General features: G+C 43.0%; 5 protein-coding genes and 1 long non-coding RNA gene across 7 annotated transcripts in view; 2 read left to right on the forward strand and 4 right to left on the reverse strand.

The window, feature by feature from the left end:
• Positions 1-18319: 18319 nt before the first annotated feature.
• LOC133961161 (uncharacterized) lies at positions 18320-27234 on the reverse strand. The gene is made up of 10 exons (XM_062396170.1): positions 27113-27234; positions 23836-25554; positions 22803-22908; positions 22478-22625; positions 22280-22327; positions 22007-22084; positions 21610-21747; positions 20278-20361; positions 19950-20000; positions 18320-19721 (listed from the first exon to the last, which is right to left on the reverse strand). Exons 2-10 carry the CDS (start codon positions 25298-25300, stop codon positions 19611-19613), a joined length of 2229 nt encoding a protein of 742 aa, XP_062252154.1. The 5' UTR covers positions 25301-25554; positions 27113-27234; the 3' UTR covers positions 18320-19610.
• Positions 27235-27982: 748 nt separating this feature from the next.
• On the reverse strand, positions 27983-69199 carry anos1b (anosmin 1b). Its single transcript, XM_062394744.1, has 15 exons — positions 68968-69199; positions 58004-58051; positions 46280-46342; positions 44997-45204; positions 44536-44720; positions 41456-41585; positions 38950-39022; positions 38325-38568; positions 34198-34336; positions 32776-33015; positions 31630-31724; positions 30115-30277; positions 29695-29924; positions 29156-29299; positions 27983-29040 (listed from the first exon to the last, which is right to left on the reverse strand). The coding sequence occupies exons 1-14, from the start codon at positions 69142-69144 to the stop codon at positions 29159-29161; spliced, it is 2136 nt and encodes a 711-aa protein (XP_062250728.1). The 5' UTR covers positions 69145-69199; the 3' UTR covers positions 27983-29040; positions 29156-29158.
• A 4437-nt stretch (positions 69200-73636) lies between these two features.
• On the forward strand, positions 73637-92763 carry swt1 (SWT1 RNA endoribonuclease homolog). 2 transcript variants are annotated; one of them, XM_062395637.1, is made up of 17 exons: positions 73637-73792; positions 74160-74232; positions 75211-75269; positions 75393-76677; positions 76791-76920; positions 77187-77288; positions 77559-77750; positions 78550-78643; positions 79066-79307; positions 79696-79844; positions 80193-80331; positions 81944-82083; positions 82300-82448; positions 82839-82985; positions 86105-86171; positions 86297-86364; positions 92211-92763. In XM_062395637.1, exons 2-17 carry the CDS (start codon positions 74164-74166, stop codon positions 92314-92316), a joined length of 3138 nt encoding a protein of 1045 aa, XP_062251621.1. In that variant the 5' UTR covers positions 73637-73792; positions 74160-74163; the 3' UTR covers positions 92317-92763. The 2 variants fall into 2 exon arrangements, with proteins under 2 accessions (XP_062251621.1, XP_062251623.1); XM_062395639.1 differs by lacking the exon at positions 86105-86171.
• Positions 86056-86928, reverse strand: LOC133960799 (uncharacterized). Its single transcript, XR_009921944.1, has 3 exons — positions 86797-86928; positions 86268-86721; positions 86056-86179 (listed from the first exon to the last, which is right to left on the reverse strand). It is a non-coding gene; the product is annotated as an uncharacterized LOC133960799 (long non-coding RNA).
• Positions 92764-95027: 2264 nt separating the features above from the next.
• Positions 95028-107531, reverse strand: ivns1abpa (influenza virus NS1A binding protein a). The gene is made up of 15 exons (XM_062394746.1): positions 107352-107531; positions 102445-102723; positions 102104-102236; positions 101317-101486; positions 101134-101209; positions 100849-101022; positions 100035-100160; positions 98452-98562; positions 97869-98010; positions 97276-97500; positions 96851-96972; positions 96593-96719; positions 96347-96478; positions 95973-96146; positions 95028-95431 (listed from the first exon to the last, which is right to left on the reverse strand). Exons 3-15 carry the CDS (start codon positions 102212-102214, stop codon positions 95169-95171), a joined length of 1953 nt encoding a protein of 650 aa, XP_062250730.1. The 5' UTR covers positions 102215-102236; positions 102445-102723; positions 107352-107531; the 3' UTR covers positions 95028-95168.
• A 22199-nt stretch (positions 107532-129730) lies between these two features.
• The window catches only part of hmcn1 (hemicentin 1), a 75397-nt gene continuing 60948 nt past the window's right edge, over positions 129731-144179 (forward strand). Inside the window, exon 1 of the mRNA XM_062395985.1 lies at positions 129731-130768. Coding sequence (XP_062251969.1) covers positions 130510-130768 — 259 coding nt within the window. The 5' untranslated portion in view covers positions 129731-130509. The remainder of the gene's footprint in view (positions 130769-144179) is intronic.

Raw genomic sequence — 144179 nt, forward strand, 5'->3', positions numbered from 1 at the left:
CATGATGAGTATTGACATCTTATCCTCTGCACTTGAAAGCAAAAAGGCAATTATGATGAAATGTGCTTTGACTGTCGATGGTGTAATAACAGTTCATCTGTCGAACTCGTACTCCCCTCCATTGCTTTCTCAAATCTTGTTTCAAACTAATGCATGAACACACACGGCGGTCGCTGCTCTTCCTGTTGATCCACATAGCCACCATTAAATATCAATTCCATTTAGCCTATGGAGCTGCGGGCATTATCCCGCCAGGCCTCTATCGACCAGACAAGTGAAATCCCACTTAAACTGCTCGGTGAGGATGATGCAATGCTGGCTGGATGGATTTATAAATGGCCGCTATAGCAGAAGAATGAGGGTCTGACTGATAAGCTGAGATAGCGACACTTTGAATCCTGGGATGTCAGGACACACATGTGACATCCATCCTCAAGGTGGGACAGCGAACCGCCTTCCTCGATTGCATTAAGGCCATTTGAACAAGACAAATTGAAAAGTAAGAAGCACCAGATCAAACATGGTCGGTGTCAAACGCCCTAAATCTACACTAACCTTGCATTTTACCTCTGCTGGGCTCCACTGGCTTCAGTCCACACTGCTGAGCTGGCAACATTTAGCAAAGCCGAAACTGAACTTGCAAAACTAAAAGTGCCAATGCAAAGAAGGGATACTGAGAACATTTGGATCGAATTAACGCAATGCTTTAAAAACGCCACTGACAATTAATGGTTAGCAAGCTTCCACCGTTTCCTATTTCAATACATGGCTGGTACTAGTATATTGATTCCAGGGCCCTTGTCGTGACAGCCCTCAGCAAGATTTACACACCGGCCTATTACTGGTGGAGCCTTCTGATTCATGACCAAGTCATATCAATGATAGATATAAGGCCCTTGGCGTTTCTCTTCTTCTGTGCTTTACTATTAAACACTATCGTTGCAGGATCTTTCTGGCCTGGATGTTTTTAGCCATGTTGCCACCGGTGCAGTGTTGCTTTGTCATGTCCCTTCCAGCCCCTCTGCTTTGAGCCCGGTCGCCTGCCACTCTGTCGCTGCTTCCTGTGGTGCTGCAGCCCCGGTTCTCCCTGACTGTCTCACCCCTGGTGCTGCTGTAGCCCCGGGCCCTGCTGATTCTAATGCCAGTGTCTCCAAAGCGGCTGTTAACACCACCACTATCCTCACCTCTGTTGCCTGGCTCCAAAATGCCTGGCATCATCATGTGTGCTTTAGTCTCTACCAAAATGTGTCATCCTCTGACATGCGGTTTATTGCAATTAGCTGGGGAAATATCACACACTCTCATTTCATCATTCAAGTTACAAAAGCCCCAGAGCCAGATGCAAACCAGCAGAACATTCGGGTCTGGATCTGAACTTCTGTTCAAACCCTTTCGGAGCATTGTTATAAAGCTGCAGTAGACGGATACAATCTGTGGTCAGGCTGCTCGGCTTCATTCACAAAACAGAACGTCTTGTTCTTGCTGTTGCTATGTCATGTCCCTTCATGAACCACTAACATCAGATTTACTATCTGATGTTAATGGTTCATTTCCCCTTTTTGTGCCACAGACGTAGCATTGTGGAATTCCACTCTCGGCAGATCGAGAAAGAGAAGAGAAGAGAAAAGAAAAAAGTCGACGCACACACATCCTGCTTCAAGTGTAGAAGAACCTCGGGGCTATTCAGCACATGCATCAACAGCTCACATCAGACATGTAGAGGATATTAACATTCTGCAGAACACATATGAGGAAACACACTGTAGCTCTGACACTGCACTCAGAAAAACACACCAGCAGCAAACACATTATCGTTCAACTGGAGCCCAACTGATGTGTTAGTTGACAGAGTTGACTGTGAGCCTTCCACAGACATATGGGTATTGTTTGTTTGCTGACGTGCTCTGATATGAAATCTTTTATTTAACAGAACAAAACTATATAAAAGAGTTGCATTTATGTTTTTGCATTTTATCTAAAAACATTGTTATTTTCTTCAATCAATTTCTATATGTTTGGTTGTATTTTTGTTTTCTTTACACAGACTAAGTTCGATTTCTTTATTCATGATCATATTAAATTGTTAAATATTAAGCCTCAACCACATTTCTTTGTTATGAGGGTTTGACGACACCATCGGGCTCTGGTTCCAAATAAAAGCTATACCAGTCAAATAAGTCTTATATCCTATCTTTGTAAACTTGCAGAGAACAATTGGTTGTTAGCATGACTCACATTCACCAATTTGTATCTGATTTCAAGTTACACACACACCACTATAATCAAGAAACTGAGAAAGTGACCTGACCTGTACTGAGAGCAGAACCAAGCCATGCTATTATGTGGCAAATTCAAATAATCCACACCGCAGTTAAAATCACAAATGTGTGATTGGCCTTAGTGACAGACAAGGACTCGGGGCAGGGGCTGCACAGGAAGAGAAACATGTTTTGGAACATGTTACTTAATGTATGGGAGGAGATATGGCCGCCCTCTGAGCAGTGAGTCATTGAAAAGACATAAACAGAACTCAGGATTTTCCTGACGTAGATCCAGAAGGTTCGTTTGTGAGAATTCAAATTTCCAAGTCAGTTGTTCCGGACATTTCACTGAATTTGTGTTTCTTAGATGACGTTTCTAACAAGTAACAGAAGCGAAACTGGAAGAATACCAACACTGACGAAGATGTCAACTTGGATAGACAACAACAGAGCTTTTGGTGATCAGGGCAGACGCCGAAATTCTCAAACAAGCTGCAGAGACTTGGTTGTAATTTATACGTCATGTCTCCCTTCCTCTACGCTCAACCCAGGCAACACTCTTCGCCTGAATGTCCCTGACCAGGACAGTCTCCTGCTGCGTTCTTCCAATGTGACAGGCAAAATGTCCAGACCCAATTTGCAAGACGCTTCCCGCAGTTCAGGTCTAAAAAAAGCAGAGACTGAGGACAATGTGAGAAAGACACCCAAGGAATGAAGAAGTGTGTCATTAGCTTTTGGCGAAAGAAAGAACAGTATAATTTATTTCCTGTAAGTTGCCATGCAGGCTTGTATCTCTAATTATCCTATAACCTCATGACGTCAATTGACAATATTACTTTTGGGCAAGACTCAGTAAATATTAACATAATGATTAATTTCAAGTATGTGAGAGAAATGATTGACAATCCTCCTCCTTCCTTCCTTCCTTCCTGCACCAAAGTGGAGTGAAACACATGGAGTCATCAGTGTGTCATTGTGTGATGATCAACCTCTCAAAACATCACAAATATACAGAATCTTATTGGTGAACACACTGGAGGCTCGAATTGGGCCACGAGAGGCCCCCTGCTGACCTTCATGTGGAGTACTCAACCATGAACATCTGTGATCCCTGGTTCCCGTCTTTGCTGTGCGCCGTTCTTCATCACTCGCCCCCTTTTATCCTGTCATCTCTCTCCCGTCAGCTGTCCAATAAATACACAAACTGCACCCTAAAGGAAAAAGAGGCCGTGCAGTCGCAGAGGCAGCCCCTACAGGAGATGAAAACAACGGTTCACCGAGATCTGGGAGCTTCAGGAGTCTTTGATTCACAGGGGCAGCTCAGAGATGATACGTAGGCTCAGTGCTCAGGGAGAGTGTTCTCCACACCGGTTTGTAAATCTCGTGACAAACCAGGAGCACGAGAGGTGGAGTCGGACTTCGCTTGCTGGAGTTTATTACCTACACGTGTAAATAAGGATTCATGACCTTGGGGAATAGGTCAGCGAGGTCTGGTTGGAAATGCTTGCCGAGCCTCCGACCTAATCAGAAAAGTACTTTACTGTACGTGTGCTCTCACTCACGATGGGTTAAATCCTGCTAGAGCTGCCTACCTTGTGTGCCCCCCCCCCCCCCCCTTGCTCTCTCTCTCTCTCACGATGCGAACACTAGAAAAAAAAAGAGAAAAGGTGAGTGGCCAAGCCCATTTCTCTTTTGAAATAATCAATCGATAAATAAAACATGTGAGAAACGAACCAGCGGGGTTTTCATCAGCGGCTGAAATGCTGATTTGTTTATCGTTGTGGGAGATCTCCACTGAAGAGCGATGTAGACAGTCCAATTCTCAGCAGGCTCATTGAGACATTACCGAATCCGCAATTACTCCCCAGTGAGGTCTGGTTTGCAGCGCACACAATGCTCGATCACAATCTCTATGTGGGTCAGGGTCACCAATTTCTGCCACACAATTAAATATCTGTGAAACGGCACTGGTCCATCTTGACAGTCAGTTAGCCATAATTGCTGCAGGACTGAATGTGCCCGGTGCCACTCGGCTAAGAGCTCTGCTCACGGGTCAACGGGTTTCCACATTTAACCAACAAGGTTTGGGATGGAGGCAACGTCACGTAGAGCTCTCTCCCAGTGGCAGAGACACCGAGGACGTTGACTGGAGGTGCAATAAAATGTAAAGGAGTCAAAAGGCACAGAGGAAGACAAGCAGGGAAGCATGGGGGGGGGCAGGTGCTCTATAAGGACGAAGAATCAGAGCCAGAGATAGAAGAGAGAGCTGTAGACAAACAAGAGAAAAACGTATAGCAGCAGGAGAGAAGGAACTCCGCCTGCCAGCTACAGTTCATCAGCTGATTGATTTTTGTGTTTGTTTACAGTTACGGTCACAACACAGGACACCCTATACTGGTTCGGATCCGTCACTACTGGGAGTCGCCTTCCCCTGATCTACGAGGGATTCCCACACGTCTCCATTCCAGTTCATGATGTGAATACACACTCTTTAAAATGAACAAATACGAGGAAAATAGGCCGACGTCTGTTATTCAACCACATGATCTGAGACGTCTTTGTACATTTGGCTACTGTCAGTCAGGACCAAAATAAAACAACAGCCCAACAGGAAACACGCTGTTCTCTGCAACAATCATGTGGCGCAACACAAGGTTGCAAGGTTAAAATCTGCACAGCTAGAGACTGAAGACAGTGTTGAGATACCTGCTGATCTCAGGTAAGATAGTGCACTGGTTTAAAGCAGGTCAGATCAACACTGAACTCACTGTCAGGCAGCATCCACATGTGTCTGGAGGGGATTTCCTGCTGGGCCACATTGAAGCCGTCTATATGTCTAATGTAAATGAATGGCACTCACGCTGAGGGCTAGTTGAGTTAGGTTATAAACTCCAGGTCCCACCATGCAACACACAGGGAGAAGAAATAAAGCACAAGTAATGAGAATTAAGCCTAAAGTCAATATCTGAGAGTCAGAAATGATCTTTAAATCCAGACTTGTGTGTGTGGGGGGGGGGTACCTGGGGCTTAACTTGTGGGTGTAGTTGAGGCTTTCATGCACAAGTCAAATCACACTGGAATTAAAAAGTGAATGTATCACTCGGGGGTTTTACCTTGTGTCTGGTCCACAGCTCATCCACCGCACACGTGGGGACAAAGGGAAATCCCGACGCCTCCCGAGTGCGCGTTGTCGTGGGACTCGTGCACGTCTCTGTCACCACATCCAAAACAAGCGTCCTCTCTTTATTCCGGAGCAGCGACTGTTATTCTCTCCATCCTCTGTTTGGGATGAGCTCCACACTGGTCCCCGTGCAGCGAGCAGCACACACGCACGCGCACACACTCACACTCTCGGTTTCTTTCTCATCACATGATCTAGAAGGTTTTCTCTTCTCTTTTCCCGAGGTTAAAACAAAATTGAAACAGGAGTGGGGAGGGGGGAGGAAACGTGGCGCTTCGGTCAAAGTGGTCCTCGGTGTTTGATGCCTGGATGCTTTACGCGCTGTGGCGTCCACCAGCTCCTTCCTGCGCCGAGCTGCCTTTATGTTTTGGGGGAGTGGTATCAGATGAATGTGTAAACTCGGTGATCCCCCTCCCACCACCCCTCCCTCCATCCCTCCATCCCCTCTCTCTCTCTCTCTCTCAGCAGGGGAGGGGGGGGGGCTGTGTGGACCAATAGACGATCAGAGCATCCCATTCCTATGTGGGACCGGGGACCTGTCAATCACACTCAGCCTCCTTTCAAACCACGAACAAACAATAAAATAATAATAATAATAATAATAATAATAATAATAATAAATAAATGACATTCCTGGACACACTGTGAACTGCAGTCTATGAAGGAAAAATCCTTGTAATTGATTCATCCAGGAAGGTCCCATTGAGATTATCTCTTCTGCCAAGGAGTCCTGTAGTCAAGATGAGCTGCTGTGAAGAAGAACAAATATTGTTATGGTGTAAAAACATATGAAATATACAATAGAAAATTAGATAATAATAATACTCCGCCTGTGACCCACTGTCAGCTGACATTGGCTCCAGCTCCCCTCGACCTCGGACCCTCATTTATATGATAGTTTCTGAGAAAAATACCTAATGAAACAGACTGTAGATTTTTCCACAGCTTAATAAAAGATGTGTTTTCTGCCAAATCCATATAATTTAAAAAAACTGATCTTGTATAATCCTACGGATCTCCTTTCTACTGACCTACTTTAACCAGAGAGATTCAAGGGGAGCTTGTTTCTGCAGCCCCATTCATGCAGGAAGTTTAACTCACAATCTGCGTGCCTGTCAAAATACAGCTGTTAAACTTTATGTGTCTTAAATGTTTACCTCTTACAACACTACAAAATAAAAGAAGATAGTAGGATCAGTTTGGTGTTCTACAGCAGGCAAACATATTTTATGTCAGGCATACAAGGCTTAGGTAATTAATTTAATTGAATGAATGAATTAATTCATTTCCGTGCATACTGAGATATTATAAGACATTTCTTTATATAGAAGGTGGAATAAGATTAGATCATTTGAAATTTATAACGGCAAAAGAATATAATAGAGGAAACAGTAAAGAAACCCAGAGTAAAAGTTAAAAACAGAATTTAATTTCACACACTTTTTCTGTTTTTCAATCTCAAGAAAAACTGTGACTGTGAAATTACATTTTTTACTAACATATTTTTCTTTTGTTTTCCTCGCTCACATGGCGATTTGAGTTTCTTCCATTTTCCTCCCAACCCTTTGTCTCTCTGCCGCTGTAGAGCCTTTTCCTAATCCCCTCAAGTGACTGCACGAGCAGGTTTTCAGCTGGAAGGAGGATTTGAAAACAAAGCACAAGCCGCCCTGACTCCAAATGTTATCCACTCATTTCTTTGACTCTTTAAACCTCTTGTGTCGAGTGTCAAACGTTAGTTTGTCTGTGGGTCCGGACGGGGATCACACACGTGAGACTTGGCGCCGAGGCCGATTTATGCAAGCGAAGTATATTTAAGCTTTAAAGGATTGTGGGAAATGAGGCGGTGAGATGTTACAAGGAGGAGAGAGACATTTTTAAACGCTTCCTCTGTTGTGCTGCCAATTACGGGAGCGTTTTGCGTTAAACAGTGTGTCTGGTGCAGTGTTGTGCGTCATTGTGACCATTGCCTCATTCCAGGGCTCATAAACGTATCGTAATATGATGGTAAACGCCAGCGTCCACCAAACCCCTAATGTACTGTTCCACCAGCCAAGAAGGTCTGATCTGTCAGCAGTAATATTTACAGTAAGACCCACTTAGCTGCACACCCCCCCCCCTCCCCCCTCACATTGTTCACCATTTATGAGCCTGAACAAACTACAAAGGACCTCAGGCCACAGGATTTCGTAAAGTCACAGCGGGATAATTCAGAATCTCTCAGATATGAATGAGTCCAACTTTTAAACAGCCTCTTTTATAATGTAAAAAATACGGAGAAATGAGTGGTTTCACCGTATGGTTTATGAGTGGTTTATGATTGTGATACAAATATTGATTCTGTGTTTATTGCCAGGTTAAAAATAATACATCACATTGACAGGATGTTTTCCTCCTTTAATACTTTGCATATCTCTTTAGGAAGTACTTATTGTAATCAGTGAAACGATAACGTTCAGGTATTTACGACTATGAGTAAAGTGTAAGTGACATTAGCCGTGTCTGAGACTACGTTGGTGGAGGACGTGGTCTACTCTGTCCATGTCTCCTGAACTGAGATGTTCTCGTCTTCTTATTGTTTCCACAGCTCGTCCTGCTGTTACAGCCGTCGCTTAGCAACAAAGCGGAAGATGAAAATGTTTTCTTCTGTTGATTATAAATCTTTGATGTTTTTACATGTGTACCGTTAACTGCTCTGTTGAGTTCGCATATCTAACAATAAATTCTCCTGATGCTTTCGACTCGTTTTTTGCCGCCATTACCTCTTTGAAAAACATTCTGTCTATAAAGCGCAATGAATTTAAGGAAACTGAATATCGGGCTGGGAAGGATCCACCCGGTGGAACCTCTGATGCTCGCGCGTGGAAGGACACGTTTGTAGGCCACATCTGGAGGAGCCACATGCAGCCTCTGGAGGGTGAGAACCAGCTGATGTCAGGGGGAGAAGCAGAGCAGGGACACAAATCCAGTATACGTCCAGGAAGTGAACCCAAAACAGAGCAGATCTCCATCACCCCACAAGCCTGACTCCGAAGGGGTCTCTGAGCTCCTCCTGGGAAAATCCTGAGCTGTTGGATCGTCCCCACCCACGATGCATCTTGATGAGACAGCCAAACCGACACAACTGTCCCCTTGACATGAAGACGCAGAGGTTCTACTCCACCGCCCTTTTTAACCCTCACATAACCAGCTCGGTCAAAACGTCAGATTTTGCGTCTCAGCCATTCACCAACACGATGAGGACATGACACCAGAGTCCCTGAAATGAAGTCATGTTGACAAGCAGTGGGTGGTTCTTGACTGGAATCTAAAGAATAACTTACCGGTATTTCGAAATGAAAGGTTGCTCTGTCTTTCCAGCAAACAAAGACCCTGAAGAATCTTTCTTTTCCTCTTTTCTAAAGTCTCTAGGTGTCACTTAGAGAAAACACACATTTCTCTTTTCAGGCTCTGCAGACGTCATATAGCTGCTCTGGTTTTGTCCGAACCAGCGCATGTTAATAGAGGAACAGGGAGAGGCCCCTGCTAACTGAGCATGGACATAGCCCTCTCTTTGTGGAGGCAAGGGCAACACACACACACACACACACACACACACACACACACACACACACACTGAAGAGATATGCAACACCAGCCTCACTGTGAAGATACTCATCTCTCCTCTACTCCCATGAATAAAGTCATAGTCTGAATAGATATGTTTGCAGGAGGTAAACATTGATGTAAACATTCCCTCTGTTGCGTACGTGACAGCAGACTGAGATGAAATGAATCTATTTGGGTCCCTCTATATTCCGAAGCTGAGCCACATTTGCTTTGCAACCGAAACGTGAAAGAAAAGGTGTTATGTTGAAATGAAAAGAGGGACAGAACCAAAAGGAATGCAAATCCATTCGTTCCGTCCCCCTGCATCGCGGGGGAATGACTCACGCTCACATTGAGACGTCCCTGGATTGAGCAGGAATAAAATAACTCTAAATCACAATATGCAAAGCAGATCTCGAGGCTCCGCTGCAGAAGACTGAACCACGACCACCAGGCATTTCCCCACGATGCTTCCTCACTGATCTTATGTCACAGAGAGAGAAATTTGCACATGTTACAGTGAAGTAAGGACATTAAAAAGTGGTGTTCAAGTGTGTCATGGAGTTTCTTATGAGCAGGCCAGCAAATGGGAAGACAGCCAGGCCTGTGTGTGTTTGTGCTGGTGTGTGTGTCATGCATGGCCGTTTGTTTTTTTACGACAAGTGGATTTACTACTTAAGTAACACAGCCCTGATTGGGAAACGTTGCCATATGGTAGTTTGAGAGGGAGGCCGAGACACGTGGACACCAGCGTGCGCACACACAAACACACAAACACACAAAGATGCACACAAGTATGCAGACGTACAGTACACACAGATATCAGCAGGTAATGAATTATTCAAGTGCACAAACACAAAGACGACCTTTACTGTCTGACCATCTGTATCAGGTAATCACATGCACATTAATACTCTGCTCCTGGATATACTGTACCTGAGATTGTGTTTGTGTTCCACGGTGTTTTGCCTGATTGCAGTCTCAAACGTGTGTGTCCTTCTAGGGACAATTAATCCCAGGATTCATTGCACTTCTATGGCGAACTGTCTTTCAAAGCGATAATGGCGTCGGCGACCAACGACTCCTCCGTTGTGCAAACTTTTAAGTGTCATAAAAAGCATCAGCCTTCACTCCAGCCGAACAACTAAAGGGGAGCATGTGAAAAGTTGCACCCAAACTTTCTCATTGGGTCCAACTGCAGCTCTGTTGCTAGCTGATGGCGATAAGGGGCGTGGCAAGGTGGTGATGCAGATCCTAGAAAATCCTCCGTAGACCAGAGCGTCTCTTTTGGATCTGGTTCATGAAAACACTTCACCCAGTCGATCCAGGCGGTTAAAAACAAATCCTGTTCTCTGCAACACGTTCACATCATTCTCTCCTGGTATTTTACACCTCAAACTTCATCCTGCATCCCCTTGGAGCGCTGCAGTCAAGATGAGTTTGACCTTGGATCCCAGTGAGTCAAGCTGGAGCATCACAGCTCACGTTTAGCAGGTAAGTGCTGTGATTGTAATTACACGTCGCTCTGTGTGGCTGTGTCCTGCGGTGTCGACACCTTGTCTCTGTGTGTAAGAGGCAGCAGTCATGACCTGATCTGGGAAGTGTCTCGCACCTGTCTTGTCTTTTTCCCTGTTTCTCCTCCTACAACAAACTCCATTCATCGGAACATCTGAGTTTGGTCTCTGACCTTCCTCATCCACGTGTCCTCAGAGAGCCGCACAGCCTCTTCACTCAATTAAATGCAGTTCCCACTTATCTTGACCCATTAACATTCCAGGACCTTTTCAACACCGGAGGGAGGACACAGTCTGTGGAGCAGTGCTGGAAAACGATGTTCATAATATGAACAAAATGATGTGAGTAAATATTTACAGTTTGTTTCTCAGTCTATCACAGGCCATGTTTCATTTCACATGTCTGCTTTCCCTGAAAATACCAAAATATATCACATAAATTGTTTCATCTACTGATCATCTGATGAATTATTTTATTGATTGATTTATGTGTTTTATGCGAAGATGGAGGACATAATGGCTCAACACCTCGACGCCCCCCAGTGGCTGGCCGCAGTATAGGTCATAAACCCCACCTCCTCCATGGCAGTGGACGGGACATGGGCCTAAACGTCAAATAAATGTTCTCAAGGATGGTTTGATTTCTTGACACATTTAAGTTTGTTCAGGCTCTCATTTTTCCATTATGTTTGGTTGTAATTAGCTGCGAGATGGAAGCGTTAGGAGCCGGGAAATTTTGTCTTCATTTCTGCACATCGGGAGGAGGTGGAGACGCGTCCTCCATTTTTATATACAGTCTGGATTCTAGACAGATTTACATCTACGTCTGGTTTCCTCCTGTTCACAGCTGCAGTTTTTCATGTTTTGAGTTGAACTCTAAGTTTTCCATCTATCTGGAGCTGTAATATTTGGCTAAAACAAATTCAGTCATTTTTCTCAGAGAAGTTTGGAGTCAGTAAGATTTTTTATTTCACTTTTGTCTCATTTGCTGTGCAGCTTTTTAACAGATGCTGTGGAAATCAGGGTCAAATATTGCACCTTTATACTCCTGCACATTCAAATATATAGTCTTCTCTCTCTCTCTCTCTCTCTCTCTCTCTCTCTCTCTCTCTCTCTCTCTCTCTCTCTCTCTCTCTCTCTCTCTCTCTCTCTCTCTCTCTCTCTCTCTCTCTCTCTCACACAGATCACTTATTTAGAAAGCCTCTGCATCTCACTTTGTTCATCTTGCGTAGAGCGAGGGAGGCGTGTTGAGAGGTTCTGCCTACACACTGTGGAATCTCACTCTCCTCATTGTGAGTCTAACCTGCCAGTCCCCACAACGTGATCTCCAGACGTGACTCACAAGCACAACACTGCAGCTGTACACACACACACACACACACACACACACACACACACACACATGCAACTGGCAGTCAGTCACATCCATCAGTATGCACACGTGACGAGCAAGAAAATGAGATGGCACAGGTTTAAATACCGACCACAAAACTAACGCCCACACACTTTACACAAGTAGACAAATATGCATAATATTGAATAGAAAACACAAATCAAAATGTGCTTTTGGCAAACGGCCAGACATGTGAAGAAACAATCACATTTGATGCACAAATGGACAAAACAATAAAAAAAACATTTGTGCAGTTAAATGTATTCAAACATAAGGCGAAGATAAACAACCTTCAAAATAAGTGGTATGGGAAATGGACGGGTTGAGGGGTCTTTTAGTATCCCCCTTGCTGGAGAACATGGCGGTGAAAACACAAAAACATGTTGACATAAATAGTATGTGACATGCATTTGGAGAGTAACTGATAAAACGTTTCTACAAATATATGCATCAGTCGGCAGATACATGTGCAGCTCCTGGTTCCTTAAAGTGCTTTTACCTCCACATCTCTCACTCATGGCAGCTCGGACTAAATATAGGAGCATTTACACCAGTTCTGTCAGCCTGTATAGTACACACACACACACAGACACACACACACAAGCCACTGTCTAGATACATATGCTAAACCCACATGGAAAAATGAGGGGAAGTGTGCAAACTATCAGATAGACTACTTTGGAGGCACAAACACACATGCATTCATAAAAGTGCACGAAGGTACAATCATGAACTGCAGCGTTTTTTATTTTTCTGTCATTCTGGCTCTCCAGCCCTGCAATCAGAGGAATACAGAGAGAGAGAGAGAGGCAGAGGTAAAGTGGGTTATTATTTCAATCAGTGAAGAATTGGTTGATGGTCCAGGTGCACACAATGACACACACAATGACATACACACACAGTTGAGTGGAACAAGGCAGACGACCAGACTCTGTGCATGAAACAAGGCCTTTGATACATTTTCTCCCCACCTTCTTTTTCATTTATTCCAAAGATGAGTTGGAAACAAGAACACACTCTTACAAACACACCTCTACCAGGTTTCTACTGGAACATATACTGTGCAAGGAAGTTTCAGACTGTGCGTGTGCAGGATGCATTCGTCGACTGATCCAGGGAAACAAACTGATGAGATAATTACAGCACAGTGTCTCTTTATCTACGTCCATATGTGTTTGTCTTCATAGATATCTCACTCCCACAGAGAATTCTCAGTGGGTTATAACTTTAATGGCAGACGACACTGGGACACTGGGAACGACTTTGCGCTCATGGGAAATCACGACATCTTTGTTATCATCTGCATGAAAAGAGATTTCATGAGAACATAAGAAAGCATGTCGAGTGAAAACGCTGCATATTTGATTTTAGTGATTTGAAAACCTGTCAAGCGAATGCAGTTTTTTTTTAACGGGAACTCACAGTCCACTGGATTCTCTATTTAATTTGATTGACCAAAGCCAACCATGAATTTATCTAACATGTGTTAACAGTCTCTGGGGAGTGTAGCATATTAGCACAGCATGCTGAGGTTTCATGTTTGCACTATTTTGCTAGTTTGACAAGGTCTGGTTGGAGTAAACAAGACAGCTGATGCATGTTGTAAGGACAGAATATGGCAGGGGACTGAGAGGGGGCCCCTGAGATCTGCTGATCCAAAGCCCAGACAAGTTTGTGAGAACCCGTTGAATTGTTGTGTTGGGCTCTACAGGAGACTGCAATGACACACCATTGTCAGAGACCTCCTGAACGAAGCCTCACAGGAGCTGTTTGTAGACATGAACTCAGGGAAATGTCCAAAGTTTTCTTTTACCCATACGAAGAACACAGAGGAAGAAATCTGAAATCTGTCCAGTTCAGGTGAGGGGCTGTGGGTGGTCTCTGTGGAGCAGCAGGAGGAGGGACATGATTTATAAACAGCTGGGAAACTCTTTGATAACGTCACCAACTCTCTCTCTGTGAATTTCTCAGACATTTACCTGTTGTATTCTCACATGGCCTCGCTCTGACGTCTTCTGTACATTTCACCAGGGGGCTGACAGGAGAAGTTCAGGAGAGGGTCCAGGGCGACGGACTCACATACATTCTCCAGAGTTCATTGGATTTCTGACAGCATATTACCTTTCTGCCTAAAGCTTCATCATTTCACAGGTTTGCTCGAAGACTAGATTGTCTATCATGTATCATGTGTTCTCTAGGGGCTCTGGGAGTGGGTGGTTCGATGTAGGGCCCCCTTATCGCCTCGGGGCCCCCAGGGTCCCTCGAAAACCCTCCTGCACCCACGCGTCACTGTGGCATGTGATGGATGACAGCAACGTTTTAATCTCACAGCAGCACGAGCTGTGTCATGTCAGGCAGTGACTATGAATAAGCAATATTTATCAGCGGTATGAATTAATTGATGCTTTTATTTGCTTCATGTGATTTGTTTGTCATAATAAAAGGAGAAAATTACACCTCTCGGGTTCTTCAATGCTGCGGACGCACCTCGAGAAGAAAGTGGCAAATTGGTTCCATCGAATCAGAGACTTTTTCTTCTCCCGCTGAGCCATGAAATAGTGGCTGATGATTTCTCTTCAATCTGAAGGACAGAAAGACCCCCCCCCCCCCCCCCCACCCACTTGGCAGAAAATCTCATAATCAACCAGAGTCGGCTTCGCACCAACGACACAGCAGCTGCTTACCCCACTCCAAACCCGTCTCACTGCTGTTTCCTGCTCGTCTCCTTCCAGACGGAAACATCACTGTTGGAAACACAAAGACGATTTCTGCTCTGACAGTGACAAGAAGCTCAGAGTCCCCACGTGTGTAACGACGTGTTTTCAGTGCAAGTGAATCGAGCAGATTAAAGCATCGCAGGCCGTGATGCAGCACAAAGACACACTTCTTAGTGATGAGTGGTTTTTTGACGAGCGATCGGTGCAGAGTCCGACTCCCTGCAGATTGTTCCAGGGCTTTCAAATGTTCAAACACTGATCTCACACCAGCACATAGACGTGTTTTAGTTTTTTCTTTTCTGGTTCTGACGTGACAAAGAGTTTCCTGGAGAGTGAACTTACGATGACTGAGACATTTAGCTTTGTTTTGAATTGCCAAAAGGCCATCGCCAGTGATTGAGTCAAGTCTCCATTGGACTCATCCACACTGGCAGCCAGTGGGGGTTAATAACAGGCCGTTTAACCTTCTCTCCTCCTTTCTTCCTATTTCCTCTAAATTTAGCCAAAGAATAAGCAGTCAACCCCCTGCATGTTTAATCAGTGTCTCATTACACTGTATAATGTCTCTTATTATAAGCAATGATCATCTAATAAACTGTTATTGTATTTTAATTGAAAGTAGCTGAGTGAAGTTCAGCTAATTCTATATATTATTGTGAAATAAAAAAATGCAATTTCGTGTCGTGGCAGAAAGGAGCATAGTTCTGGGTTATCATGTTGTTGTTGTGAAGACACGTGTGTGCATCAGTCTGTTGTCTGTGACCAGCAGCACAGACGCCATGACGCTACGATAGGAGGGCGGGTGGAGGAGGGGGGAGGAGGGGGGGATGAGGGCGATTAGGACGTCCATCTGTTGCCGAGCAGCCCGCTCAGTTCACCATGTGGAGCTGCTCATTGTTATGATGCTTATGCCCCCGAATGAAAGACAGAAAGAACTGATTAGCAAATTCACTGTTTGTTGGAAAAACAATTGTATATACACGAGGTCTGTTGCTCCCTTCGTCGAGGTAATGCTTTCACCCGTTTGTTGGTTTGTTTGATCTGAAGCAAGATTACACAAACTCTACAAGAGAGATTACCAGTGAAACTTGGTGGAAGGATGTGGAATGAGTCAAGAAAGAAAACATTCAACTTTGGTCCAGATCTGGAACAGGGGGCAGATCCAGGACATGTTTTCATTTTCACTTTCTTTGGCATCGTGTGCGTTTTTCAAAAAATGTCTCTTAGAGTAATTCATGGATCTTGATTTATTTTAAGAAACTTGCCTTGTTTAGACGAAATTTATCAGTGTATGTAATCTGGTGCAGACCAAATAAGAATTAGGATTTAGTGAATTTGTGGAATCATAGGGAGACTTACTGGCCTTGGGGGGTGGTATGTGCTATAATATTCTTCTTTTCTAATGACGATTTCAAGGTTAAATATCCCCAAATATTATTCTAGTCTAACAAGATCGACCTGGTTAAATAAAGGCAAACAAATTAAACCAACCTGTTATCACTGTGTCTGCCTCTGGTTCTGCATTCAACCAAAACCTAACCGATCCTCTTTCTGAAAGTAAGAGGAAGTTTGAATATTAAAAGTTTGAATATTTAGGGGATAAAAGATCTTAACACAAAGACAGAAATCACAAGTTTTCTATTTCTTTGTCTTGTTTGATCCTCAAGTTCCTCAAGTTGAGGAAAGTCCTACCCACTACAATAGAAAAAGTCTATCCCCCCACTTATAGGGGACTATCTCTTCATCCATGCTTTACATAAGTACCAGCAAAGTCTCTTATCATCATAACTGGAGACATCCTGCAGCACTGAGTCCCAATCCCGTCTCTCATCCCACATCTCAGTCATGTTTAAGATCCAGAGTCGTCTTCTTTTCCTCTATCGGCAGATTTATCCTCCTTCTCTGAACTCCATCTCAATTCCTCTGGAACAAATCCACCTCTTCAGTCCGACTGAAACTTACAGAACCCTCGTTAGCAATCATTAAGAACTAAGGGGACTGTTATGAGTTATGCTCTGTAGGAAAGCTCCTGCTTGTGCTTCTTTTATAACAGGGTTGTTTTACAGAGAAGTAAAATATATAGTATTTCGGACAAGATGATAGGGCTGATAAATCATCAACATTCATTGTTTTTCAAAACCTTCAAAGTATTTGATGAATTAGAACCGTACTGTTAGTGCAACACTGTTAATAACCTTTGAGTGTTCAGATATTGCAAGAGTCTCGTAGGGTTTGGTTGACTTGGATTGTTTAAGCTTAGTTATTTAGGTGAACTATCGTGTGGGGCAAAAAGAAAGACACCCGGACTCACTGCATGTCCAACTCAACATCACGATCTACTGATGATGCTCGGACCAGAGAAGGTCAGAAAACCAACATGCAGCGAAACCCCCCCCATTGTACGGTGGCAGTAGTGGTTTCTTTGTATGTCCCCCCCCCCCCCCCCCCGCTCTGGTCCACACTGAAATATGGAAACCATGAGCATTTCTGCCCACAGGCCGAGATGATGGTGCCCCTGCAGTTCTCTCAAAGTGGAACGTGCCTTTATATAACATGCATGATTAGCAAAAAAACTCCTTTTAAAAGGTCAATGAATTCACGGGCCTTTGTGATGCTAATTATGACATTAACGAGCAGCACAGTGTTTTCACAAAGGGTTCAGACCCCTTCACATTTAACGCTTTATGTTTCAGCCTGACTTTGGAATAATCGCAAATTGATTTTCATCTCATCTGAAAAAGGGAAATTTAAATGTATGTGTTGTTTTGGTCACATCTATATGGACCAGGTTTCATTAAGGATATCTCTCTATGCTGTGTGTTCAGCTAGAACCGAAGAACCTTCTCTCTGAGCCCTTTAGGTGTTTGAGTCTTGTGGTCCGCGTGACCATCAGGGTCCTTCTCTTCCTGACTGCTCAGTAAAGTTCCATTTAAAATCTATGGATTCTTAGCCAGAGGTGGACTCCAATCAGCACAGATTCCAAGAGTCAAAGCACTTTTTCCTTTTTGATAAATTTGCAGAAATATAAGTTTGTGTCACGATATTTTAATTGGAAGAGCAAAAAAATAAAGCTCCATCCTTTACCCTGCAGTCATAGGTCAAGCACCCACAATGCTGAAGTGCCCTTGAGCAACAGGCTCCACCTTCCTCCAGCTCCGGAGCCCCTGACATGTGTCAAACCTTTCGCTCTTGATGGATTCCAAAGAAAAAATATTACTATGTCAACACAGGGCCCCCTCTACTGGTAAGTATACAGCATTACAGCCTAAACCTATTATCATTAATCTGATTCACAAGAATATATTTCCCACAAGAAATAAGAGCAACTGGAGAGATGATGAGCACGTCCTTATACGACTTTGATAAACCCTTTGAACACTCGCTGGCAGTAGTAGAGGAACGGATCTAACTTGAAGTTTGCTCACATCACCCACTCACTGAACGAGGGGCAAAAAAAAGTTTTTAATTGAGTCAAATCCTCCCATTGGTTTTGGCAGGGGACAGTTTTTGCTAATTGGTTCTGGATCTGACAGAAACATTTCAAACAGACGCTGCTGGATAAATGTGCTTATTTGTGCGTATTAGTTGCTTTTATAAAAAAAATACACATCTATATTTTCTATTTATAGACGAGAAAGGCTGCAACAAATTCACTGCTCAGACTCCCGCCAGAATTGGCTTTTTAATAACAACGATAAAAACAGTCCAGAAACTGCTCTGGTGTTTAGTCAAAGCAAGTATGTACAGTAGTAGGCCAGTAAAGGTACAATACAATCTGTAAATATACATAAACGAATACAACAACAAAATCCAGGTTGGACAGAAGATGTAAATCAAAAGAACTGAGGTCCACTTGTTTATCTGTGACTGACAACATAAAGCTGAGGAAAATGCCTGAAAACAAACAAAACAAAAACAAAAACACATCTCAGCAGCGAACTGAGCAGCTAACGTCGAATTTACTAACAAGCATAAGAAACTGTTTTCAACTCAAACCGATGGATTCTAAAGTCAAACCGTAACGGACGTCATCCATGTGCAAAACCTAACTCTTACCCATGAGGACATGATCGGAGCAAAACAGACCAAACGGCAGAAAAGTATGTGGTGGAAATAAACTGGAAATTGAATATGAAATGATTTGGAGAGCACAACTCAAAAACCGAATGAACTGAAAAAATAAAACTCATGATCTCCCTGTTTTGAGCCGCAGCAGAACTGAGGCTCTGTGCCGCTCTGTCACCGCCGGGGGAAGAAAACACCATCAGTACATTCGGATTTTTCTACTTCGAGGCCTTTGACCGTGCAAATAAATCGGAAGTCCGAGAGAAAGCAACCGGCACAAACGTTCAAGTTTAAAGTGAACTGTTGGTCCACTGGATCACACACCTTCATTAAAACATGTTAGACAACGTGTGTTATTGTAGGCATGTTGCAGCTGTAAAGGTTCAGCGTAAAATTAACTTAAAAACAAAGATGCTTTATTCACTTTAAAATGGCCATGAAGGATATAAGGCCATTCCATTTGTTGGGGGAAAGTCCTTCCCATTGGTCCAGGCTGCTCCGACGCCTGTTTCCTCAGTCAGAGTCAGAACCCCTGTGTTCAGAAAGGCGGCTGTGGGGCCATTTGGTTGAAATCCTCTTTTCAATGTAGAAAGCAAACCTGAAGTGTGCGGGCTCCAGCATCATTTGGGGTCAGTAGGGGTCCACGTCAGTAGTTCTTTGCAAGCTTGCATTTAGAAAAAAACATAAAACTCTTAACATCACCAAAAGTCCCAAGTGACGGCCGCTCTGCCGTCAGTGACACGGGCCGACGGGTAGCTTGAGTTCACTAGAAGATGGCTGGCCCTGGTCGTGTTAGCTTGTGTAACAGGCTGCCTGTGGAAATGGCCGCCTGACACACTTGTGCAGGAGGTCTCGAAAGCCGTCAGCGAGAGAAGGAGGATGTTATTTGGTCGTTCAGTCGTTGAGGCGACAGTCACACATTTCTTTGTAGATCCTCTTGCGGATGAGCGGCATGTCCTCCTGACTGAACAGCAGCGGCTGCCTCACTGACAGACGGCGGCAGTACTGACGGACAGAAAGACAAGATGGTGAGATTAGAGAAACGACAGAAGCTTCTCTCTGTCTTCCCTCAGGAGGCCGAGCACTGATCACATTTGTGGAGGCAGCAAAGACAGGACATATCCACTTTATTTCTTTTTCTGTCAAGACACAAGACAGACGAGGCACAAGAGAGGGGCAAGGAATTCAAAGAAGTGGGGGACAAAGGAAGGACGGCAGTAAAGAATGTCTCACCTCCAGGACAAAAACTCCACAGTCGCTGTCGTTTCTCTGCTGAGGAATTCCCTGAGGATTCAGGAGGTCACAGTCAACAGAGAGACGGAGGAAAGATGTCACAGTTGTGTGTGAATCTACTGGACATGCATTTGTTGCCTTAGTAGTAAGACTCAGTTCGAAATTGTTGGTTAAGATAAAAAGCAGAACGATTTTTTTGTTAATGTAACTCCGATATGGTCTTTATAATAATCGACTTGGCAATAAGAGGGAGGTTTCCACTCTGCACTGCAGTTTCAGGACGTGAGGTGAACACAACATGACAATTACAATCAGGGCTCAGCTTTACCTTGATGATAGTAATTTTCCAGCCTTTCTGAAACGCCGTCTGTTCCTTCTCTCTGGCTTCAGACTGGAGGTACTTCATAATGTTCTGGTAGAACAACACACACACAAAGATACACACAAAGGACAGTTAATCTACAGTGAGAATAATGCAAGTGATAAACATTGTTAGAAAATTTAAATTCCTTCACATTGCTACTGTGAAGCAGCAAATCGATCACATTTAAAACGACCCTGAACTCTGAGACGTGGAGGTTATGGACGATAATCATGAGTCTAATTAAGTAAAAACAGTGAGATCATCATCAATTAAACAGTTGAACAGGAAATTTTAAAGTTTTAAATGATAATTACAGCTCGAAGGCGGATGCAGATACTGATATAAGGGAGAAAAAGGATTAAAAGGTTAAAAGCAAATTAATATACTTTAACAAATTGTAAAATATCAAACCAATATGTCAAAGGAATGTAAAATCTAAACCTTATGCATGAAAGTCTTTCATTTTGGCAAACATGTGTCCATGAAAGTCTCCTACCGGCTGATTCTTATCAGCTAACCGCTCTAGTCAATAGGTTCATCATGTTCTGAACTGACTATCCACACATGCTTTCCATCTTTGGTCACGTCCGTATGTTTGACGTACTTCACTCACTACGGTTATAATTATCCTCACTTATACGTTATCGCCGGTGGTGGAGGATTCGTGGTCACTGGACACCTGAGCCTCTGGATGCCTCTGTCTGATAAGCTGAATACTTTCCATTCATTTCAGGAACATGTAATGAAAGGCACAAGTCTCCAGAACCTCCTTATCTGGTTGAGAGCTACAAAGACTCTGCACACATGTTGATTTCTTCTAGAATGTATTCTGGGGAAGAATATTGATCCAACGCTCTATCCTCATCTAATCATCTAATTAAAACCTTCCTTGTGGATTTCTTTCCACAGAACCTTTCCTTCCTTTTCTTTTCATAAATAAGAATTTAAAGATGTTGTACAGCCGCGACGTCTGCAGATATTATGATCATAGAAGTCAGGAGAAACTGAATTAAAGAAATCTGCAACGATGATCTCCATCTCAGAATGCAGGGAAATGGACAGAGGACACGTGGACGGAGGACACAAGGACAGAGGACACATGGACAGAGGACACATGGACAGAGGACACATGGACAGAGGACACATGGACAGAGGACACGTGGACAGAGGACACGTGGACGGAGGACACAAGGACAGAGGACACATGGACAGAGGACACATGGACAGAGGACACATGGACAGAGGACACAAGGACAGAGGACACAAGGACAGAGGACACATGGACAGAGGACTCACGTCGGTGGTGTGTCTGAAGACGATGCCCTGGCTGTCGTAGTAGCTGATGGTTTTGGTGGCCATGGTGACTGTGACGAGAGACCAGTGGATTTCTAAATGAATGGGAATTAGCAGCAGCCACTTGGAGAAGAGGTCGACCTGAAGGAACCCCCCCAAAAATAAAACACAGGCACAAGTTAGTTATACAAAATACAAAATCACGCAAATGTCTACGTTATGTTACCTGGAATAATCAATAGTCGATAAGAGTAATCAGATTACAGGGCAGTAGTTCATAGAAGGAATAAGAGAGAGACAGAGAACAGATTCTGTATAATGTCAAATTAAAAGCTGGAAATATAACTGTGTTGTGATAATTAATGATCGGCTATTAACGTTTAACTGGAACACAACTTACTTTTTTAGTCCATCTCTTCACTCCATCGTAGCCCTTGGCAACAAGCTGCTTATGAAAAAAGCTGTTGAAAAAATGAACCTGAAAGGAAGAAATAATAAATTGTGTTAATAAACCACACAGTGAGGACCTCATTAAAAAAATATTGGCTGAGTCTAACTACAAGTTCAGACTCCTACACTGAGTCATTTTTTATAATTAATAAATATAATTCTAGATCCTTCTGGGCTGCACGGAAACTACGAATTTAAATTTTTACAACAGATCATCACTTACCTTGTGTTGTGTTGCTTCCATAATGAGTTCTCCATACATGTTGATGATCTGACCAGATATAAGAGCAGGTAGAGAGAAATAAAAGGTTAGTTTGTTTTCTTTAACATTGGATCCAACTTTTACACCTCAGGCTTCCACTTTTAGGAAATATGTGCATTATGAGCCCAAACTGTGTCCTGGCCTTTCTTCCTTCTTTACCTGGTCATTAAGCCAGTTCTGTTCTTCCAGTGTCCCCAGGTCCTCCAGGCCCAGAGAGTGTTTATTATACATCACCATGAAGCCTGCGACGGGAGCAGAGGCCAGGCTCGACCTGTACCGAGTCATCTCTCGTTTAATGTCCAGGCCCCTAAAGGAGGAGGAGGAGGAGGAGGAATTATATTTAAAACACAAACCTCTGGTGTATATTCTTCTATCTTCAAGGAAATTTTAAGAATATTGACAAATAAGGAAAGAAATTTCACTTTCATTGGCTCGATTGGACGTGTGTGTGTGTGTGTGTGTGTGTCTATGCGAGTGTACAAACCACTTGCTGAAGTCAGATTTGCCGTTCTTCTTCAGGTGTTCCACGACGTCTGTCTCAGTGAGAGGAATGAAACTGCCGTACTTTATGTAGAAGCTCTCCAGAAAATCTGAAACAGAAGAAATCATAATGTGATGATTTGACCAATTACACAAGTAACATTGACAGTGTTGTTTAAAAGCCCAAATTCAAAATAGGTTTTCTGAAGGAACTCTAATTTAATCACACCCAAGCCTGAACGCTGACACACTTTAAAATAAGAAGTGTAGATAACATTTGTTGGGGTTTAATGCCGGAAATATTAAAGATGATATTTGCAAAACAGAATTCTATGAAGACAGAATTAACTGACCATATCCAGAGCACAGCTTGTTGTCATTAAAATGATTCAAAGCTTCAAATCCTGCTGATGGGGCTTAAAAAAAATAGCATTTTAATAAATGTGCAATTTGTCATTGTGTCTAGATTGATTGAAAAACTAAAAAAAGACATCCATTTAAAATTAAATGTTGAACAAAAGGCTGCGTGAAGAGGGGCCTTGATACATTCAGAAGCCACTGCATGTGTTTGCATGAGTGGGCCTCATTTATTAATGCTCTCTGTTAAAGTGCAGAAGGAAAAAAAAGACAGAAAAATGTGCATATGACCAATTTTAATACCATGTGAAGATCCTGTATTTTCTGTGCTACTATTGCAACACAAGGCTGTTCTTTAAACTTCTGTGGACTCGTTTGCTTTTTTCCTTCTTCACATCATTTGTTTATTGTAACGTCACAATAAACAAATGCTCTCCTGTATACACTCGATTTTTTGAGGGAATAATTATTTGCACAAACCCAGTTTTAGATCAAGTCTGTGTTAATGTTTCATGGAAGTGGCCTCGTGTTCTGTGTATTTTATATGTCGGAAAAGAGTCACTCCTCTCAGTTTGTCGCTGTGTAAAAACATTGATGATTGACCATGTTCATTATAACTATCTGACAAGATGAGTGAATATTTTCATGTGGAGGCTTGAATGCTTCGATACACATCTTACCATTGACCATGTCAGTGAGCTGCTCCAGATTTTCTTCATTCGACATCTTCACGTCCATCCCTGCTTCTTCTGACAGATCCTTCTCCGACACTTCTTCCATCTGCTTCTTCTCCCAGGTTCCCGGCTGACAGTAGAGCCTGTGGTCTCCTAATGCCCAGTGGTGCTGCACACTGTCCACTGCGATAGGGCACTGAGAGGTTTCCACTTCCATAGGTGTGGATCTGTGGTTTCCATTAGAAAGAGTTACTGGTAAAGAACCGTGGTCTGCTCCATCAAGAGCCTGGTCCACGTCAGAGTCAATATCCTGAGGTGTATTTGACCTTGATGCAGGGCTGTACTGTCTTGAATTGGATAACAGTCCATTTCCCAGTTCACTCATGATCAAATTAGCCTCTTCTTCAGATTCGGAGTCAGTCAGATTTACTGTGTCCCCATTACAGAACGGAGATTTAAACGTGGTGGGGTGAGTCTGCACCCCGTGATCCATCTGTGCATCTTTGTTCTCCTCCAGACTGTGAGCTACCATTGACTGAGCTGAGGCGTCCACTTTAGAACCAGTGACAACACAACCGCCGCCTTGGCTCTTAATTCTAACTTCTACTTTCATTTTCGATGCAAACATTGCGCCTGTCATCATTCCCCTCCCTCTACCTCGGACTACTAACGCTCTCCTGGCTGGCATACCCGACAGTCTCATCTCCACATCTCTGTTTACCCCGCATCCTTTCCCTCCTTCTCCTGAAACCCCCGACTCCTTTATCAACATGTCCTCATTATTCTGCGTACATGATTTTTGTGGGGCAGCACAGTTTGTTTTTGTTCCGTCTTGCAGGGATGTGACAGGCAGGGGAGGAAGGGTGTGTGTATCAGTGAGGATGTGTGTATCAGCCATTATTACAGTTGTTTGCTCCTTCTTGTACATGTCATTTTCATCCTCTGCTTCCTCTCCCATCTCCTTGGTCAAATCAGAGCTATTGGTAAGTGTCAGCTTGGCCCCCACTTTTCTGTTTGGGGTGTCCCAGAGGTCCTTGAAAGCTCCCCTCCCTCTCCCCCTGCCCGAGTTTTTGACATTGTGTCCTTTACTGTTTGGTCCGCAGCAATCACAGGCCTTGGGAGTCCTCTTCCTTCCTGAGGTACGGCCATTGACTGGGCCCTGAGCAGGCGTTGTTGTCTGCGTAGAAGACCAGGATGAGGCTGGGCTTGAGGTGCTTGTAAGTGCTGGTGTTACAACAGGAGGTTCTGCATCAGCAGGCGACGGGGTAGAGGGCTGAGGGGGGCGGATTGAGGTAGGGTCTGTGTTGAGGTGTTTTGCAGGGGTCTGTGTTAGGCCCTGACCAGAGGTATCTCTAAGGGGAGGCACCAGGGGAGGCGTAACTTGCAGAGGAGGTGCTGTAGCAGGAGCAGTTAAATGAGGCGATGCTGTAGGTGATGTTTTCATTGGGGAAGCAGAGCCGCTGTGAACCATGACGTCCTCCTTTGGCTCTCCAACCCCATCCCCAACTCCCCCTCTCCAGAGTCGTGTTCTCTCCTGTCCTTTGGTCCTTTAGACGTTTCGGCGTTGAAGTTAGCGCATTCCGTATTTTGTATCCTGACACTTCCTGTGTGGATATTAAGTAGTTTTCAAGCCTTTCCCACCACGGAGGTTATCGATGGCAGGTCGCTGGCGTCTCCTCAGTGGCATCTACACTGTGTGTGGAATAATGAAAATACCATGATCTCCTAATTAAAGACACAGAGAAAAATAACAGATTAAATAAATTTCAAGTTCAATATAGCAGCAGACCGAGGCTGTCTTTAATGGGAGTTATTCAAATTGAATGTCTCGGATGATTCGGTCAGGAAGGAAAAATACAGTAACTTGTAGTATGTTACTCAAAACTTAAGGTCAATAGTTCCTCCCACATCAGACTCCGATCTCAACTGTAAGGCAATCACTGACATTGCAACCTCAACAGCACATAAAATCACCCGCCCCCTTACAGCCACTTTGGCCTCAGGTGACAGGTTCAGGTTGATAAGATGCAAAAGGGAATGCTTCAGCTAAAGTAAAGTACTTGCAGCCACAGCCTCGTAAAGACAGCAGGTCACTAACCCGGCTCTTTACTGTCTGTCAATGGTTCATGTTTAGGAGATGTCGATGTTTGTTATGGTCATCTCCACTGTGGAGGTTGTATTTCCATCTGCATTTGTTTGTTTGTTAGCAGGATTATGCAGAAACTTCACGACTAATTACCTTCAAAGTTTGTGTGGGGGGTGGGGGGGTAGTGGAAGAAACCACTTTGGCCCATTCACACCTACACGAAAGCATCAGAGGCGAACCTGCGCCTCCTATTCACTTCTAATCTGTGCGAGCGAGGAAGTAAATAAAACATTAGCTTTCTGTGGCAAAGCAAATTGCACCATAGCTTTACGTGGGGTTCAACTTTACTTCTGCTTTCACGTACGAGTGACCCGGCCCTGAACCTGTTGGTGTGAATCTGGATCAGGGGGCGGATTCAGGAATTACTGTTACTTTTCATGACACTGTGAGACATTCTTGGTGATTTCTCATAGGATAATTTGTGGATCTTGATGAAATGAAAATCTAGTATGTTAAGGAGGTTTTAGGTTTGATGGGTGTTGCTCTGTTGAGTGTTCCATGGCAAGTGATCTGTCAGTGAATGTGCAGGGTTGTGTGACTGGATTTCCTCTATCAGACACAACTCACTAACCAATCAACTAATTAACTAAATAACTAAGTGTGTGTGTGTGTGTGTGTGTGTAGGACTTGCAGGACTTAAGCAGCAACGACAATGATATTATCTTCAATTAACATGTGTTAAGATTAACACGTGTTTCCGATGTGCTCAGCTTTTCATTCATTCGTGTGGATAAACGAGTTATTAATATCTCTACTAAGTGTTGCTGAATATCCCATAAACAATGGAATCTCCTTGTTCAACGAAAGCTGCCGTAGCTAAGCTAGTCCAACAATGGGTGTCAGATTCCCGGAGCGCGTCTACGCAACATTTACGAACACGACAAACCCAGCAGGTGATTTAACTGGGTCCAAAATGCCGTTTTCGCGTCAAGTGCACCCGCAGTCGGTCGTTCTCCTGGAGCTAGCCGCGTTAGCTAGCTGCAGCCGAACACACAACACAAAGCGGCGATAACATTCAATTCCTCCATTTTCAGGAGGAAGTTTCAGGAGGAGGGAGCCGAGGGTCCGAGTGTGAGCCGGCTGTGAGGAAGAGCAGCCGCGAAAGCACGAGAGGAAACAGACAGAATGAGACTTTACCTCGTCCGGGAAACGACAAACACAGTTTCATCCGAACACGGCTCGAAAAAACACAACAGTCCAAGCTGCCGTCGCTCGCTGATGACGTCAAGGGGTCGAGCGCAACTTCGGCAGTGTCCGTCGGTCTCCAGAGATTCACGTCACACAGAGAAGCCACAACAATTATCAAAATTAAACACAGAAGAATCAGATTTTTGCTATTTTACACGAAGATCTTTAAAGAAATACACATGTTGTGGGGTTTAATCACATTTTATTATTAGATTGGTAGGTTGTTTGTAAATTTTTTAAGATGATGATATATATTTGTATTGCTAATTCATTTAATTTGACACAGTTGTGTGGACAACTGTCCAGGGAAACCTCCCAAGCTTTAGATCTACTATATATCACGCTTTCAATTTTTTAAAACTTATTTCAGTGAATCAAACCAGGTATATTATATTATATTGTATTATATTATACTATTTTGTATTATATTATCCTATACCATAAGGGATACTCACAATATGGTGAGTATCCCTTGCACTTATATATTATTATTTTACAGTGTATTAGTATATTTATAATAATTATTCCATCATAGGAGAACTAAGAACAAAAAATATTTTTATTATAAAAAAAAAAAGATCATTCCCTGATGTTCAAGTGGACTTAATTATATAGATTTCTGACAGTTAAACAAGTACTACTAAATAAATTTGTGAAACTACTACATACACAATTAAAAAGCTGTAACAAACGTTTTTTTAAGTTATTAAAACTATTGCCAATTAATTTGTAGCCCCTTTTCAAAACAATAAATCCACAAATCATTGCAAACTGTTATAATCCCATCATTGCTATCCATAAGATCACAGAAACAACACACATTGTCCTGATAACCTTTAATTATAAAAATCTAAGACTGGAAAACAATAAATAAAAACCAACAGACAAAAAGTAAAGGAATTAAGTACAAAAGTATCAACATTAAAAGGTTACATAGAGAGAATATTAACATAATCACTGGCTACTCAACATTAGTAGCTCACAGCCCTTTCAAAGTGATGACATGACTTTTGCAAAACAAATCTACTTTGAGAAAATGTCACATATTATCAATTAGTAAAATGGACGTAATGTCCAAAATGTATCAAACAAGCAACTTCGGACATTTTTTTTTAACATATGAACAAAATATCAAAAATATTTGAGCTTAAATCAACATTTCTGCAAACGGAGTCAGACCAACTGGCTTCAAAGAGAATGCAGCAGATAATGCATTGAAATAAACACAGTCTGTTGCTATACATCACTATTTGTACATAAGGTCAGTGCTATATTATTCTCTACTAGCATGGTCAAAAACAAGAGGCATAATAAGTCCATTTACACGTCTGTCATGTGGCTCCAATGATGTCAGGTGATCAGAAGTCCCACCTTAACACAGATCACAAACCGATGCAGCCACGGATGAAGTCTCACTTTTCACATAAATGCCGGGGCACTGTGGTTACTGATGCCAAAAGGAATCGCTTGGAAGATGCGGCCATTTTTAATAAGGAAATGGAGGAAATATGCTTTAAGGAAACCGGTTCACTGCTGAGACTAACTGTACGTACAGTGATGCTTTTTTTAAATGCCAAAGGCTCAGCTACAGTCAATTTTTAAAACAATATTGTATAATCTTTTATCAGATGATTAATGAGCACAGCTTTCCTGATGTTTGAAAAAAACAAAAAGTCAGAGAAACTATCAGAGTAGAAAATATTTTTCCTATGTAAATCTTTATGCAGAGGAATTGATTGTATTTTAAAGCTTTGCGCAGGTTGTTTGAACATGAACTGAAATGAAAGCATGTTAAACTGTGGAACACAACAGGGAAGAGGAGGCTGGTGAAGGTCAGAGTGGTGCAGCAGTCGCTGGCAGCTGATGCAGTTTGAGGCCTTGAAGAGAGGATTTAAAAGAAACATAATTTTACCCGTGACTGAAACGTTATGACATTTTCTCATTTGAAGTGATAAAAGGTTTTTAAGAATGTTTTTCAGAGAGCACAACTACCTATCAAAGCTTAGCCTTGATCGATGGGGTGTGAATGGTCTTGGAAACTGCTGCACCATTGCTGCCCCCTGTTGTTAGCACCTGGAGCTGCAGCTGATAGACACTGTTGGCCTGAAGACCTTGAACTGTCACCGACCGCTGAGACTGTGGATGAAGAGCCAGAGTTAGTTCGATCGTATTATTCTTCCTCAACCACTCATTTGATTGATTAACAAATAAATGTGTGTCAGTAAAAGGTTACCATTATACATTGTTTTTACAGTAACTGTGTATTTGATGTTGATTTCAGCCACAGAGCAGCTGCTCTAGCAAGTATTTCCAGCAGTATAGGATAGTGTTAGTGGGGGGACATGATAAAGCTCAGGAGATAATTTAAATGGATTTACAGGACCTTTTTTTTTTTTCTTTAAATATCAAGAAATCAAGAACATCAACAGACATAATATCCATTACAGGTACATTTTTTATAATTTACTTTATTCCTGCTACAAACACAATCACATGCTGTGACTGTGTGTAAACCCTTGTGTCCGTCTCACCACTGCAATCGTCTGCGTCTGCGAGATGAGTGTGTCTTCCTGCTCCTCTGTAGCCGTGCTAACCGACTGTAGCGTCCAGGTGAACTGGAACCCCTCGACGGCCGCGGGGTCCAGTGCATGCTGGGACATCCTCCAGCGAAACGTGGCGAGCAAGGAGCCGTTGACTTGTTGAAAATCTGCGGTCAGTCTTTCCGGACGCAGTACCACCTTCCTGCCTGACAGGAGGCGCTCTGACATAGACAAAAGAACACCCATCAACGTTTCTGAATAGGTTTGATGCTTTTGTTAAGATGTCTGGTTGTTTGTTCCTAATGAAAATGAATGTAAACCCATTGAACTACTGTGTAGGTGGATAATAACTCTTAAGGATGAGGTGGGGCAATGAAACACCGTCTTTACATCTGTGTTTATTACTCATACCATCAGTGTTGCAGGGCAAAGCTTTGCCTCCTCTGACCCTGATGGAGGAGCAAGTCGGGGTCGTCACCCAGGCCACAGCTTCTGATCCGGGGTCAGCCTTCATCGCAACGGCGACCCGGTACTTACAGGCAAACAGCAGCCCTGTGAGGGTGTGATGAGTGCCCTGGAGAGAGAGGATCAGCTCGTGTTAGGGGTGGAAATCGGTACAGAACTGCTTGTTAGAAGTGAATCTCCACAAAGTACACATATTACCTCTGTGTTTGTTTGGAAACCTGTCTCATACAAGCAGCTCTTTAGATTCCATGTTAAAATAAACACCAGTGTCTGAAGCAGTGCTTGGCAGATCTCTAGGTTGGCAGCTTCAAATAGCAAGAGCTGGTGTAACTGTTTAAAAAGTCTGAACTTCAGTGAACAGAAATCATGTTCTGGGACCTCAAATAGCTCAGATCGCTTTTCTCTCCACAGACACACACACACACACACACAGACACACACACACACACACACAAACAGTTTCTCTCATTTCAGTCAAACCACTGAATTATAACCACTAATACAATTCAATGTTACAACCAAGCAATAGTGTTTCATTATTGCAGAAGCCTGTATTTTTGTTGTATTTTTCAGTTTGGTTTTGTTCTGTTTCACACTCCCTCTTACGTAAAAACCTTCTCCAGGAACACAAACCACAAACATCTCAGTAATAAAACAGTAATTTACTTAACATGAACCTGGATGGTTTGTGCTATAGAAGTGTTTGACTGAAAAGCACGAGACACTATCCTCCTCCTCATAATGTCAGTACACTAAATATGCCTTTTTTATTGAGGTCTATGAAATATTCCCAGAGAAAACTGTGAATATCCATATTAAAGATAGTGAAAAAAAATAAAACTTGATCTTTGAGGTCTCTTTACGTCTAATGGGCTGGCTCAAACCGAAACCCTTCTCCTCACTCAAACTTCATTTTGAAATCAAATACACATCCGTAAAGTTTTGTAACTGTATCTTGGACGGTTGTTCTGTCCACAGACAGACAGACAGACAGACAGACAGACAGACAGACAGACAGACAGACAGACAGACAGACACCTGTCAAAGTCCTCAAAACCACCTATGTGGCACCTCAAAACACAGCAGGCATCTCCAAGGCCATATTTTGGGCTGGTAGAAATTACACAGGGTATTACTTAAAGAAACAAACTGTACTTGACACACACACACACACACACACACACGTACACACACAGGGATATAAATGTAGGATGCCTCAGCCAGGGATTTGACAGGGTTATGATACTGTAAATGTGATGTTAGACTGAGAATTTGGCAGCGAGACAAAGGGAGCATTCCACACTGATCTGAGTTATGGTGATGAAATCTGATCTCTAACACACACACACACACACACTTACACACACAGGGACGCAACAACAATGTTCACACAGAAACACGACACCTGTGCACGGCTTCACAATCGCAGACACACATCAAACTCAGCCGGGGTAGTCGTACCTGCACAGTGGTTGTTCTCTCGGGGCCCGTGAGGTTAGTGCTGCAGCTATGTGGATGCCACCGCAGGATGTATGGACCGGTGTGTTTCTGTTTGCCTGCAGAGCACAACGAAGAAAACACACGACAGACAGGACGTGAATGAGTGTACGTGGGTTTGTTTTTATCTGCGTGATCAGGAGCTATACTGTCTGGAACCTGAGGAAACTATGACATGATGCAAACTGATAATCTCTCTCTTCATGTCACTGTTTTTCATTTTTTCCTTTTTCATTTGCAGGTTTTATCTTGTCAGAAGATTAGAGTTTCTGCTGCGCTCACATCGTCTCCAGTGGGAACAGAAACAGAGAGAATCAGGAGAACTGATTACTTTCCTGGGCCACTTGCAGGGCAGCAGTTGTGAACCTAACATTAATATATCATCACCCCTGAAATTGATATGTTGAACTTGCTGCAAACATCCATCCATCCATCATCTATTTCTTTTATCCTTTGAAGGTCGCAGGGGGGCTTGGAGCCAATCGGAGCTGACATTGAGCCGGAGGCGGGTCAAACCCTGGACAGAGTGCCAGTCCATCACAGGGTTAAAGTCAATCGTTCAAGATCACTTTCCCACGGGGTAATGGGTTTAGGCCTCAAGTAGTTACAGACATTTGGGCCTTTAGCTGCAAAATGATTCACTTTGTTTGTTGCTGAGTAGGAAGTGCATGTAAACAATGAAAACAGCTGCAGAGTCCAGTCTTCCCTGTAGATAGTGAATTCCTTTAAATGACCTGATTTGTAATTTTATGCATTTTTGGGGCATTTTGACTTTATTGACAAACTACAAAAGGCCAGGTCTGATGTGCTGCATGTCACAGCTGCAGACCCCCCCACACACAAACACACACTAGATTATTATAACCTACAAAAGAATCTTCATACAAACAAAATATAATCTTATATTGGCTAATCTGTCATTATAACTCAAGGTGGCCTTTAATAAAAATCCAAAATGGAAAGCAAGTAGTTTACTGTGCTATCGCTTAATCTGTGATATTTGCTATTTTTTTCTCAGGAGTGAAGAGAACTGATCTAAAGTTCAACTTCTTTTCTCTTTCCTTCTCAATAGGTATTTTAGTGTTGGGTTACGTTTCCAGAGCTTCTCACCGTGATGAGGCCACTTCCAGAACACCTTGACCTGCAGCTGGTTTTCATGGTAATGAGGGGCAGCAACCTCCAGTCGCAGGTTGTCAGGGTTGACGGGGTTTCGGGGAGGGTCAGGTTGAGGGTGGGAGGAGGACTGGTGGAGGTCGGAGGTAGAAGAAGGCGAGGACGATGACAGGGAAGGAGATGAGGAAGATGAGGAGGAGGAGGACGAAGACGGGAGCTCATTGGAGAAGTCCTCGCCTAGGAGAGGAGAGATGAGGAGAGGAGAGGAGAGGGGGGGAGGGGAGGGGAGGAGAGGGGGGGGAGGGGAGGGGAGGAGAGGGGAGGAGAGGGGAGAGAAGTTGTTAACATGACGATAAACAGAACACTATGGATACAATTTAATGATTTAAACGTCAAAGTCAGAAATAATATCATAAAGTGATGACGAAGGTGCAAATGTAATCTAACGTTCCAGTTAATTAATTCACTGATTGGCTGTGCCTGGCCTCGCTGACCATCATCAGCGCCACAGTAACGATGCCAATACATGGTCTCTGTGAAACCATGTCAAATATTAATAAAGCTTAATTATGAATGGCAATATGTTCCATATTAAATAGTCGGCATGTGGTCTGATAATTGAGATGCAGCTGGATGTGATCCTCCACTGGGCCGGACGATAGGTCAGCTATAAATACCTCTGTTGCCTTGACGACCATTAACATCACCTTCCACTGTGTGTGTGTGTGTGTGTGTGTGTGTGTGTGTGTGTGTGTGTTTGTGTGTCTCTAAAAAGTGCAGCTGTAGGTATAAACAGAATATTCTGACATCAAACGAAGCAGCAGGTAATCAATAATGCACTGCTCTGTTAACGGCTGCAGACATAAACCATTCACAAATGATGTGACAAGTTCATGAAATGTTCAAAATATATGTACCTGCGTCACAGTTTGCATTGTTGAACCACAGCTACATAAAGTGTGCAGCTGCACTCCATGAGTCAACTGAGCTCTTCTTAGCTTTATAGTCCATAAAGTTTATTCCTACAAGACCGAACGGTGCTAAACTCACTGGACCTTCGGTGCCTGTTACTGCAACTTTTAAATATTTCGAGGTAACCTCACACCAGCCTCTCATTTATCAAAAGACACAGGGCTCATCCAAACTGTTGAGCGAGAGGACGTTCGTGAAAAACACTGGATTCATGGTATGTAATATTAGACCACAAATTGTACACCCAGAATAATTACTCCCTCAAATGAAGAGCAGCTGTGGAGAGACAGTTTTGCAAACTGCAGCTCGACACCGACTTTAAGTGTCAACCTTTTACAAAACTGTGACCCTGCAACCACTGTAGAGATTAATAAAACTTTACTCCAGATAAATATGCATTAATATGATATTGTGAAATACTGAAAATAAACGAAAAACTTTGTTTACCTGCACGACTTATTGTGGTGAAGCCAGTTTGAGCTCTGGGACTCTTCAGCCTCTTCTGACCCCAGAAGGCGACTGTCTGCACAGATAGGAGGTAGGAGGTGGCGGGCGGCAGACCCTGCAGCCACAACTCACACTGCGCCTGGAACACGTGAAATAAAGAGGAACATGGATTTTAGAATCCACATAGGAACATTCACCAAATCTCTGAAGTTACTTAAAACACATTCAAATTACAGGTTCATTAGTAGTATTAATACCAAACGTGAAAACAAAGGTTAAAAACTGAATACATTGGTCAATAAAGGCTCTTTTTTAGGATGATGGATGGACCACAGAGATGATGGGAGAGTTCCCATCAGTGCGTCTGGGACGAGGGGGAGAGAGAGCGTGCGCCAAAGGAAACTGGCTCAGTTACTCTGTCCTAACCTTGTAGTGTGAAGCACTTTGAATGGTGGATAAGTCTAGAAAAGAGCCGTATAAATGATCAATAATTCAGAAGAGCCTTTGACTTTGGGACCTGTTGTCTTTGGCTACTTAGAGGACGACTGAGTCTTGGTGACTGATGCAGAGGGAGTTCAAATGTCAGATACAGGGATGTTTATACTGTATATATAAGAAAAACTGATTCCAAAGATGATGCTATCAAAACTTTATGATTGTTTAAATCTCATTGAGACTTGATATTTTAAGTTTTAACCATAAATATATTAACCATTAATAAAAAAATCAAAGGAAACACAAATACAACCCAAGTATATAGAATTTGAATCAGTAAAATAAACTTTTTTTTAACTGCAAATCTAAACATATGTTCACATATTTACTTGTGTATAAATGTACTGGTGTATAAATGTTAACTATTTGCCAAAGCCAACAATAAACAAGAGAAACTGCGTCATCATCATCATCATCATCATCATCTTCATCATCATCATCTTCCTCATCATCATCATCGTATTGCGTGCGCCCCACGTTTTGACTGACAGAGCCGACCTGGTCTGCATTAGCCCGTCTTTTGACTGACAGCTCATTAACATGCTCTTAGTGCATCAGGCCTCTCAGTCTGTGGACTCCAGCTAGTCACAACAAAGAGATGCTTGGATGATAACAAGTGTCTGCGTCTGTGTGTGTGTGTGTGTGTGTGTGTGTGTGTGTGTGTGTGCGCTCCGTGTGCTCGTACACTTAAGACAGAATTAGACAAGAGCAAGTTAAAAGCAGTGTCTTGGTGACCTGCAGACAAAATGGGGTTGAAGTCTTTCCATTACTCTGAAGATAGACAAAACATATGGCCTGTACAGTTGTGTGCGTGTGTACATGTGTGCGTGTGTGAAAGAGAGAAGCCTGGATTTCTATTTTGGCAAATAATGTCATCGGACATTAAATGTAAGAAGCTGATGTATATTTAAAAGCACTGATTCAGCTGAGTTTTTTTCTTTCTTTTTTCTTGTTTGAATTACTTCTACTTCCTCCAATTTCCTCTGTTACTCCGGGGTTAATGCTGAATCCCTCCAGTCCTGCATTAAATTCCTGATTGACAGGATATGTGCTTTATAAACAGCGAGGGGATATATCACCGTGTGGTAATGGGGAGTCATAAAATAATGGGGAGCCATAAAATATCAATGCTCTGTATGATATGAGGGCTATTCAGGAAGGCTGTGCTGGTTCCTTCCTACCTGTTGTGATGCTGCAGGTCTCTGTGTGTGTCTGGATGCAGCTGCGAGTAGGAAACACTAGTTAGGGGGCCTCATTTAAATTCCAGGCCTCCCAGCCAAGCAGAACAGAGGACCACACTACAGATAAATGGCTCCACCAGGCTCAGTCTGGGATCACCATTACTACTTACGATAGCTGGGCCCATATGAGGGCGCTTACATTAAAACCTTAAGACTCTGATGTTTATACCCCCCCCCCCCCCCCCCCCCCCCCCCCCCTCCGCTTTCCTCTAAATGAATTCTCGCTTCAAAGTTCGGTCCATTGGAAGCTGAAGGATCCTCCCGTGCAGAGACGACCTTCATCATTGACAATTTGGCTTGTTTACTACATTTTAAAGGAAAAAGGAAAAATCTTCAGGGAGTCACAGCGGTGGTTCGATGCTGTAATGTCTGTTTGTGTTGTTGTCTGTGATTATGGGTGTTTTGCTGCTGCCGACTGGACTTAGATGAACTGTGAGGTACAACCAGGAGAGCGATACCCTCCTGTTATTTGTGCATTAACTGCAATTTCAAAAGTACATTAAGAAATCCCTCTCCTTAACCCTTATCACATCCTTTCACCACGTTTTGTGTTAATCCATCCTGTAGTTTTTGTGTAATCCTGCTAACTAGTCTAGTTGGTGAGCCTGTATCAGTCAGTGTTTGCATAGATATCTGCAGCTCTGATAACTTATATACTTCCTGTCTAATGCCCATATGCCGCAGTGATGATCATGAAGTCAGATGCTTTGACTTGAGTTAAACAAACAACACAAACGCAAAAAAAAGCCCCTTCTCTCCGCTATCGGAGAAAACGGCTAAGTTACCATGTTATTCCAGCGCTGTAGAGCCAGACCTCTGTGATGTCATAGCACTCTAACAAAGTTATTTCCCATAAAGATAATGTCGCGTCTCCCCGAGGACAATATTGCATTTTCAGACCCGCGAGGAAAACATGCGCCAGAACTCTGCAGAAGACCTCGGCAGTGGGAGAGCAATTAAAGGGTGAATATGTCAAAACCAGATCTGAAATACTGCACAGCTTTGGTAAATATATCAGCATGTAACTGTATTCAAAAAAAACCACATCCACAAAAACCCAAATCAACTTAAGGTTTAATCCGTTTTAGAGGGATGTAGGTTTTATGAATGCGAGGTCAACAATTACACTGAACAGCAAGACCATGTTTTTTTTATCACCTCATTTCTGCTCATTATATAAATCCACATCCTTAATTGAAACATCTGGGCAGTTGCTCTGTGTCTCCATCTAATTCACATTTGTAGGAGGTTTTATTGGACACAGGTGGTTCAGCAGGACACTGTTTAATTTGAGGCTATTATTTAATGTCTGATATCAAGAATGAATGTAAAGGGAGCATTAAATGGGAGAACAAGCTGTTGCTCTGGTTTGGTTGCTGCAGCAGATGCTATGATATTCACTGGGTTTGCACCGGCACTGCACACAGTAGCTGTTTACAGATCAGTTTCTGTCGGAGCACAGCACAGGCCTGTAAAACCTCTGCAGCATTCACAAGTGACGTGCGTGTGTTTACAGAACTAGTAAACTTTCTCAGGTGCAGCCATAGATCTTGTATATGTGGTGTGTCAGTGTGTGTTGCGGATGTGTGTGTGTGTGTATGTTGCGAGGACATTCAGGCCTTTCCTCACAACTTGAGACTGCTTGAACATTGAGACTTTAAGTGTTGGAATAAGGTTTACGTTAGGATATAGGGCTGGGGTTACTCATTTGTGTGATGGTGTGTGCATGTGTGTCCCTGTGTGTTTGTTACATTTTTTCATTTTGTGTTTTTCTAAGTACAAATTTGTATTTTAATGCTCAAACTGAGGCATTTGTTTCAAAAGGAGCAACATTTTGGTCTGTGCTCACTTCAAATAGCTGCTTCAGGGTTAAATCGGTTGTTTCTGGAGTTTACAGCTAAGTTTTTGTACAAATTGTAGAGTAAGTTAATTTGTATCTATGAATTGGGCCTTTAGACTTTAGAGGTTAAAGTTTAACCCATACAGCTCCCGTCCATAGCCTTGCACTTATCAAACATGAGGGTGGTAGCAATGATCTCATCTAACTCTAAGCAAGACAATGAATAAACCAATTTTCCCAAATGAACAGCAGAGGAATCTGCAACAAATAACTCATTAAATAGTTTACACTGTGACGCCTTGGAAGACCACGGTCTGAATATTTATGGAGAGATTTTAAATAATCTGGCCAAAAGTTATTTAAAATCACATTTTCACTTATTACGAGCTACTGTTAGGTAACAATTACAATTTTATCAATTTACACAAAGCTTTGACACAATAAAGTTGTCAAAAAGTCAAATATTATCTAAAGGCACAATATGAAGAGGGCAGAGACAAAGATGACATTCTATTATGAATTGTAATTGAGCACATGGAAAGTTTGCTTACCCCCTGAGTCACTCTGCTGTTGCTTTCCTTTTTACCCTGCTCTGGTGCGCGTGGGTGTGTGGGGCGGGTGTGCATGTTGTTGTGAACAGTGTGTGCGCGCCCGTGTAGAGTGTGCGTGTGTTTGTGCTCTGTGTGTGTCTGTCGAGACATCCAGGTGACTCTGTAGTTGTGGACCGGCAGGTCTCCCTCTGTGGGGGGGTCCCAGCGTAACAAGACCGCCACCGTGGCCCCAGCTCCCCTGGTCCTGAGGACAGAAATCAGGAAGTCAGACAAAGAGCTTACGGAGATGAAAGTGGAAAGAAAAGCACAGCAGACATTTTATATCATCAAGCTGAACATAGGTCACAATTTAAGTCCTCATTTGTGCTATTAAAGGTTTTATTGGAATGTAGCTGCTGACCCAGGACATGGTCTGAACTTTATAATGTATGAACTTGTCTGATACACACACACACACACACACACACACGCATAAAATATGCTGCTATATATGTTTAAACGAGGATGAAGTGTAATTTGGACGCAGCAACACAATCAACCAAGGTCTGTCCATCCATCAAACCATAAGTTAGGTCTGAATGGATGCAACAAATCCCTGAATCTGTTGAACCATCTTCCTCGTTACCTCTCTGTGAAGTGGGACTCCAGAGTCTGGTTGCTCACTCGGATGTTTATCGGCGGCTCTGGAGGAGACGGATCTGCAGAAAGGGAGAGATGGAGAAACATGGAGTCAGAGAGCAGTTATGTTTAAATTGAAATAATTCCAATGGACATTCTCATTTGATCTTTTTCATATGATAACAGAGCATTATAGTCATAATAAGAAAGACATATTGTAATGATTAGCTTTTGAAAGACAGAGATCACGTCTTATTCTTTCATCAACATTATAAAGACTGCTGTTTCTTTCTTCGACAGGTGGAATCAACAGTCACAGGCTCAAACTCTCTGTTAAATCATGAGTTTGAGCTGAAAACAATGAATCCATCGGCCCTTTCCATTGACTTGTAACTGGTGCTGAGTTCATGATTCCAACCGGGCCGAGGCCGCTGACCAGCTTGACTGAATCGTCTAATAACTCGATGCTTAATGTGCTACAGCCGAGCGAGACGAAGACGCCAACATGGGAGGGAAAAGGCTAATTTCCTCCTGGTCTCTTTCAGGTCTACGAAGCCAATTCGATTTGCAGCATCAAAGGTGAGTGATACTGGAGAAGCCTGTTCAGTAGCTACCACAACACAGACCCACGGCGACCACCACTAGTCACTGTTTGCCTCCGAAGTGAAATCCTGAGACTCTTTCAACACGGCCTCTGTATCTGATTAGAGCCTCAAATCCCAATCCTGTATTTGATTAAAACTACAAAATGGATCTGATTAGAACTACATCCCCCATGGCTGGCCTCCCACAGGCCCCGGGCTGCGCTGGGCTGACCCAGATGCAGAGATCAAAGTTGGGACAGCGTATTAGGGCTGCAAGGTCTGGCCTGCTTGTGTGTGCGCGTGTGTGTGTGGGGGTGTGTGTGGTTTCTTTGGAAAACGCAGGGTGTCTTTCAGTTACTGGTTTACTGCCAGCTGTCTCTCGCGGCCCCTTTTTCACTCTGCGTTCCTCCCTCGACCGGCTAGATTCCGGTCCATTGTTTCTCGAGATAAAGACATCAAGATGAGTTTTCTGATCCAGACATTCCCTCGTAATTGGTGCTGGCAGGTCCCTGATATCTGAATGAATCAAGGAAGAGGCTTTTCAAATTCTTAAATTCTCTCTCTGGTTAGCGTCAGGTCACCGCGGAGGAACCTCCAGCGCCCTGACATCTGCCAGCTTCCTGATTTGTGACCCCTGACCTCCAGCCCCTGACTAATCACACTAATGAACTGGAAACACAAGACTCTGCTGGCGATCAGATGGTATTTGGAATGTTTGAGTGTGTCTTTAACCTTTAACCCTGGGCGCTTGAAGTATACAAGCGTGCACACACACTCACACACACGTTGGGTCCTAAAGATACAGCTCAGCGTTTTGGGATATACGCTTGTGTGCTTGGTTGCAACGAGTGGAACGAGGAGACTGACACCACTTGCACGTCTGTCAGTTCTACATCCTGCTGTGGAAAAGCAGCCAGTTGGCTCCGAACACTTTCCAAACAACACTTGTCTGTATTCGCTTACGTGCAACCCACAGGAGAGTTATTCCAACTTTTGTATGTAACAGACAGAAATGTAAATGGCATTGATCCTCTCGTCAAACTCTCAGCAGGAAAGTGCATATTTTCCAAATGTCCGACCAAGTCAGTTCGCCGATGGGCAACAGGGAGCTGCCAGAGACATCTCACCTCGCCAAGGCACAGGTTGTAATGTTCATAATACTCTGCAGGAGGCATCAAGAATTCCACTGTTTGCTGTTCTGTGGATGGCAGAGGGAAATGCTATCCCAGACGCTTCTTCTATAAGCGCTCAACTGATAAAGAACCTTTTTTCCGAAGCTGCGTCCAACCTGAAGTCATTATTCACACAGAAACTCGCTCCAGCCAATCCTGGCAGGGAATTCGTATCACTAGCCAATCCTGGCGTTACACCAATATGACCTAAGTCTGCGAGGTATTACAGCGAGGACCTCCTACAGTGTGTGTGTGTGTGTGTGTGTGTGTGTGTGTGTGTGTGTGTGTGTGTGTGTGTGTGTCTGACTGTCTTTCTCGTGCTCACACTGTGTCTCGCTGAGCCGACACCAGGGATTTCTCTTTGGCTGTAAACCAACTTAACGTATAGCATGTACGTGTGAATATGTGCGTTGAGTGTCTATTCTGTTTCCTGCCTGTGTTTTATGGACAGCCTGATCACTTTCCTCTGCTGCGTGCGTACCTGATCCATCAACTCCGAGTGAAAGAGAGAAAGAACAGGGCAGAAGAGGAAGGGAATTGCTCCTCAGACTTCTCCTCAGAGGGGGGTGTCAGATCTCTCGTTAAACGACACAGCCCCAGAATCTGTGCTTTGCTCAGTGTCTCATGACAGAATATCAAAATTCACAAATAGTTTAAGGGAGAGATTGAGAGGGGGGAGTCACCGTCCTCTGAGGGACACTCGTAAACGGCTCTCAGAGGAAAAGCAGAGGACGTGTTTTCAGAGTGTTTGTGTTACCTCTGCTGGAGATGTAGTGTTTGCTCGGTGTGGTGAAGCCTCTGCTGCCGTGGCTGTTGATGGCCGCGACTCTGAACTGGTACCAGCGCTGAGGTCTCAGATCCGACAGCACCACATCTTCAGAGAGCGTCTAAAAATACAGACACACGTCACGTGAAACAATGGCTAGGTGCAAGCTTCTCTGTTCCACACTCTCATTACAGTCTCATCTACACGATTAAATGATTGTATATGCTGCATGATTCATAACAGGGCGGCACGGTGGTGCAGTGGTTAGCACTGTTGCCTCACAGCGATCCCTTCATGTGTGGAGTTTTCATGATCTCCCAGTGTCTGTGTGGGTTTTCTCTGGGTTCTCCGGCTTCCTCCCACAGTCGAAAGACATGTAGACTGGGGTTAGGGTTAATTGGAGACTCTAAATTGATCATTGGTGTGAATGACTGTTTGTCTCTGTATGTCAGCCCCGGGATGCACTGGCAACCGGTTATCCTTAAAGATAATGGCTGGATGATTCATAACAGATTCTAAAACAAAAATTGCCAGATTTGACTTAATTGGTACATTTTCTATTGTCTGTTTTCTTCTTCATCCTTCATTGTTTTTGAGCTTTTCCTTGTTAGTGTGTTTTTTCTTTTCTTTCTTTGAGGTATTTATTGTTTCCTGTGAAATTTAAATTATATATTGTCTCAGATTTGTTGAATTGTCACTTTACAATGATCTAATCTGGGACAAACTATTTTAACAATACGTCCATTTACTACTCCTCTGTCACTCTGCTGAAAATCTCAAAACTCAAATGAGAAAACAGCACCTGGAAATACCTCCCAGTGTTTGTGAGACACTGCCAACCTGTCCAGTCTGACCATACATTTTTCCCAGACTTGTGAGGTCACTGTGACCTTTGACCTTTGACCACCCAAGAACGCCTCGACAGAATCCTTTCAAATTTGGCACAAGACGTTCTTATGAGAGGTTACAGCGACCTTTGACATCCAAATTCCAATCAGGTCATCCTTAGTTAGAGTGACAACTTGTAAGAAATCATAAATGGGTTCTGATGACGTCATTCAAAAGAACATGAGGTCAACGTGACCTTGACCTTTGACCTTCGACCACCAAACTAATCAGTTAATTTTTTTATTTTAAGAAAGAGTTCTTTAGATATCATGTTAAAAGAAATGAGAAGAACGGAAAACCCAATTATTTTAGAGGAATGATGGTCCTCTACTTTCCTGTTGAGATAAATAATATTACTTATTACTGTCTGTAACAGTCCTGGTTATATCTGCCTAGTTTAGCTTAACATTAACAATAGAAACAGGAAAAAACATCCTGGTTCTGTCCAACAGAAACAAAATGTTCCTAACAGCGCCTCTAAAACTCGCTCACACTAATTAACACATTAAATAGCATATTGTTAAAACTGCACACGAAAAAACATTGTGGTTTTATTGCAGATTATGAGCCAGGATACATATTACCTGGAGAAAAAGTCCAACGCATAAAGTAGCTGTAACAACACAATGTTGCATTTCTACACTTTATAATACACCACTATTCAACACTCTATATGTGCCATCATTCAAACACCTTTCAACAATTTCAATACAGACTGAATCTCACAACTCTCGTGAAGGCTGGATTTGTTGGAGGAACTTAGTATTTAGGTCAGACAAAGATCTGTACATTTAAACGATAGCTCTGAGTTAATTGAATTTCTTGTCCTGACAAGGATGATAAACTAATTTCACCAGGAGCTGTGCAGATCTTTGTCTTTAGTCTCTGCTGTGGAGGCCCTTGTTGGTTAATTTGATGATCAGCCGTGTGTTGTGCAAAAATCACTGAATGGATTTCCACAAAACTCTTTGGAAGGACGAGACATGGGCCGAGAGAGAATCCGGATAAAGTGGCGGATCCTAAAATGTTTTCATCACTTTGAGATCAGCCGTTTCCCAGATTATAATTCATGGATCTTAATGAACTGATATTTATGAGCGTGTGGAATTTGGTGCAGCTTGATTGAATTTAGAGGGCTGCTGGAGTGAGATATTTGTTCTACTGAGTACCAATCTATTGGGTTTACATATTATACATGCTTGTCATTTCTCACAAATCCGTAAGATATCTCTCTTAAAAAACATGACAGTTTTAAAAGTACAAGTTTCAAAACGTAATGAGCTGGAAAGTCAGATGAACACAGTTGGATTGGAATTTCATCTGATAATAGATTTGCCACAATTAACGGATAAAGATTCCCATTTTATATCCCTGACAGGGCAAATGTAATCACTGCATAAAATCCACTCATCCACACACACACACGCTCGCACAAACAGACACACACAGACACACTCACTCGCACACAGACACGAGCTGCCATCTATTTAAGTCCATAATGAGCGTTCAGTCATTCAGCGTCAGCCGGTGGAACGACTGTGGCTGCCTGTGGTTCCTTTTTAAGCTCTGCTTATTTACCTAACCTCACACAGGCACACACACATGGGCGTACAGTGAACACACACACACACACACACACACACACACACACCTAGAGTTTACCCTGGCAAAATGGGAGACTGGCTTGGGTGGAGAGGTTTAGACAGCAAGGCAGCAGACTGATGAGGTGGAAACAGAGTCTAACATCCATCTCCATAGCTGAGAAGTTTCATCATTCCAGGCAAATTGAGAGTTATGAGGTAAGGATATGTTACAAACTCTGTGGCGCTGCTCCACCGTTAAAGGCAGCAGGAAACATTTTTATAGCTTCAGTGACTCTGCGAGTGTCTTGAGTTGCCTGCTTCGACAGAATCAACCATGTGCTGTGTTATTAAATGGGCTTTATTTCTAACTATCAGCCTATTAGTCTCTCCCAAGCTAATATCCCTTTAATAAGGAGATGAGATGGTGAAAGTTACAGGTTAATCAAATCTAAAACATGATTTCAAAATCAGTCAGTTTGTCTCGCACAACCACACAGTCAGTGCTGAGTCGCTCTAATTCTTTATGTTACAATATCTCCATCTCTCTAATCCTAAAATAAAGACCAGGGATACAAGGGGAGAGGTTGCCGGTTGAGTTACCATGGCAGCAGTAGACCATGGCGTCGCATGGTCTTCACTGGGATGGATGCCAACGTTCCAGCGGGACTGAAGCATGTAGAAGACCGGCTCCACGCTCACATTGAACTTTGACACCCACACCACCCTCATGTGACCTTCTGCATCCTCCACAAAGCTCATCTCCCTGCGAGGCTTCAGGGGAACACCTGCCGGGACCAAACGGAACAGGGACGATGTTTAGAAGAGTTCTGGATATGATTCATGAACACGAGAAATACATGATACAGAGTTCCCTCTAAACAACATGAAAGGTGTCTTTATGTTTCTATCTATTTATTTATTTCTAGCACGGACATCAATTGATAGACATCAGACTCTTTTCCACAAGAAGAAAATTGCAAGTAAAAAATCTTCTTAATTCATTAAAATGTTTTCATAAAACTGTCACAAATCATCTCCTATCTGGCTCTATGCCCATTTACCCTTGTACAGATTGGCTGCGGCTTGGCAGGTGTGTCCGCAGCCATTGGAGCAGCACTTCCTGGGGGTGGGACAGTGCTGGTCTGACGAGCAGCTCTCCACGCAGGCGGCGGCGAATCCGGTGGCTCGCTGAGGCGGCGGACAGTCACCCTGACGAGACGACCTCAGGGACGCCAGGAACTCCCTGCTCGTCACACACTCTGTCTGCTTCTGGGAGAGGGAGAGGGAGGGAGAGAGGGAGGGATGGAGAGAGAGAGAGAGAGAGAGAGAGAGAGAGAGAGAGAGAGAGAGAGAGAGAGAGAGAGAGAGAGAGAGAGAGAGACACACACACACAGCAGATTTAATATGCAACACACTTGTGGGTCAGAAAAAGCACAGTGGAGGCGAGTGTGTGTTTCCCTCAGTAAACTCTCACTGACTCTTTGAAGGGAACCCGCCTTTTGAACGGAGCCGTGAGTGTGTATTTCTGTTTCTGTGCACATGGCTGCAGATTAGCAAGATGTAAACACCAGCCTGAGCTGATAGATCTGAAGTTCCCTGTGTTCCTAACCAGCCATCCAGTCAGCGACATGCTTCAGCTGCTCCGATGAATAAAGGAGAAAACCACAGAAACTCGCTCCGAAAATAATCACTTAGGGCCACACACACACACACACACACACACACACATGCACATAAATTATACACACAACTGGTGCACACTCTCATATGGAGCAAGCGTTTAAAAGACCACAAACATGTTATTCATAGAAACCATACATTTTTTCTCATAAACACACACACAGGAATGTTCTTTCACATCAAACACACACACACACACACAACTGAGCTGCAAAGCCAATGAAATGCATGTTAGTTAGTGACACCACCACCAAGGGTGTTGTCCCACACACACACACAGGTTCGCACAGCTTATTAAGACTTTGCATTGACTTCCATTCATTGTTGCTTTATCTCTGACCTTAACCATGACTAATTCATGCCTCACCCTAACCTAACCCCCTATTCACATCTCACCCTTAAACTTAACCATCAGAGCTAAACGCCTAACCCTAATCCTGCATGTCCTAACCCAAACCTCAACTTAACTCCAACCCTAACAGTAAATCTTAGCCCTCAAACAGACCTTTGAAAGTGGCTCAGAAAGGGAGATTCTGCTCAAACGTCCATATTCTGTAAGGTCTAGGCCCGAAATGGTCCTCGCCAATATATAAGAATGAGTACACACACACACACACACACACACACACACACACACACACACACATTTTGTGCACTCTCTTACCTCACAGGACTTTGGAGACAGCACCTTCCTGGTTTCCCACAGTTCTCTGCATGGCTGGAGGCACTGCACACCAACATCCAAACAAACAGTTATGAAGAAACAAGAAATTTGAGGCTTCAGCAACAATGAGGAAAGAGTTACACAACCGACACTTTGTCTGTTTCATCACACACACGATAAAATGTGTGGAAAAGCTGCCGCTAGCCGCTCGTTATATTGGGCCTTTGAGGAAATAGTGGACGTGGGCAAAAATGGCAACATGGCTCCGTCTGCAGGTAGTAAAACCAAGCCCCTCCAAAGCTCACTAATTAACACTTTATATGCTGTTTGTGACATTTGTTCAAAACCTAACTGGATTCAGTTTTCTGTTGTACAGAGTGTGCACCGGACTGGTTCTCGGTCTGGGGCTTTCACAATAACGCTGCGACTAACGTTTATTGTTTTCAACTCTGTTTGTTTGTCGGTTGGTTTATAGATTTCCGAGTGTCGATTTCCACGACACTCGGTGGAAGGATGCGGTGAGGGGCAGGAAGGAACCCATTACATTCTGGTGCGGATCTGGATCAGGACGAGGATCCGGGATTTTATTATTTTCCAACTTTCTTTAACACTATGAGAATAACTCGTGGTTCTTGATGAAAACAATCAGGCACATTAAGGAAGCTGATGTTTATGACTGCGTGCAGTTTGGTGCAGCTTGATTAAATTTAAGGGGATTGTTTGGCCCTGGTGGCTCTACTGAGTGCCAGTCTAGGTTCCAGTATTGATTAATATGCAGACCCATGAATAAATAATTTTACTACATAATTGTTTACAAAATATCAGAAAGAACATTTTACTTTTAAATGGCTGAGGAAATAAAAGTGTAGGAGCATAAACAACACTGTGTCAGAGGGATTATGCATTTACGGGCAGTTTGAAGCAGGTAGAGAACACACTCGTAAAGCTCACATGCACACATCCATCTGGTTTGCCACCCCAGTGAACTGGTGAGTGATGGCTCTTACCAAAATTAAAACCAGGCGACATATAAAAACTGCGGTTTCACCCCCACCAACTCCTCCCCCGCCTCCCTCTCCCTCTCTCCGTCTGTCCGTCTGTCTCGCTCCGCTCCCCCCGTGGGCCTGGCTTCAATCACTCCTTGAATTTATTCCATCGCACGGATTCCAGTGGAACCAACAGAACCAACAAAAAGCCCTAAAAACTTCATCCTTGCACAAATAAATGGTTACTGTTGGACTAGAAGGTGTCAGGGTTGTTCCAGGTTCATTTGCAGACGGGTGGCTGTATTTAATACGATGATAACTGGGCTTTTTGAGGTTATCAGCAGCACTGCACTGCGGACTACGTAAACTTATATTACGGGTCTTAAACACAGGGCAACAACGTGTGCATAGCAACCTGTAACTGGGATTCAGCAACAAAGCGAAGCCATGTGCTGGTTCTTCAACCTGTGGGACGTGAGGTGGAGGCTCAGCGTGAAGCCTGATCGCTGTTTAATGTTGTACAGTCGGCCCATTTGTTTTAAGTCATGGAAGAAAAAGTTTGGGGAAGTTTAAAGTGACACTCCGCCCACAAATCTGTCATCTGAGAATTAAAAACGTGTGTCCTGCAGGTTTGGAAAGTGGCTGCTGTAGTTCGCAGAGAACAAAGTCTTTAAGAACAGGATCATGAGTTATTCAATCTGCACACCTATATACAAATATGTGTTCTGTCGATTTTCTTATTAGAGTTGCAAAGTTTGGACAAACAATCGACGAGTACAATAAAAATAATATCTAACTGCAACTAAACTAAAACTGTAGTTTTCATATCAAATACTGCAGATTTTTGCATGAGAGGAATTTACTCTTTTCTTAGGATTTTTGTGGGCCAATGCCAATACCAATATGATGGAATGAATCAACTGAGATTTATTTGATAAATCATACCTTATATAAGTATTAATAAAAAGAAAACACAACCAAATATAAAGAAATAACTTATATAAACATAATTCATCATTGTTTATTATATGAAATAAACCTTTTTTTATATTGTCGCTCATCGGCAACATTAACGCTGACACTGATGTGTTTGTGGCAGAATATCGGCCTGAATGTTTTCAGGTTTCACAATGTTGAGATTAGATTAAAAGATTAGCAATAATCTTTAAAAAAAATATCAAGGTATAATATAATAATATAGTAATATAAAATAAAATGTGTTACAGCAAAATGTATTGTAGTGTAGAAATTCATGCTTGTGTGATTAGTAAATCATTATTAAAGCGGATATAACTAAAGATTATAATGATCTTTAGTCAAACTCAAGTGTAAGTGTAAATATCACACCTTTAAAAAAACGTAATATTCTGGAGAGGGTGATCGAGGGTTGTCGAGTGTGATCTTATGAAACAACAGTTTTGTGTGTGTGTTTGTGTGTCCAGACAATCATCTGTCTGCTCAGGCATCACAAGCAGCCTCGGTGTTCTCGCCACTAAGAATATGGAACAAGAGCAGAAACACAACTGTGGAACGCCCTTTCCTATACGGACGGACAGCCATGATGCAACGCGTGCTGCGGAAGAGTCTGTGTACGTTTTGTTATTTCTTTTTCTTTTTTTCCACGAATGCTGCCACGAATCCGGGCGGACCGCGGCCTCCATTCTCCGTGAAATAACAAACTATAAACCTCTCAGAGCCGCCGGGTCCGACGACAGTGTTTCGGTCCAACAAAGACACAGAGAAGCAGCATCACCCATCAGTTGTTTTCCACTTTCTCCACTGCTTGTAAATGATGCATTCCTCGAGGAGACACAGAGATGGTCCAACACAAGCACATGCACGCGCACACATATAAACACACACACACACACACACATACAATATTGTAACCAGATCCTGAAGTGTGATATGTTTTTCAAGGAGCTCTCATGGGTCCCTTCACTTGGCAACGTGCTGGGCTGAGATTAAGGTTGTAAGAATCTGCCCAATAACACCTCTCTCTCTCTCTCTCTCTCTCTCTCTCTCTCTCTCTCTCTCTCTCTCTCTCTCTCTCTCTCTCTCTCTCTCTCTCTCTCTCTCTCTCTCTCTCTCTCTCTCTCTCTCTCTCTCTCTCTCTCTCTCTCTCTCTCTCTCTCTCTCTCTCTCTCTCTCTGTCTCTCTCTCTATAAACAAATTTCCCCTTTCTGCCCTCTTCCACTCTCTGCTCCCTACTCTCCTCCCCCTTTGATTTGTTACAGACAAGTTTCATTTTTCATTCCTGTCCTCTTGTTGTGTTCCCCCCCCCACCCCTTTATCCTCGACTCTTCTTGTTTCCTGTCTTCACATTATCGCTGCTCCTCTTCTCCTCTTTGACCCCTGCTCTCATCTCTCTGCTGCCTTTCTTCACCTCCCTCCACTCCTCTCACACTATCTCTACTCCGTCCTCTTCTGCTCTTTCAAGTTCATCCTCCTCTCCTCCACAAATAAGAAAAGCCCAGTGTAGGTGTACACAGATGTTTTCCATGTTTCTGTGAGGTAAATGCTTCACATGCTGCGTTCGTGGACTAGGACAAATTTTCCCAGGATGTTTGACAAGAGGAGAAGATCTGCATAAATCAAAGCTCCTGGATTCTATTTACTACAGTGATAGAGTAGCTGTCTACCTGCGACCTTTGACACATCAAATCTAATCAGCTAATCCCGGAGTCTAATTGAACATTTGTGCCAAATTTGAAAGGATTCAAAAGATACGAGGAAAAAGAAAGCGTTGTGAGGGCACCGTGACCTTGCCCTTTGACCTCTGACCTACAAATTATAATCAAGTTTTCCTTGAGTCCAAGTGGACGTTATTGCCCGATGTTACACAATTCCCCATGGGTGTTCCTGATCAACCCATTCACGAGGACAAGAGGTTACTGTGACCTTGAACCACCAAATTTGCTTACACTTAATTTAAAGAAATTACACGTCCAGGTAAATGTTTTCCTGGCACTCTTTCAGACCCTTAAGACCAATCAGTCCTTTTTGTGAATAGCCCACTATGTCTGAGGACTGTGGAATCCAGTCTTTCTAAGATTTACTGAAGTATAAGTGAATCTAAGTGCTACGTTTAGTACAGAGTCAGTAGTACAGTCAGGAGAGGAAGGAGAGAGCAACAGAGGGGTGAAGGTTAATGGATCCGGGCTGGAAACGCTTGGTATGTGCGTGGTACACACCTTACACTCTCAAATATCCCTTGCATGTGGTAAATCACGGTGTGGTGTATTTGTGTAAGAGGAGATGAGAGACGATCGGACACTTTTGGCCTTGAAGGTGACATTATGAGTTATGTGTGAGGGAGACAGAGCAGCAGACACAGCAGAGGTCCAAGAGGTCAGAGATGTTACTGTTTAACACACCAGCACAGTGTAACGACAACAAAGATGAGATTAATGGCGTGTGCACGTATCTGTATAATAATTAATCACACACACACAGACTCGCAGCCCTCCTCTGGCCTCTCCTGCTATTTTATGGCCTCACCTGCCACGATGGAGGGATGACAGCCACACTCAGCGAGAGGGAGGAGAGGAAGTGCAAGAGAGGGAGGGGGGGTGGGGAGATGTGGTTTCGGAGGGGACGGCGGAGGGAGAGAAGTGAGTGTCAGTTGAAAAGGAGAGAGGAGATGAAAGACAAACAGTGAAACAAGGTCCAGAGAAAAGGGAGAGAGAGAGAGACAAAGAGGACACAGCCCCACACCAGATGTGCTCGGCCTCCGCACGCCAGTTCAGTGGGTCCGATGTGAAAAACTATTTTAGGCTGATTTACATTCAGCTTGTCGTCAGCTGTTCAGAGTTTATTTTACATTTTCTACAAACTCCACAAACTGTGTGTGAAACATTTAGGGCTGAGTGTTACTGTACCACGCCTGAGTGCTTGCGCTAAAGCCAAGATTAAACATTTTAATGCTTTTTTGTTGAGAAATACTTGTTTGAATCTTTTACTTCAACAACTTCAAATACAGTGTTTTCTATCTAGCACAAGAGGACAAAGCTCAGGTACTAAAAGTTGGTAACTCACTAATTAAGTAATCATTAACTTTCACCTTAAGTGCTTTGGTTTAAAGACAACCTTTTGAATTAAAACGTATGTCTTGGTTGAAAATAAGTGTAACGATTAACCTGCCTGCCACAGTCAGTATCTGTAGTTGCAGATATAGTCTTGCAAAAGTAGTGCAGGATTCCAAATAAGCTTTTTTGCTTCATTGGAAAAACTGTATTTTTATGATATTTTAATGCCTCCATGTTGATGACAGCCCTGACCGGAGGCATTGTGTTTTTGGCTTGTCCTTTCATCCATCCGTCCAATTCCTGTAAATGTTCTCTCGGTATCGCCTGAGGGGAAGTTCTCAAAATCTGGCACAAACTTGAGCTGAATCCATTATGGTGGTCAAAATTCCAAGGTCAAGGTCAATGTGACCTCACAAACTTGCTTTTGGACTCTTGGCTCTCGACTCGTTTGTACACAAACACAGTTTTAAGGAGTGATGCTTGCAAGCTCTCGTTCAGGCAGTCAACCCGAGCTGAATCATGTGACATGCTTCACTCTCCATGATCGCTGCATGTTCATTTGGCCCCTCCCCCCCATCAGCATCCACCTGCAGGCTTCGACACGGGGGGGCTCAAGACATTTCACTGAATTCGGAGCATTACTAAATCTAAACTTTATTATGCTGCTACAATAAACATTTTAAACGTTTGGATATAAATATATGGAAGAAAGAGGGTAAAAAAGTCTGATTTAATAATGTACGCACACATACACACACACACAGACACACACACACACACACACAGACACACACACAGACACACACAGACACACAAACACACACAAACACACACAAAGAGACACTTCAGGCTTTGTGGTACTTGAGTGAAAAGTAGCGGAACAAATTCCTAAAATCCCTTTGAAAAGCATGTTCGACTTTTTCCAAACCTTTGGAAAAATATTTAAAACAACCAAAGGAGAGGAGAGGAGAGGAGAAGAGAGGAGAGGAGAGGAGAGGAGAGGAGAGGAGAGGAGAGGAGAGGAGAGTCAAAAAGACAAATGCTCCAGGATATTTCAGTAGTTAAATTCGTCTCTCGTACAAAAACGGCCTCGGACCGACTTTCTCTCAGAGTAAGTGTGGTTGTGTTTGTGTGCCTGTGTGTGTGTGTGTGTGTCCAATCCTCTCATTGTTTCTTTCCGTGCTTTATTTAGTAGCTGTATTCTGTGTGAAACAAGTACGGCAACTAAAGGATGCTGGACGGCCTGTGATAAAAGTTGGACAGAGAATCGAGGGAGGTTTGGATCATGAAAAGAAGGATGTGCTGGGAGCAGGTGGCGAAATACTTCACCTACAAACCAGATTCACAAACCCAGCATGTTCCCTCAAATGCCCTGTGGAGCATGAGGCTTGCATCACTGACAATGCACTGGTTTGACTGGTGTTTAGAGTCATTGGAGATGACTGTGGGAAAAGTCAGCAGAATTAAAAATGCTGCCAACACACAAGCTTATGCCGGCTGATGTCTGCAGCTGTCGTGCTGGGCCGCACACATGAACAACTGAGAAACTTTCAAATCATACTTTTGCTGTGCAGAGTGTAAAGGTTGAAGAAATCAGATGAAGAACGTGAGCGGTTTGGTCTACAGATTGTCCAGCCTCACGCTCAGGGACACCACCTGGACATCTCCCATTGACCAAGCAAGGAGACGATGGAGGAGCCACATACCCCAACTAGCCTGGGAACACTTCAGTCATGAAAACCCATAAAGTGATGGAAAACTAATGGGTGGGACATTTTCTCTATAAATATTGAATTATGTTTATGCAGCTATTTAAAGAGAGCTTGAGAGGAGAATAAAACAAGATTTACTCATGTGCTTTTTATGCAGGAACCAAACAACATCTTGTTAGTTGTACGACAGCAGCACTGCTTCATATTGTTACACTGAATAGTGAGGTGGATCCTGTCGATTTAGTGGAAATTTAATGAAAGGGTAGAATGTGTTCAACAATAATATATATATAATAATAATAATAATACTAGTGAAATAAACCAAGTAAATATTACAGAACAGCTCCTTGGTTCGGCCTCAGACCGGATTGTTAGTGGACGTCCCACCTCCTCACACACCTGGTACATATTAGACCGCATCTACTCTGTGTGTGTGTGTGTGTGTGTGTGTGAAAAAAAATAGATAAAAGAAGAGGAGGAGATGGACAGATGGAGGAAGTGAGTGAGGCCTGTAGAGTAATACCCATGTGTGTTTCCATGAGCCAGAGTCCACTGATGATGTGACACAAACCATATGAGGTGGAGAAACGTCTGCCTTTGTGTGCGATTGCGTGTGTGTGTGTGTGTGTGTGTGTGTTTGTGTGTGTGTGTGTGTGTGTGTGTGTGTGTGTTTGTGTGTGAAGTTCGGACGTTCCGGACATTTTTCGCAACTTTTCTTGCCAGACCTCTGGGAAAATGTCCGGAAAATGTCGATGACGTTTCTAAAACTGGAAGAACACAATATCTCAGGCTGAAAAAGAGGAGCCACTCACGTAGAAGATGCCAACTTGGACAGACAACAAGATTTGAGGGGCAGATTTCCACAGTGGAATGCGTACATTATGTCCCGCCTCCTGAAGGCCATGCCGACCCTGCCTGAATCTTCAATAAGATCTTCATTCAAACACATTCCTTCATTAACCCTGTGAGCTGTTGTCTCCTCCATGTCAAGGGACCTTTTAGTAAAATATTCTACATGTGGTCCTTCTCAAACTGAAAATTATTTTCATGCTACTGAGATGCTCAACCTGAAGCTGATTAGGACAAATGTGCAAGAGGCATCAGGAAATCATACATACTTCAAATATTTAAGTTTCCCATTTCCTTTTCTTGCAGAAACAATGATTTATTGCAAGTTTTTACCTCCCCAAGAGAAACTGACATAGATGACATGGGAAAACTGAGTTCATCCTTTAGTTTCACATTGCACCACTTTGTGTGTGTGTGGGTGTGTGACTGTGAGAGGATAGGGTGACTGTAAAAACTCAGCGAGAACAAACTACATCAGATTCTGCTGCAAGTTTGTATAAGAACGTAAGAGAAGGAGTTGAAGGAAAAAGTAAATTACAAGTCCCCAAAACGATTCTATAAAAATCTGTCAGACGTTATTGAGTGTGTTACGCTGCCAAAGAGCATTATGAGATCCTGCAGTGGAATGCAGGCTGAGACCAAGTCACACTTAGATGTGCCTAACTAATAACCCTAAAATTGAGTTTATAATCAGAAGAAAAATGTTGCTCCCCGGAGAGAAGGTTTGAAATTTACACTGTGCAGAGGAGAGTTTTCTTCTCCAGCAGATCAGCAGCTCGTGTCCAAACTCCCCACTACTTTATTCTCTGTTTCTCTCTGTGGAGAAAATAGTCTACAGCTGAGTATTGTAATGCAATACTGTGATGGTACCAGTGAAAAGGACCACAGCACCAACTAGAAAAGCACATACCTCTGCAAAGACCCACTTTTCCCTTGTGTTCAATCAAGCCCTCACGTTTAGATATCAGTCTCCTTTCTTCTTTATCATCAAGCTCCATGAATTATGTGGAATTAATACAAATGTATGTAAAACAACCTGTTGAGTAGTTAGAGAACTTGCTTGCAAATTCTTTAATTTGATTCAATTTGTGAGATTGAACCTGAATTTGGGCCGTTTAAGTTTGTTTTTACAGACAACGCAAAAGCTGTATCTTAATTCAGAGGCTGTTTCTTTCAAGGGACTATTTGTGTCTATAAAGGCAAAAAAATAAGCAAAATGAGTCGGTCTGATCCACGGAGGACTTAGTATCTGCATCACAGGCTTTTCCATTGCGTCGTTATCAACGTTTGAGCTGCTGTACTCACTGCAGCTCGGCCGCCCATGGCCAGCTAACTAGATTCATCACCAGTGTTCAATGAATCCTGGCGTAGGTTGGCCTGAGAAGGATCCACTAATCAGATCCTTTGTTGCTGTTGAATAGGAGGACTAATTTGTAAGCTGTGTTTGAAGGAATCTTGGAAATTCTAGTTGCACCGCTGTGAGGCTATCTGTCTTCAATTCAGCCTGTGAAGGATTCAGCCAATGAGATCAGAGATGGCTCAAGTTATTGTCCGGTTGCTGTTTATTTGATAACTTTTAAAATTGACAGTCTGTTTATCTTTCACTATAACCTGTATCTATAGTTGTGTCCTGGGTCAGGGGCCACATCCCTCAGAGGCTGCATTTGAACACCGGTTGAGTCACCGCAGCCCGAATAGGTTGTCACATTTTGAAGGCTACATTAATATGCAGGCAAAATAAAAGCACCCCTTCAATTCCTGCAATGAAAGCTCCAACGGTTGGATCCTTCTCGGGCCAAAATATTCCAGGACTCATCGCATTCCAGTGACAAAGTGAGTTGTGCAGGTGGTTGAGCTAAAGCCAGTGCAGGCACTCAAAGACGATGATAGTGCTACAGTGAGAGTGAGACAAGCTGGTCATGACAGTAGGAAATCCTCCGCAGACCAGACCGGCTCATTTCGACTCTGCAGCCCCTGACAATATAATAGAATAGAAGCCTGGACATTCTTGTTACTCCATGAAATAATAATAAAGAGGCCTTTGTAGAGTGTAAAATGCCCCCAAGGTGCATGACAAAAAAAAACGGAACCCTAAACATCTCCCTCCCCTCCTGTGAACAAATACACTCACCTTGGGAGCGTTAAACAGAGCTGGACTGCCTCTGCTGCATAATTCATTATTTTTGATTAATCTTGGCAAATTTGGCCGCTGCGTGTGCCTCTCTGCTGTCATGTGTTTTTGTTGGCCTGCCGTGTTGACTTTAACAAATTGGGCTGCATCCACTTTACACAGACTGTTAAAAAAGGTAAGAATTAATAGGTTTTGCAATTCAAGCAAGCCAGAAGAGACACTGAGCGAGCCTGTGCAGTGCCGGCCCATCTGAGAGGAAAATTGTGGTTTGCGCAGCGTCAGCCCCCACTGGCCGGTTCCTGGGACTGTTTGTGAGACCTCGGTTACAGTGTAGTGCCACACTGGTATTCACACATGTACAGCTGCAAGAAGCGCAGCCAAGGTAGTAAAGTTTAGACATGGTGTTAAACGAGAAAATATTTTTCCGTTCTCGTGCTCTCTGCGTCTTCGTTGAAATCCGAACGTCAACAATAGAAACAGAGGCAGGGAGAGATGGAAAGAAAACAAGGAATGAAAGGGTAGAAGGTAGGAGGAATAAGTTTGGGTAAGGTCAAATGCGAGTGTGTGTGTGTGTGTGTGTGTGTGTGTGTGTGTGTGTGTGTTTTGTGTTGGAGGTGCTGAGGGCGGCTGGGTTGAGCTGAGAGTTAATGTCTGATGTTTCGCTCAGTGTGGTATCCCCTGCAACGAGGCGGCGGGGGGGGGGGGGGGGTAAGCTCTTGGCTGTTGTTGACATTAACCTCTTCTAACCCCATTGCACACACACAGACACACTCACACACACACACACATGCTCACTCCCCTGAACTACGCGCAGAAACACAGCTCCCGTTTCTGCCTGTTTAAACCTTGTCCTTTCTCCGACTGTCAGCTGGATTCGTTGCGAGGCTCGGAGATGTTTGCGAAAGGTAAAATATGACGCAGGTGTTCCTGCAGCTGCCGGGTCGAAGCTTTCCAACAAGGTCTGAACCCGAACGGAGAGTTCAGAAAGCACATCAATAAGAAACCAGACAGGATCTTTCAAGAAGTCATTAATATTGAGTGAGTTCACGTCTGTAAGTGAAAGGTCACGGCGGACACACTGTTTGTGTTCTTTCGTTCCAAAGGAGCGTTTCTGATCTCACGTGCTTCGGGGGTTGAATTTGTTTTCTAATATATGGTAAAACCTTGACTACGTAAGAATTAGGAATGTGGGTGTTGACCTGTTAGACCTCGTTGTTGCGCAATAGATGATAATTTGCATTATTAGACCCAGACTCATGCTTACGTGGATATTTCTGCGTCCGGGCCTCTCGTCAACATTCAAACACCATTTGAAGTCATTTAACAGTCACAGCTTCCTCGCCCATTGTTGATTTGTGTAATGAGCACACACCAGAAACAACAACAATGGCAACTACATGTTGGTTTCTCTACGCCTGGACTAATTACAGGTTTATCGCTAATTTAAGCGTTACTGCACCACATCACCAATATTCACAGACGTCCGCCTCGCCCAATATCACTTGGACAACAGCGGTCATCACTGGTAATTGACGGATGGTTGATGAAGGCTCTATCGCCACCTACTGGCCCAGCTTGTTTGTTTGAGCGTGATTTTTTGAGAAACGATTTATTTAAAAATGGGGCGGGGGGCGTTCTACTGAAATATCTGCAGTAGATTAAACAAGGCCTCAGTCTCTGTGTTGTTCGCCCACTGTCTTTGTCCCAGAGAGCTGGAACAAGCTGGAGCTGCTGCAAAGTGGACAGATTGGTGTCTATAAATAAATTCAGCATGGAAACTCCTCGAGAATCAAACAATGATTAGGCGCACACACATATCTACATTCACCGAAGCCTCCTGGCTCGCAGCGTTAAGTGAATAAACAGACGCTAATTTCTGCTCCACGGAGGACGGATAACAGGGAGACAGCTGAGGACGTTATTTTAACTAAAAACACAACTTTTCCAATAACAGGAGCCGTGTATTGGTTTAGAGGAGAATTCTCTGTGGCGTGTGTGCATGTGTGTGCGTGTGTTACCTGAGAGCAGCGTCTGTTGTTTTCACACCAAACCAGAACTTGGTCACTCTAGAAAAAGACAAAGACGAGAAGGATTAAAACAAACAAGTGTTTCTGAAGCCTTCAACATGTGATGACTATACAAGGACAATATATAAATGTGTACAAGGACAAACGACATGGCAGCTCCGCAAAAGTGAAGCCAAACCACCTTGCATCGCCCCCTAGTGGCTGGCAGCAGTACATTACCCCAGTGTGTTTGTTCAAGTGTTCATGATTCTGGTAAGTTTGGATTTAATTAGTTATTTTATGCTATAAAAGCAAAGAGAAACTTCTTGATTGACGGCTGAAGCTGAGTGGGGATTGGTTGAGTATCGGCGGGACATCGATACCACAGCTCCATCACTATTACACAAGCTCAAGACGGCAGCGCTCGTATCCGGGACGTTTCGTTTTCACAACAGGAGGAAGTGGCGACGTGTCATCCATCTTTACAAACGGTCTATGGTGATGAAAGTAAATTACAAGGAGACAGGAAGACAAATATTGTTAAATAAAAGGTCAGTGACCAAACAGCGTAACAAGAGGAAACCTGTCACGCAGACAGACACACACTCAGGTTTTCTACTATATACATAATTATCCTCTGGGTGAAAAGTGGGTGAACACACTGTGTTTGTGGCTGCAGAGCCAGACAGAGATCACGTCACTTGGAGAGATGCATGTTTGTGTGTGTGCAGCTACTGCTTTGTGAGTCAAGACCACCGGTAAACATGAGTGAGAGATTGAAACGTCATCATTTTACCACAATGACAAAAATACAAATACACCCAAAACCCAACCCTTGAGTCTCTCCAAGTTTTCAAACTCCTGATCAATAATTGATATTGAACAGATGAGGTAGAGACCTGCAGAACATTCAGAACTTTTACCTGAAACCTTGGCTTCACTTTCCCCATGAAAAGTTGAAATCTGTTTTTATATACAGCCTGTGATGGAGACCAAATCTCCTTTTTATGCGACAAGTACTGCTAAATTACCATTGAGAAAGATTTTTGTTGTTTGATATTCAATTTACTCCGAATCAAATGCTTTTACTTGATAAACTAATTTAAGGATTTCTTCCCAAACCCTGCTGGTTTCCCAACGGAGCTTCTCTTCACTTCAGTCGAGTCACGCTCCCTGGGCTCCTACCTGTGAGACACCCCTTCTGTTTGTTTATCCATTTTTTTGTGGAATTGTGAATCATTTTTAATGGTTTAAATAAAGCAAGCTGAAAACAGCTAGTGGTAACTTTTAAACTTGCCATGGTTGTGTGGCAACAGAGCTGCTACTCCCTCTGAAACACTTTGTTACCATCAGCACAATCCTGATGCCATCATCCGACATCAAAACAACTATTAGAAAACTGGTGGGTGTGCATTTGTGTATCGGTCTGTTGTCATGTGTGTGTGCTCTTAGGGGAGTATATGTGCCTCTAGTGTGTGTGTGTGTGTGTGTGTGTGTGCGTGGGATAAGCCCTCTTAACGACTCCTAAACCCTCTCCTGAGTGAGCTGTATTTAGCCTGAACCCGGCTCATCTCTTTCCACAGACACACACTTTTCAGGGCTTCTCCTCTTTTAAGTTGCCTTTGTGCTCCTGGTATGGGGCAGGTTACGGGGTTAGAGCCGGGGGAACAGTGCAGTGGTTAAAGGTTAGAGATTAGGGGTTAGGGGCTTTCACGGTGGAGAAGATGCTGAATTGTCTCTTTCAGTCTTAACATTCAAAACAGATGTAAATTGACTGGGTTTAGGTGAAATACCTGCAGCTGAGCCTTTCTGTGACGTGGGACGGTGACTTAAAGTCAAGCTCTTCCTCATGTTTTTCTACTGAAGCTGGAAAAGTGAAGGGGGAGAACAGCTTAGAGGGAACTGCCGCTCAGACAGTCAAAAGCTCCGTTCTGTCGGAAAGGGAGGAAGGGCTGCTTCTCCGTCCTTTTTGTGAAATTCCAAAACCGACAAACCATCAGTCACGCCTGCTTTCTGCACAAATTGCCCGTTGCCACACGTACAGTATGACGAGAGCTCCACGAATCTTTTCTGCCTCATTCTTCTCATTCTGTCTTTTCCATGTGTGCACCTGCAGCTTTTGCTTTGGTTGTCCAGCTGCTGGAAGCGATGAAGAAGTGGTTAGGGTTTCCGAGAAGCGACGGAAGGAGTGCGACCAAAAATCACAGAAATGGTGGACACACCACAGCTGATCTGAGTCGATACAGACAAAGATCAATTCTGTCATAGAAATGATTCTTGGACTGAATAGAAGTGTATTTCTTGCCCATGTGAATTTGCCTTTATATTTAAATTAGTATTGATGGTGTGGACACTTTTGGTTTAGCAGTAATCTGTGTCAGTGGTTAAAAGGGATAATGCTGAGAAGAGACACAGAGAGCGGAGAGGAAGAGAGCAGCAGCACGGGATTAAAGTAGAGGTTAAACCCCTGATGAATAGTTTGGTAACAAGTCTGTGGGGAGTGACGGATGGAAAGAGAAGCAGATGAGAGGAGAAACAGAAGAACGGTATCACAGGAGAGGCAGAGAAACACCTTCCTGTTCACCTTTCCTCTCTTTCCTCAAGTTGTTTACCTTCTCAAATACTAAAACTAGTTTAACAAGTCACTCTAACTTCACGGTGATTGTGCTTGATGCCACAGTTGAGAATAACTTTATTAATGTGTTCTTTAAATACTGAACAGACACTAATACTCCTTCTATTTTTGGTTTCAAGAGTGTCTTCAATACTCATATACGCATCTGGAGGTTTTGCGGGTATTAAAACATGCATCTCATGTGACCTTAGTAGATTGTGTCTCCATTCTGAGTACTTCATTCTGTATAAAGTCAATACTGCAGAGATGAGATTCAATGTTTCTCATCAAAAGTTCAATCATTGACGTCTAAATACCTGATGATACGTTTCCCCCCATCAAGTGTTTACTAACCTTTGTTTTGAATTCTTTGAAACCTCCATCGTTTATACCAAATTTAGCTTTTCGTGCCAGATAACTGCCGTCTGACGATCGTTGGAATAAGGTGAGCTTGAAGTCGGAAACGTGTGAGTTCCATCCTCGGACACTCTGAGCATCAGTTTGTGATGTTATCCAGGATTTATCTTAATGTTTTCCAAGTTATTGCTCATATGACTGAGGTCTGTAACAAAATTCTACATGTTTCCCAGAATGTGTTTCCAAAGCGGCTGATGAAAGTACCTGGACATTTAGGCCCTGGGTTATGTTGTATAAGTAGTGTGTGAGACTAATGCAGTGGCATTGTATTCTGGTGTGTAGAGGTTGTGGTGATTAGAGAACTGTTTCCTTACTGCCTCAAATATAAATCCAGAAGAAATCTGTGGAGGATCTGTCAGCTGTCATGTCAAACACAGTTAATGTTCCAAAATACGACACGACTTGAATGGAATACGTAGCTTATCATTGATTTTGGCAATAAAAACATCCTCACATAGCTACAAATGTATTTTCCTGGTTTTAAAAGACGTACTGTCCTTAATGCGAAATCATTTTCTGAACTCATATTGCTCCTGCTGAGTGATATGACACCCAAATTGCTCTGTTTCTTCATCACATCCACATTAATCATAATCAAATCTAAATGGCAGGCCCTGATTATATCCAGTATGTGAAGTGCAAAGTGTCCAAGACATCCAATCAACAATATTATAACAATATTGGCAGCATGGCTCTGCTCTGTGCTGCCTCTGGACCTGTGATCAGGGCGGGTCTTTTTTTAAATGTTTATCCAACCACCATCTGCCTCTTCTGGAGGAGAGAAAGGGATAAATAAAAGTGAGGAAGAGGAAGTGAGTGCACACACAATTTACATTCCCTCCTCCTCCTCCTCTTCATGCTGCTGCTGCTGCTGCTGCTGCTCGTCCAGATGAGCTTGCGTTAGTCGCCCTGTCACTCTCTCTCTCTCTCTCTGCCTGGTCTTTTTACTATACACTCAAGCTCTGGCTCTCTCTCTCGCTTCTCCACGTCGCTGCCAGCTCCTGTAAAAGTGACAGAACAGGACCTGAAAACAATGGCGATGATAAACTGTAGCTGCTCCACTCAAACAACCGCAGACAGTTAAACAATTCCAGATTTTCACAGAGGAGATATAAAGCTAATCCCCCCCCCCCTGCCGGCCTCACATCTTCATCCTCTCTCTTAATCTTTTTCACGCTCTCTTTTCTTTTTCTGTCGCCCTCACCATAACACCCCCTCCGCTCTCTGTCACTCCTCTGCAGCACACACACACGCACTACACAGATGTACGTATCATCCCAAGTCAATTTCGTGGGACATATTTGCTGTCAGAGCCAATCAAGGCCGTTTGGATGGGTCTGTGTGCCGCGTGGCCATTAAACGGTGGTCAGAGTGGGGTTTGGTAGGGTCCCGGAGTGTGCGAGCAGGGCCGTCTGCGGCAAAACAGCTGCACATGTTGAAAGAGTCAGGCAAAGAAAGGGAGGACTGGGAGAAGGTGACTGAGAGAAGAGAAGAGAAGTTGGATGTGGGAGACGGAGAGGAAAACGGGAGGGAGGGAGGAAGTTGAAAAGAGCAGAGGGAGACAGACAAAAAGAAGGTGAAAGCTGGAAATAAATATTAGTTCTTACGAGCGAGGAGGAGACTGGCAGAGAGCGGTGGATACCAGTTGTGAAACAGGATGGAATAAATTCCTGTGACTGCTGTCTGTCGTCTGGTCGGGGGTTGAATCTTTATTATTTTATTAAATGGGACTTTGCCGTACATGAAAAATATCAAAAGTGATATTTTTTTCCTTAAACCCACTTGATGATGAATGACTTGTACGACAGAACCATGCAGGAATCTCATTTCTTTTTTTAATGATGGATTTCCACATGGCTGAGTCTTAAACCCCTTTTTTTCTTCTTCTTCTTGGTCTCGGATCCAGGAGAGAAATTTGTCTGCGGCTGAAACACCAGGGACCCGTCAGAAAGCAACTGACCCGCGGAGGAAGAAACACTTGCACTAAAGGACTTCCACATGGTTCTGACGGCTGCTGGGTCCAAACTAATCACTGTTAAAAGAATAACATTCTGATATCAGTGGACGCAGCAGCACGAAAAACACACACACACATGTGCACGGCCATCACACACACACACGCACACACGCACACAGCTGCACACACACTTTGGTATTTGAAAGAGAAGAGATATAAATCACACTTCTGCCAGATGCGGCGATAAAAAGTGTGTGTGAGAGAGAGAGAGAGGGGGGGGGGAGAGAGAGTAGGAGAGAGCGTGTGTGCATTTTATGTGTGTGTCTGTGTTGTGGTCAGTGTTTGCGGTGAGGCGCAGTAGAAAGTCTATTTAACACGAGGCATTAACTCGGCTAATCACACCCAGATGACCAGGAGCAAGCACATCCACGGCGTGTTGTGTGTTGACGTGTTTTTGTGTCGTTCGTGTGACTGTGCGTCGTGAACCTATCATGACTAACTTCTTCTTAACGGAATATAAAGTTCTTCCCAAAAAGCTCATGTTGAGGTCCGAGCATTCCCGACACAAGCCCCTAATTACTCTACTTGTGTGTGTGTGTTTCCATGCGTGTGTGTCAACGTTAGTGTTTGTGGTGCTCCACATCCTGTAAACAACAAGCGTCACAACAAAGTGGTTGTTATACGGTCCTGAAATTTGTCTCTTCCACAACAATTACGTCGCTGTTTGTCATCTTCTGTTTCGGTTCCCCCCCGACAACAACGATGATGAAACTCCATCAGTGGAGACAATACCCTCAATTAAAAAGTCAACACGTCCCCCCCCCCCCCGTCCCTCTTTTAAGATGGGAAGAATTATACCATTGGGTTTTGTATGATGAGGATAAAGCTGCAGTGTAACAAACAGGGAATTTTGTACAGTAATAATTCAACTAATGCTGAATCAAGTCCAATTATCTAATTTAGCACAATCAACGTTTGGAGCAAAATAGGCATTAAATACTCTGGATTGATTTTTAAACTCAGATCTAAGAAGAGGTAGAATGGAGGTACCTCAATCAGTGATTTGTCAATGTATTGGATTTTAGAAGCCACAGAATTGAATTTCCAGCTGGTTTGGTCATTAAAGTTATTTTAATTTCCAATTGATTCATATTTTACATTGATGTCAGATGTAAAATATGATCCTCCATTGATTTGTTGTGAAAGTCGACTTAAGGGACAACGTTGCCGATCTATTTCAACTCAAAGGCTTAAATGTGTCACGTTGCTTTCCTCCTTCAAACTTGCTTATTATGCACACAGCCAAAAAGTTGTGAGTTTTATTTTGTTGTTTTTTTGTCTACCTATTCCTAATCCTAATTTGGACAGCATTGTCCATCTTCTCCAGATGTCTCCCACTCCAGCTCCAGAGTCAAACTTTTCCTTTAAGTCTTAGTAAGAAAGGAGTCAGCAGTGAGAAGAAGGAGAACAGATTGAATTGCTGAGGTATCAGATATAACATGGCGTCACAGTTTTTGATGTGGTGAAACAGGCTCTCTGTCTGACAGAATAAAGGCATGCCGCTCAAGGCCCGTTCCACTCCGAGCTGTGATTTACTGTCTTGGAATTTCTGGTCCTGGTTTCAGGTGAGAATCCCTCCTCCTGCGCCGCCACAGCTTTATCACCATCCAGCCCCGGTTGCACCGATCAGATGACAGAGCGGTCACCGAGCTCCAGAGAGAGACAGAGGCTTTATCTCTGACGTGAATCAAGCAGGCCTTTGTCTCCTGCCATCAGCCGCCCCTCGGCCTTTCTCTCTGCTTACCCTGGGTTTTTTTACCCAGCGTATCAGTTTTGTCTGTCCTCATGTTTGTCCGTCACACCTGTCTGTGTGTCCACCTGCCCGCCGATCCGTCCTCTGCAGCTCTTTGCCGGTCTTTGTGCCTGACCACGTCTGTCTACCTGCCTTCATCTCCCCATCTGTCTCCGTGCAACCTGACCTGACCATTGTCTCTGGCATTTTTTTCAGAGCGTGACTAGTTGGCTGACCGACCTCTGGGCTGATTAGAGTTACCTACCGCAGAGCAGCTGGGACACACATGCATGCACACACACACACATAAACACAAATGCACAGGCGGTTCATTCAGCCTCGCACTGGCACACGGCCCCGGCTGGAACCGCTAACCATCCGCTCATCAGCACCACAGACCTGTGAGTGTTTAAGACACGCAGTCTAATCTGATCTGCTACGTACGTGCTAAGAGATCCAGCTCTGCAGCCCAGCCGGGAGTTTTTCCCGTATTTTTAGGAGTTTACAACAAAGAGGAATTTGGGCATATGACAACATACCAACATATATGCTCATGTGCACACACACACACACACACACACACACACACACACACACACACACAAACACACACACACACACACACACACACACACACACACTCAACAAGCTATAATTATGCTATTACACCATACAAGGGAAAGTAGTGGAAAACCCAGAGACGCAGCAGAAAGAGAGGTGTAAATAGAAAACTGGTGACTCACATTCTAGTGGCTACACACTAGCCACACACACACACACACACACACGGAGAGAGAGCGAGAGATAGAGAGAGAAAGAGCCAAAAACACAGGGTTCACCCACATGAAGCCAGAGGAAGTAATGTGTGTGTTTGTGTCTGTGTGCGGTGGCAGAGCAGGATGAGTGAAGCTTTATTTGTCCTCACTGATGTTCTAGTTACTGGAGCTGTTATCAAAAAGGTTATTTTTCTTTGTTTCCAACGTGTGACTGCTCTAACGTACAGTCTCTCCCGCCCATCCATCACTCCGTGCTCCCTCTACACTCCCTGTCCTATTATAGGTTCGGGGAGGGATGCTGTTCCCCCAGGATGTGGCCGCGCAGGAACTTGTTTCCTCGTTTGCTCGAAAAGTTTAGAGGATCTTTTTTTACTTTGGTACGACACAGCTTTACGTCATGTCCGCAAATGTGTTTCTGAGTCATCCACACGGTGACAGTGACACTGTCCTGCTCCTCGGTCAGTGTTTCCTCATATGTGTCACAGCTAGAATTGTGCCTAATTGTGCATAATTGAATAATCATTTTCTCAACCTTAGATAATGTCTAATTATAGAGTCTAATTAATTTTATTCCATGAATATTTGTATGCGATTGACATTCCTTAAATTATTTAATATTATTTATTTAACAATCTGCTGCTTATTTGTTTTACTGATATTGACTTTGACCCTAATATAAGTAATAATTCAAGGAAGTATAAGTAGTCACAACCTATTTTGAAGTGAGTATAAGATCTGACTATTAGAGTGAGTCAATTAGGTCATTCCAATTCAAATCATCAGTTCAACTTGAACTGATTTACACTCATCATGCTGTTATTTTCTATATTGAGAATATAAATATACTGTATTGATTAACATGGAGCTGGGATTGAGCTTTAAAGTGATATAGGAACTATTTCTCTTTGATTAAAGGAGACAGGAGCCGTCAAAGTCACAAAAAGTTCAAACATTGATCTCCCGTCATTAGGATCCCAGACACATGAAATTTCAGTTCCATAGGTTTCGTATATGAACAAATCATCAAATCAAATTTAATAAACTCTGATTACGTTAACCAACCTAAATTATCTGTAAGAGTTTGGGGATTTGACCCGGTTTGACCCAATCTGAGAATTCGTTTCCAGAGGAATTCTGCTGCAAATATGTTTTATTCTGCTCAGTTTTCAAAATTTCCATGGCTTCAAAAACCTTCGCAAACAAGTAAAATTTATATTTTATGGAGACAAAGCGGAATTATCAAAACAAAAGGCAAAGGTCCACTGAAACGTTAATCTGAGGAAGGAGTGGAAGAGTAAACATGAGATGGATAATTAGCTGTACTATGCACCAGAGTGGGATGAACTGTTATCCCTCCTTTCTGGATTTGGAGATATTTCCCCCGAAGGTGCAGTAAATTTGTCTGTTTGAGGAGATCAGAGCCAGAGAATCCTGCGAGTGCAAACATACCGGGGAAGTCAATTAATGCCAGCAGCGTGTCAGAGAGTTTACACAGGAGTCATATCACGAAGCGTTTCAACTGCTCGATGTGAAACCTGAGCAGAAGATTCATGTCCGGCCCGTTTGCTACCTCCCAATCCGAAGTATTCATTCCCATCGCTGCCGTTTGATGCTCAACGTCTGACTACTGCGGTCCACTCAACTCATAAAGTGTAAAGCAAATGTTCCCTTTCTCACACCTGCACACACACACACACACACACACACAGACGCACACACGCATAGTTCAGTGTTAAGAGAGTCATCCAGGGGCCGACCTCATTACCCAATACACAGGTGACAGGAGTCGATCCTGGATGGACGAGGACCAGACCAAAACCTTTTTTTTGTTTTATACGTGAACATGTGCAAACCCACGCACACACACACGAAGACACACACTTTTTATCTACACACGTCAGAGCCATTGGGGCTGAACTCGGCGGTTAATGACTTTCCCACCCACTACACGGCGTGCACATGTTGAAGCCGTTAAAATAAGTGGCTTTTTCGAACTTGGTAACGTCCTAACGTCCCCGTTAATCTCACATTCCTCACTACAAAGGCCGCGGTGCCAGGGCCAGCGATTTCGGCTGGATGAGCCATTTTCGCCAAACGATTAGAAACCGGCTAACCTAACGTTTCTCCGCCTGCGTTTGGCCCATGTGAGCACTGCTGACCCAGGGCCACTTCAGCGGGTGCAACATCAAAACAGCTGTCCGAGGAAAACATCCTGATGAAAACCACATTGGAAAACAACACAGCGTTTAGCTCCAGATCACAAAGTTTCCCGATTAATAATTTGAGGCAGTAAGTGCTCGGCTGTGTTTCCCACCGTGCAAAACAAGGACTCTGAGCTGATCTCACTAGGCTCAACATGACATCGAGTGGCCATTGTTTCCACTAGTAAGGTTTATTACAATATCTGATTGGAAAACTATGTACAGCGAGTTCTACTGTACTTCTCCAGCGGGCCGCGCAGTATCTGACAGTGACACAACGACGGAGGGCGGAGGTGTGAGTGTGTCTGCTGCGTGGTTGCTCTTAATCCAATCACAACAAAGGGAAATAGCAAATCCTTTTTTTTGCAGTTTTAATAAAGTTTAATGAGGCCGTTTAACTTTAATCTTGGTGATAATGCCTGTGTTTACGTGCATAATTGAGTGCAGGCTCAGCCAGTTGTGCTCGCGCGGCTGAACGTGCAAACGCAGATGTTGTGCGATCGTTGTTGTTTGCGCTCCGTGAGAAAGTCATTCCACTCCGGTCCCTCGGTTGCACTCACTCGTTGGGACTATAGATTGATTCAAGGTGCTCCTCACCCCCCCACTTCTGTTTGTGTAATCCTCCAGTAATCATGTGGTGATGAAGCTGGAGGCAAATATATTAGCTGGTATAATCAAACTGCATTGTATTGAGTATTGTTAAGTGCCAGAGAGGAAAATCGCGTTATAAATAATAAATAAAGATATTGGCTGTGATTGCAAATGGCCTGTAAAACAAAGCACTGTTTAAAGGTCCAATGTGAAAGGGATCTATTGGCAGAGACTGAATATAAAATCATCCTTGTGATGTTTTCACTAATTTGTACTAAATTAAATACGTTATATTTACATCGGGAGCGGGTCCATGTTTTTTACAGTGGCCCAGACTGGATCAACTAAATACCTTTGGAGTGGTTATGACAACGGAAGACTACCACAGGTGAGGGGTGTCCAGCTGCAACCTGCAGCTCCACCACTAGATGTCACTACATTCTACACACTGAATCTTTAAAGGGCAGACAGAAACTTTTAGAGTCACATCAAAATGTTAAACCCACGTGAATTAATGTCAAACCAAGAAGCAAATAGCGTGAGCACTCTCTCCTGGGACTGTCTCTGTTAAAGATGATGATTTCTAATGAGTCTGGTTCCCGCTGACCGGTGGGTGAGGGTTGGGTACCTGGAGGTGCCTGAAGGCGGCGGTGAGCTGGGTCATATGCAGGGTGAGACACCTGGACGAGCACCTCGCGCTGTGGATCTTCTCCTGGACGTCCTCCAGCTCCGGGGAACTCCTGCGGCCGCGACTCACCGCGAGCACCGCGCACAGCAGCAGCGCAGCGGCCACACGGGCTGACATGACGGCGGAGAGCGAACCGAGAAGTGAGAGAAGTAGAGGAGAGAGGCGGACTCGTCTTCCTCGTGCTCGTCAACGTCCCGCGAGCGACTCTATGAAAACATCCCAGTGAGCGCGAGCTGCAGCAGCGCGAGCAGCGGCTCTGCCCTCCTCGCGGACACTCCCACCGCCGGTGCACGTGCGGCCACACCGAGTTGTAGAGGTCTTCATCTTTGTTGTTCTGGTCCTTTTCATCATCATCTTCTTCATCACTTTCCTCATTATCATCTTTATCATCATCTTCATCATCACTTTTCATTAGCATCGTCTTCATTTTAATTTTCATCATCTTCATCATCACTTTCATCATTATCATCACAATCATCATCATCATCACTTTTATCATTATCTTCATCTTTATAATCATCTTCATCATCCCTTTCATCATCTTCATCATCACTTTCATCATTATCATCACAATCATCATCATCATCACTTTTATCATTATCTTCATCTTTATAATCATCTTCATCATCCCTTTCATCATTCTCATCATCATCATAATCATCTTCATTATCACCATCATCTTAATAATTATCATCATCATCTTCATCATCATGTTTGTCATTTCTCATAACCATCTTCGTCTTTATCATCATCATCATCATCATCAATGATGTTCATCTTTTTTCTATTGCATCACTTTTACATGTAGATCATATTTTTAAAATCAGTGTCCTCATCCTTAATTCCACAGTAATCTTCATTACGCCTGCTATGTAACTGAGTACTGAAGTAACTAAAGTATCACTGAAATGCAATGAAACAAGAGAAGTCCTCTGGTTCACACGCAGACTAATGTTGAAGGCCTATTAACACTTTGCCATTACTTTCCTGAAACACAAATGTCCATTATAGTCTGGAAATTATAAAAAAAAAAAAAAAAATGGAGCTGACTAAATTAATAGAGCCCACTAATAAAGGAGCAGTTACCAGAGGGAAAGAGGGCAGAAGAATGTGTTGAGGTAAGTGTCTGTCACGCAGCCAGTCAGTGTGTTAGTCACTGTTTTTCAACAGCGATTGTGGAGCCAAGTGGAGCTCACCAGACCCAGGGCCAAGTGGAGATGTTTAGGACACAGGGTCGAACGAGTTATTTGTTTATATGAAACTGCAACTCAGAAGAGGAGTCATCTCCGCTGGCAGCGCCGAGCAGAGAGAATCACCTCGCCTTGGATTTGGGGAGGGAAACAGACTTGTATAAATATTTAGTAAGAACTGGCAGGACTCATGTTGGCCCTGTGGAGAAAACCAGGCTTTTCACTCCGTCTGCATATGAAATATACACCAGACTATACATACATATAGAGCAGAGGTTCCTGACCTTTATGGATCGTTAACTCTCAAACCTACGACATGTCGGCCTGGAAATAAAAGATTATTACCTCTGCCAAATGGTTATGTTTTCACCCCTGTCCTGTTGGTTGTTTGTTTGTTTGTTTGTTAGTAAGATTACCACAAAACTGGGTGGAAGGATGTGGTCTGAGTCAGGAAAGAACTCATTAAATCCAGGATTTTTGTTTGACTAAATGTTTCAACATTCAACAATGACATAGCCTTATGATACTGTAGACTGAGTCTCTGGATGATTTACTTCATCACGTGATTGATTTGACTGTCAGTCCAAGACTCAAAGATATTTACTCTATTCACATCATGTATGACAAAGAAAAGCATCAATTGCTGACATTTGTGAAACCAGAATCAGTGAGTTTGAAGCACTTTTACATGAAAAATTACTGAAACAATTATTTAAATCATTTATTTTCTGTTATCCAAACAATTGATAATCGTTTAAATGTTTTTGAGCAGTCAGCGTTGGTAAAAATCTGTATTTCAACACAAAATACTTAATTTTGAGCGACAGAAATGAGTGTTTTTCTTCTAACTTATCCCCATAATCATTTTTGGTCCTCATGGGTTTATCATTCGGCCTTTATAGGGATCCCATCCCCCAAGATTAAGAACCACTCGTCAATAGATGGTGCTGAATGAATAACTGCAACTATAAGAAAACATAAATAGAAGTTATAGTGAAAGACAATTCTTTATTCCTAGGGTGTGTTATATGTGTGTGTGTGTGTGTGTGTGTGTGTGTGTTTGTGTGTGCGTGTGTGTGTGTGCGTGCGTGCGTGCGTGTTTGTGCACCTGACCCCAAATGACCCCAGCTGTCCTTGAATCAGTAAGGCATAAAATCAGATCTTCAGCACAACCACACATGCGTATTTCTCTCTTACCTCTATCTCTCTCTCTCTCTCTCTCTCTCTCTCTCTCAAACACACACACACACAGACACACACATGTTTTAATTAGAAGCAGTGTTGTGTTTATGTTTAATACTTGATATGGTCTAGCTATTCATCAGTGACTACAATGATTGTACTACATTTATCTAGCTTTATTTGTTGACTGTATCATGAAGAATTAGTTGTGAGCTGTGAGTATAAATAGTGAACATATATTCTTTGTTATCTTGGTATATAACAGCTTTTGAAAAATAATCAGCATGCGAGCTGAGCTTGTAAAGAAAAAATGATTTGATGCATGTGTGTTGGGGACGGTTTAAAAGGTGTCAGAACAAAGGCAGACAATTCAGAAATGATCCTAAGCTTTAGAGGGTGACTTTTAAAGGCTTTTAATGATGTTTTATGATGTGCAAATTGTTAAATGGGTCTGTTTTGGACCAAAACCATAATTTAAAGTGAAGGGATTTTGTATTTCTCCACTAGACATGCATTTTTAATGGTTCCAGAGTAGATTGAGTTTCATGAATCATGCTAATAAGGGAAGCGACACTGCTTCATGCAGCCCTCTGATGATGTAATCTTGTAAACTGGTCTGGTAGAGATGAGACTCCTGGACCTTCATCACCACATAAACACAACCAAACCCGGCAGAAATTACAGCGTCTCTATGAACAACCAAACAGAAAAGCTGTTTCTAATTTTCAAACCTAATCTTTGTGTATTTAACATGTCACTGGTCTAATCCAAACCGTCTCATCATTTGAATCCCACAGCGTTTGACTGATTCTGTCAGGATCCCAACATGTTGTTATCATTCATGTCCGGGATTACTGATGTGGTCGCAGATTATTCCCTACATCTGAAACTGCTCACGGCTCGTCTGTCACTCGTCTGATTTCTGTCTCCTCCGCACTCTTCGTCAACTTCTCTTTGCTCTGTGTAAATCCTCATAGTGGAGAAAGTATTTCAATATTTTACTGCAAAATACTCCATTACCAGTCAAAATCCTGCCATGATGAATAAATATGTTTTACATCGAGCATAATTGAAATTTGGAGCATTTGGTAACTGGGGGGTGTAGTGGAGGGGGGGGGGGGGGGCTAACTTAAAAGAAAACGAAAATATTCAAGTTATGTACAATTACCTCAAAATGAGGAAGTACTTTGAAAAACTTTTGATTACTGCCGATGACAGTGTGTGTCAGGAGAGAGGAAACAATGGAACAGTAGCTGGAGCTACAGTGACACCGTGTGGCATATGAGTGGAATTGCAGTTTTAGGCTCAGTATTTATTTTAAAGGACTATTCTGTATAAAGTAGTGATAAATGGTTATACAGGTTAGAAGACTTGTTGATGGAATTTGTGTTTTTCAAAGTTTTTGTGAAAAATGTCTGCTGTGAACAATCACATGGTGAGGCTGGAACCATGAATAGATAATAAAACGAAACTCGTCTCAGTAGAGCAAATACCTCCACCAAGGTCAACTGTCCTACAGATGTGTGTCTGATTCCTATAGAAGAAATACAAACGTTTAATCCCCCTGTATAATACATTTCATATGACATAATATGGTCTCTGAACTTAACATCCCCTTTCTTAAATATTAGTCAATTGCTTGTAAAGCACTTTGCAATTGATTTGTTTGAAAGGTTATGTATGAATAAAGTTTTTGATTGATTTGATTAATTGATCATCACAATAAATAATCGATTAAAGAGATAAAAGACGAGAAAGGTGTAGAAAAAGCATTCCTCAATTGTCTATTATCACTGAGAAAAGTTGTTAATTCACGAATCAATTGTTAATCAATCTAAAACATATGCTCGAGGACTTGTTCCCTATGGGAAAGTGTTTTGTTTGCTCTCAGTGAAACTGGGAAAACGTCTGTCCTGATATAAAACATCTGATAATCAGAGTAACCTTGGGTCTTTCACAGATGGCGTTTATTTGTGTGAACAGATTGAGGTCCTCCGGATCCTCACTCCCACACCCTGAGCTCCTCCACGGCTCAGTGAGAGCAGCTTCTCCTCATTGAACCCACACTTACTGTAAATACTTTGTGGATCTTCACCCGCAGAACAAACATGAGAGCAAACAGGATTTTACACCATGTTTACAAGAGGTTTCTACTCCAGACCACTGTGAGGCGCTAGGGGGGCAACTGGAAGTAAATTGAGACTTAGTAGAAGAAGAAAGAATGCGGAAATGTAACGGATGTTTTCAAATGAAGTAAGAACGAAACCGGTGATCTCATTCTACTCGTTGTATTTCAGAGATAATGTTCGCGAACAGACTTTAATAAAGATAGTGAGCTCGTACCGACGCGGATCTTCTGTCGCTGTCCATCAGCTAGCTTAAATGAGCTAACGGTAGGTGTGCTAATGATGCCTTTCTATGTCCTGTGGTGTTGTTGTGTCTCAGTTAACTGTTAGCTCAACTGTTTACATTAGATCTTTTCAGTTTAATATGGATATATTTGTATTTGTGACACAGCAAAGTGTGTTTGTTTGAACCTTAAATGTGTTAACCACTAGTTTGACTGATTTGAAATGTTCACATCGAGTTACCCATTATGTTACAGACATAATAACTATTTACAATTTGGGATTGTGATATTGCTGTGTTCATATATAAACATGTGTAACACACTTCACTGTTTGATATCTCTGTGAAGAGCCAGAGATTGTGGTGTATTGTTGTGGCTCAGTGTGTTTGGTTGTTCTAACCCCTTCACAGGAAAATGTCTAAAAAGTCCAAAAAGAGGAAGCACTGGAAGTCATCTTCATCCTCCAGTGAGGAAGAGGAGAAGGTGAGGAAGATGACACTTAGTTATCTTCACTATTGTTGATTTGAGTCGTCCGTGTTGATGAAATCCTCTGTTTTGATATGTCTTTTTTAATAATAATAATACAAAGTACTTTGATAGCAGAGCAAGAAAAGTACATCAGCAGGATCCAATGTGACAAGTAGGCCAGACAACCACGTTTAGGTTGTTGGACACAATGTGGGGTTCAGATTAAATGACTAGTTATAGACCTATGTCGATCAAAACCCTAACACATAAAAGCAGAGATATGACAGTACAACTATATAAACAAGTAAAAGAAAAGGCGAAAAGAAAACGATAAATTCACAGTAAAAACATGAGAGAAAGTCAATAAAATGATTTAATATAAGTCACTGAGCGAGGGGCCCTGATGGTAAAAGCATCGTCACCTTGTGATAGTGATCAGAGAACTGAGGCCAGTTTAACATCTCCACGTGTTCCCCTTCTCATCTTCATACTATCTCTTCATATTTATACACTTTATTTATTTTTCTCTCTTTAAAACTCCTTATCCTCCTCTGCAGCCTACTGAAATACTTATACGTGTGTACAAGAATCCTGTTTTTGGTAGGAGCGAAATCAAATACGTGGCAAATCAAAAAAAGTCTTAACATGAATGCAGTCTGTCAACAACCAAGACAAAAACTCATGATACCCGGAGAGAAAGTGGTTCAGGACTTTGTGACCTTGGTGGAATCACAGATAGCGTTTGTTTGTGGGGGGAGGTCGATAAGCCGGATTCTCACTCCCACATACCGATGTCTACTCTTTTATTTTTCATTAAGAGCTTAATTTCCCCCCAAAAAATGACATGAAGCCCAACAACAATTTTGTGAAGGGAAATACCTGACAATTCAAAGGGTCTCATAACATAAATGCATAAATGTCCTCAGGATGTATCTTGTCCTCACAACAAGCTGTTCACGTGATATTTTGTGTTTTATCTTTCCTTTTTCCTAGGCATCCAAAAAACATGGTGTCCCCGACAGTTCCAGATGTGTTAAGAAGAGGCAGGAGAGGTCAGATGTTTTAACAACAATGGCAGTAATGACGAAAAATATACTAACTATCGTGAGCATCATTCACCTTTCAAATTACATGATTACCTCTGACTGCTATTGCCTTTCTTCTTCTACATGTAGCCGTGCAGCAACACAGGAAAAGTCTGTTTCTTCTTCAACAAAAGATGATTCCCGAAGCGCCCGCCGGATCAAAACACCCGTCTACAGACATGCAAAAACAGAGACAACAGACCAGAAACCTGTAAATAAGGGGGAAGAATGCACAAAAACATTCCACGGGATAAATTGCTCTGATAAAACAAAGGATTATGTTTCAGGGAAACATAAAACGGTTAGTGGGAGTAAGACTGCGGAGAGAGGTTCCTCAAAGCCCTGGAGTTCTGACACTTCAGGTCGAGTTTCTCAGAAAACAGAGCGGATCTCTAAAGGCAGCTTATCTGCAACGTCTTCCCGGAGGAGCTCATCCACTTTACAGAGTCGAACATGTCCGAGTTTGGTTTCTGCTGAAGAGAAGGATCAGAGTCAAAAATTACAGAAGAAGAAATGCAGAACTGAGGAGCCACCAAGGACTAGAAGGGAGAGCCACACTATGAAGACCAAGGAACCAAGCAAGACCTCCTCTGTCCTCATAGATTCTCTACTGCAGAAGAGAGAAGAGCTGGTGAAAAAGATGTGCCAACGGAATCAAGAAAATGATTCCAAGGCCGAAAGGAGCCAGTGGACAGAAGCTAAACCTCCATCTGCCTCCACCACAAATCAGTCCTCCACCACAAATCAATCCTCCACCAAAAATCAGTCCTCTACCACAAATCAGTCCTCCACCAAAAATCAGTCCTCCACCACAAATCAGTCCTCCACCACAAATCAGTCGTCCACCAAAAATCAGTCCTCTACCACAAATCAGTCCTCCACCACAAATCAATCCTCCACCAAAAATCAGTCCTCTACCACAAATCAGTCCTCCATCACAAATCAGTCCTCCGCCTCAGCCAAGCACTCTACCTCAGAGAGAAGCTCAAAACTGGTGAAGAGTTTCACTTTAATTCCGAGGAGTGTCACATCATCGGCACATAAGACAGCATCATCTGCTCAGCATCAAAAAGATTCTCTCAAACCTACTCTGCCTGTCAGTTTTAAGATACCAAAGAAGGTTCAACCAAAACCAGTAGATTATACAAGTTACTACAATGCTGCCATTTCTGCTAAGAGAAATCTCAAACGTGGGACCGAGCTTCCAGACTCTCAGGCCAAAGTAACAAACTCCAAGGAGAAAACAGTCCAAAAACCTCAGAGCTTTGTCAATGTAACTCAGATTCCTTCAACTGAAGGACAAGATAAGACGTCCTCCTTGTCTGACTCAATCCAAACTGTATGTGATGCCACCCAAGAGCCGTGGTATGATGAGGTAATAAAAAAATATCTTTAATCCTGAAGACTACAGGATAAATTACCTCAATATGTTGTTACAATGGAAGAGAGTATGTTCGTGTTTAGTTTTATAAATGTTGTGTTTTGTAGATGCAGGTGGCTGATGAGCTTCATCTTGCCCGTAATGAGAAGAAATTGGAGGTGAATGTAATGCAGAGCTATGGAGAACTGACCTCTATGGAAATAGATCCTCAGGAAGAGCCAGCTACAGATCAGTACTGTAAGTTTTATGGCATATGTGTGTATATATGTCCCAATGTGTATATTTATACACACAGACAAACACACATCAAGGACACATATTTCCTTTAGTTTTTTTCTGCTGCAGAATTAATGCTTTACTCATAAACATGCACTTGAGTTATAAAAGAAAATCTTCACAGACACAAAGCTTTTTTCCGTGGGCAGTTTATTATATTCAGTTGTTGACATTTGACATTCGGCAACAAATAATTTAACTAACTTGAACTTTGTGTATTATCACAGGTAAACAGTCCCCTCCACAAGACCTCATCCTGGTTCTGGACACCAACATTCTCCTCAGTCACCTGGATTATGTGAGAAAGATCCAGTCTCTGGGCCTTGGAGGTGATTGAAATGATCATTTGTTTCTTGATTGGTTTATGGCTGTATTTAGTTAAACATCATTAAAAATAACATATGAAGTCCTTCTACAATGACCATGAAGACTGGGGTTGATAACTAGTGAATAGTATAACTAGTACAATCATACTGGCAAAAAAGTATAAAATCCCATGTGTCTACATTTTGTGAATTTAGATTCTCAACCATGATAAAATGTTTTATTTGACATTAGAATAATCACCACATGCTTCTCTCCTTCTCATGCTCTGTCAGCCCTGGGCCTCCCTGTGGTCCTGATCCCCTGGGTGGTGCTTCAGGAGCTGGATTCCCTAAAAAGAGGGAGAGGCCTGTCAGGTTCTGTGGCACACCTGGCTACTCCCGCCATCTCGTACATTTACAACACTCTGAAGGGCCGGGAATCAAACCTCTGGGGCCAGTCCATGCAGCAGGCCGCAGAGAGCAGCAGTAAGTGTGGATTTCAGGAAAAAATATATATATTTTCCGTGCTTTGAAAGTAAGGATGAAACCTTTGGGTTAAAGTTTAAGTCTGTCCATGAGCTCATATCAGATTTCTACTGGGAACTGTCGGGACATGATGACTGATAAATGTCACTCTTGTTTACAAAAGAACAGTATTACAGCGATTTGAGTCAAATCAGTAAACACAAAGTGAGGGTATGCTTTTTTTCATGTCATTTCACACTTTTGTTCTGTCAGATGTGTTTGCACATGATTTAAAGTTAATATTTTGTCAATTATTGACATCTCTCTTCTTTAAAGTATAGTGTACGTGGTGCAAGAGATTATGGTCAAGCAGTCATTCCTTCATTAGACAGAAGGTGGCACTAGCACTAAGCTGGTATAGCATACCTCATAGCATACATTGTGTGCAACTCAAGGCCAAGTTGAACCCAGGCATAAGGTAACCCCCTTCTTAGCTGTATGTAAAATTGATCAAACATGCATTTTTCAAAATGGGCACATTAATCCCTTCAGGAAGGAGTGTGCTAAAAGTCATTGGTCGAACAATTTGTCCTATTCCTTAGTATTTAGTGTCCTACAGTCTCTGTTTTGTGTTTTTCCTTCCTTATCGTCTTTGAAAGAAGAAAAAGACATTCTGTGCTGTTTTGTACAAAGTGATAACGCACTCATCCATGTGCTTTCAGTGTTGTGAATTAAACATATTTCTCTGTCTTGAGATGGACCTTCATGTTTTTCTCCTGTCTCCCTGCTCCTTCCTCTTTGTCTTCCTCTTTGTCCTCAGATGGCCCGATCGCTGAGAATAACGACGACAGAGTTCTGCAGTGCTGCCTGCAATACCAGAGTCTGTACCCAGGGCGTGCTCTCATCCTATGCACGTGAGTATCCCCTCCCCCATGCTGTGTACTACTGCTGTTGCTGCTGCTGCAGAGTGCGTGTCCTCTGCAAATAATGCACATGCATGTGACAGTGAGTGGGTCCAGCCAGATAGTTCCCGTTTGGATGAGAGAAAGATAGAACCAGACAGAGTAATTGGGCAAGAATAGATGTGCTGAGCAAGGCATTGTTAGTTGAGGTCAGGATTTTTTTTAACTCTATAGGAATGGCTGTGGGTGGGATTGTTTCACCAGTTTCTCCTTTTCACCTTTTTTCTCCGTATGCTGTTATTTTTTGACACTGTTATTGTTAATATGGCTAAAATAAATGAGAAATTAATGAGCATACATTGGACATTAAGCTGTTATTTGTGATGTCTAAATGTTATATGTGCTACTCAATGCTCTCCCTCCTTCCCCTCTAGTAATGATAAGAACCTGTGCAGTAAATCCATCCTGAGTGGGGTGGAGGCCCTCAGCAAGAATGATTTGGAAGCAGAGGTTGGGAAATCCAGACGCAGCCTTCGCCCTCTCCTCAACACCGGCACTCCCATGGTGCCTCACACAAGCCCTCAGATCTCCTCACCAGCGCTGAGCAGGAGTCATACGCCTGCCCGGCCTCATATTCAAGAGAGAACAGGCCTCTCTGTGGCACCCATAGTGAAATGTGAGCCCTGGATTAATGTGTTCTTCATGCAAAACAGGAAATTACTTGGCATACTCCATCATAGTGCAGTAGTTAATAGCACATACCATCCATGCACTTGCCCCCCACCTCTTCCTGTTTTCCTGGTCACTTTTCCTTCCATTCAAGTCCATCTGTACAAACTGTATAATTCAGGTGACCGCATCAGCTCACATTAAACAAATCTGTTTTGATGAGAATAAACTTGAAGCAGAAATGAAATGTCATTTTCACCCACGCACACTCAGTTAGTATTAAGCTTCACAGTGCATTTCTTGATGAACAGCAACTTGCATTTAAAGTATAGCAATTGCCCTGTATTGTGTTGTTCTTATACTGACATGATGTGGATATATGTGACTGATCACAGATAACCAGCAGCTCAGTGGAGGAGGAGAAGCGAAGGCAAACAGGGACCTCAGCAGATGTGTTTCTGAGCTGGAAGACAGCCTGCGGGAGGTGCTGTCTGATGTGTTGGAGGTGGAGATGAAGGCGGCTTTTGAAGAACTCTGGCTAGAGGTAACAAGTTAGGTTTTGTAATTTCACATTATCTTCGAGATGATAGGTCAATAAAGGTCTCTAAATCAGAATTGGGTTCATTTGGCAAATGTGTTCATGCACAAAAGGGAATTGACTCAAGCTTAACCACAGAAGGGGGAAAATAAAAGAAAAGGGAGACTGGATACATGAAGTATATATATTAGTATATAACAAAGGGTAAAATTGTCTATAGTTACTTTATATAGTGCAGTTTCCATTTAATAATGACTAATGATAAGTTGCATGAATGTAAATTGAACTTAAATATTTAAATGAGATTGACTTCATCCTTCCTTTTTGTTTAACTGTGTTTCTTTCTTGTAACAGATCGTTTATCTCAAACCACCGTGGACTCTTCGAGATGTCCTGCAGTGCCTGAAAAAACACTGGATTGCCGTATTTGGACTCATTGTCCCGCGGCGGAAAGAGCAGACTGTTTTAAATCTCATCGAATTCTTCAACTCAGGTCTGTATGTGGAAGTGGGCAAAATGTTTGGTGTTTATTCTCCAGCTGACTGTCATGTGTAAAATAACAGCTTGGAAAATACAGATAATATAGAAAAAGGAGGATCATGAGTTCAGGTAGATGTTTCTGTAATGTGGGTTACTGTGAATGTAGGTTAGTGTTACTATAAACAGTCTCGTTTGTGTTGGTCATAGTCCAATCACCTGATCGCTCAGCAGGAACTTGAACCAACACAATGTGAACATTAGAGCTACTGTAAAAAATGTGCATGTAACTCAGCCCAGACCAGAACAATCTGTTCCATGTTGTAAAGACATCGAGTGACGTCGAGTCAGATCGGAGGGCAGCTCTTCTTTATATCTGTGTTACCGTGAGCTGTGACGTCAGATGGGGCTTAGAATGAGCAGTCAGTCACTTCTCAATGTTGGAGCCTTTGTTTCTGTAGAATAGAAAAAGGCCTAACCCCATCTCATAAACTCCAGATGGAAACATGAGATGCCAGTTTCCTTGGAGGTGATTAGAATCTCTGAACATGAACAACAGAGTTTGAAAAGAGGCAAGTGAAATTCACAAGTGAAAACAGCCAAGCTTCACTTCCTCATGTAGTTCCCTAAAAGCTGAGGGTTTGTAAGCAGAGTTATTTGTTCAAAAACCCTGTTAAATAGGTTTGACTGGTTAAATATAATGGTGGTTAGAGGAAAATGTCTAATATTCACCACATCAGCCTCGGGGGAATGTTTCTATTCCTCATGGGAGAGTGGTGATGAAACACTGACTCATCCCTTAGATAAAAGCCTTACTCCAGCATGACGCTGGCTGCTTGCTCTGCGCTGGAACCCTACAGAACTACATACAGAATCAGGTCATCAGTGAAAGCAGGACACTCAAATGTGTGTCAGAGAGATGCTGAGTCGCCCGCTGCAGCAGCTCTTCCTCTGGATCTCATCGCTGGGTCTAATTACACATGCTTACAGTGCTGTGCGTGTGCGTGTGTCTCTCTCCGATTCAGGCTTAGTGCGAGCTGGACTGCTACACCCCTGTCCCAGTGCTTTGTAAGCCATCCAAGAATGTTGATGGCTAAACACAATAAGATATTTGCCCTTGTTCTGTGTTTCCTTGGTTCACAAGCATGATTCTGAATTTCTTGGTACCACGCAGCCTGGCTCAGTGCCAGGGCTCCACGAGTAGGAGGCGGAGGAGGAAAGGAAGGAAGGAGGGATAAACCGTGTGTGAGGTGCTGGAGTGGAAAAGTACTACATGTGATCTTCTGGTCTCTGTACAGGCTGTGTGTGTGTGTGTGTGTGTGTGTAGATGCCTGCAGCTACACTTGTGAGGACAGACCCTTCATAGGCCTACATGAAATAAGAATTTCTTAGGTTAAGGTAAGGGTAATCTCCATGAACAGGCAGGTGGTTTTCAGTGTGACAGATAAAGTGAGGTCACAATAAATGAACACATACATCTAAGCAGAAAAATAACATGAGCGTGAATCACTTGTTTTTGAGTGTCCCTCTCCCTGCTTCTGTCTTTCATCTTGATATTCATCAGTTCTCACAGACATCCATCTTTATGAGCACCCTATTCCTGACTGCCCATCTACATCTGACTTCAGGTAAAACCTTGGACTTTGATGCCACTTTACAAGCACTTCAAGAAGCCAAGGAGCTTGTGAAAGCATTTGGGAAAAGTTCAAGCCTTGTACCCGGCGCCATTTCCATAATGGACAACATTTTCAATAAGCTACAACCTCAGGTCAGTGTTGAGCACATGTGTGGTTGAATTCATGCGACTAGAGCTCAGATGCAATCAGAGCTGTACATTCTGGTATTTGGAGGGAGAGAAATAAGTACACTTCTATGTCCTTTTTTCCATATTTATATATCTTTTCTATTAACAGTGAGTCACCTAGAGGGAATTTCTTCTCTACACTGTTGGATTCCATTTAATATTTTTCAAATGAATTAACAGGCTCATGCGTGTGTGTCGGAGGAACCTCCTGCCTGCGATGTTGTCATGAATGACGAGGACGAAGACAGACAAGTCATGTCTGCTCGGGTCACCCATCAGGAAGTGTGGGCCCTGTTTGAGAACATCTGGGGTAACGTGTATCAGGAGAGGTGAGTGAATGCTTCTGCTGCCAACACTGGGGAGGTCAATGTGACCTTATGACTGATTTTTAAAACCACTGAAGACAACAGTTTGTACTCATGTCTTTTTTACAGATTTTAACTGAATTGCATAGATAGTTATCATTATTATTACCATTAAAATGTTGATCTCTACTGATGCCAGAGGACACTGATAACAACAGTTTACAGTAAACAACAAAAACCTGTTGAAAAATTAACCAGACTCCATCCCTATAATTATAATTACAATAAACGGTTACGTGATATAATGAGTAGTAACAATAAGCACCACTTTGGAGGTTGTTTGTTGTGATACGTGTGGGGGGCTTTTTTCCACTCATCGACCTAACAAGGTCATTATTTTCTGTCATGTTTCAGCTTGGAAGTGTTCAAAGCGCTGGGCTTTGACCCTCACACCATGCAGAGTGTCCGGCCAGCGGGGGGGCCTCCGCCACCGCAGGATGCCGTGGCCTGTTTGCACAAACTGTCCAACATGGTGTCACAGCTGCTTCAAGCCTTCAGCAGGTATCTCAGCCGCCTCTTATCGCTGCTCTCAGTCCCAAACACTCAGCTCCTCAGTCTGTCTGCCACAATAGTGTCAGCTTCATGTTGCCTTCAGTCTCTTACAGTTGGTCATTTGAGTTCAAGCTGGGACAAGACCAGGGACATTTGTCTACAAAGCTTTAGGTTAATGGTCATAGTGAGTGTTTATGGAGCCTAGATCATAAAACAATGTCTATATAAATGGACTTTTGTTGTTATGGTCAATTATACATTTCATGTCACTGACACTCTGAGGGCTTATTTTTTTAACACCTTCCAAAGCGATTCTGTTTGTCGTTATTAGAGAAAGACGCCCTCACTCGTCCATCTTCACGTAACTCTCTCCCAAAACTATCCTTCCATCAATATCTGTTTCTATGTGATTATGAGAACTTTCTTTTTACAGAATAATCCCCTTACATATCTGTGAGGTTAGAGTGAGGTGAGGGTAGTCAGCTGCAACGTTCAACTTCACCACTAGATGTCACTAAATACTAGACACTGAACCTTTAATGGTTAGACTGAAAATTATCAATCGTTGCTAAAGAATTAAGGATTCATTAACAACATGTTAAGAATCATTGCTATTTCCTTAATTAATACACATATATCATTATTGGTCCTCAGTGGGGTTGTCTTTTCAGTCAGTCCCCCTAAGAAGCCCCTTCAAACTGTCCTTGATCTGTCCTTAACCAACCTTCTCCTTCCTATGTCCTGATTACTTGTGTGCACGTTGCGTTGTATGACCTCACAGCTCTCAGAACCTACTTGGCATGTAGCATTGGCCTGGCTGTAATCTGCTTGACCTTAGCTCTGCCTTATCACCTTTTCATGACGCAACAGGCAGCCCGACACTCTGCAGCAGTGGCTGTGTTCATTTCTGTTCAGTTTATTCTTTGGCTTGCAGCGCAGGTTTACAGTCACGGTCCTTCAGAAGGTGTTTTAACATGTCGCAGTGGGAAAAGTATAATTGTGAATAATGAATATCATTCATGGCTTGATTCTCTTGACCTGCTTCAGCTCTGGTGTTCTAGTCTGCACGGTAGACTGTATATTTGGATGGACAGTAATACGGCTCCACAAAAGTGAAGCCATAGTGTCTCGATCTGCCCCTAGTGGCTGGTTGCTGTATCTCCGCCCTCCTCCATGTTTGCAGACTGGACATGGGCTGAACAATAAGTACTCGTCATTTTTGTTATTTGTTATTTTTATTGTTGTGACGTCTTTCTTCCACTGTTGCACAATCCCCACCTGTCCTTCTCTATCACACACATATGAAATATCAAAACACACCGGAGGTCCAGTCAGAGTCTGGCATTATTCAGGATTTACTGTGACATTTTGGATCTCTTTGAGGGTCGGTGATCTATCCAAAGGGCAAAGTGTGTCCTGATATCCCACTGTTTCCTCCATGTGTCACTGTGAAGTAATTCTGCCTGTCGGTCTACAAAACCAGTTAAAAGACTTGTGATTGTGATATGCTCCTGGAAACAACCTCAATCAGGTAATTGATGGAGGTCAATTAGGTAATTCACCTCCATCATCCTAGCTTGATGGTTCTCAGTTTAAACATAAACTTTATATTAAATAACAATAGATGAAAGAAAACACAAATACAACCAAAAATATTGAATATGAACATTTTTATTTTATAAAATTGTATTTATTCTGCAGAATTCATTACAGTGAATATTGCCAAACAGAAATGCAGATACTGATATGTCTGTGAAAGGCTCATATCTGAATCTGCTTCATACAGAAAACATCTTAATTAGCAGAATCTGTACAAACAAATAAAAAGGTTGAGAGTTGTTTTTCTTTTTTAGAACAAAAGAGGAACATAAGTCAACATCGTGTGTCGTGTTCTCAGCTCGGTGGAAAAAAAAGAGAGCAGATAAAAAAACAACCTCTCAGATCATAAGGTGCTAAACTCCAAAGTGTCCCAAGTGCCTTTTTTCACCTCTGTGATGTACTTGACCTCCGTAGCTGCTTGATCACGGCTTTTCTCATCCAGCATATGAGTCGCCTGGTGGCATTTAGCAGATCTCCGGTGACGTTTAGTGACCGTACACCTGCAGCTGCTTTAGTGGAGGTCTTTGTGTGAAGTTAATCAGTCTGAGAAGGAACAGCGAGTGTCCTCAAAACCTCAATCAGTCATTTGTGACGGGGAAAATGTTCAAATTCCAATCAAGACTTAAATCTACTGAAGGTGCAGATGTCTCCTCTTCAATAAACAACTGTCTCACAGCTGCGTCGGTGTGGAATTGTTCTGCCACGTTAATACTCTGGGTTTATCTCCCTGTGTGTCTTCAGGAAAATATAGATTCTTACAATCTGAATTATAATATCATAAATACTATCTCTTAATAACAGTCCCAGGGCTCACGCTGCCTCAGATTATAAACATAGCTAATGTGGTCGATCGCTGTCCATCTTGGAAAAAGCTTTTTGCTTCCATGCTTCCTTCGTCTGTCTCTCTGCAGGAGCCCTGGTTCGCTGTGTTTTACTTCACGTCTTTGTGCTCATCTGTGAACATGCTTGTGTGTGTTGGGCTTCTCGAACACTGCTGCCTAGGAGACAGCCCGACTCATTTTCACATGTTCAGGCAGAGCTATGACTCCCCCCCCCCCCCCCCCCCCCATCCCTCTCACTCATTTTATCTCATTCCATGGATGTAAGATATGGATAATTTAGGACTCTTCTCAATGGGCCATTTTCTCTTCCTCATCTTTCCCTGCCTGACTTTCATAACGTTCTCTCCACTCCACTCACTCTACGGAGTCACTGACAGTGATGTGTTTGTTTGTGTGGATGAATTGCCTTGTCATTAAAATGATAAATCAAACATATTAGTTATGCAATCCCGTTGTTTGCAGATTTCAGTGTATTCAAACTTGCATTTATCAGGACAGTAATTGTGAAAAGAAAGTCCTTGATAATTCATTATGGCCACGTAATAAGTCCTATTGCCCTGAATAAATTTGGTATTTGAATCTTAATTCTTGTGGAAAAAGAATACAGTCTCACGTAGTCGGCTATTTAAGTGTTTTAGCTTCACCTGAAAGTGAGAATATTTATAAAATGCGTTTTTTGTTCTTCAGTTTGTTTTCCTCGGCCCCGAGTTTGGAGAAAGTCCAGACACTGCTCAGCATCATCCACTTCCACAAGGTTGGCACCTTATCAAACAGTTAGAAATGCTTTTAATCGAGGCCATTGGACATTACCCCCCCCCCCCTGCAGTGGTCTTCGTTATGTTGAGCTCACCTTGATCTGTGCAATGCATTGTGTTTCAGGTCGTTAATGTGGACTCCAGATTGACGCCTGCAGACCTACTTGATTGTTTCTCACAACAGGAGTACAGGTAGGACAGACATGCAGACACACACGCACACTCACACAAACAGACACACACTCACTTTAAAATTGAATTGATATAGAGCTCCCAGTGTGTACAGGTGACATGACACCAGTCTCTTTGATGGTGTAACAACAGGACAGGGACATTTCAGGACAAATCCATTGTTAAGACTAGTGAAATGAATCAAGCACCAACTCGACACGACCTGTCCCCCGCTGAGTCTGATGTATGCATTTAACAGCACATTCTTTCTGACCACATATCAACACTCATGTCAGGTTGTGTTTGTCGCAGCGTGCCCGGGCTTGTTTGTCCTCGTTCACAGCCTCTGGAACACGACATCCTCGTACAACACATCCCCTGCAGAGTTCACACATTGTTAGTGGCCAAGCCAACACTTCCAAACAATTCAATCCCCGATCATTAACATATTACCTTGACGGAGTGAGCCAGAGGGATTTGAACCTCGATAATGTAACAGGCACAGCACAGTAATCACTGTGTTGTTATTTCATGGGACCGCATTGTTCCCATGCGGTTATCACAAATCTGTCTGTCGCTCTCTTCAGCCATTAAAACATAATCACACACTACACCTCGGAGGAGGAAGATTGATCTGTTGCATGAGTTGATGTTTGTGCTGCTGTAGGATTTAAGAGGTGGAGTGAAGAGGACATGTTTGTTTAAGTAAGCAGCTGACTGTATTTGAACACTGGAGATAAACAGTGCTTCTACGTGGACCCTGATAAACTCTCATAAAGTAAAGAAAGTGCTGATTTGCAATGACGAGCCAAGATCAGGGGCACAATGAGTTCATGTCACTTCAGTGGCCTATGTATTGTAAATAGTTATATCATAAACAGCTCTTTATCATTATTTGAAATATAGAAGTATTTCTATGGTAACGCCAATTGCTTTGTGTGCAGCTTGGACTCGATTGGTCGTTGCACACCTAGTTTGTTCATTTGGGCCAAGTGGGCTTAGATGGTGTTACATTATTATTGTGTGCACAGTTCAGTTGATCGTTCATGTCGGACATAAATACATTTCTCTGCAGCTGTAAGTGTCTTAGAAAGACTTAAATATAACTGCAATCCTCAGAAAACCTGTTATCTTTGGTCTTAAGAATAAATATGAACACCTGTTAGTGCCAAGTTATCCGACTCATCCTGTGTATTTCTGGCAGCTTTTTTTCGACCTAAATATAACCATGGTTTAACTTGTGTTTAAGTGACAGCCACGTGAGAGAAGATAAAAAACTGTGTCACATTACAGGTTAATTACCAGGAAGCCCTGACAAGTCAAACGTGCAGAATAAGTCAAAGGGATCTGTACTACAAATCTGGATATTGATATCAGCGTTGGTGATATATGTGATTATATTTCAAAGAACAATGACATCAATAAAAGTAATATAGAAATAACAGCTTATATTGACTTTCTCAATCAGTGGAGATGATTTAAAACCCTTTCAGTCAATTATTGCGTCATTAATCGCTTCAGATAAATAACTCTAACGTGTGATCTTTACCTAACCTGCAGCGTTATCTTCCTTATCGTGAATAATGACAAGACACGTTTGACATGAAGCCAAATGAAACCAAAGGTTGATTTAGTATTAAAGACAACATCTGCCGTGTCACTTCATGGAAGAGCTTTGCCGGCACTTAGCTTTCACGTCATCCCGGCTTTTGTTACAAGGGCCGACCGCTGATAGATTTAGTTAAGCTGCCCGTGTTGCGGTGGTAAATATTTTATTGGTAACTTGCACTGTGAAGAGATCTGGGCCTTTACTCGGCGAGCGCATTATCCACAGTGTTAAATATTTGATTCTGTGCTCGGTGCGGTGGCATGATGTCATACGTTATATAAAGCCTCCGGGGGGGGGGGGGGGCGGTCCCTGGATCCGGCTCCGTCACTGACGAGCACAAACAGAACAAACAGAACTCGACAACAGACACGCTCTCACAGGAGCTTTGGGGGTTTCATTAAAGTGTCATTAAAATTAAAATCATTAAAATTATTATAAATACCTCCATCTGTTTGATTGGATCCATTTGTTTACAAGCTTTTTTCTTGTTATTTCAGCCGGGAACTTTCTAATGCATTTCAAATGATTTCGTTCATAGAGAGACTGAGCTTGTTTTTGTGATCACAGTTTTATTTAACAGAAAAAAGGAGATTACAAACATATACACAAATACAGGTCACAGGTTATCATCACATCCAAAAGTTGTGTTGTTTGTTTGTTGGTTTGTTTTTTCGCAAAGCAACTGGAAGGACAACCACAAAACCTGATTGGAGTTCTAGGTGCGGATCCAGGAGGTTATTTTCTATATTCCTGTCGATTTGTACGATAATAATTCATGGATCTTGATGGAAAATTTCTTCTAATCATAAGGGGCCTGTCGGGCCTCAGCAGTATTATATGCCCTCCTCAATGCTATTCTATCTTTGACCGTGTGTTTTTTTTTTAAAGCAAGTGGGAGTAAAAAATGCACAAAACAACACTCATCAGTTTTTGAGTGTGTCTGTGTTTCTCAGCCTAGATTTTGCCTTCTGCTTGAATAGATCCAGGTGGACTGGGAGTATTCCAGCAGGAGCATCCATGCATCTCCCTCTACCTACCGGCGCGTGCATGTGAAGTCTGTGCACGTACGATGCTCTAATCGTCTGTGATTCTCCTGGTGTTCATCCTGTGTCTGTGCTCAGCTCCTAATATGACTCATGAGTTATCTGACGATTTGCTGCACGTGCGCTCACGTCTCCCGTCTTTCAGACCAGTTGACATTAGATCACATCTCTGCACAATGTTCAGTGTGTGTTAGAATGGAAGCTCACATCCTGGTTGCATCAGTGTTTAACTCACATGTTGCTTTTCTTATGTAATTCATTTACTCTTTGACGAACAGCGTTAAACATCCGCTCCTCGACCTTTTGCGGTCGCCTCTGGCAGTGTCTCAGTGTCTCAACATTTACTCATTAGTTTAACTCAGTCAAATAGAATGACCTGCTGTGATATACATGTACGCAGCCTATAGGGAGCAGCACACACTTCAGGCGAGGAAAACCTGGAGCCTTAACTCACTGTAGAGAAACTGTTTTATGCTTCATAAGGCGGATCATACACGTTGACTTGTTCCTCACTGAGTCAGTGCTTCTATCTTCACATATTAAATGAAAAATGGAGCAACGGCTTCTATATGTGGCTATGATCCATGTGGCTGAATGTGGCTGAAGTCTAAGAGTGTTTCATCTCTGACTGCTGTGATTGGTCGGCACCAGAAGCCCTCGCACGTCTTTGTTCATCAATACGTTTCATAAGCAAACCCTGTGCTCCCTGGTTAGTGCTGAGACCTTCTGCCACAGACTGAGTCAGAGCTTCAAGGTCAGCCGCTCGCTTTCAAGTGAACGAGGAAAGAAAGACTTTTAAAGAGAAGTCGGTTTCACTTCCTGTCAGATCTCTCTCTGCGAGCTGAGGGTGCAGAGGGAAGGAGAAATGCCCGTCCTACTTATGGCAAGATCCGTATTTCTATTTGAAGGGAATTATTAAAGATAAACTTCAAGTGCAAAAGAGAACAACCAGAAATAGATTTAAATATAAATAGAACAAACCAGTTTTGTTCCTCCCTTCACAAACACTGACCCTCCTGCACATCCTGCTGCTGTCAACCTCCCTCTCCTCTTGGAACTGATGCAGAGCATGGTGGAGACGAAGAGTTGGTCGCCGTGGTGATCAACCCCCCCCCCCCCACACACACACACACACACACACACACACACACAAGAATCGCGTGACGAGCGACGGGTTATGTCAGCGTCTCACGTGCTCCTGGGTTCTATGTGCAAATCGTTACTCGTCTTGTGAGGAAAATCTTTTAACTACCTGTCAAGCACATTGGGCTGTTACACAACACAACACACGCACACAATCAGGCGCTCTGCCTCTTTGTGTACAGGTTGTTGATCTGGGTCAGTGACTCTGTGCTGAGTTCTTGTGCGTCACAGCGAGTTTGTGTGATTGCCGTCGGACGTGCTTCACACACACAAGACTTGTGGATTTGTGGGTTCCAGAGTTTGAGAGGCGGCCGTTCAAACAGACTAAACCAGATCAGCTGTGATGGACCCAGCACATCCAGTGGGAAACACAAGCTGCTGTTTGGACAGGTTATGAAAACACACAGCTGCGTACTGGGATGAAGAGGGGGAGAGTGAATGGGTAGAAGAAGGGTGGGTGAAAAACATTAGGGGGGGGGGGTGTGGTCTTTCTCTCCTCCCTGGAGTTGCATAATGTTCCGATGGAAACAAAGCGGAGAAGGAAACAAAACAAGCAACAAGCTCCCTCAGTGTCTCCGTTGCCAAGGCTCCGGCAGCCAAGTGCATGTGCCTGTGCTCCCAGTGAGACCTTCTGTGTCCTGGACTGGTGTTGTTCTGGTGAAGGCGTGCATGTATACGCAAACCAGAAGAAAAAATGTAATTCAGCTGCAGAGAAGTCCGTGTAAACTGCTGACAGGGGAATGTGGGTCTTCTGGAAGCAGCCGCTCGCACAGAAGCTCTTTTGTCCGTCCGAAAATTCTGTGCCCGACTCGGTCAGCACATAGAAAGTTCCCTCAGAGAGAGAGAGTGTGAGAGAGAGATGTCTGCCGAGAGCTTCATCCGGATCCTGCGAGAGAAAGTTCTGAAGCTCTCCACCTCATTGGGAAACAAATGTGTTGCTGCCTATGCAAAGGGATTCAGATATTACACAAATCAAACTCTGAGCTGACATTACTAAAACCCAATCGGCCCCTTAAATTCACACACTCCGCTTCCACCAAGGCTTGTGGTATTGTGTTCTGTTGTTTTTGTGTAATCCTGTTAAAAGCAGACACACAAACCAACAGAAACAGGACTGATCTCTGTACTGGAGGATTTCTGCCAAACTGTGTTGTGACATTCAACTCGTCATAGAGTAACAAACACCCAAATACACTGGAGGGGACTTTATGAAATGGAACAATCTGTGTTTTTGTCCTCTTCTTTGTGAATATTCTTAAAACCGGATAAACATCCCAGCAGCTGAACTGTAGATGTCATGTAAAACATTTGTTGTCACAAAGATGCTGAAGTTTAATACAATATAAGAGCAAACACAACAAGTCAGGTCCGATGGTGATAGAGGAAAAGGTTTATAGAGAAGATTGATGATATGAAACAGAAGGATTGTGTTTGTGGAGCTTGAGAAACCATTGGTTGATGTTGTCTAATTTTTCTTGCTCTTATCATTCTAAGAGTAAAAACAATAGAATTCTAGATTCAGATATCACAGTGTATACAGATCTTTCTCCTCTCAGCTCCGCTGGTGGAACCCGTTCAGTCTGTGTGGTTTTGTTCTGGTTTTGTTCTGGTTTTGTTCTCACTCATCATGGGAACTGTTGTGTTTCTCTGCACGTTCTCTGCCTCCCTCTGTAAGATCCCTCCTGCTGCTTCCTGGACACGAAGCTCTTACAGTTCAATGATTAAGGGTTTCTCTCAAAGCTGAAAGACAGCCGTTTGGACTAACATGATAATTTCATCAATAACAGGGTCATTTTTCAGAATTAACAGCTGTGTTACGGAATCTGTCCCCCCCCCCCCCTTGACTAGATCCAAGCCCTAATTAAAGGGCTTCTTTAAAGGCCCATGACATCATTCAGTTTCAAAGAAATGTATTTCCAAGGTTTTGTGTAATACTGCTGACAAACAAATGAATCAGGGCTGACAAGCTGATTGATACAGTGTGTTTTTGTTTTGTCTGTTGTGTTGAATCTAACAAATATAATACATTTAAACCCCCCCCCCCCCCCCCCCCCCCCCCGCTGTGTTCTCAGGGAGAAGCTGAGGGTCGGAGGGACGCAGCTGCAGGGCCTCCACGAGGCCCTCGAGCGTTGTGCAGGGGCCACAGGTCACGACCTCTCCTTCACCACGTCGCCCTGAACAGACTCAAGTCAGGACGTCGGCCTTGAGTAACAGACAGAGGGACAAACTGTGTGTGTTAAAGGGACGTCTGCTTTTATGGTGCCTACTGGTGTTTTCTTTTAATAATTTATAAACATGTGTTATTACAGAGACCACACTGTTCTCCTCCCCTGATTGAATGGATGACTGTGGATGTTCTGAATGGATGTGAAGGGTAAATCATGCTCAGTGGGTCTGGTTGGTTTTGTGTCCGGCTGTTTTCAAAGTCTTCTCAGGTTCATTTAGCGGTTTCACAAACGTACTAAATGAAGCAACGTTCTACAGTCACATCCTCGCTATGAATTCTTATTCAGCTTTCGGTTTCTGAACATGTTTCATGAAGAAGTGTAAATTATCTGAGAACAAAATATATTTTAAGGAAGAGTTTTATGTTTACAAGAAAATAAAAAAAGCTTTGAAGCACTGTCTTATGAGAAACATTTTCTTTTTTTAATCATCTAATCTCCAGATGTATTCAGCCTCAGTAACTTAATCCCTGCAGTTTTTAGGAGAGGCTCACCTGACTAGTCCTTTGTGTGTATGTATGTATGTGTGCATGTGTGTTTGTGTGACTAAGGGGATTACAGTGCAGGTTACGCCCAGCAGACAGGTTGAGATGACACCAGCTGCTGCTGCTCTGACACACATTGAGGCTGAAGCATCAGACGTCACGCAGCAGGAAGTGGAAGGGGGAGGGGGGGGCGCAGGCGGCGGGTGGACGGATAATGAGAAGCGATGATCTGGATTTACTGAACTTCCTGTCTCGTCACTTCACTGCAGACAGTGAGTCAGTGAACTATCGGTTAGAAGGTTTAACTCTTTGACTTAGTGCTTCATCTCGAGCTTCAGGAGTTTTCTAGGGATGTATAAATATTCTCCTTTAACCATTTGTAAAAGATGAAATGACACAAACCACTGATCCAAAGAGAACCTGCCTCATGTGATGCTGTGCAACCGGGAGCCCGGTTAATGAGAAACTAAAAATATCTTGGATTGGAGGAAGAAGGAAGGACGTGTCCATGGAGAGGAATCTCCTTTACTCTGAATATTTTAGTTTAGTTTACACAACACAAAAACAAAATCATTTAATGTTAAAAGCTGGTGTGGGGTGTGATAGTAATCAGTAATGGCTTATTATATAAGCTAAATCCAACTGATTAACAAAAGATAAAAATGTAAAAGATATATAAAAAAACCCCACCAATAAGATATATAAATATTAAAGAGACCTGGGATGAATTTTAGTATAAAAGGAAAAAAAAAATGGGTTTCCTCTGTTGGTTTGTAAATTGTGATATATATAACCAGAAAGATCCAGAATGGCTGAGTATGTAACTGAAGTCAGTAAATATAGACTCGTCGTGGTCTGAGTGCTTAGTCCCCTTCTTCCTGGGGCTCAAGGTGAGTCAGCAGATTATCAGAGGCCAACTTGTGAAAGAGCCCAGGGTAGACTTAAACTCAGACAGGGTGTGGGGGGGGGGGGGGGGGGGGGGGGGGGGGGAGTCCGGGGTCATGCACATGCAGCAGCCGGCTCGTCGGCTTCTCTTTCAACACTTTCACAATCCAGAGCGACTGGCTGTCGTCATCCCTTCCTGCTGAGGGACGTTAGCCAGCTTAGTATAATCTGCCCGAAAAGACACTTAAGAGGAGCGGGGGGGGGGGGGCCTCAGGCTTAGAGCGATAGTGCCCGAGGAAACGGAGGCAATGAAAGCTTAGACAGCAATAATCAGGACACAGTAATTACTTGATCCAGATGGAGATGTGGTGGCTGGAAATCCATTATTCAAGGATTCTTGACTGTTCTAACTTCTCCCACAATTAGGGCTCTGGTAAAGTTTTAACAATGGGGCCATGTTGCTGCCCAACATCTGAGACAAATGAACTGGAGACAGAAATCAGATTAAATGATTTATTAATTAAGAAATGTTACAAATGTGATATCTTCTCGCTCATATTCCTTCCAGAAAAATCTGCCAATGCCTGACACTTTAAAACACAAGAAAAAAAAAGGATCTTCAGAAAACTGCATCTCTACGTACATCAGTTAAAAATCACGATAACAAAAGTTTGGTTAGCTGGAGCATGGTTGTGCGTGCACAAAACAATTCTAACTAAAACTGGCACTGGTTAGGTTTGTTGATTTAAGCTGTCTGCTACTACTTTTATTGGTAAATCAGCAGTGTATAAAAAATATAAAAAAGGCCATCGTTTCAGATTCAAAAAGCAACTCCGCTCGTTTGAAATGACACAAAAAGCCATGACGGGTGTTTCTCAACTCTCACTCCCAGTAAGGCTTCAAACCACTGACCTTTAAATGTGAGCAAAAATTACATTTCCACGACAGGAATATTCTTAAATAAACTTTTTAACTTTCAAACGCCACCACTCCTTCCTACGACCAAGTGACCGACAGCAGATCGCTCGTCTGAAAACCCTCCATCCCAGTGACAAACCCTTTCAACTCTAAGAGGAAAAGAAAAGCACTAAATGTGTGTTAAATGTTGGCATATGACAAATAATGAGTAAGAAAAAGAAATATATATATATACAGCACGAAAAGAAAAGAAAACATTTTATGCAATATGCAAAGGCGTCATGTTGCTGTGGGCAACAAACCCCCCCCCCCCCCCCCTCCCCACCCCCCCCCCCCCCCCCCCCCCCCCCCCCCATCTGCAAATAGTCTTCACTGAAGACCCCCCACCCCCCGACCCATCCATCATACACACACAGAACATCACGAAACACGATTACGTCACTAAGCTGTTAGTTTGGGAAAAGGTGAAGCACTGTGAAACCCTCCAACCCCGTTCTCCCTCCCCCCGTCGCCATCCTCACTCGGAGAGGGGAGTCGGGGTCTGGGCGCAGTCGTTCCACTCGTCCGTATCCAGGTTGTACACCTCCATCGAGTTGAGGAACTCGTTGCCGTTGAAGCCGCCCACGGCGTAGATGGTTTCGCCGAGGATGGCCACCCCGGCGTTGCTGCGCGAGCATGTCATGCTACCCAGCATCCTCCACTCGTTGTGCGAGGGGTCGTACACCTCCACGCAGCGGAGCGCGTGAGAGCCATCGAAGCCGCCAATGACAAACAGTTTGCCTGGAGAGAGAGAAACTTCAGCATCAGAGAAATGACAGTTATATTCTGCAAAAGAAGTTTGTTTAACCGGTGTTGTGGTTCAATGAAATTCACGTCAGGAAGTTGAAACGCAATCTGATAGATGCATTTTATTGGCTTTGAAGGCAATTTGCTTTGATGAAAAACACATTACAACAAAAATAACTACTCTGAAGATTCAGACCGACTTTTCCAAGACGCACCTCAGAAACCTTTATTTCCAGACTCTAAAGCAGAAATACGACTTTGGCTTAAACATTTGGCTTTTAATGTAAATGATTGCCCTTCTTTGGAAACTGGATCTGACTGGAAACACAAACAGAGGTCCACTCGGGGCTAAAGCAATGATTTACAATAAAAGTCAAAGGTTTAAGTACTCAAGTTAAGTTTTTATATCGTGATTACGTTTGCATTAATTGCAGATAAATACAGCTTTCAAAGAAACTCAGGTTGGGGGATGTTTTAGTTTAAAATGTTTTAAAATGATTCTTAACCCCCCCAATTCTTTTGGTCATGGTCTTACCTTCATGGACGGCAACGGCAGCTCCCCTGCGAGCCACATTCATGGGGGCTATCAGGGTCCAGGTGTTGTTCTCGGGGTTGTAGCGTTCCACAGTGTTCAGGCAGTTCCACGACTCTGCTCCACCAATCACATACATGAAGCCCTCCAGCTCACACACTGCTGCCTGGTGCCTCCCTGAAAGCACAGTTTCTTAATGAATACAATGTGCTCCTCAGGAAGCATACATCACAAGACTGAAGATTCTTACTCTCATTCTCTGAATATTAAGCTCTCTCTGATCAAGTAATTCAGTTTCACAGACAACACAAGCTCCACTTATATCGTCCATAATGTTAGGTAGTGCAGAGTGTCTGTTGGACTGTGAGGACACGTACTGATGTTTAGGGAGGCACAGTTGGACCAGGTCTTGGTCACAGGATCAAATGCATCACAGTTCTTCAGGCCCTTCTGCCCGCAGGGGTCCGACCCTCCCACAACATAGAGTTTGTTGTTCAAGGAGCAGACACCTTTAAAACAGAAGACAGGGATGAGCTAAACTGGTTCAATACTTAAGAGGCAACCCATTTTTACAGAGAATACATGGAACCATCAGGAAGTGATTTGCTGTAAGAGGGACTGACCTGCGTTGCAGCGGTTGGTCCTCAGTTCTGGCACCTGAACCCACTCATCAGCGTGTGGGTCGTACGTCTCCCCAGAGCTCAGCTCGTCAGAATGTCCATTGGAACCTCCAATCACATACAGTTGACCCTGTGAGACCAGTAAATTAACAAAATCAGTAGATGATACATCAACCTCGCTCTTATCAACTCGTTACATTTTGTGTTGCCGTATATGGACAATCAATAAATCAGAGATAAACTGTGACTGCTGAACTGTACCATGAGTACAGCCATCTGGAATCGAGCCCTCGGAGTCCGCATAGGAGCGATGAAGGTCCAGCAGTCCTCTTTGGGGTTGTAACACTCAACAGTCCTCAGACACTCCTCTCTGTTGTAGCCTCCTGCAAGTTCACCATGATCAGACTTCGCTCATTGTATTTTTACCTTAGTTTAAATTATTTTTACCATTTCTCCACATATGTAAACAGAATGAGCAATCGCCTCACTGAGGCGGTTCTTTCCCCAGCAAATTATTAACATTCCCACGACTTGTCAGTTATATGAATATATTAACATTAAATTCAGTCCTAATCTCCTAGTTTGTTCCGTGTAGCTCTCACTCATAATAACTCCTTAAATGTCTCATAGTTAAAACTCCTCACATGACACCATCCTGTTTGTTTAAAATCCTGTTCAGCACCAACCTGCTGCGATGAATCTTCCATTCAGAGCTGCGGTGCCCAGGCCCGAGCGAGCATAATGCATGGGTGAGAGCGGCTGCTCCTCCAGCTCCTCGGGCTGGGCCTCGAAGCTGAGGCTCTTCATCAGACAGGGGGTGGCAGAGGGAGAGGTCTGAGGGCTGCTGCGACCGTGCAAGAAGATCACACACAGCACGCTGTCCAGCACAGCCAGACACAGGTAGGTGTTGTCTGGAGGGAACATTCAACATCGTTAAAGCCACTGAAGGGAAAATGGTTTTGAGATGGAATTTGAGTAATATGTACATATCAAAACAACAAAAGCTGACACACGTTTAAGGTCCACAGTGATTAAAACACATTTGTTCCAAGGTTTGAAAAAAACAATATGTGTAGTCTCAGTTCAGGTCTGTTTGATCACGATTCAGTTAATAGACACAAATTTATACACCAAATTCCTCCCCAGCATAAAATATGTCATGTGCTTTTAAGTAAAGTTGTCGGGTATTAAGTTGAAACTACCAGACTTTTATATTTCACATATCCTGATCGTGCCGCATCTATAAGACTCTATGAGAGAGTTATTCAGAAACACTTACTTGTGGTCTTCTCCGAGGCGATGTACTTCCACTCTCTCCTGATCGTCGGTTTGGGGGCGTTAGCTGCTTGGTTGGAGGGCGACAGGCTTCCTGAGGAGCTGCAGCTCATCGGTCTCTGGGTGCTCTCTCGTACCGGTTTCTTCTGCAAATGCACAGTGCAGCTACAGAAGCCAAGCTTGCACCACAGGCCCACCCGTGGCCAACACCAACCAATCACACCCAACCTATACTATGATCCAGCTGATCTGATGTAGACGTGACATAGTGAAGCTACATTAGGAATGTACTGAGAAATCACAAGTCATCTGAACCCATAACCCAACTTCAAACTGCAGCCTCGGCCCATGCTGCAGATCAGATCTAACAGCACACAGTTATCACTGCTTACACTCCACTGGTTTAAGTTATCTTTAAAATCTAACTAGGGGTCTAGCCAGGCAGACATCATAGCTCATTTCTTGCTAATTTAGTGACGTTGTGGTAATAAATTAGTCGAGCTGCACAGTAGAGTTACACACTGCCATGTTAACATGTGACAGATGTGGCATCACAGTGAAGCCAGGCACAAGTTGCTGTTGTGTACCTGCACAAACTGAAGTTGGTCCTCCTCGCTACCAAACACCTCACTGTGCCCCTCAATCACCAGCCCTCCATCCACCAGCTTATGGTCAGGTGAGTAGTACAGCATTTGCACCTGCAACACAGACAGGAACAACACACCTATGTGGCTGTCTCCATGGCAACACACTGATAACCCCAGCAGAGAGGGGGAGGGGGGAGGAGGAGGAGGAGGGAGGGAGGGAGGGAGGGAGGGCAGTGCTGTGAACAGAATGAGGGGGAAGGGACGATGGCCTGGATCTTCAATCTCTTGAATGCAAAGCGTCCCTTAAAAAATAAAAAAGACACACACGCCCCTGGTGCCACTGCATGGAGTAGGTTTAGTGTTTGAGCTCAAGAAGGCATCAGATTGTGGCTTTCCTTTCCTTTGCATCTAAAAAAGAGGGAGGGATCTGGTGAAGAATGGCTGCATCTGGAAAAATCTTCTGTGAAGATTGAAGAGGAGGAGGGGCTACACGTGGCCCTCTTTCCACCTCTGCTGTTGGAAACCGGTCCTCTAGCTGAAGTAGCTGGTCATAGTGATGGCTACCACAATGGGCAGTCAAATCCAGTTGACTTAAGAGTCATGTATAAACGATCAAGCTAGACCTTTATCCCATTAAATTCCACAAGGCGTAACAACACATGTTCTGCCGGCAAAATGAAAGTGAGAAAACTGCTTGAAGTGGATCGTCATGGGGCGATTGTTAAAAAAAAGAAAAGTTTAATGACGTATAATATTTTTCTATGTGCAATGCGGGTTTCTGCATAATGCCGAATTTGAGTCAATTTACAATTTGAACGAGTCGCCTGAATAAGCAAGTTCTGTAATGTGCAGCTAAAGATATTCAGTCGGATGAATTTGTTGCTTAAGTGACAAATGTTTTCTTTTAAATGCAGAAATGGGTTGCATCTTTAAGCGTGACATGGACAGATGGGAGGGAGCACAGTGCTGGCTGCAAAGAGAGGCTGCTGAGAGGCAGTAGTGCTCCTCCCCTCCCTCTCTGACTCATTACCCTGGTGGCTCAGTCCTGGCTCCTCAGTCGGGTCCCCTGCTGCTGCTAATAAACCTACAGGAGAGATAAATCAATGGGGAGGAATGCCTGTTAGTGCTGGAGCAACAAACGCGCACCTGTTCAGATAGTAAAGTGGCAGTGAGACAGCAGAATCAAGGGTCACACCTTAGAGAACCTGTGTTTTTGCAGTTCAGAAGAGAAGAGCACTGTACCACTCCGCTGGGCTTGTATGTAAAAACAACCACATACCCAAAAGAGAACAGTGGAAACAAAAAACAAGAGCAGACAGCGGCTCTATTTCGGCTCACCTCTAATTTGTAGTATGGGTCAGGGGTACAGAGTTTCTTACTGCAAAAACCTCAACAAATCAGAGGGAAAAAAGAACAATCCTGACATAGCATGACAACAGCATGCCAGTTCTACTTCAGCCCCCTTGATGACTTCTTAATGTCACAAACAGGAGGAGTCGGAGAGAGGGGAGGGGGCAGGGGGCAAGGGGCAGGTTAGGAATGAAGATCATTCTGAGAGTTTAGCTGCATAGCCTGCTACTGACCTCCTCCATCAGTCGTTCCAGTTGGTCTCCATTCTCCCACAGGCTTCGCTGCACCCAGTTCAGCACCTTCGAGTAGAGCTTGCCATTGCTGGGCAGGGTCAGGTTGTCTTCTAGCATTACTTCTAACTATAAAAGCACACAGGGAATGAAACGAGAGTTAGACTCATTCACTGCAGGAACAAACTAGATGTATAAATGAGGAAATCGATACCATGGCCTTTTCTGCTCACAGATAAACTTGATCTTACAAGTTGATTATCAATTTACCTGAGCCTTAGAAATATTTACTTTAATTTTACAACAATCTGTTGGTATCATATTATGTCGTTGTCATTGAGGCCAATCAGCTCCTGCTACAAAATGTAAGGAATGCATGAATGGACTTAATGTGGGTGACCTGTACAGCACTGAACCAGAGACTTAACTCTGGCCCTCACGTTCAACAAAAAACCTACAGTGTAACCCTCCAACTCTAGGCCTTACTATTGCATGTGTGTAAGCAGCCTAGCCTTAATACAGTCTCAGCTGGTTTTAGCAGTGGGGAAATCTAAAAGAAGCACACCTCATACTGTAAGCATTGTTAATCTCATAGTCAAAGTCAGAAAGGTTAAAATTACAAAGCTTTATCCAGTGACTGTTATTCAACCCAAGACCTCCAACGCAGGATAATGGGGGGGGGGGGGGGGGGGGGGCTAGAACAGATGTCTGCCCACAGCAAAAGGCCACATAGCTTCAGGACATCCTCACTGACTGTTAAATACTTGTTCAGAAATCTTGAAACCATCATTGCACAAGTTAAAATTGAAGGTTGTACCTTGAGGCGGGGAAGTTTGAGGAAGTCCTCTTGTTCAGACACTTCCAACAGATGGTCTTGGATGAAAGCGTCCACCTTGGCCAAAACTCTGCCATCTCCCATAGAGCTGGCAAAGTTCCGGAAGGAAATGGCATTCTGGGAATCCATCTTAGACAACAGGTAGTCCCCACAAATCTGAGGAGTGAGTGTAAATAACAGGTCTCATATCTAAATTTTGAAGGATAAAGTTAAAACTCAAAGGTTTGAGTGCTGGATACGCCAAGAGGCAAACGAATACCTCCATACCTGTTTGACTCGCTCCATCTTGAACCGTTTGGCTGCAGAATAAACTTCCTTGACCAGATCTTTGTCCGCCTTAAGTCTGTTTTCCACAGAGAAAACAAAGAGACAAGAAGACGACATTGTTAATCATTTTCAAACGGTTGCGGTAATAGGTTCAGAGGTAGAAAGGTCAAAGAAGCTACTAACTGGGCAGTGTAGGCATAGTTGAGCAAGATCTCTACAGCCGCTGGGTCCAAGTCCTCAAAAGTGACATGTGATACTCCATGAGACTCAATGTCACTATTAAAGATCTCAAACAGGTAGGGACTGCAGCAAGCCAGAACTGCACGGTGAGCCATCAGCTCATGACCACACACCTGCACAAAGGACAAGAGGAACGTTTCAAAAAATGTTTTGCAGGAGAGTATGTGTGTGCTTAAGGTAGAAAACTGATGGTAAACATATCGATATCAGTGCTTTAGGGTCAAAAGCAACCAAAGAAATAAAATATTGATTGGTAGTGGGGAATGTCTAAAAAAAAAACTAAACATGATAAATGGTTAAACATCGTAAAATGTATAAAGTATGAGGCTATAGATACTCTAAGGCTAGGGTCTGTAAGAATATCAAGTAACTTCTGTTTGGCTGCAAGTGTATCTGAGAGGTCTATAGTGGAAACAGGTTCTTACCCTTAAGCTTTAAAAGCAATGGAAACAAAGGGGAACATTTATGTTTCTACATTCTTTTTTTGGAACGTACACATTTGGCATGACTCATCTGGAACTTAAACAATCAAAAACGCTAGATATTTCTTTAACTAAAAACGACATAAATGCACATTCAGATTGACATGTCATGAATTGCCAACTCAATAAAACAAATCTATAATTTTATCCTCTGCTGTACCCACTTGCTACTCAAGTCTGTATTCCTCACAGAAGTGCAATGAGCCACATACCGGCCTATGTCCATGTGTGTTTGTATTACACCGTACCTGAAGTCTGACATCACAGAACTGACCACTCTTTCTCAGAGCGTTCATTTTGGCCACGGTGGAATCCAGGAAACTCTCATCCTCAAAGATCAAATAACCGTTTGGAATCATCTTGGTGAATTTGATTGTGTACCTGAAAAGGTTAAAGATAAATAAATAAAAGTTTAGACATAAAGAAATAATAGCCAGCATGCTTTTGTTCTCCGCTCTTTCCTACATGCTCTCAGCTGTGCAACTCTGTTAATAGCTGGCTTTATTAATTGATGACCAGTGAGAGGATTAGGAGCCTTAAATGTTCATTGTGTACTATAATCTGTCATATGCATTAGTCATGGCCTTACCTAATAGAGAATTATGCAAATCCAGGGAAGCACTACTGCGGAGAGTAGAACAGGAACCAAAGGTAGGCAAAGCAGACTGCGAGTGGAACCAAGTCGTCTTCACCCGCGGAGAGGGATTGGAATAGAAGAAATGCCAGTTGACAACACTGGTGTGATCAGCAGGGAGAGGGGGAGCAGCCGCACGGACAAACTATCAGGCTTGAAGCGACTGTAATCAAGTCCTCGGTATCCCGTTGGCTATAGAGTTGTACTTATTCTGTGTTGGTCATACATTATAACCTAGGGAGAAAAAAAAAGGGAGAAAAGGGACACGAGTATTGTTAATTCTTCTTAGATGGAAAAAGGACAAACAGCTTATTTTCAAATCAATGCAGGTTTTACTGGGCACTCGAGTAATGCTTGCACGAGTCAGTTCATTCATGGCAGAAGAGAACACTGCCCGTCCTTTTTTACTCATCCAGGGTCTTTTTTTACACACCACACATTTTCAAAAACATGCAGTAAGCCTCACAATGTTTCCACATTCCTCACATGCATTCAAAATTCAACAGCAGATGATCTGGTCCAGGTAGAAAACGGAAATCCAGCATTTATTCCGGTAAAAGCCAGACAGTTTTGGTAGCTAAGCCCATGCCCCGTTACTACTCCCTCGTAAAACAATCCATTTGTTGATTTAAATTTCCGCACCTGCTGCTTCGTCCCACGCGGCCAAGCAAGGCGGTTAAATCTGTCTCATGCCTTCAGCTCAGTCTCTCCTGTCTGTGGTGAGGCCACTCAAAACCTATCTTATATGACAACCCCCTGTTGGCTGGCTCCTCCCTATAGGACTATAAACACTAACCTAAAAGGAAAACCCAGGAGGGAGTCACTTGTGACAGTGTTTCCACTGACAGCCATTTGGTGATGGTCTTATGCAGCTGCATAGCTGCACTATGAATTCTGGTTGGCCAACCAAGGTACTCCATTTTTCATGGAGCCCTGTCCCACAAGCCCCACCCATGTTTGCATATAACATCCAATATAGAGCATCTGATAACTTTCCATCTCAGGACATTTTATACTACAGATCATGTAGAAATATCACTAGCCATAATGCTGAGCCGGACAAAAGCACACAGGTCTCACTTGTACCAATGCAAGCTTCTAAAGTGAGGTTATTCGAGGCCTAACCACAACATAATTATCCCATCTGTGATCTGAAGTTCAGTAAAACATTGAAATGCTATTCCAACAGATTTATTACCATCTCAGATGGGGAGAGGGGACAAGACGGACCTCAGCAGTTGCCCCACAGTCTGAAACTGTATTCACGGAACACGTGATGAGGCATTCCTTGGTACGACTTGTCCAACTTGTATGCACTTCAAACTATATTCGAAAAAGCTGTGATTAACTCCACTGCTCACACGTAATCAACTTGTCTTTCTTGCTTTTGTCAGATTCCACATACCAACGTGTGAATCACTGTGCAAGAATTTCGACAGAATATACTAGTTTCTTTGCAGAGCTTATAACATTAGTACTTGAGAATAATGAAGGCTGAGTCTTGTACTCAAAAGGCAGCATTTGAGAGAATATTAAAAAAGACTTGAATTGTTATACTGATACCATTATCTTGTTTGAGCTTTATCTATAAACAGATTCAAGTCCAGGTGCAGTGTTGTTATCTGTTAACTAGTACAGACCTTTTAAGAGACCAACTAACATTGAAAGAGACAAACAAGTATTCGATTTGATGTTTTAGAGAGATAATAACTGTCTTCTCTACATTCAGTTGGACACTTTTTAACTGAAATAATATTTCTCTGAACTTTTGTTTTCAGGTAACAAATAATTTCAAATCATCATCATCGGTACTTCCAGATAACCCCTACAACAACAACAGCAGCATACTTTGACAAGGCGCCAAGTAACTAGTTGAGCAAGGAAATCAAATCACAATGCCAATTTGCCACCGAATCATTACATTATTAACCTGCCAGATTGAAAAGTGATCATTTGTGTGCTAATCATCTGAAACCAAGAACTCTGATATTTAAAAATCCCCCATAAAAAAGCACAAGTACAAGGCACCAAGCAAGTTAAATAATCATAAGTCAAGAAACAGCAGGTTAAAAAGAGGAATTATGTTGATTGGCCAGTTTAGCCTCAGATGGCATTTTACTAATTTGCCCCCCCCTGACTATTACAGAGCACTATGCAAAACAGAAAGTAAAAAGGACAGAATGTACAAGAAGAGGGTGATGGGAGAATCAGTCTTGAGGGAATAAAACAAGCTATGAAAAATGTCTTTAAAAACTTATCCTGCACTACTTGACTAAAGTCAACGTAGCAGTAAAGACATGAATTGAATTTTGTTTGACAGGTTCATATCCAAAGAGAAGAGAATAATGTGCGGTATGACAGTTACCGGTGGAGTCAGGAATTATAATACAGACTACTAGTAATCCCATACGAAAGAGACAGATTGGTAATTTAAAACTTTGACAGTTTCCTGCATGACTGCCCACAGAGATGTGTCCGACAAAGATGAAGAAATCACACGGATTGTGTTTCCAGTTAAATTAAATGTCTTCCTTAACTTGCTAAAATATACTGTTGCTGTTGTGTTAGTTATAGTAGCAGGAGAGCTTTGAGTATCGGGTAAACAGTCACATCCTCTAATCTGCATGTTTGCTTTCAGAGGCAACTCTAGCAACAGTTTGCCGTCCTCCATTGTCTATATCGGCGATGTTTAAGTAAGTGTGGTTTTAAAAATGGTTTTAATTTTTTCTTCAGCTACGAGAGCACCCTCTTCCACATCCTGCCATCGAAATCAATCATTCACCTCGTCTGTGTATGGATGGAGGGAACACTGACCCACTTTTGAGTGGTTATGCGACATCTGGCAGAAAACTCCATGTGAAAACTGAAATGTTCACCTCCTCCACATGGTTGGGTCCAACACACTTGCCCGTTGCCTGGTTCCCCTCTCATCTCTCCACCTAGCACTAAAACAACACACCGCTAGGCAGACCACACCCTCAGTTCACTAAATAATTCTTAATACAGAGCTGCCGCCTAATCACATGGCTGTGATTAAATAATCAGCCTCTGATTGGACAATCTTACGCCATCACCAGTAGTACAGTGTGAACCAGCATACAGTCAATTCGATATCAACTCTAAATGCATGGAAAATGCCATGTTAAGCATGTTTGGAAATGTGGCCTTCAAGGGGAATGGTCGCCCTTTTGGTCGCTTACGTTGACATTACCAATCACATGTAGATAGAGAAGAAAGGCCAAGCAGATTTTGTGATCTGGAAATGTGTACACGTGGGCATGCGCTTGAAAATCAGGGAACAGAAGGAGACAGAACAAAGGGCGAGAGAAGGAGAAAAGGACTCGGATTGTTCACAACTTTGTCACAGAGGCTGGCTCTGAATGTATTTTCCCTCTCCATTTTTCCATCCGATTAGTCTCACACAAAAGTGTAGGTCTGACACTGAGCAGGCCAGTGCTCGCTGGTCAACCCCCCCAGTGGAGAGGACAGGAACTGCTGGATATCTCACCCAGATTCACTGTGTGGAAATTTACCACCTACATTTAACAGATATTAAACAAGGGGGATAAAATAACAGCTGAAGGAGGCAATTACAGTAATGGTTGTGTATTTGTACACACAATACACTCACACCATTCATCAGAACGGTGCATTATCTAATATAGTATATGTAGCAGCAGATAATTCAAGTGTAAGAAGAATCAAAGGCGTAAATAACCTGTTCAATTTGCATATTTGTTTCTAATCTTAAATAAGCGTATATCTTATACGTGTAAAGCGAGAAATCCCCACGTGGCTGTCCTCCTCAGAACCGGATTAACAGCATAAATGGCGAAATCCTCCCGTAGCGTGAGGCAACCCGCAGCACTATGAGAAACCTGACACGCTAAGAACCGGGGAGACGGTTTCCCTTTTACTAGACAATCGATTAAACCACGACCACTGGCGTCCGTGGTGTACCAGGACCGGCCCCAGCCTACATGGCATGGCACCGAATGGAGGGTCACTAAAGGACAGGATGTACCCACGCTACGTCGCCCACCCTGCCATCCCCCCAAGTGGGCAAGTCCCACAGCCGGGCACCCTGGATGTCGCGTGTGCTATTCGCTGCAGAGCGATGTCATTCATCCGTCTGCCTCCGCCCCTGGTGCCGGGGTAATGTACCGGGGCCGTGATGTGTGGCGCTCGGCCAGAAGTCCTAAAGGCTCGTCTCTACATACAATCCCGCCATCCGAAAGTGGGTCAAGAAGCCGGCACCCCGGGAAGCCGGTCACCGCGGAGACAATACCCGCATGTCAGCTGCACAAACGGGGCGGACATTTGCTCTGGAGCCGAGCATTAGCCAGGAAGAAGGGGAAGGATGGAGGGGAGCAAGTGCGTGTTAGCACCGCGAGCGAGGCAGGCAACCTGCTGCCTGTAGCCGGGGATGACAGCTCCGTCACACCGGCTTACATTAATTACTCCTGCCGGGGGAAATGAGTCGTTTGCTTGTGTCCCTCCTCGAGGGGGGGGGGGGGGGCAGCCTCGGCCAGAGCCGGGCAGTTGGCGCTGGATGTCCGCGACGTAGCCGAACACACGCGCCAAGCAGCGGTTTGCGTAACACATCCTCCGCGGACATTAAAAATTGACGTTTCCAGCGGTTTCCACCCAGTCTGAGCTATCACCCCCCCCTCCCCGTTAGCCACCGTTCATTCTACCCACACATGCAACACCCAGCGAGGTGACAAGCACCGCGCAGACAGCCGCAGTGAACCGGCGACATATTTAACGGTTCCTCTCACATGTTAGCGAGCGGCTACGCGACAAAGACACGGTTAAAAAATATATATATTTAAAATAAAAAGAGAGGGAAACCATCTTACCTGAGGCGCTTGACAACAAACGATATTAGACATATTTAGTGAGAATTCAGAGTTGGTTGGTTCGGGGTAGGAACGCTTGGCTCTCTGCGGGGTTGGCAGCTCGTGTGTCCGGTTCCTCTCTCGGCTCTGAACGGGAAGCGCGTCCTCTCTCGTGCTGACTTGGGCTCGTTCTGGCGGAAATGGCTGGTGACGGTGTGAGGCGCGCTCCCGAGATAAAAAAAGAAGAAGCAGCGTGAAGGCCACGCCGCGCGTGACGTCAGCGGCGCACGGCTGATGAAATCCAGGATGAAGATCGATGATCCAGTTTATCGGTTATCGATATCAGATAGAAAAACAAAATGTGCAATATGTGCTTTTCACATGGATTACTTAAATGATTCTATTCTATAAATCAGGATTCACATGGATATATGTATTAATCACCATGGTTGCACACTGTGAGATAATTATTTGAATGCAATCTCATATTTTAAATGTTTTAATTATGCTTCTTAGTCTTTGTCAATTAATTGATACCCATCCAAATTATATTGCTACATGTATTTTCATATAAAGGCCATTTTCTGTATTTTGATAATGTTTAACTGATATAGTACTGTATTTATGTTCTTAATAAATAAATGTTTGAATAAAATAATATTTGTAGATAATAGGATGTATATGAAATTAGATGGATAGATAGATAGATAGATAGATAGATAGATAGATAGATAGATAGATAGATAGATAGATAGATAGATAGATAGATAGATGTACTTTATTGATCCCGAATTGGGGAATTATTGTGTTATAGCAGCTTGTCAAGGGCATTGCACATAGAGCAAAGTAGGGTTAAAACAGATATTCTTAAGCCCAGATACAATTCATTTTAGCTGAATGAGAATTCCCTCATATGCTCACTATACTTCCTCTGTGGGAGCACAGAGTGTGAATCATATACCCAAAACATTGGAACTTCAAGGATTCACAATGAGCTGAGGTAGAGAAGGGAGGAAAATATGGAGAAGACACAAAATAAAAGGAAATAAACAAGGAAACCTGGGTGCACAGAGGGACGAAAAGAACCAGGCAGAGAGAAAGCCTAAATGATATCCACAATATTTTATTAGTCAGAGCTGAGTGCTCCAAATTTGTACTAAAGTAGGACTCTTGACGAAATACACAAAGTAATGAATGAAAACTGGGTGAGGTCAAACTGCAGGCAGGCTGTTACTGGGCCTCAGCAAGGCCACCATTGGCTCCTTCTCCTTTTACCTGTCATGTCTCCATGGAATTCTCTCTTTATCAAACTGCATTCAGCTATCCCCTGTCCTAATCTTTGCTACATGAGTCACGAGAGCAGCATGCCAGGACGAGCCGCATAACTGCGTGGGTCGCTCGATGTCGATCAGGAGAGAACATCCGGCCTAAAGCCTCTTCACTCCTGCAGAGACATCATCAGGGAGGAAGAAGAAACCGGTCACCTGCCCGGACTGAAAGAGCTTAGCACTACGTCTGTAATTAGATTAGAGGATAAGAATCACTTCAATACCAATGTGTCAGCCAGCCTTTGTATGTGCACGGTGTGTGTGTGTGTGTGTATAACCTGGCACCAGATGTAACCCTGACAGCGGCATATGATCATTTAGGCGCGGCTTTAAAAGCACGATGACCATTGTCCTGAAAAAACCTTAGTAATCACAACCAAAGCCATGGGCCCAGTCAACACAGATTAGGTTTATCAACACAAAGTAATGTCTTCATAACAGCCTCTTGTCCTGGTATTATTGTCACGACATGCTGCTCCTCCATCCATGCGAAGGATGACATTCCGGACAAGGGGAAAGAAGTTCCTGCTGGCTCACGCTCAAGGAAATGAGTGGCTGGTTTCCAAGAATGGCCCCCTGCCTCATATTTCACCTCTATTTGCTTTTTGCAGCCGTCTTCATGTGTGCCTGGACTGTGAAAGTTGCACCCCCATGCACACAGGCCAGGAAGCTTACCGGCCCTAAGGTCACATCACCGGAGATGTAGATATAGGTGATGAATCCCTGTTTTGACGCCATGCATTGGCCAAACGAATATTAAAAAAGCTGTGGATGGTGAAACACCCGAGACTCTTATTCATGATTTACAGAGCACAACCCTTTAATCAGCAGGGCTTTCCTCGTCTCAAGGCTTCTGACGCTGCTCATTGGGAGTTTTGTCTCCGGGCTGTCTGACCTCAGCTTTCTCCCGTCCGCCTGCGAAGGTGAATGACGATTCCCTGGCAAGGCGTCAATCCATCTCCTCAGTGTCTGGAGCCTCAGATGTGGTGATTACTGCTGATGGAATGCAGCCAGCCGACCTGGCCTGACTTACTCCTTTCTTAAGGACGTGTTTTCAGGTATTGGATCTGGACCAAAAAAGCTTTTTAACGTAATATTTGTATTTCACGTGATTCATTTTTATTTGTGATTCCCCACATGTCTCTGTCTGTTCTGGGCTTTAATTGGTTGGCTGTGTTTCAGTAGGTTTTTGTATGTTGTCTGTCACGGCTCCATCTTGATAACGTCTCCCTGACAGAAGAGATATTGTGTCTCAACAAGACAGTCCTGGTTAATTTAAGATGTGAACACCTTGAAATATATGCAACGTTAAAATTCCACAACCACAAAATTAGCAGTAGATACCGCTGCTACAAGTATGATGTGAGATTAACTTCACTTACAATAAGCCATCATTTGTAGAGTAGCCTTATTTTGTCCGTTCATGGAGGGACTGTATCTGCAACACAAAAATGTAAAAGCTTCCAGATGGACTGCAGAAATGGTGAGGCAGGTCATTTTGAGGTTTGACAACAGAGTAAATGTTTTTCAATATATTAGGCTGCATCATCTTCTTACTGTATTTAAATAGTAATCTTAGTCATGACATAAGAAGTGAGACCAAAACCATGATGCATTTCACATACATGTATACACCCCTGTTCTACTAGGTACTGGTGCAACTGCTGCATCAGTGCTGCCAAGGTCACAGAAAAAGTGACACCGAACAAATGCACAAGAATTTATTTTTTTAGCCATTTCTCCAAGATATGTAATTGCATTTTTCTCCTCTGTAACAGTATAACATGTTTTATGAGCAGAGTTTCCACAGTAAAATATAAAATGTATATATAAAAGGTGATCAACATTGTTAATGAAACATCTCTGGCATGATTTAACCGATGTGCTATAATTAAATATAATAATACAGAATATATATAAAATCATCTACAACAACAAAAACTGTGTGGGGTGTGTGTGTGTGCTGCCTTCAACTTATTCCACAACACAGGACACCCGCCTTCTTTTGCTGAGTCATGTTCTGTACTCTGGCGCCCCCTTCATTTTTTTATTCTGCAGAGATTTGTTGAGTGAGGCGGCAGGAACGTGTTCTGACAAGGACACTGTAAATATATATCTGGGCCCAGCGACAGCACGCGGCTGGAACTGTTGTTTCGATGGAGACAAGCTGGAGGTTCAAGTCCTTAAGATAAAAGTTTTAAACGACACCACCGCGATTAGACACTCAAAAATTCAGCCACATGATAATTTAGGGGTTGACTTAACAGATATTTCATGAATCTTATTTATTGTACATATGACACTATAAAGTTTTGTCTTCTGTAATAATTCAACAAAATAGAAATCATTTATTTCAGTATGTCGCCTTAATGTGCTAATATCTCTACTTTATTCTCATTCATTGATTAGTGTATTGAGAGCAGCATAGAAGATCAACACTGTGTTTGCCTTTGACAGTATTTTAGTGGAAAAACACAAGGTTTAATTGCAATCACTGCTTCCCTGTCCCTCACACTGAAAACACGTGCAGTTCCACAGTCTCCTGATAAGGTTCTGATAAACTGTGAAACTCCAGAACGCAGCCTTCTCAGGAGAGGCCGATGACATTGACGAAACAGAGGCAGTGTGTTTTCAGCAGGGCCGGCTCAAAGGACTAAGCTTCAATTTCCCTTTCATCCAGGTGGCGTCTGAGATATTGTTTATATGTTTGATACTCGGCTAAGCTGCTTTCTGACCTCCCCCCTGGACTCAGTTAGATATTCACTTCTTTGGACATTCAGTAATGAAATGTTGTGCTCAAGTGCAAGTTTGTGGGACATATTTGATTTCATTAAATATTGTTGATATTAATTTCTTCCTGACTTCCTTATTTAGTTATTTTTTATTTATGTTTCCTCCTTTCTTCCCTGACTCAGCTGATATGAATGCATGAACTTACTCAAAGCTGCAGTGTTTGTAGTATAAAATTAGGAGTGCAAGTGATATGTTATCAACCATCTTAAAACTTCTAGTGTAACTGATAATTGTGACAAAAGCAAATCTACACTGTATCACACACCTCCCTCTCTCTCTCGCTCTAGTTTATTTATTCCCACAGAACTGGGCCAGGCTCTCTTCCAGGCCCCACGGGGGGAAGTCACAAGAGAGTCACAGGAGTCTGGCTCTCCGCCCCGGGTGTGCACACAAAACACTTCTCATACTTCACAGTGGTACCAGCGACCACTTTCAAACCATCCTCCTGTGATCTCCTTGTGCACACTTTAAGAAGGGGATCAGCCGAGTGAAAATAGAACAATCGTGCACACACACACACACACACACACACACACACACACACACACACACACACACACTCACGCACATCTCAGTTTTGCTGGAATAAGGCTTGATGAGCTACTGTCACATCTTGTTGCACTGATCTCCCTTGAGGACACTGACTACCAATTAATGTACTGGGTGCACCAGTGACCTCAGAAAGAAGTGTGTTTTCATTAAAGCACTGCTCATTTATTTTCTCTATATAAAGTTACGTTGAGTCCATCTGTTGTTAGATTCACTCGTAAACTCCAGAGTTTCCAGAGTCCTGTGTGCCTCAAAATTTCAAAACTCTTGACCAAAGGTCAGATTCACACATTCATGCAGTGCTTCTATATATAGCACTTCTCCATCTGCCATCCAATCACACACTGCCACATGGGCAATTTGGGCTTCAGACTCTTGCCCAAGGATGTTTCAACATGAGGATCAAACCAGCAACCTTCCCTGATATTGAATAAACCACTGTCACTAAATGCTTGCGCAATGTTTTTGGAGTCGAAGGAATAAGCCAAGAGGCCGCGAGTAACACATCACAAGACAGTCACGTGTGTCTCTGGGAATTTGGTCTTTCAATTGAACTAAGTGAAGAGGTCACGCTCCTCGAACACAGATTGCATCATGTATTGACCTCTGACCTCTGCATTCAGACAGTGATTTAACAGTATTACAAGTATGACCACATCTTTATAAACATAAAGCACAATGACAATAAAGACATTTATCACAGTATCCTATTCTATTCTTATTATTTTCATTATAATTCAAAATAATAATAGCTTGGTGTTTTTATCTTATTTCTAATTTTAACAATGCACTAAAAGCACGTCAGTGTCCACAGCAAGACAGAACAAGATTCAATTAAATTCACTCATGTCCTCACATGCTTCTTCTTTTGTCCAGGTTTGGTCTGGACATGTCCACAAGTCAATCAACAAAGTCCATAGGGGAGGTAGAGAGGATCAATGTCTCCACTTCAATCACTACTGCCTTGAAAGATTAACATATCAACATCTAATGATTGATCAATGTAATCGTTGGGGCGGTGCGTGTGTGTGTGTGTGTGTGTTTTTTGTGACTGTGTGTGTATATCCAAATGACTGGATGCTATGTAAACGATTAAGACATGATGGCTCACACAGTTCATGCCGGTGACCTTAGATGGCAGCAGTTTCCCCATGTGACAGTGTGATTGGTCTCAGATGATTCCAGTCACCGGCTGATCTAATCGGTTCCTCTCTCTCGTCCCTCTCTCTTTCTCCTCTGTCTGGTGTCTTTGACGGTTTGTTAGATGCTCTTTTCTTTGAAACACACAGATAACACCAGTCATCCTTTTTTTCTATGTGATGCTGTCTCTTTCATTGAGCTCTCTTGACTTCCACCCTAGGATTATCTCAGCTGAACTCATAAAACCTCACACATATGACAACGGACCACAAGCAAGTGCTGTTGTGAGCCAGGAAATTTCAGCATCAAGAGTGAAAGTGGAACCAATCCAAACTTAGTAGCCCCAAGTATATGTTTATGACAATAAATTAATCTGTGTCATCATTTTTATTAAAGGGAGGAGCAGCGAGACAACATTAAAAAACCAGAGAAACAGACGACAGCTCCGCACTTCCTAAGATAGGAATCTATAACCCTAAGGTTATCATGATCTCACACACACTTGATTAAGATATTAATCAATGTATTCCTATTCTCTAAAAAATCCTCACTGAGCTGCAAAACAGGTATCTGCAAAGGTATCTACTCAGGTTCGAGGTTTTAGATACCCTGTGCTATCTAAATATTTCATGTGCAATCCTGTTTCTCTTCTATTCACACTGTGTATATTGTGTTGACATTGTATACACTATTTCTATTTATATATTTCCTCATATTTAAACCGGGAACCGTATTGCTGCGAGGTGCTAACCACCATGCAAACCTTTTCTTATCTTATCTTGGTGCTTTTATTGTTGTTTTTTAATAGAAAAGTTATACACAGATTTTACATCCACACACGTGCTGCTCACTCCACCCTCTGCTGCCAAATCCTTTTGTCTTCCATAATGAGAATTTAATATCTCACAGCTTCGCTCTTAACACGCTTTACCCACGGTGACGGTAGGATGCTGAGAAATGCTGTGGCTAACACCCAATTAGCTGTGTACCGATCGCCAGATCATCACACTGTGCTTCCCATAATGAGCTAGTTAGCAGCATGGCCACTTTGAGGAGCAGCACAATGATGCACATTTGTGTTGTGCACTGCTGGAAATAACATCAGTAAACTGTTAAATCACATCTTCTCATTGTAGCCCTCACAGTCTTTACAAATCTTGTACAGGCACTAAAATAACGACTCAGTTATGATCATTATAATAAAGAAGAAGCGAAGGAATTTGGATTGACACCATTGAACACAGTTAATCATTAGTCTCTTCAAGGGCAATTTTCCACGGGTTTCGGTAAGAAGCTATTTGAGAGTTCCAACAACTGGGGCGTACAGCATAGTTGAAATAAGTTTCTGTGTGTCTGTCACGCCGGGGGGTAAAAAACATGTGGACATCAAATCTGACCCAGTTAACGTCACGGGTCAAACTTCATAAGTTGTGACATGCACACACAAGTCGAGCACATATTTTGTACACACGCATGAGGAGAAACACACATGCATCGGTTGTTGGTTATCAGTCAGTCTCCTGACTGGTTTAACTTTTAACCAGTTTCCCCCAGAGAGAGATAGTTCCACAACGCTTTGATGTATTCTAGTTGTAGAGCCAGTAATGTTATCAACTGAGACCTGCAGAGCCTCGAATTCATCAAATCCTTTTAAAATTTTTGATCTGAGTAACAGACACAATGACTGGACGCAGCTATGATGCTTGAGAAATGGTGAGAGCATCAGAATGGTGCAACAGAACAAGAAAGTCTGCATATTTGCATTCTTGTCATTTCTGTGGCATTTGACTTGCTTTAAATATGAACCTTTCTTTTTTGAGGCATGACTGTGCATCTCATTGACACTTTGAAATGGGAAAAATAGAACTGGAACACCAAATCCAGACATTAAATAAAGAAAACAAACATAAATTCATATCTTCTTTTCATTTGTTTATTCTGTAAAACAAAACTTTTCTTTTTAAATGGATCAGGTTCTATTTCCGCGGTCGAGTTCACAGTTCATCAATCAAATCCTGCTTAACTCATGCTTTTATATTCCTCACCGGCAGAATGCATTAAAACGTCAACCTCTATTTCTACACGGGCCTCATCTCAGAGGTTTAATGCACTTGAGTGCTTTTAATCTACTTCTCTCTCAACTTCAGTGTCTGTGCCTGTGGACGCAAATGGGAGATTAACTGAGGAGGCAGATGACGTTGAATTATATACACAAATGAGCAGTGTTTGTAAGAGGAGAGACATTTACAGTAGAGGCCGGAGAGGGTGACCTAGACGTGGAAAGAGATTGAAGTGCTGATGAATATGTGACGACTCTGTGTCTTTCTCTCTGCATCACAACAAAGCAATTTTGCGGCTGAAGCGACAGAGATCGAATGTGTAGCTTTATCATTCTGTTAATGGGACACACTGTATTAACGCCTGCTGTATAAATTCAGCAGCAGCCTTGTGGTGTGTTCATCCACTGCTCCTTCGAGCCACCAGACAGGACCATGTCCCCGTCCCGTGGAAAATTTGCAGATTTGTGTTGTTGTGTTATTCAAGCTGCTTCTCTCCTTATCGTTGTTGTCGCCGATGGGTTTTGTTATGGCACCAACGGCAAATGTCAGCTGCATATTCTGCTGTGGCAGACCATAATATTTGCTTTGGGAATTGGATCATAAGAAATCCACGGCTGTCTCCCTCTTTACAAGATAGGATAGGGAAATGCGTGGAACAACAAGACTTGATAATGCTGCATTTAAGAAAAATCACATATTTATGAATATTTATATAAAACCTGCGCTGTGTTATATAAGCACATTTTATTTCATTATGCATGATGATTGGATGAGATAATACAACAGATGACATTAGCGCCAAATTCATAAGCATGAAAGATACATTTTTAGCTTGTGACCATTGAAAAGGGCAAAAGGACTGTGCACAGAATACGTTATAAAGTTGAAGCTGAAAACAAGTTTTTTTAGAAATCAGGAAGGAAACACATTTTAAATGCTGCAGGGAGACATTGATAATGCAACCACTTCAGATGGAGAAGTATCCTCACAAAAAGTCCCATATTGTGACCTTGTCCCACATATTTGTGTCACATTCCGGTGGTGAGGAGGAGCGCTGATATTTTGACCATGACCCGTGTTTTGGTCAAAACAAACTGCTCAGTTATTAGCCTCCTTTCTTTGGATCCCATGGAGCTGTTTCCATGTAAAATAGATAAGATCAGCGAGGTGGAGAAGTGGAAGGAGCACATGAGCACAATGATGTCCATGTCAGAAACTTAAGTGAACATAAATTGGCCACAAGAACAGGGATGGGAGTAGAAATAGAATCGCATAGAATAAAAGGAAAGTGATGGGAAAAACAAAACCCCCCAAAAATACAAATACATGATACATTAACATCTCAGTGCTTCTCTTATCATGTGACCTTCAGCCTATATGGAGCACAGGCACAACATATTGTACATGTCCCAGTTAGAAGTAAATCCTCACCTTTCATGGATTACCAAGGTCACTTAGCTAATGTACAGTAAAGCCTCTCATGCTCGAAGGGGACGCCTTTTATTGTAGAAACACTCACGTCCTGCCTGTATTGTGCTTTCAGAGCTGTGCCCTATTTCAGGAATTATGTTTTCGAGTATTTCTGCGTCGAGAAAAGTGTCAACAAAACCCCTGATAGCATGCTGGTAGTATCTGTCAAATGTATTCAGTTTATGAAGTAACACACACACACACACACACACAAACACACACACTCATCTCTGTCTACGAAAATGAGCAGTGACCTTGTCAATCCTCCTCTCCCCGCATATAAATCTGCTCAGTGGTCAGGTTTATTAGTAACCTGAAACCTCTACACGTGACTTTCTGTGGTGGCACTGAGACACGTTGCAATGTTGTATGTTACATTTATTTGATTTATGACCCCGTTTCTACCCCCCCCCCATAAAACAGGTTGGTCCTAGAGGAATATTTTAGGTCTATTTCTCAGTGTAGCAGTGAACCAACACGTGGGGCCACAACAGTAGAAAAAGCAGCTGAATTAACTTGAGCCATCATTATTTAAATATAGAATATATATAATCAGGTCTAAATATTTTTTCTATTTCTTCTGTTTCATTAATGAAAAAGCCTGAATTAATATTTTCATTAATTATTACGTTTAAATATAAGTGGGATTCTTATCTCTATTTTTCAGTCAGTTTGCATTGTGCAGGTCTGGGAAACACTTGTGTGGAGAGGCTGTAGGGAAATATGTGGTGGGAACTCACACGCTCAACTAGTGAGTTCACATCATGTAAAACTTCCTGACTTTACTTCGACACAAACAAGTCCAACTTAAAATAATTTCAGAGGAGGATTTAATCAATGAACTAAATTAATAAAACACGATTAGAATAACAAATGATCAGACTTTTGGGTATTAAATGCTGGAACATGTTTTTCAGCCGTACAAAAAGTGTTTCCAACGTGCAGACTTGGCATTTTCTTCCGTTCTCTTACGTAACATCCCCAATCGGAGGTCAGCTTCCTCAAGGCCATGGGAAGTGAGACTTTCAGATTCAACTTGCTGCCTCTCTGGAGGAGCATAATGCCCCTCAACACAGAAACACACCTGCCAACAGTCGGCCTGGTGCCTTCTGTCGGGAGAAGACTGAGGTGGACTGGGCTCTGATGGCCTGAAGAACAAATATTTCCCTCAGTGGAACAAGGTCAGGACCATGTTTTGGGAAAAGGGTTGAACGGGAAGATGCAAATCCTCGATTCCCATAATATTCCTGTGTGCGCACCGCTTGGTGTTTTGTGTCTTCTTGTGTGCGAACGAATTGTGGATGCTTACGTGCAGGTGTGTGGGTTTATGTAAAAAAAAAGAGTGAGGAAGCGGTTGTCAGACCCAGTGAGAAAGTCGCACGGCGTATTTATTGCATAATACACTTATGTATTGCACATGTCCACCCACCCTCCTTCTCCTTCTCCCTTTTGCTCCAAGCTATTATTTCAACTTGAATTCCTTCTCACGCATCTTCCCTCTGACCGTCCCAGCCTCCCTCTCCAGTTTACCCGCTAAGATGGGAAATAAAAAAAGGCAATGAAACGATGATGTTCATAGCTGAAACGAGAAAAGGATTGATGTAAGCAAGGGGGGGGGGGGGGGGCTTTTTGCCACTGTCAGAGTCACAAGAATCACCCAGATGTAAATGTAGTAGTGTTTGCTTGCTCACAGATCACTGCGTATCCTTTCCTGCTGTGGGATTAAACTCGAAGGATTTATATTTGATTTATAAATCCACTTTCCCCACACTGCAACAGATACGGAGCATCCTCTGTTTGTCCAGCAGGGTTAGTTCTGCAAATCGTATAGTTCAATCTACTCTTTGTTCACCTGTTGAGAACTCATTTAACGTGTGATTCGACTTATCACATCTTATCCCATCACTTGTGCCATCCCCTTAAATGGAGGAGGCAGGATTTAAACATATTAAAACATGTACATATATAGCATTTTTGTATCTATTTTATAAAGTCTATGGTGTAACAAAAATGTAACAGGCTCTTCCTCAATAACCCTCCACAAAACTTCATGTAAATAAGTTGGGTAATTTTTTAGGAATCATTCAGGATCAATGATGAAATACAAGGCGGTTGAAAGTGGTAAATAAAAACTCTTTATTGTGTTGAGTTAACTGACCTTGCTTACGTGTTTCTGGAGACCCAGGCATACACAGCCAAGGTGAACTGGGTCAAACTGGAGCATTTTGTAATTGTAAATGAACAATCACATGTTGTTGTGACTCACAAGTCTTGTCCTCACCGCTGCTTGCTCAACACCTCTCATTCCTCACGTCTCACCCTTTCACTTCCGGACACGTCCATGAACCTCACATGCACAAGTGCACGTACGCTGTTATCGCACAGTCTGTGAAAGTCTGGACGAATGGATCATTAATCAGCTTTGAAAAGAGAAAAAACTCAAATAACAAGAGGCCTCGGTAAAGAGTGACCGTGGAAAGTGAAAGCAGCAATGAAGTGAAATAGAGAAATAGCAGAATCTAAATCCAGTCCGATCCGGGTCTGACAGATGAAGGAGCAGTTTCTCTTCTCATCTCTCTGTTCCATTATCATTATGAAAGTGACAAATAACTGCTGTCTTCATTTGTCAGGAGTCAGATGTCCTGTGATCTCAATGTGTAAGCTCTGCAAGGGTTAGTTCTGTAAAGGTACAGATAGAGCTGCTCTACACACAACAATATCCACTGACGTTATTATATTAACAACCATGAATACACTACGGTTCAAGGGGTGATTGAAGGGCTAGACGGCCACTGCCCCAACATCCCATCAATCAGCCTTTCCCTCTCACAACCACACCCACGGTCAACCTGACCCCAATCTTGATTTTTGGGAGGTAGCCGGGGTACCTGGAGATTACCCACACAAACACAGGGAGAACAAATCAACACAGCCGGACCGGGATTCGAACTAGGAACCTCGTTGCTGTGAGGCCACAGTTTTCTCACAAACAAATAAAACTAGCCAGGAAACAAAGAGATAGTGTATTCACATCATAGTGAGTGAGTGAGTGAGTGTGTGAGAGTGAGAATGAGGGCAATTGTTTGTGCACATACATGCTGGTATTCGCGTGGTTACCCCGTCTACACTGTACAGTGTGTGTTTATGAAACGAGAGAGCCGCAGTGGGAGAGAGACAAAGAGGAAGAATGGAGGGGAATTACAAAAGGTGCGCTGGTGTGCATGTGCCCGGCTACTGAGCCTCATTGGCCTGATGAGCTATGTCCACTACAAAAGAGGGACTTTGGTGAGAGGAGCGGCCGTGGGTCCAGGGATTAGTTCTGCTGGGCCTCATGCAGGACGGCCTGGTTGGCAGCCTGGAGACAGAGGGGCTGACGTCTGTGTGCCACAATGGTGCCCGTCCTGTGGGAGCCCTGCACTCTCACAGCGTAAAGTACAACACCAGCACAACCATTCACAAACAGAGAGAGAAATCTGTTTGTGTGGGTTGTTTGTGAACAGCATGTGCAGAAGTGTTACCTTACAACCGGATGACAAACAAACCCATGGCTGTCTTGACTTCTCTGGCACGTTCTCACCCATTTCCCATCCAATGGTGGGCAGGGACATGCTGGAATAAGAACTGCACTGTGGCGCGACTCTTTCCTTCCTGTCGTCCCCCTCTAAAGACATTTTTCTATACCTCTCTTGTTCAAAGAGACAAAGTACTCATTTCTATTGTGGGAACTGTTTGGTTTCTCTATACTTTTGTGAGGTCTTGACCTTGCTATTTTAACTGTCTTGAGATAATGCATGTTGTGATTTTGTGCTTAATAAATGATATAAAATCAAATTAAAGTGAATAAGGAATTTTGAGGCAGCATTTATGTGTCAAAATATGATTTTCATATTGTTTTAGTTGTTGAATTGTGATGTTGCCATCAATTCATCTTCAGCTCAGATCACTTATTGATCTCTTGTATGGCTTTAGCTTTAATGTTTGTACATTATCTTCATTTTGCAACCCCTACATTATTTCATCAATAAATACATGTGTTAGATCTCTGTTGCGTTACAAGCCTGCAAACCCAATTTGCCTGATAAGGTTCAACAAGGTGTGACGTCCTTATCTAGAGAGAGGATACGCTGTCAAGAAAATGAGGAAAGAGAACAGACGATGTGGAATAGCATCCATTATATCATGATGTGCTGCCCTTAAGGGCCTCTGCACCTTTTGGACTATTTCCTGTTTTAATGTGGTGTTGCATACCTTGGTCCATGTACCATCCAGTAACATGGCGGAGGCAGGATTTATATATTTGTACAAACGCAGAGACCCAACAGTCCACGTCAATTCAAGCCGCACCAAATTGCAAATCAAAGATGACAGTTCCCAAAAATGCATGATTTATTTTTCATCGAGGCCCATAAATGATTCCCTGCAAAAAAACACCTTATCTTTCAATGCTAAATCAAGTGTGTGGGGGGGGGGGGGGGGGGGCAAGGCCATCGTCCCATCACTCCACAAAGTTCCATGCAGATATGTTGTGATACATTTTGTGAAATCCTTAAAACCTAACCTCCTTTGTTCTCCTTATCTTGACTGCCTTCATCACGTGTCTGTGCTGAACTCTTAGGAAGAACAACACATATCATCGTACTGTTCAGAAACCTCCACCTGCTGTCTTTCAGAAAGCTCTAGCGCAGGATTCTCTAAAACATGTTATTTTCATAACATTACAACAACATGCCAACGCAACAACATCAGGGTCGAAGGAGGGGCTGTGATCTAAACTATGTTTCTTGTTCTGCTTTGTCTCCTCCAAAGTAAAAATGTACTGATAGCCTGAAGGGGAAAGTCTGTCTAAAGTAAGTTTGTGAAATATGGGTTGAGGTTTATTGTGTAATGGAAATGGAAGTTATGCAACCTTTTATGACAAGTCCACAGAATTATGAGATTTTGTCAGGTCGGTTAATCTCTGGATCAACGGTCTCCGGCAGGTACGTACCTGCCAAGCTTCCAAGCCTTACCGGAGACTGACACAAGGACACCGCTGCCAATAGCCCGTCCTGGATCGTCTTGGGCTTCATGTACAGAAAGTAACACTGGCAGCTGTTTTTCCAGCAAAACCTGAATCAACAGACAGGATGGAATCATTTCTGTATTAGAAAACTAAAAAATTACAATTCATAAAAACACTAAAAGACTAAATCACAACCCCCCTCGACATGTGTTGATTTTTTTTTTCCACAGAAAATAAAAGCTGTCAAGCAAGATTATAATGTGTGATGTCCCAGTGAGACATGATGTGGAGCTGGCACGATGACAAAACAAGACCGAACCAACAGGCTACAGAGTCAATCACTCATTTGTGCTGCACCGAATACGGCTGGACCTGTTTTATGAGTTTCCTTGGAAAAGTAATCAAATCATATTCCATTAGTAAACTCTTCAAGCTCTACTGAAGTACAGTAACAATCTGTTTTACATTACAAATCCAGGTGCAGTAATTTCTCCTTTAACAGATCATCTGGGGGAAATATCAGGGGGAAAATCAAAGGTTGAAGTGAATTCCCTGCTGTTATAATGAATGAATCATTACACTGCCGCTTTAATCATTTACACTTGAACAGTCAGAAGCTCACCGAGGTTTGTTTGAACGGTTGACCTGATGAACTGGGTTGTGATGATGAAACCAAGTGTACCATTTCCTGCTGAACTCAAACAATGCTCAGTACTGTTTGCCCACATGCTTCCACATCAGCAGAACTGAATCCGCTGTTGACACCTCGAATAAGTGTCCGTAGATGTGCCAAGGAGAAATTATTAAGAAGTTTGTTTGAAAGCAGATACACATCTCATTCACTATCTTTAATGCCTTCAGCTCTCTGGCTCAGATTTCATCTACCACTCCTCCTTGTTTCCTGGGAATCACCCAGTAGAGTAGGACTGGGCAATAAAACAGAATCAATAACGTGATTTATTTATGCTGGGAGAGAGGTTATGTAATCGTTGCCCCTTTGCTGGATTTGCCACAGTGTCTTTTCCAGAAGCCTCCTGATTTGATTGCCGTGCAAAGTTGTCGTCAGCGGATGCTCACTCCCTGCATCATTTGAGTGTGCCCATTTAGGTGCCATTTGAATTCTTATTTGAATGTTTCAACACCACTTTTCCATCCACATCACCCAGTAGAAACCAGGTGGCTGACCCATGGCCTCTAGGAACAAAAACAAATCTCACTAATACTAACACCTACAGAGCGTCCTGGGTTCGTCTGCTTAGGCTCATACATTCAGGTGCATGATCCAAATCGGCCACTTCAATTCTCCAAGAAAAGTCACCAACCTATCAGCACACAAATCAATCACAGTCCAGACTTTTCTCGATTGTGGTTCCCTAATTCATACATAAACTATCACATCCTATCACAGCAGGGGTGTCCCTCTAAATCTAAATATGTTTTAATATTATCCTTTAACATTTAATGTCTGCAACTCTTTAAAAACACAACTTGCTCTCGTGGTCCCTGTGCTGTCATCCGGTTATGAAGCAGAAATATGAGGTATCAGTGGGGCATTAGCTCCCTCTAGTGCAAAAAATAGGTCAATTGTTTCCAGTCTACAATGGTGGTGTATGGAGCGATCTATTTCTTCTTCTATTTCATCTATTTTTATTTCTTCTTCTATTTCTATTACTTCTACAATTTGTACTTCTTCTTATATTTCTTCTTCTTCTTATATCTCTATTTCTACTTCTTCTATTTCTTCTTCTCTGTCATAATAAGCACACAAGCACTAACGCTTTTTTATTTTTATAGCACTGCCACATCACACAGCAGCATGAATAAGTAAAAAGTAACAATGTTAATAATCTATAGCAAAAGACAAGTAGAATATATTGAATCATTTCTTCAGCCTGAATCAAAACTGAAACATTCAAAAATAATTATTAACCAGAATCCACACACTTATGTCCTTAACACGTTTCAAAATCTCAAGATGCATTTTGTTTGTAATCCAAATGACTCATCAAATGAATCCCATTCAAAATAAAATAGAATATAAAGGATTTAAAACTCATCTTAAAGTTAAACATCTCAGTTGAAAATTGTGAATTGCCAGTTTGCTACTGGAACAGATAATGGGCAACCATCATCATTAATTAATCCTTACTGCCATGCAAAACTGATATCCATCCTCTTTAGTATAGTGGTTTAGTATCTATGCCTACCAATGAACGACTGAGGTTTGATTTTTTTTGCAGAGGTGAAGATAAATGTATATTTAAGTCCTCGCCTCAGAGCTGTAACACTGCGGCAGGATGTTGCTGTGAAAGGTTTCCCTCTGTAACAACTCAATTTGTCTTAAAGGTTCGGTGTGTAGAATGAAGTGACATCTATTGGTTAAGTTGCATGTGGCAGCTGAATAACCCCTCACCTCCCCCTACCCTTCTAAACATGAAAGAGATCCTGTGGTTACTTCAGTTGTCATAGAAATTCAAAAGGTTAAGTTTGTCCAGTTAGGGCTACTGTAAAAAAACATGGCTGGCTCCGTAGAGAGGACCCGCTCCAGACAGAAATATAATGTATTTAAATGTATAGGGCCCATTCTTATGAGCTAAGTGCTCACAATAATACTAATGATAGCACCTCAAAGCACCAAAGGGTTTTCATATAGATGGAGATAGGTCATGTCCGAAAACAGAGTGAGGGTCTATCGGTGCCACACAGGCCAGACATTTTTGTTGTTTGGTTATATTTAGTCCTCTTGTTCTCCTCCACCAAAGTTCCAGCACAACAGGGGCAAGACAAAAACCAGGAGAGAGCAGACAGGCAGGCAGGGGGCTGACAAGGGCAAGTTTATTTGACAGTTTTACCCTGCATGACAGCACATATCATAGAGAGACCCCATGAGAGATGGAGGGAGCGAAAGAGGGATGGAGACAAATAGAGAGAGAGTTAAGGCACAAAAATATATAAAGACGAAGACATGACCTCAGTGGTTGAACTGTACTAATTTTGTTTTCCTGTGCTACCAGTGCCTTAACAAAACCAAAAACTTTTATAGTGCTGGAGAAACGATGGATAGTTCTAATGTTTTCAAAATCACAAATTTGAAATTTCAATAGAAAATGAGCATTGAGCATCTTCTAAGTTCGGTTTATTGATGGTCCGCAAACCAATTTCCAAATAGGAATGTACGGCATTTGCTATTTTGCTTCTCTCTCCCTTTGCATTACTTTTTAAATAAACATACAAAGGGGCGGAGGATAAGATATAAAGAGTAACCAAAGGTTCCATGGATGTTACATTATATAGGAAAGTGGTGACAAAGGAAGAACAACAAGTTACAGCATTTTAAACTAGCAACGGAATAGAGATACGGCTAGCATTTTGTATTGACAGAAAGGAGACATTAAATGGTTAAGCCTAAGGACACTGACAGTCTCTGGGCTGTGAGAGAGGAGCTGCAGAGAGAAAACCAGGACCTCCAGAGAGAAAACGTGACCCTACAGGTAGGAAACCAGGACTTCCAGGGGGAAAAGCATAATCTCCTAAGAACAAATAAGAAACTCCAGAGAGAACACATATATGCCCAAATGGAAAAAGAGAAAGTCCAGAGACAAATGCAAGTCCTCGGAAGACAAAATGTGGTCCTCCTGAAAGAAATACAGGACGTCCAGAGAGAAAATCAGGAGCAACAGAGTGAATACCGGGACCTTCAAAGAGAAACACAGGGCGTTCAGAGGTTAAATCTGTTACTCCAGAGAGAAAACCAGGAAATCCACACAGTAAACTTTGACATCCAGAAAGAGAAGCATGATCACCGGAAAGTTAAGCAAGAAATAGAGAGAGAAAACCAGGTTCTCCTAAGACAAAACCTGGGACTCCAGATAGAAATACAGGATGTTCAGAGTGAAAAGGATGAAATCCAGACAAAGAACCCAGGACCTCCAAAGACAGACCTTCCTAAGACAAGGAGAAAATCAGCCCCTCCAGAGGGAAACTCAGCTTGAATGTCCCACCCCAGTGTCGTTGTGGTGGAGCTGGTGAACCCACGGGTATGTATTAACCTAATTTTCTATTTATTGGATGTATCAGAATTCATATTTAGAGTTATATAGTGTTACAACTTAGCTAATGAATAAGGTTGCCATTGTCTTTGAAAATGTTACATGCTTTAAGTGCAATGCGTTAGCAGTTAGCCTAGAGCTAACTGCTAGTGCTTGCTCATGCTAGTGAGGCATGTGTAGAGAGGTCCAGCAACCCTCTAACAGAGCAGGTATGTGTTTTCCGAATTGTCTTAACATATGTTCTACAGCATTACAACCACGGGAGTAGCTGTGTTTAAACCCCGACACTTGAGCGAAACATTTTAAGTTGTAATTTTGATCTGTGTGTCAGGGAGTAGCTTTTGAAGTACCGCTAACGCAAGCTAACGTCTATGCGGGAACAGCGATAAAGAGGGGGGTGTCTTGTCCGAGAGACACACCTGGCTCCGGAGAGCTGGTCCATCGTGGGAGCTGGTGTGACGCCGGATCAGACTTTTCATTTCTCTCTTGATCATCTGCCGGTAAGAGACTTGTCAGTTGTTGAAACTGGCGGCGTGAAATCTCCAAAATGTGCGTGTGTGTGTGCTCGCGTGCACACACACACGCATGGAGGACGACGTCTTGACCAAGTGTACACCCCCATCTCAACCACATCACCTAACCACTCGAAAACCCAACTTGCCTTGTATCTTCATAGACTGCTTGTGCACTTTCAGAACCTTCGGTGCATTGAAGTCACATCTTTCAAGACTACACAGGACTATCGCAAGGCAAGAGAACTCAACATTTCAATATAACATAACTGAACATGTTTTAATGCTTGCTCCTAGCTTTTGTCGTGTTACATAATGTTACACAATGGTGTAATGTTTCGCCCCAACTATGTTTATTTCAGACAAAGTTCTGGGACCTCCAGAGAGAAAACCAGGAATTCCACACAACTGTGACATTGAGAAAGAGAAGCAGGATCACCAGAAAGTAAAGCAAGAAATAGAGAGAGAAAACCAGGACCTTCTGAGACAAAACCTGGGACTCCAGAGAGAAATACAGGATGTTCAGAGTGAAAAGGATGAAATCCAGACAAAGAACCAGGACCTCCAAAGAGAAAACCTCCAACTACAGAGAGAAAATCACCACCTCCAGAGGGAAACTCAGCAACTCTAGATAGAAAGATGGCAACTACAGAGAGAAAAGCGAGACATTCAGAGAGGTTTGATGTTACCCCAAAGAAAAAATAAGCTATTCAAGATAAAAATGATGCAACTCCAGAAATCACGTGAGCAACTACAGGCATAAAAACCCGTCCTTTAGAATGACTCCATTGGCGCTTGAAATAGAACATAGGTTCCAATTTTTGGGCTTTAAACAAAAATATAGATATGTACCTGTGCGTCCAATCCTTGTGATTCTCACGGTGTTTTCATTTCACGGATAGGACTTACAGATTTTGAATTGGAGCATTTGGTTCAGGACGTTTCTCCAGAGGGCTGATGTCTCCCTCTGTCACGTCGCACCTGGCGTAATCCGAGTCACATTCGCAGAGGGAGGGGGGCCAAAGGGGGAAAGGGGGACAGTGAGATCTATTTTTAGACTTCACAGGTGATAATCAGCACAGCAGGTAGTGCAGTCAGAGGAACAGAGGGACAGTAACTCAACATGGCGTGTTCCAGTCCCAGTGGGGTAAGACACAAACATTGAGTTTTTTTCTTTGTCTTTCAGGGGGGGAACTGTTGAATTCTTGAAATAATCAACTGTCAATGATATCTTAAGTCAATGTGTTCATTTTCCAGATAGGACTTATAGTTTTTGAGGGTTAGGGTTAACCCTAACTCTAACCCAAGTATTTGTTTGGAGGAGAATTATGAAATGAGAAGTACGTTTCTAAACTGCTCGTACGGCCTCATGTTTTTGGCTCCAAACAATAATATAGATATGTACTTGTTCGTCCAAGCCTTGTGATTCTCACGGTGTTTTCATTTCACAGACAGGAGTTATAGATTTGTATTAGAGCATTTTGTTCAGGACCTTCTTCTGAGGTCTGATGTCTCCCTCTCATTCTTGCACACCTGCGGTAATTAGCGAGTTACACACGCTGAGGAGGGGGGCACAACACTGTAGGTTGTGCAGTCAGCAGAGCAGATGGACAGTGACCCAGAGGTTGCTGGTTCAAGTCCCAGCATGGGTGTGACTTAAACACCGATTTTTTTTTCTTTGTCTGTCAGGGGGGAACTGATGAACTACAATGTGATTGGCTCTACATCAGATTCCTGTATTAGTGTGTATGAAGGGACAGTGATAGCGCCACCTGGTGGTCGGTGTGAAAATTGAGTTTTAGCAATCAACCCAAAAATTCTGTCAAGTGATTAGAGTCAACACCTGATCAAGTCAAGACTATGACTGCATACACACTAATAGTGATGGCGCCACCTAGTGGTCAGTTTGAAAATGAAATATGAGCAATCTACCCCAAAATTATGTCACATGATCAGAGCCCTGACCTGATCAAGTCAGGAGTATTACTATATACACATTATTTGTGATAGTGCCACCTAGTGGCCCTGACCTGAAGAGACCTATGAGTGTATGCAGTTAGTGATAGCGCCGCCTACTGATCAAGTCTCTCAGTCTTTATTAAACCAGTCTCTCTCTCTCTCTTTCTCTCTGGGTCTCTCTCTGAAACTGGTACATTTTCTCTCTCTCTCTCTCTCTCTCTCTCTCTCTCTTGGTCTGTCTCTCTCTCTTAAAGCAGCCAGTCTGTCTCTCTTCCCCAAAAAACAAAAAGTCTCATTTCGACCCGGACGCAGAAGGCACCCATTTCGAAATTTCTCGGCAGGAGGAATTTTCTAGTTGTAGCCTTTTCTTTGCGATGCCTTTTCCTGAAATGTGTCTTGTTCTGTAATTGTCGACATTGTGGAAATGAACTGGATGTTATACTGACAGTCACAGTCCTCCCACACAGTTTGATTTTCACCGGGGGGTGTACAGACACAAGGATGATTTATTGAAAACCAACAAGCCTGTAATCGATTTCTAAGTCTGCACCTGCGGTTTAAAATACATAAACTCACTGATAATGTGTTTTCTTGGAGTCCTCAAATGCTTCCAGTTTGTGACTTTTAAAGACGAAGCATCTGCGTCTCTTTTTGTGTTTCACCGACACACAACTCTTCTATATCCTGGTCAAAGTGTATCTGCACGCAGTAGCAACCGAATGATTGTTGCTTTCTGTGGTGATGGAACCTTTTGACGTTGAAATGTCAGATTGAGAAAAAAATGCAGTTTGATTGTCTGGGCTGGAAAATGCAGTCATCCTTACTGCTGTGTGGCTGAGCAGCTTTGACGCAGACCGAGTAGAAGAACAGAAGCTGATGAAGATGAAGATGAGGAACAACACCACAACCTCAAGAGAGAATGTACCCAAGTTGTATTTTTGGCAGTAATACACACTGAAGTCTTACGGTTTAATACTGACATTTGTCAAACACCTTTTGTTGTTGCTTGAGCTGTTGCAGAGGATTGGACAACTTTTTTTCACTTTCTTTTCACTGATCCAAAGTATTGTTGAGTATTATTAACCAAGCAAACAGATATTAAGTGATTAAATCTTCAAAGTAAATACACTCTTAGCTCACATTTTACAGAATGATGCAGAATTAGGTCGAGCGAGTTACAAGAGTAACGCTGATCGTAGATAACAATAACTCAGAAGTTACAAAAAACTAGCTTCTTTCGCCAATATACAGCGAGGAAACTAAACATTATCCCTGCCTGTCATGAGGAAGTGCTTCCTGGAAAACATTTCCTAACAGACATTTCAAACAGCCTTTTCCTACATGTCATAGAGGGTTTAACATTTACTGCAGATCGGCCACACTACTTGAAAGAATGTTGCACTAATGAAGTTTTGAATCCGACAACTACAGAAGAAATTTGAATCCGGAGTCATTTTAATTTGAACAATAACCGTTTTAATAAACCATTTGATTAATTTTTATTTTTTCACTCATATGTAAAAGCTTTGACTGTTTTTGATGTAGGAACCTTACAACATGTTAAAACAATACCGGCTTTAAATTTCAGGAAAAACTTATCAGCATTTGCATACTGTTGTGTCAGTTATAACCGCTAGGTGGCAGCAAACAGCACAGATCCAGGGAGGAGCAGCTCTCTAATTGTTCCACGTTTTACTGCAGTTAGAGACTTTTTCTGTTTGAATATAAGAGTTTAAAGTTGTTCAATATAAATTCACCTCCGAATGAAGTGAATTTAAAGTGAGATCACTTTCTTCTGCTTCTCTACATGTGAGTGAGAGCTGCAACAGGTGCGTTATTGGCACGTAAAAATGCCCAAATGACGCATCAACATTTGTTAATTGTCCACAGAGAAATGCGTGTGTTTTCTTGTAACGTCTTTGTTGAGGAACGTGAAGTAAACGACACACACAAGGAACCCAAAACCTTCCCATCCAATCACAGCCCCGCTCCCCTCCTGCACGGGGCACGTTTCGCCTCGGATGCCTCCTGCCCAGCGGAGAGGTGGTCTTTGTATGACTGAGCTGAACAAGGGCTCCTGCTCCTGAGTCTGCAGATCCAGCAGACAACAGGCGCTGCTGCAGCTGCCGGGACTCCACGGCTCCTGCTCCCACAGAGGAAACCAGAGAGGAATCTCTTAACTTCACTTTCTTTGGCTGATGTTGGAGACCTCTCGGAGCACTTTTCAGTCCAGTGTGGAAGCCTGATGTCTCTGCCGTCGGCTCGAGATTCACCCTGAACAAAACTACAAAACTCTGCCTGAGAAGAAAAGTTAGAAATGGGCTCCAGGTTGCTGTGTCTGTCCCTCGCGCTGTCAGTGGCGCTCTGCGCCGCGCAGGACGCAGCCAGCGGCGCCGCGACGGAAGAAGACATCCCGGAGGGTGCATCCACCCTGGCGTTCGTTTTCGATGTGACCGGCTCCATGTACGACGACCTTGTCCAGGTCATCGAGGGTGCGTCCAAGATCCTGGAGACCTCGCTGAGCAGACCGCAGAGACCCCTGTACAACTTCGCCCTGGTGCCTTTCCACGACCCAGGTAATGCACTGAACACATTGAGGTCTTCATTGAATCCCCTCATTACGCACGGCCCTTTTCGGCTCTGCTGCGCCGTTTTGTGAGTATTTGCTCTTTGCAAGGGAAACACAAGAAACGTGAGAAATGTGATAGTTTGCTGACAACCCGCCTCTGAAGGCCTAATGTCCCTCACACCTCCAGAGCAGGAGCCGTCTCTGCGCACAGATGTTCAGCCTGGCGGTCACTATCATTATCATTCCGTCAGGGTTAGTGTGTGTGGCTTCAGGTTTGATCATTATCATCACCCCTGGGTGCTCTCTCATTCTGAACGGCTAATGCCTGGGCAATATACTGTATCATTGGGCCTTTTAAAAGTAACCTTGGCTTGTGGGTCAGAGGTGCTCACATTAAACTTAACAGATAATAATGCACGTCAAAGTAGGATTTGAGTGCACTGGGTGTATGGCAATGCAGACAAAAACCAGCAGAGATTCAATGTGGGTAGTTCAGCTACAACTATTCATATTCACCATCACAGTCACAGTTTTACTGAAGTTGACATTTCTTGTTTCGCTGAGGGTAAGACTTTTTAAAATCCTCTAATTACTATTTTCTGAGAGTAGGAGGAGAGGTCACTTACCTGTTTGCCTAAAAAAACACCACCATCAAAGGCTGCTGTCATGTCATGTCATGGGGGGGGGGGGGGATTGTGTGCCGATTGGGAGGTGAGAAGTGGACGGTGCCCACCTGCAAAGAAACACTCATTCAACAACAAGAGCCAGGGGAGATGCTGCTGAGATGGGAACTGGTCACTATAGGAAAGGATTTTCTTTTCTTGATGACCACGCATTCATACAGGGCATCCATGTGCACACTGCCTGAGGACTATGGAGGACCATACATGACATAAGTAAAAATAAATAAATAAATAAATGTATAAATAAATACAGAAATAAATAAATAAATGAATAAATAAAAATGGAAATAAATAAATAAATACAGAAATAAATAAATAAATATGTTAATACCAAAAGAAATGTCAAAAGAAATGTCTTAAATATATTTTAACATTTATTTTTTCCCTGATACATTTCCTTTGCATTTGCAGTGTCCTTATGCTAATGAGAAAGGCGGGCCTAACCGCAGTCTCATGCAGGATTGGTCACAGGAGTGTAATGATCCAGCCCTACTACTTCTGCCTTTCAACGCTGGTGTCCAGTAGCTGTTTGCAGCGTTGAGCCAGTTCACACTTAAAATGAACTAGTTCAAGTTCAGAGGGTTAGTTAAGGTTATATTTTATTGGGATGATTTAGCTGTCAGTAGTCCTGACTGTGAGCGTCACGTCTCGTGTTCTACTGAGCACAATGAGCGAGCCGAGAGGAGGAGGAAACAGAAACTCCAGCTCGGTACAAACCACCTGCAGCCTCTGCTCTGATCATGAAGCCGCTGATCTATGAGTAGATGTGACCAGAGAAACTCTGTGTTTTCACAGTTTCCACTGTTCCACAGAGTCACTAACTGGCTGTTTCACGGTGAAGAGCTCAATCTCAGTCACTGCCCGTGTCTCTGAGCGAGTGTGTGACGGAGCGCAGGGGCTGTGTGTGTGTGTGTGTAGCTCAGTTGACCAATCCTGCTCGAGACTGAGGTTAGGCCCGCCTTTCTCATTAGCATAAGGACACTGAAATCGAAAAATAAAAGTTAGAATAAATGTGGAAATAAATAAATAAATATGGAAATAAATGCAGAATTAAATAAATGAATGTCTTAAACTTATTACCACATTTATTTATTTATTTCCACTTTTATTCCAACTTTTATTTATTTCCACATTTATTTATTTCCACATTTCAGTGTCCTTATGCTAATGAGAAAGGCGGGCCTAACCTCAGTCTCGAGCAGGATTGGTCAACTGAGCTACACACACACACACACACACACAGCCCCTGCGCTCCGTCACACACTCGCTCAGAGACACGGGCAGTGACTGAGATTGAGCTCTTCACCGTGAAACAGCCAGTTAGTGACTCTGTGGAACAGTGGAAACAGTGGAAACACAGAGTTTCTCTGGTCACATCTGCTCAGAGATCAGCGGCTTCATGATCAGAGCAGAAGCTGCAGGTGGTTTGTAACGAGCTGGAGTTTCTGTTTCCTCCTCCTCCTCTCGGCTCGATCATTGTGCTCAGTAGAACACGAGACGTGACGCTCACAGTCAGGACTACTGACAGCTAAATCATCCCAATAAAAAATAACCTTAACTGACCCTCTGAACTTGAACTAGTTCATTTTAAGTGTGAACTGGCTCAACGCTGCAAACAGCTACTGGACACCAGCATTGAGAGGCAGAAGTAGTAGGGCTGGATCATTACACTCCTGTGACCAATCCTGCATGAGACTGCGGCTAGGCCCGCCTTTCTCATTAGCATAAGGACACTGCAAATGCAAAGGAAATGTATCAGGGAAAAAATAAATGTTAAAATATATTTAAGACATTTCTTTTGACATTTCTTTTGGTATTAACATATTTATTTATTTATTTCTGTATTTATTTATTTATTTCCATTTTTATTTATTCATTTATTTATTTATTTCTGTATTTATTTATACATTTATTTATGTATTTATTTTTACTTATGTCATGTATGGTCCTCCATAGAGGACACTTCAACAGGCCCTGTGGAGAAACCGGGGTTTAAAACACCAACCTCGTGGTTAGTGGGCGACCCGTTCTACCTCTTGAGCCACTTGGAGTGTGTGGAGATCGAAAACAGTAGATCTTGCAAAGGTCATCAAAGCCTGATAGTGAAACAACTGTGGGGGGGAATCTGATTGATTGTTGTACTAGTGACAGAATTTGAGTACAATCATGTCATAGTTTACATTTGAACCTTATATAGTACAGACTTACTACCTCAAGATATATCTGTACAACGTCTTCTTCCCAGTTCAACCTAAGTACACATAGCAACGGTAGATACCAACTCGTTCAAGAGATCTGAGAGAGGGAAAGAAATTAATAGACAGGTGACGTGTGGGGTGAGGAGGCAGATTCCTATTCCAGATGTTTTCTCTCCTCGGACTAAATTTCAGTATGTCACAAATTCTCATGGAGCCCGATTCCTCAATCACTGATTCAATCTGACAGCTCTGTGCCTAGAATAATAATTATATCACTGAAGAAGAAATATGCTCAGTATACACAAGTGTTACAAATGATGAATTCAGGGTTGTGCGTCCCAGGGGTGAAAGTTAATCGAAAATCATTAGCAGATGATGAAAGAGCGGTGATGCATCGTGTCTTGGATAAAGCGAAAGTATTGAAAGAATATGGTGATTATAACTTGCATTGTTTCCCCCTCACGCAGTAAATTGAAACCGCAGCGGCTTGAGCCAGACCTTGAGTGCACGTTGACTTCTCTTTGGAAACTGACCGTCCTTTGCGTTTGTCCCTAACCACCAAGTGGCGTTCATTGGCTCCTTAAAATGTTAACGAGCATGTAAGGATGTGTTCTGCGAAATCGCCTAGCGGGGAAAGAGGAGTGATTAGCAGAGCCCACTGTAACCAGGGGTACCGCTGGACATTTCCCCAAATCCTACCCCTGTTTCTCACTCTCTGTCCTCCCAGTATCACTAACCCTCGAAGAGAGTCAGTTTTTTTTTTACAGAGGAACTTTTTATTTAGTCTTTGTTTCACTCCTCTGACACAGATCCATTTCCTCGGCTCTCCGTCCGACCCAGCGCGATAACTCGGTCCCTCCTGTTTGATTTGGCTCCTATTGAATCAGAGGCCCCGAGCCGCGGCTTTATTTACACTGTAATCTGACATTGTAAACATTAGAGTGTGTGTTTGTGTATTTCTGTCGGCCTGTAGTGTGTGTGTGTGTGTGTGAAGCGAGAGTGTCAGGAGGATGCCTGGATATTGGGGTCAGGCTTGTGTAGGAAGATCAGTCAGGAAGCCCCCCCCCCCCCCCCCCCCCCCCCATCCCGTCCCATTCCTCCATCCTGCAGGGAGAGAAAGAAAGAAAGCAAGAGGATACTTCACAAGTCATTTGACTGAGGCACAGGGGTTGTGGGCCTAGAGAACACTCAAATTAAATTCTGCTAGAGTTGAATTACAGCCGCCCCTGTTGTGTTATCATTTCATAGCGTGGCTGCTTTTGGAAATGACTTTCCCTTAATGAGGGAATCTGCTGTACATTAGCGCCCTGGACTGTTAAAATAACAGCTGTGTACACGGACGTCTCTTTTTGTTTCCTGCAGTTACAATCCAGAGAACGACAAGTAATCTGTCATGAAAGAATCCAGTCTCAGGCTGAGAAATTGAAGGTGTACTGCAAACAGACTCTCTGGACTCATGGAACATTTATTTGAGATTTTACAGCCGAATAAAGTTTATTTCACAACGCTGCTGCCGTTCCAAAGCCAGGAAGTTTGGCCTTAGTCCCGGCACTGATGTCAAATTGTGCAGCTTTCCAATTAACCATTCATAAAGCAGTTTTTCAATAGAGCAGCTTTCAGACATGCACTGAACTCCAGACATCTTCCGGAGGGGCTGTATGTGAGAGAACGCTCATGTCCTAATTTTCGGAAACCTTTCCTGCTAGCCAATAAGGAGAAAGTCTGTGTGCCCATGAGCGAGTACAACATGAAACTGACTGGAATTTTCACAGTGAGCGAGTGACATTGTTATTAAAGTTTGTTACACATGACAACAATCCAAAAATGATGAAAATATTTCGTAATAGACTTCGACTAAACATTTCAATTGGAAAGGGAACGAGAGTCGACAGCTTTTGGCGACGATGGCAATGTTGGTGTTGATGAGCTGTAAACAATAAAAAAAAAAGATTTCCGTTCTCTGGACATTCTCCTGTTGTTGTGGACGTGTCTGAGCTGAAGAATCTCCTGCTGCGTTCTTTACATGTGAAAGACAAACTCCGGAAAATAGTCTGGACATTTCCCAGGGTTCATGTCTGAGAGAAGAACATTTTGAGACGAGTGTGAGTGAGTGCACGTATCTAATGATCCACTGGGACTCTGCATTTCCTTCATTAAGGCTCTGCTGACGTCCACACACACACACACATGCTCGTCCTTGTAAATGGCACCGTGCTGTGAGGGGACGTGTTTGTGGGTATCTCGTATGTGCTTGTGTTAGTGTTTAATTGGCTGAGGTTGAGATGCGTCAGTGCTTTGGGTCGGTGGGAGACCTCGACAAAGCCAGAATGCATTGAGACGGCAGCCCTTTGTGTTGTGTGGTGTTAGCTGTGCATAGAAAGACGATGAGAATCAAGAGCTTTTGGTGACAGGGCGTTCGCTGGGGTTGATGTGCTGTAAACAGAAAAACATGTGTTTTCCCCAGTAGAATTTATACACTGTGTCCTGCCTCCTTGCTTGATCCACTCAGGTGCCAGCCCTGTCCTGCTGTTGCAACTGCACCTGACCAGGACAATCCCCTTTTCATTCTGTGAAATGCAAACTCTGGAAAACGTCCAGACTCAAGATTGTGGACATTTTCTAGACTTTGTGTCAGAAAACAGCTTATCTTCCAAAATCCAGCTTTTTTCTATCAAGAACCCCTTGAGATTTAAGCTTAAAAAATTAGATCAGTTACTGACATCTTGGAACCGAGTGGATATGGAGTGTCCTTTTCCTGCCAGTCGTCTTTTAGTTTGAGTGAGATGGACCGAGCCCCTGGGAGCGGAGTGACCACGAGAAAAAAACCTTCTTCCTCCGTGATGAAAGACGCCGGTCACACAGCTCCCTTTGTTGGCGTGCAGCGTCCTCCTCTACCATCCCCTTTCCCCTTTGTTTCCCTTTATCCAGAGCGGCAGTTTTTTGTCTGCTCTGCCCCGCCCGTCCGAGATTACAAGGAGCCTGCGTTTAGCCGGACAGAGTCAATAATGATGCTATTAGGCAGGAATGCCAAAGCAGAGAGGTGGAGGTTTTGAAGAATTAGAGGAAGAGAGCGGAGTGTGGCAGACTACAATGTGTGTCTGTGTCTTTCATGTACTAATTGACCTGCCTGGGATTATTAAACTGGCCTTTAATTTTTGGGGCTGTGTGCACGCACCTCCTGAAATGCCCCGAAGTGCTCTTAGCACAACAGCTTCAACTCCATCGAGCTTTGTAATCGGTGCTCAGGGGTTATCCCCCCTTTCATCTCTGAAGTCGGCACATACCTGAGGGTTTCTACAGGAACACTTAAAACCACGTCCGTGTTGGTCCTTGTTTACAATTTGTTCATGTACGACAGCTGTAGAGATTCCAACACTACGTAAGGATGAAGGATTCAGCCGGTGTTTAGAAACGTCACAGGTAGTTGACCTTTTGATGTTCTGGCTGACATGGAGCCATTTAAATGAAATGACCCAATCAAGGAGGGATTTGTCAAAAGTTTCTGTTTCTTGTTCTGGACGGTGAGACATTGGTTTCCCTCTGGGCTCTGGATTTGTTTTCCAACCTCTGTTGAACCTAGACATTGATCCTGAGGATTCATGTGCCCTGGTCCTGACCTTATGGGCTCTTTGACCTCACTGTCGGGCCATCACCAATATCCTCCTGACCTTTGGCGGCTGGTGCTTGTCTGTCCTGTAGCATCTTTTGAGTAACTACGGAGGTTGAAGACAATGTAGTACCAAACACCACCTCAAGGGAACAGGATTAAGTAAGTAGAACAGAACCCTTAAACCCAATCAAGCTGCACCAAATGGCACACATTCATAGATGTCAGTCCCCTTAACGAGCCTGGTTTCTTATTTTCTAATGATCCATGAATTATTCCTCGGGTAATCAGTGAAAATGTAAAAAATCTGAATCAAGATCTGGATGTCAAACTGAAGTGGTCTCTCCCTGACCCACATCAAATCTTGCCACCAGGTTTCGATTTAACCCGTAATTTCGCTGACTAACAGACAAACACAAAAGAGAACAAATCCCGGCTGGTGAAATTTGACACATTTTCATTTTTTCATAGATAAAATATAAATATGTATCCGGAGATGCTCCATCCAGTGTGCATAGCTTGTTGCTGGTTCCCCAGAAACAGAAGTGTAAAAAAGCCTGTCATCTGTTTGACCCACATGACCTGTAGTCGCCTGTTTGGCTGCTTGTCTTCAGATGTGTTTTACCGTCCTGGGGCGGACATGTTTACCTGACCTGTCCGTAACTCCTACCATGTGCCGTCAGCAGAAGCAGCCAGTCACTCACTCCAGAGTCCATTTGTGTTGGAGAGCTGAGCGCCCGAGGCCAGTCAGGGGATTCAGTTGGTGAGGAGCAGCTTCTAAATGCTGTTCTTGTGCTTTGTTGCTTCCAGTGATAGCATTGGGAGTTCAGATGTCTCGACTTGTGTTTAGATGTTTCAACTTGCCTAACATAAAGAATTATAATAAATTCATGAGTAACACATCTATTTTAATGCCTGTACATTTTTTGGGGGGATTTCAAATCACTTTTCCAACCTCAAACTGACCTAGAACCCGTAAGCACAGTTTCCAGCTACTGCAGTCATTCATATATATGTTGTATATTAGTATTTGCCAGTCAGCATTTCTTATACTTATTACCCTAATCTGTAAGTAGCCACCTCTACGCTTTCCTAAAATTAATGTTTTATTGTCAATTACAGTCCCCGGATCATGTCTAGACATAATTATTATTCAGGAAATATTTTTTTTATGTATTTTTAACACATATTCATTCATGCATTGTTTCACATGAGTCTGGTGGACTCATTTGGAACACATTGTGTTTATTTCAACAGAGCTGGTGCCAAGATTGAACAAGCCCATGTTTGGTGTGGCATGACCTCATGTTGGCTGTCACTTCCAAGGCTTTTTTTTTCTTAATTGTGTGAAAGCTGCTCCTGTACATTTCAGTTGGAACATGTGTGTGTTTAGAATGACATTTAATTTGTAGTACTGTAGTGATAAAATTAGATTAGAAAGACACAGTGTTTGCAGGATGATGGTTTATGTGCAGGGCAGCAGGGGCGCCGCTTCATTCTACATTACGTTATTTTTTGCTTTTCCTCCCCAGTACAACCTTTTGCAGTTATATTATTTTATTAAGGGGGTATGTCACTCCTTCTCTACCTCCAGAGAAACCTGATGTGTAGCGATGAAGCATTTTCTGAATGCCTGGACAACTGTTGACTCGTCTGTGTGTCTGTATCAGAGGAGAGACCATAAAGATAGACGGTGGGATCAGTGAAGATATGGAACACCAAAGCGTCGGAGGATTTTAACTGACACTGAGGCATGTATGGGTTTTTAACTGAGGCAAATGTGTCCAAACCAGATAAGTGTTAAGGGAATTACTGGCTGCCAGGTTAAAGGTCGGGCCGTCAGTGCCCTCTGCCCCCTGCCTCTGAGGGGTCTGTTTTGAGGGAAGTCATGTATCATGAAGACCACCTAAGATCAATGTTTCTCAACACTATCACGCTCTAGTGTAGAACACATTCTGTATTCCAAAAACTCAAAGACGCAGCACAAAGCCCCCAACCATTACAAAATAATTCACAACATGTCCATTCCCTTTGAATCTTATTCAGGGAGAAAGCTCAGCTGGTTTTGATGAACCTGTTGTTCTTTGTCAGACTGATGGCGAGCACATGCTGAGCTCATGGTCAACTGTTTGGAAACAGCCAAAGCAATCTGCTCACTCATATATCTATTTTTAACAAGTACATTTGGATCACAAAATCTGAGAATAAAGATGCAATACTACGAGAAAGTCCATATTAATATTATGAATGCATTTTGTTATTTTATATCTGTCAGTATATAGGTTTTTCATATAATGGAATACTATCTTTTACTAATTCACTTCCGTTTGAAAAGATTGTGCAAGAAATGGTCTATTCTGTATTCTGAGGAAAGACCACACAGACTTTGAGGAAACTCTGTTTTGTGGAGCAGGAAATGTTTGGCTGTGGTCCACTGCTGTTGTTGGTCACATCTGTGTGCTGAAGGGGTTTCACAGTTACTTCAGAATCAATGAGATTGATACTAATGACTATGGATCCAGAAGGAGTGGAACACTGGTTCTCCTTGCAGCCTGTTTCCTAAATAAGGCTAATTTATTCTGGTAATATTACTTTTTCTCTTTTAAGTATAAGTTTATTCTCATAATATGATGATGTAATAGTCAATATGGCCCAAATATTGCAGATAACACACGTCAAATGACTATAGGGCTGAATTAAATTACCAGCCACTGCGGTAAGGCCTTCTTATTGGTTAAGCACTGTACCAGGTGACTTGATTTTTTTAATGTTCACAGCATACCTGAGCTAATCTGGTGGAGGTCCAGGTTGCTGTAGCACGCCGGCTGGAAATCACCGCCTCAGACATCTGAGTGTGCGTCTGTGTGTGGTCAACATTGACGATCTGCTGAGTTTTCTTTGTCTGCTTCAATTAGATTTTCCTCAGTTACACAAAGGAGCCACAATTACCTAAAAAACATCACCCAGTCACTTTGTGCATTCTGGTTTTACACCACCAGTCGTAAAACACGCAGTCAAGAGCCGTGCAGTCTTGTGTTTGTGATGCCTAGGGTATTTTAATGTTCAAGCTAAATTAATTCAAGTTCTTCAATTAATAGGCCACATTTAATACATAAATTCATTTTCTTTCATGGTTTGAATCATAGGGTTCAGTCTGAACAAGTCTCAGGGTTCTGGCCATTACTTCTCAAATGGAGAGCATATGCCGAAACTTCACAGACAGCACACAGGTAAAGAAGACGTTACACAACACAACCTATCAGGGTCAGTTTTGAAAGCAGTCGGGTTTTGTAAGATGTTTTGACAAACCTGACGTTACCACAATTTGTTTGCTTTTGTGTTTTTACGTCTTTAAAGGTGAAGTTGATTAGGAGGTGAAGGAAGATTTATTACAGCTCGACCTAGAAACCCCTGTTATCAATCAGTATTGACGGGGCGCTGAGCAGATACATGGCAGCACGGCTCCGACAGCGTTCATCATAAAACAGACCAGAACCCTTCCAAAGAATAGTCACTCCGTGTTCATCCCCAGTCACATTCCTTTGACTCCAACCCAGCAAGGTTTTTATGTGTTCACAGTTCGCTCTTAGACATCTGGGTCAATGTTACCGGCTGTAGATCTCGTTTGAAATCACTGATTTTTTACCTTCTCCGAGGAGGTTATGTTTCCACCCATATCCATGTATCTACTTGACGGATTACAACTAAACTGGGTGGAAGGATGTGCTGGGTCGTTGCAGAGCAGACGGCGGATCAAGAAGTTTTTTCCATTTCTTTAACATAGCAAGATAAAGTGTTTTTCAACATTTGGGTTGATTCCTCTCCGAATATTTCATAGATCTCGATGAAAAAAAAACAGGCATGTTAACGGGACTGATATTTATGGGCATGTGTAATTTAGTGTAGTTCCAGATAGAAATCCGGATCTAGTCAATGCAGAGGTATGCATTCATATCAATCATATAAATCTGCCAATTTATTCCTCATAGTTTCCAAAGTCGGAAAAGAGGACGCAATGTTATTTTTCGGGGATTTCTATTATGTTGCGCGGGAGAGTGAGCTTGAACTACAAGTAAACTAAAAGATCTCATACACAAATATTTAGTCAGATAAATCAGCATCAGGAAAAAATAACTATAAAACTAATGCGCTCCAGATGGATTTGTCCTGTTGCTTACCTTGTGCAGACACTTTCCAGATCACAGAGTTCAAGGTTATGGCTGAAAAACCGTCAGGGTCAAAGGTCAACCACGAAGATGGGGTCAGACTGGGTCTGAATTAGTTATCACTCTTCCTCTTCCTGGCCTTTCTCTTTGAATCCTCCACGGAAAGACAGATTTCACAGAGACAGTTTTGTTTATAAAGAATCAATTTACATGTAATCAAATTTTCCATCAAAGCATTGCAGTCATGCAGCACAGCAGAACAATTAGTTCTGCTCTCAAAATGGCCAAAAGACCATCCTCTTGAATAAAGATGGGGGGGGGGGGTGCAGAAACAAACTATGATTTACTTTCACTTGTACCCAAAGCAGCATGTGTTCTTATTTCCAACCAACCCAAGTATACACACATAAACATATACACACATATTTCTGGGCCTGCGTGAAGGAACACGCCACAGAACCACATGTCCCTTTCCATGACAGACATTAAGTAACACACGCTCACTCACACACACTGACTTGATTGAGACTTCACCTTGGGTTGCGTCTTCCTCTGTGTTGTATCTCTGGCAACAGTTAGCAGACAGATCGATGGGGTGGACGGGTCGGAGCTGTCATCCGTCTCTGGATCCGGCTCAGTCAGTCCGTCCATCTGGGAGTGATCATATGGCTGTGTGTGGTGTCCATTGGTTGGGTCTCACTATATGTTTTTGTCTGTTTGTGTGTGTGCGTGTAATGCTGTGTGTTATCATTTGAACTAATCCATGGAGATCTGTTGTTGTGTGTCCCATCATCTTGGAAACACTCAGTTGCATCAAGTGAAGGGAAATGAGAGCCTGGTGTTCTCTCTCTCTCTCTCTCTCTCTCTCTTTCTCTCTCTCTCTCTCTTTCTTCCTTCTGGTTGTGTGAGAAGTTTCCAGTTCAGGTTGTGGTGGTTTTCAAATCAAGGTTGTTATCAGCTCTTGTCGCTCAGGGCGTGGCAGCAGGTGAAGTCAGGGGGGGTAAAAGATGCAGAGGGAGAAGGGTACGAAAAGAAGGAGGTACAAAAAACAGTTGAAGAGGTACTGTAATCAGAGACAGAGATAAAATGCATAGAAGAACATGAGGGAAGACTTGACAGTTGAAGGACACTTGAAATACTTCGGCTCCATCCATACCTCTGGTGTCCACGCTACTGCAGAGTTTAAGAGCCGCAGTAGAAGAAGAAGAAGAAGAAGATGAAGAAGAAGAAGAAGAAGAAGAAGAAGAGTTCTGTGTTTATAGGCTGTAATTTCCTGTTTGATTTCACCACTTCTAGAATCACAAACCAGTCCAGTTGCCTATGTACATGTGCACAACTTCTGAATACAGCATGATGTAATGCTGCCAAGTACATTTACACTCTTGATATATATCCACATATGTTCCAGTGAACTTCTGAAGTAGCCTTGAACCCTCACAGATGTACCTTATGTAGTGTCTGCAGACATGTTTTCTCATTTGCTTGCAGTGCGTACAGTCCAGCTCACCCACCGAGCTGCAGGTAATCGCACTGTGCGCTGCCTCATGTGTGTTATAAGGGTGGGGGGGGTAAACTGAATTATACCCCAAAGCTGATGGTCAAAGTGACAGCAGCGTGTGTGTGTGTGTGTTTACAGCTTCTTTTGCTGTTAAGCGCTGCCACAGCTTCACGTTGTGTAACCCGATGACATTTTCTTTGAATGGGGACGAAAACCACAGAACCTCTTTTCCTGACTATTGTTGAAGTGAAGGTCTCACTTACAGCCACAATGGAAGATTAAAGTGGTTTTGTTAGTCAAAATCAATGCTTGTAAAGAGGACAAAGAGGAAAAGCCTTTGTTGCTACTCTATCGACAAACAAAAGGTGGAGTTTATGGGGTCCTCAAGGCGCTGATGGTCTGTATTGTCACTGCACTGGGTTTCTGCCCCCCCCCCCCCTGTGATTAGGCTTTTATAAACCAGGGGAATGGTGAGTCAGAAAACAACCAGGTCTGAAAGCAAATGTTGCAGATGGTGAATGTAACTGTGAATCTCCTCCCACTGCGGCGGAGGAATCGAGCGCGGAGCACGTAAAGAGCAAAAGTTTCCCAAGCTGCCACATCTCGTCTCGATCATTCCACAGAGAACAACGATGAAAACGTTCCTCAGTTGTCTGTCATGTAAGCAGCCCATGAAACTCACCATGTGCTGCGGCCAAAGAGTCAGAAGTCATCTGGTTGGAAGACACCACCGGCTGTGACTTATCATCGAGCCAGCCTTGGAATTCCTCGCTGCTGATGCTGTGAGCGAAAAAAGAAAAAAGAGAAACTCACTCCACGGTCAATGCACGAGCGATTCCCCGCAAATTACTTTAAGCACGAATGTCAGTGGAGGTGAAACTGAGTTTGCCGCTGGACAGTTGCCCAGTTTGTTCCATCCCATTAGACGTTCTGTGAGTGTTTAAGGCTGCATGTGATTCGCAGATGCATGCTCTTACAGGCTGCGCTGGGCACCAAGGCTGTGGGAATATCAAGGTGGAGGCCGCAGTCATTTGTTTCTGATTGTTTACTCCCACAGCCAGCTCGGGTCAACAACTTGCACCGCTAACAGATTTAGAAAACAGGAACAAGATGCAGATCTTCGTTCTTATTTGTTTGCTTTGGCCGTTTTCTCTCTTTGTTGTTTCCTTTATCGGACTTGGGTGCATTCTTTCACCCTGAGTTCATTCTCTTGGCCTTTTCCGTGTCACTGTCATCACCAAGGGAGCCTGAAAGCTAGTTCCCATA

The sequence above is a fragment of the Platichthys flesus genome, chromosome 9 (genome assembly GCF_949316205.1).
Source record: "Platichthys flesus chromosome 9, fPlaFle2.1, whole genome shotgun sequence".
Classification (NCBI taxonomy): domain Eukaryota; kingdom Metazoa; phylum Chordata; class Actinopteri; order Pleuronectiformes; family Pleuronectidae; genus Platichthys; species Platichthys flesus.

Bases quoted from the DNA above. Each gene is read 5' to 3' on its own strand.
- ivns1abpa (XM_062394746.1), bottom strand. From the start codon at position 102,214: ATGATTCCAAACGGTTATTTGATCTTTGAGGATGAGAGTTTCCTGGAT. The intron at 101,023-101,133 runs GTATGGAGGTAT...CTCACTCCTCAG, and splicing joins AGATGGAGCGAGTCAAACAG to ATTTGTGGGGACTACCTGTT. The intron at 98,563-100,034 runs GTCAGTAGCAGG...TCTGTGTTGCAG, and splicing joins TGGAACGACTGATGGAGGAG to GTGCAAATGCTGTACTACTC.
- swt1 (XM_062395637.1), top strand. From the start codon at position 74,164: ATGTCTAAAAAGTCCAAAAAGAGGAAGCACTGGAAGTCATCTTCATCC. The intron at 82,449-82,838 runs GTGAGTGAATGC...GTCATGTTTCAG, and splicing joins GGTAACGTGTATCAGGAGAG to CTTGGAAGTGTTCAAAGCGC. The intron at 82,986-86,104 runs GTATCTCAGCCG...TTTGTTCTTCAG, and splicing joins CTGCTTCAAGCCTTCAGCAG to TTTGTTTTCCTCGGCCCCGA.
- LOC133961161 (XM_062396170.1), bottom strand. From the start codon at position 25,300: ATGGTTCACAGCGGCTCTGCTTCCCCAATGAAAACATCACCTACAGCA. The intron at 21,748-22,006 runs GTAAGTTGTGTT...GGGTTCCTTCAG, and splicing joins TGAAGAGATGGACTAAAAAA to GTCGACCTCTTCTCCAAGTG. The intron at 20,362-21,609 runs GTGAGTCCTCTG...TTGTTCTACCAG, and splicing joins TCTTCAGACACACCACCGAC to AACATTATGAAGTACCTCCA.
- anos1b (XM_062394744.1), bottom strand. From the start codon at position 69,144: ATGTCAGCCCGTGTGGCCGCTGCGCTGCTGCTGTGCGCGGTGCTCGCG. The intron at 31,725-32,775 runs GTGAGAAGCTCT...TGTGCTCTGCAG, and splicing joins CTGGAAGTGGCCTCATCACG to GCAAACAGAAACACACCGGT. The intron at 29,925-30,114 runs GTATGAGTAATA...TGTCTATGTCAG, and splicing joins TTTGCCCTGCAACACTGATG to AGCGCCTCCTGTCAGGCAGG.